Source organism: Aedes aegypti, chromosome 3 (genome assembly GCF_002204515.2).
Source record: "Aedes aegypti strain LVP_AGWG chromosome 3, AaegL5.0 Primary Assembly, whole genome shotgun sequence".
Lineage (NCBI taxonomy): Eukaryota > Metazoa > Arthropoda > Insecta > Diptera > Culicidae > Aedes > Aedes aegypti.
The window spans coordinates 272,301,428-272,445,606 of NC_035109.1; the positions used below are offsets into that span (position 1 = coordinate 272,301,428).

At 38.1% G+C, this 144,179-nt stretch overlaps 2 protein-coding genes and 2 long non-coding RNA genes across 4 annotated transcripts; 3 read left to right on the plus strand and 1 right to left on the minus strand.

Annotated features, from left to right (window-relative positions):
- Positions 1-4,791: 4,791 nt before the first annotated feature.
- On the minus strand, positions 4,792-79,548 carry LOC5564720 (protein yellow). Its single transcript, XM_021848675.1, has 3 exons — positions 79,267-79,548; positions 32,422-33,273; positions 4,792-6,054 (listed from the first exon to the last, which is right to left on the minus strand). The coding sequence occupies exons 2-3, from the start codon at positions 32,918-32,920 to the stop codon at positions 5,000-5,002; spliced, it is 1,554 nt and encodes a 517-aa protein (XP_021704367.1). The 5' UTR covers positions 32,921-33,273; positions 79,267-79,548; the 3' UTR covers positions 4,792-4,999.
- Positions 8,395-9,930, plus strand: LOC110677680. Its single transcript, XR_002501126.1, has 2 exons — positions 8,395-9,177; positions 9,242-9,930. It is a non-coding gene; the product is annotated as an uncharacterized LOC110677680 (long non-coding RNA).
- On the plus strand, positions 24,043-25,354 carry LOC110677679. The gene is made up of 2 exons (XR_002501125.1): positions 24,043-24,601; positions 24,666-25,354. It is a non-coding gene; the product is annotated as an uncharacterized LOC110677679 (long non-coding RNA).
- LOC110677678 lies at positions 67,547-69,808 on the plus strand. Its single transcript, XM_021848676.1, has 2 exons — positions 67,547-69,707; positions 69,774-69,808. Exon 1 carries the CDS (start codon positions 67,752-67,754, stop codon positions 69,051-69,053), a length of 1,302 nt encoding a protein of 433 aa, XP_021704368.1. The 5' UTR covers positions 67,547-67,751; the 3' UTR covers positions 69,054-69,707; positions 69,774-69,808.
- Positions 79,549-144,179: the final 64,631 nt, after the last annotated feature.

Consider the following 144,179-nt stretch of genomic DNA (forward strand, 5'->3'; position numbering starts at 1 on the left):
TGATTGGGAAGCAGATGAAGCGAATTATTCGGTGGAAACCGGTAAGCGACCGAATCTGTGTGTTGAGAATGAAGGGCAAGTTCTTCAACTACAGCCTGATAAGCATATATGCGCCAACGAACGATAAGCCCGATGACATGAAGGATGAGTTCTATGAGAGCCTGGATAAGGCTACGGAGAGTGCCCAAAACAAGACGTCAAGATAGTCATCGGCGACGCAAATGCGCAGATCGGGAAGGAAGATTTCTTCCGACCCGTCATTGGAACGGAAAGCCTTCATTCCGTTCCCAATGATAATGGCCTGCTTCTAGTAACCTTCGCTGCTGCTAGAGGGATGGCAATCAGCAGTTCCTACTTCGCACGATAGAATATCCGCAAACACACCTGGCGACACCCGAGTGGAGATGCCTGCTCCCAAATAGACCACGTGCTGGTTGATGGGCGACATTTCTCAGATGTCATTGATGTCAGGACCTTCCGAGGCCCTAATATCGACTCGGATCATTATCTCGTTGTAGCTAAAATTCGGGCGCGGTTATCCAGCGTCACGAGTTCCGTAACACACAAATGCTACGCTTCAATATACAACGCTTGTCGACTGATGGGATAGCTGCGCAGTACCGTCAGCAACTAGACGAGAAGTTGGAAGAGTCAACGTTGCTGGAGACGTCGACAGCCTGTGGGACCCTATCCACGAAGCTGTGACAACAACGGCGCGGGAAGTGATCGGCACTGGTCAACGACGAAGACGGAACGACTGGTTCGATGAAGAGTGCCAGAGGGTGACAGACATGAAGAATGTCGCCAGAAGCCGTATGCTTGTGGCCGGTACCCGACAGAACAGAGAGCGATACAGGGCAGCGAGAGCCGAAGAAAAGCGAATCCACCACAGAAAGAAAAGGCAGCACGAAGAAAGTGTGGTAGCTGACGCACAAGAAAGCATGAACCGGAATGATATGGGGAGATTTTATGCAACGGTCAATGGTGCGCGGCACAATACCGTACCAGTGCCCGCCATGTGCAATGACCGAGAAGGGAATTTGTTGACCGATAAAACGGCGGTGGCTGCCAGGTGGAAGGAGCACTTTCAGCAATTGTTGAACGGTGAGAATGGGAATGTAGCGAGGAACAGGATGAACATAGATGATGACGATCAAGCTGTGGACCCACCAACCATAGGAGAGGTTAAAAAGGCTATCAGCGAGCTGAAGAACTGTAAGGCTGCTGGGAAGGACGAGATCCCGGTCGAGTTTCTCAAGCACGGAAGCGAGCAGCTATACCAGTCGATCCACCGAGTACTTCTGAAGGTATGGGAGGACGAAGAATTGCCCACCGGCTGGTTGGATGGCCTCATCCGCCCTATCTACAAGAAAGGGCACAGACTGGAGTGTGCCAATTACAGAGGAATTACCCTGCTGAATTCGGCGTACAAAATTCTGTCGCGCATCCTGTTTAACAGACTGAGACCGCTCGAGGAGTCCTTCGTCGGCGAATACCAAGCTGGTTTTCGTGAGGGCCGTTCGACAACGGACCAGATGTTTAGCTTGCGAATGATCCTAGACAAATTCCGGGAGTATAACTTGCAGACTCACCATCTGTTTATTGATTTCAAGGCGGCGTACGACTCAGTGAAAAGAAATGAGCTTTGGCAGATAATGTCTGAAAATGGTTTTCCTGCGAAACTAATTAGGCTGATACGTGCTACGCTGGATGGTTCGAAATCAAGTGTGCGGATCGCAGACGAGGTGTCAACCTCGTTCGTGACGTTAGACGGATTGAAGCAGGGAGACGCACTTTCGAATTTACTGTTCAACATTGCACTTGAGGGTGCTATTAGGAGATCTGGCGTGCAAAGAAATGGCACTATTATCACAAGGTCGCACATGCTCTTTGGCTTTGCGGACGATATAGACCTGATTGGAATCGATCGCAGGTCAGTGGAAGAGGCCTTCGTGCCTCTGAAGAGGGAGACAGCGATGATAGGCCTGACCATCAATTCTACCAAGACGAAGTACATGGTTGCAGGCAGAGATAGAGTCAGGCATGGTGGTGTAAGTGCTGAGGTAGTGTTTGATGGGGATGTGTTTGAAGTTGTTGAAGAATTTGTTTACCTTGGAACACTTGTGACATGTGACAACGACGTTTCCCGCGAAGTGAAAAGACGTGTTGCGGCTGCGAATAGGGCCTTTTACGGACTACGTAACCACCCAGGTAACCACTAAGCACTGTTATAAGCGGTATATAAGACGCTTAACGGATTCTCAGTGCCAACAGGCTCCATATAACATTTTCAAGTGCTTATAGGCACTGTAACCTTGAGCACTGATATAAGCCGTATATGTGTATATAACGCTTCACCACAGTGTTTGTAAGCCCTGTGTCATTAAACAGCTCACAGCGGCTGTCAAAGCTTTCGAAAGGGAGGTATATGTGATATTTATGTCAGCCGCATCAAAATGGACTTTGCTCAAAACAAAAAAGGATCAACGAAGTAATTTGTTAGGCATGATAGAATAAGAAGTGATAAATTTTGAATTGCAGCAGGATTGTTGAAATGGGCGATTCTCAAAGGAGACAAACCTGGTGTCGTAATCTTAATAGAAATCCTCTGCATCCGGATAGTCTCAGAAATAGCGGGATTTTTTTTCATCAAAACAAACTGTCTGAAACTCACTCTCTCTATCGTTCCGGTGCCCATCTTCATTATTCGGGGAATCTTTAAAGTTGTCATTCCTCTCTCATTGCTTTTCGCTGTGTTTGGCTTCTTCCGTGTTTAGGTGCATATAATTCCAGGTTAGACCGCTGGAATTTTCAGCCTCCAATAATCTTCTGCTTTTTATACGACGCTCAGCAATACAAACCATAAGAGCGTCGATGGAGCAGACGGGAAATGCGACCGAATCATCCAATATGCGCCTGGAGAACATCAGTTCAACTCTAAAGCACCTTACAAAAAATCAACTTGGATAAGCTTAAAGAAAGAAAAAACAATAGTACAAAAGATAAACAATCTTTCTTTTTCTTTTCTTTTCGACAAACGTGTTATAAAATTTTGACATCTCTCGCCTTCGACTCAGTACGAATAGGCAGTATATCAGCCAAATAATTCGCCAAAAGTGGCTTTTAAACAACCCTTAATCACGATATAGTTCCTATAAGCCCTGCCAACCATGTCTTGTATTCGACTATAGAACCGACTTCGTGCCAATCTTTACGGCTTATTGGTTACTTGGGCAGCTTAGGTCCCGCAGCTTGCAAACCGAAACAAAATTCGCCCTGTATAAAACATTGATTCTTCCGGTGGCTCTCTACGGGCACGAAGCGTGGACGTTGAAAGAGTCAGACCGGAAAGCTCTCGGTGTTTTCGAGCGTAAAGTGCTGCGGACAATACTCGGTGGGAAACTCGAAAATGGTGTGTGGCGCAGACGCATGAATCACGAGTTGTATCAAGTGTACAAAGATGCGAATATTATCAATCGTGTAAAATACGGCAGACTTCAGAGGGCTGGTCACTTAGTGCGAATGTCGGAAGAAAGAATTGCGAAAATAATATTCAGCAGGGAACCAGGTAGAGGTCGGCGGCTTCGGGGAAGACCACGAATACGCTGGCTGTACGCAGTGGAAGAGGACCTGGCGACCCTAAACGTTCGGGGCAACTGGAGAAGTTTCGCCCAAGACCGACGAAGATGGAGCTCTACAATACGCCCGGCAATGGCGTGATGCTACGCTGTAGCCATCAGGTATCAAGGTAGGTAGTTTGACATTAAAAATATCGATGCACTGATAGATAACTTTTTTAAGCGATGCTACATGAATCGCATCACCTACCAAGATTATTAATGATCATGTAGTTTTTGAATCCTCTCGTTAACAAAACTCCTTCCTGTGAAAACCATGAAGATACAGAGGTGATCTAGAACTCTTGTAGCAATGAACGTAACACTAACATTCCTTCTCTTCCTCGATGATCGTAAGGACGTAACCGGCGCCGTTATTGGCATTACTAAGGTTGGAGTCTTCCTTAGCCGAGTGGTTAGCGTCCGCGCCTACAAAGCAAAGCCATGCTGATGGTGTCTGGGTTCGATTCCCGGTCGGTTCAGGATCTTTTCGTAACGGAAATTTCCTTGACTTCCCTGGGCATAGAGTATCATCGTACCTGCCACACGATATACGAATGCCAGAATGGCAATTTAGGCAAAGGAAACTCTCAGTTAATAACTGTGAAAGTGCTCTTAGAACACTAAGCTGAGTAGCCGGCTCTGTCCCAGTGAGGACGTTAATGCCAAGAAGAAGAAGAAGGTTGGAGTCCTCGAAATTGTACATTAAAGATTGTATGTGCTCTCAAGGTGCAACTATTGTTTCTCTGTATAATTTTGATTATTCCTGTCAATCACGGAGTAGCAACTACAATTTGTGTGGTCATCAATGCTTATGTTATGGTTATGTGTGGCATCGAATTGAGTTGATTTATACGTACAGTAAGATCCCAACGGAAATACAGTGAAACCTCCATGAGTCGATGTTCTATGGCTCGATATCGACTCATGGAACCATATTACTGGACGAAAAAATATTTTTTGCCGGTGTCCTGGATTTGAAACATCCAGATACTTCGAATCAACATAGTACTACGATGGTCCCCTCAAACAACATTTCAAAGCATTTCTGTTCCATGACTCGATATTTCCATGAATCAGATATTGATTCATGAAGGTTTTACTTCATACCAGCTTCTGCTAAAGTTGAATTAAAGTTCAATAACGGATTTCTTTTGCAAATTAGGTGCCAATCCAACAAAGTTGCATCTTTATTTCGTATTCTTGAAATGCTTTGCATGTACCTTACTCTTGCTTCAATTCTCGAACTTAAAGCTTATTTACACTTCGTAACATCGATTATTTACAAACTTAATCTTAACTTACACGTTAATTAAGAAACTCTACTTGGTAACTGAAATCAGGAATGTTTTCCACGTCTTCTCATCGTTAACTTGTCATTTTTACACCGCCAGAATCTTTGCCACTGCCACCATAATCAGCACCGTCACTAAGCTAGCTTCCTTGACTCCAGCTGCTCCTCGTCCGAAAATCGATGCCGTTTCCAATCGGCTAGACACTGGCGTCGTCGAGGACACCCCATAATGCAGCAAGCTGTTGTCCACCTCGCCGTCGTATTTGTAGCGAACGTCGTTGTTGAACACGTTGTTCGGCGTTTCAACGTAGCTCAGCGCGTTGGTCTTGGCCCGCAAAATACGGAAGTTGGTCTCATCGGGTCGCATCCTTCCGGCGACAAAGTTATGTAGACGATTGACCACCACGTACAAGTATCCTTCATGGTCGAAACCCATTCCATCGACCCACTGAATGTGGATGCGGTCTCTAGCAATGATGATCTGGTTTTTGGGCGTGAATGGCTTGTAGGAATCCCAACGGGCGATCGAGTGATCCCCGAGCAAGCCGTAGTACAGCTCACCCTGGTTGTCCATGATCATTCCGTCGGTCTGGGAACTCTTCCGTCCGTAGTCCGTGACGGCTTCCAAAATGTCTCTCGGTGTAGCTTTCGCTACGTATTCTGGATCACGCAGCAATGAAGCTGGCAGCGAGTACAGGTGATAGCTCGACAGTGGGCTGTAGTACACATTTCTCTCGTAGTTCTGATTGGCCAACAGCGGATCAACCTGAGGGTCGATGTCGTTCTGAACGTTTGGATTGTAGTACGGCCCCAAGGCGATGGCATCGATGTGAATCGAGAAAGTCAGCTCGGTTCCATTGATGGAGAACTGAACGGCATTCTGGGCAGCTCGCATCGAGTTGTTCTCGCGAACCTTCCACGATTGGTGGAGACGACGTGAGAAGACGACGATTCCCGGATCGGATCCGCTGTTGTCGGTGATGTAGGCGAACCCTCCGAAGGCATCGTCAATGACGATCTTGTTGAGGTAGTTGTTACCGATTGGGACCACCTGCTGGGGGAATTCATACCGCAAAACGATCGATCCGTTGCGCTTCAGGTCCAGCAAGAGCAGTTTGGGTGGACAGGTCACGTGGTTGTTGCCTGGAATGAGCGTGATTGTGTGTTAATTGATTGATTGAAGTACGAGACGTTGGGAATTATGGTACGGTATCAGAATGCAAATTTACTGACACAGGAAGGCGGGTATTTACATTGAAGGAAACATTAATTCTATATTGTAATTAATTATTCTTCTACATTTAACGGACAATACCGGAATACCACTTTTCATTGCAGGTGATATGATTATGAATGTCTACAAACTAAATCAAGGGAACAACACAAATCCACTTCGAATGGAGCCCTAGCGTCTGATGATACATTTGCATTATCTATTTCTTGACAAATAAATAAAACGTGATGTGCTGATTGAACTCATTAGCATGTGCACATAACAACCATTTCAGGTAACGTGATTTACTTCGATTCTGTTGGACTGGGTAGTAGAGTGTCCCAAAATTTCACTTCATCGGAAAAATTGTTGGCTCAACCTTTGAATGGTGACTAAATATGCAACAAACTAACTTTTGTATGCACCCAAAATAATTCGGATGGCGGATTTCGCTCCTAGCGTATTAGGTGCTAAATCCACCTATTGATGGTATGATTCGCCTCCTAAGCGTAGACGGGCAAACCCGTCAATTGAAATCGAGCACATTGGACTTGAAAATTCGAGCAATCTAAATGTTTACGCCCGACCCACACAATTGCACAACCAATCCGAAGCCGAATGATGGCATCGGAAACGCACACTTAGGCAAATGGTCACGCGGCAAATGGATGGTGGACATGTCAGAGGAATGGAATGAATATTGCAATATAAAACGCTTTATATATTGCTTTTGTAATTTCTCCCATCGAGCCGTCGATAGGTGCGTGAAGTTAGTACTGGTTTATGAAACGTGAGGTCCTTGGTTCGATTCCGAATAAGCGCGAGTGTTCATTTTGTTTTTATTTTTTGGTTCTTCAGGCAAATTTATGAAATTCAACCCGATTTCTTGTGGCGAATTATCATAATAGATTCCGGTCCCTGTATTTAAATAATCATTTTGCTTGAGTGACTATCGAAATAAGGTACCGTGTGACAAATGGGTAAAGGAAATCGTATAGAGAGGGTTCTTAAAAAAAATAAAATGAATAAGATCTACTATATTTTTCAGATTGTTTCCTACTAAATCTATGCTATATTTAAATTTAATGTTTGTGCCAAAGTTCAAGGTAAATATTGAAAATTTTGGAAACTAGTGGGACAAGTGAAAATATTGTCGTTTTAAATGACTGAACTGAAACTAAAAAAATAACAGTCAGATCTGTGATTTTAAATGGCCTCATTTGTTAGTGTATGAATACACAAAAAATCACACATAAATACATAATAAACATTTTGTTCATTTTAAAACAATTTTCTTGAGTTAAGTTATTTATTTAGCAACAATGTTACTTTTATTAAAAGTAATAACATCATCGAAAATCAAACACCATTCTATTTTACCGATTTTCTACTACTCATTTTATATAAAGTTAAGTTATCTCTTTTCTAATTAATGTATTTATTGCCTTTATCGAGCAGATTTAACCCGGTCAAAAGTTTCAACATTCTTGTACCTACTGAATAAGTCATTATTTGAACTTAGTATCCAAACTCATGCGTCATCCGTTGAAGCCATTCAGAACATTACGATTATATCTATGTTCTAGGTCACAGGCTGTCTTAAATAATAGGGTTCTATCAAACTTTCTACTCATCACTTCTGGTCCAATTTTATTTCCTTTATTTATAAATGACCTGTGAAAAATTGCCAGATGCATTTTTTGCGGATGACGTTTAATTATACTATATATATTGTGGAAACACATCGACAAAAATTTCGCAAGATATCAATGAAGATTTGCAAAGGATTGACGATTGGTTTCGCAAGCCAACATTGAACGCTCAGAAAACTAATGTTCTCTTCATTTCAAATTGTGCCTTTTGAGCTCGTTGAAACAATTTTTGAAACTCAATAATGAAGTTGTTGAGTTCGTTGAACATGATACTAGTTTAGGTATCCGAATTTAATCTCATTTAGAATGGTATAGTTATATCTTGTCACAAAAGTGTAAAATGTATGCCTGTTTAAGAACGTTATCGAAATGTGTATCATTCTGGTCAAGCACGACATAGTTAAATTTATTTTCAACAGTCTAATTTTTCCTTATTTTTTAGCTTGTGATATTCTACCAGATTCTGTCTCATTGCTTGCTTTCAATAAATTGAAAGAAGCATTGAATACGTGTATTCGCTATATTTTCAATTGAAATAGATATCCCAGCATTTCTTATTCACACCACTTACTCATAGGATGTCGCTTAGAAAATGTCAGCATACTTCGTTGTTGTCACAAGCTTTTAAGTACAAAAAAATTATATATTTCAGTTTTTGTAACACAGTGTGTTTAAAACAGCTAATATGCTGATAAAATAAAAAAAATATCAAAAAGAATATAACTTCAGTTAAAATAATCCGACTTTTAATAAACCTGACCAAGACGGGAATTGAAATCACCTCCTCTACCTTTGAGGCTATCAACATGTTCTTCTAAAATACCAGAATATTATAAAAATTATGAAATTTTTTTTAGAATTAAAAAATTTCATAATTTTTATAAAGTTAGAATGGGCGAAATGTAACGAAAAATATGTCCCACCCTAGTGGTTTCCTAAATTTCATTCACTATTTCACAACGTGAGCTTTCGGTAAACTTGTGCTGCCACCTAACGGACACTAGGAGAACTTCTGATAGCTTAATTTTCGCGCACTTGTTTTGAGTTCCACCCATGTGTTCACTGCGACTACTCGAGCGTACGATTGCAACCGATTTAACGTTCATTCGATTGTACTCGAGCAATATGGATTGTGTGGAGTGATCGAATGCGCTTATTTGAATTTGCATGGAAACTCTTTGACGCCTGGGAAACAGCCGAGTAGTTTTCCATTGCTTTTTCTTGTATTAGAAATTCTATACCCAAATGGGTATAATAGCCTATTCAATTGGACAAATGCGCCATTTGAGCAGAGTTCTTAGTTAAAGCCAGACGTGTTAAGTACTACTAGATAGTAACGGAAAGTTATTAAATTGTTAAATCACTTGCAAAACCTTATATTATTGTGAAGAGTGAAGCAATGTAAGTAGTGAGTTAAAGTGATTTATCCAACAACTTCTATAAAGTGTTATAATCTTATATCTAGCTCTTGAGATAATTTGACGTTGAAGCACATTTTTGTTGCCTAGTAAACCGGTTAGCTGTGACCAAGTTTAAACAGGCTTAGGTAAGCATTTGAAATCGCTTGTTAGGCGTATATTTAGCTTTTAACATCCCGTTGAACAGGACACCCTACTCAACGTGGGGTGCTGGTGCGGACTCAACGTCTAAGAACAATACCACGTGCTACCTCGCCCGAACCGTAGGACGTCGGTGTGATCGGTGGCTTCAGTAATCGTGTCTGTGGCTTCCAATTAGTTTCAAGCACCACTGCTTAAGCTGATCAGCGTGAAACCTTCGTTAGAAACCACGTGCTCGACGCCCAAATTCCGTGACTGTTAAGTGCTCGATTCCAACGTTTCGGTTGCCGCCTGTGCGTTCATTCCAAGCACAACGCTTACACCAATCCGACACTCAAGAAAATCTGCTCGAACGGAAGGCTCTGCTATTCGGCCTTATCTCAGCGTTCATCGGCCAACCGTTGAATCTTTCGAGTACGGAGTGGGTACTAGACAAGCTAACCGTCGTGGTTTTGGGAGCCACTGTCCAGACACCTTCGAACAGATCATCCAGCTGGAAATAGTTTTATGCGATCGCCAACGAGGAACATCGGCCGAACGATTGACGCGTCGTGGGAGTTCACCACCCTCAGCCAGGTTTAGCGAAGAAGCTAAGGTAGGATAGAATTAGGAAATCTGCCCCTCAATAAATGTATGCCCCTAAAATAGAAGAGAGATTAATACAAGCGGCCGTTTGGGCTAATAGTATCTAATTTCTTTGGTCAAATGGTAACATTTTCTGATTTTATTCTGAATTTTTGATCGGTTTGTTTGATGATTGATTTCCATTTGGGTTCAAAGGGTTTCCTATAGTATTGTTGCTTTATGTTTGGGTGGTTACAGTGAACGAGAGTGTTTGAACTACTTTTACCCGCCTTCAGATAAGAGTCTCAGCCGGACTTAGACGCACGTCAGCAGTCTCCCTAGTCCAGGGAGTGGCGCTTAAGCTGCTGAACGGTTGTAAGTACATTTCACTTCGTTACATTTGGCGCCCAACGTGGGGCCCTTTAAAGTGGTTACCGTTGGAACTGAATTGGATTTAGTCAATGAAATCATTTCTTACGTTTATCTTTTCTTGGGTCGGTTGTTAGTTATTAATAGTTAAGAAAGTAATTTACTGTGGATTGAATTCGAATTCGGAATAGTACCTACTTAGTAGAATAAGATTGAATTGGTTTGTAGCTTAGTTAATATTTAGTCTTTGTTTTTCATTTCATATTATCTTTTATAACCATATTTTGATTATTATTATCAGTATTATTATTTTGTATTTGCTGGATTCTTTATTATGGATTTTTATCGAATAAACACTAATGATCTAGAGGAGGAAGAACTCAATTACGAACTTAGGATTCGCGGAGTTCCTACGGACGGTCCGCTAGAATCCCGTCGCCGAACGTTGGGTAACTTGCTTCGTGAGCGACAAAATGAGTATAATCAGCAAATCGCTGATCATTTGATGGCTACTGAGTATGAAGTATTACCTCGACAGCTTCATAGAATCGGGTTGCTTTTATCGTCTGGTCTTCTCGCTGGTTGTTTATCCAGATTGGTCCACTACCACATGCGAGTCCGGCGTTATATCCCTAAGGATGCCACACAAACGGAAAATCAAAAGTTGTTGTTAGACCTGATTTCGCGAATGGGAAAACAGTATTTCGACGTGAACTTTGAAATGGTCTATGGATTGACCCATGAACGCGAGATTTTGGCAACGGAAATTGTCAATCACGAGGAAAATTCCGTCGACAACCAACCAGTTCTACCTCCTGGTGGGGTTGTTCGACGCGAGATTCAACCGACCGGGACTCTGTCCGAACCGGGTAGGTCCACGGGTACGATGGGGGACCGAAATGTTGAAATGTCTTCTGGTGTGGATCCAGATTTATGTGAAGGAGCAATAGGAGGAGAAGCCGATCCAAATGTAGGCCAGTGGGACAATCGTTCCACTAGTTTGCCATTGAATCTTCGACACTCCGTCCACGATGACACATTATTCGGATCCCAGATTGGCGTGGCCGCACCGCCAAGGCGATCTCAGCCTCCTCCGGGATTTGCGTCCCACTCTCTGAGAGGTGCTCAGCATGTTGATGAGGTTTTGAGACCTGAAGTCCTCAACCCCGTTTCGGGTTTTAAAACTCCGCCGGTGAACCAAACCGATCCTTCGGTACCTCAGGGGTTTTCCAGTATTCTTCGTCAACACAATTTCAATTTTGACAACCCGCAGTTTCAAAGTAGTGGATGTGAGCCTACTCAGAATCAGAAAATAGTACCGACCGTACAAGGAGCTAATAATAGTGCCTACGGGGTTACACCTAGGGCCAGACCTGAGTTAAGAAACCTTCCGGCACCAGCGGTTTCAGCTTTGAACCGTAATATGAATGAATATGTTCATATTTCGGAGGTCGAACAATTGGTGCGTCGCGCAGTACGGGAAGCTCTTGAACAGGAAAGACAAACCCAAGGGACAGGTGAATGTGATCTTCCCCGTCTCTCCTCCCATCTTACTAATGTAAGATTGAATGACGCAGGAGCCGAACGACTCCTTCAGGGAAGAGAAGCTCCTACTTCTCAACGGGCATTCTACGAACCCGTCCCTCCTCTTCAATTGAATCCCCAAGGTTTATATTCAGAACACGTTAATTCGCGGAGTCAAGCTAGAATGCCTCATGAACCGGTTCCACCTATGCCAATGATGCAACCGGATCGTGCAGCGCAAGGGTACGCAGCATCTAGAATGTTCCTTGGCAACGAGCACCAGTATCCTGCGCCTACCGGAACGCCTCTCGATGATGCCAGAAACTATCAGATGCCTCGGGATTACCGAGCACCCAGAAATGATTTTTCTGTGGGAGAGGCTAGTTTTGGATATTCGGGTCGTAGACAACCACACCAGCAATGCGCAATAATCGAAAAGTGGCCTAAATTCTCAGGAGATACGAATACCGTACCGGTTACAGATTTTCTTCGTCAGATTGACATCCTTTGTCGATCGTATGCGATTAGTAAGCAAGATCTGAGAATGCATGCCCACCTTCTGTTCAAGGAGGGAGCCTATGTGTGGTATACCACCTATGAAGAAAAATTTCTTTCTTGGGAGATTCTGGAGACGTATCTCAAAATGCGATACGATAACCCGAATCGGGATCGTTTGATCCGAGAAGAGATGAGAAATCGCAGACAAAGGCCTAACGAACTGTTCAGCGCTTATCTAACTGATATGGAAATGTTAGCACAAAGAATGATTCGTAAAATGAGCGAGCAGGAAAAATTCGAGCTGGTGGTCGAAAATATGAAGATTTCATATAAACGACGACTAGCCCTAGAACCAATCCAGTCCATTGAACACCTGGCTCAGCTTTGTTTCAAGTTTGATGCATTGGAAAGCAACTTGTACCATGTTTCGGGTCCACCTAAACCCGTGGTAAACCAGTTGAATCTTAACGAGTTGGATTCGGAAGATGAGCCTGAAGTAGAGGACCCTGCACTCCTTTATACTCTGCAATCAAAAAAGGCGTGGCTTTCGAAGAAAACAGGAATCAAATCTAAGGCTGCCAGTGAGCCTAAAAGGGACATCCAAACATCCAACCTAATGTGTTGGAACTGCCAGCAAGAGGGACATATGTGGAGAGACTGCGATCAACGCAAGAAGATCTTTTGCCATATATGCGGTCAGGCAGATACAACGGCATTCCGATGCCCCAATAAACATAATCTTTCTTCGGAAGAGGAGAAAGAAAAAAACGAATAAGCGAGGATGATTTGGGGAATCGTTATCCTCCGGATTATGAAAAGATTCCCATTTCCTATGAACACTTCCAAGGGGTGTATCATATAAAAACTCATGTAAACCGATGTCCTCATCTTAAAGTACGCATCCTCACCGAAGAACTGGAAGGCCTTGCGGACACAGGTGCCAGTGTATCAGTTCTAAGCTCGTTGGATGTCATAAAAAAAAACTAGGACTCAAAATTAAGCCCGTTGCTCTCAAAGTGTCCACAGCGGACGGTACGGCGTATCAATGTTTAGGATACGTCAATGTCCCTTACTCTTTCGAAAACGTAACTCATGTGGTTCCAACCTTAGTCATTCCCGAAATTAGTAAAGATTTAATACTTGGGATGGATTTTCTTAATCAATTCGGGTTCCAGTTAGCCCCGCCCAAAAATATAACTATTAATGTTCCTAGCCCAGAAAACAGAACCGTAGCTAGCTTAAACGGGTTGGAATTCTATTTTGCTGAAAGTTATTACGGGGAACCAGAACACATCTGTTTTTATCTCGCACCCGATCAGAGCCCAAATCTACAAAAGGATTCTGAAGTCGAGGACGCAAGTCTAGAAATGCCCACGATCGAAATTCCTGAGAACACCATCAAAACGCCTTCGGATATCACCACTGAACATTCGCTGAGTGACGAACAAAGACAGCGTCTTTTTGAGTCCATTCAGTATCTACCTGCTACCAAAGAAGGACATCTTGGAAGAACGAATATGATTAAACATGATATCGAACTACTACCAGGTGCAAAACCGAAAAAAGTTGCTTATTATCGTTGGTCTCCCACGATAGAATCTGTGATCGATGCCGAGATCGAACGAATGCGCAAACTTGGCGTTATCGAAGAATGCCTCGGTGCAGTGGATTTTCTTAATCCATTACTCCCGGTTAAAAAAGCGAGTGGGAAGTGGAGGATCTGCCTCGACTCTCGACGCCTAAATCAGTGTTCAAAAAAAGATGAATTTCCGTTCCCCAATATGATGGGAATACTTCAACGAATCCCAAAGTCAAAGTATTTCACGGTAATTGATTTATCCGAATCATATTATCAAGTTCCGTTGGAAGAGTCGGCAAAGGATAAAACGGCGTTCCGAACTAATAAAGGTTTATTTCGATTTGTTGTCATGCCATTTGGGCTGACCAACGCACCAGCCACCATGGCTCGGTTGATGTCGCGAGTTCTTGGTCATGACTTAGAGCCTCAAGTCTACGTATACCTGGATGACATAATAATCATCTCAAATTGTTTCGAAGCACACTTACGCCTCATTGAAACAGTAGGCCAACGGTTGCAGGCCGCGGGACTTACTATCAATCTACAGAAGAGTAAGTTCTGTCAGTCAAGAATACGCTACTTGGGATATGTTTTATCCGAAGATGGATTAACCATGGATGTTAGTAAAATCCAACCGATTCTTGATTATCCAGTACCTAAAACAGTAAAGGATATCAGGAGGCTCCTCGGGCTCGCTGGTTTCTACCAGAAATTTATTCCCAATTATTCCCAGATCACTACACCTATAACTAATCTGTTACGCAAAGATCGTCGAAAATTCGCCTGGACCGAAGAGGCCAACGTAGCATTCAACCACCTAAAAAGTGCTTTAGTCAGCGCCCCAGTTCTCGCCAACCCAGACTTCGGAAAACCTTTTGTGATCGAAACCGATAGTTCCGATCATGCCGTGGGTGCTGTCCTCACCCAAGTGTTGGAAGGAGTTCGAAGACCAATTGCTTATTTTTCCAAGAAATTATCGGCCACTCAGAAACGCTATAGCGCAACCGAACGGGAATGCCTAGCCGTGCTTCTGGGCATCGAAAATTTTAAACACTTCGTGGAGGGTCAAACGTTCATCATTCAAACCGATGCGATGAGTTTGACTTTTCTACAAAGCATGTCGATTGAAAGCAAATTCCCACGTATTGCACGATGGGCCTTGAAGTTGGCAAAATATGACATACTACTGCAATACAAAAAGGGAAGTGAGAATATTCCCGCTGATGCACTATCACGAGCAGTATGTTCAATAGATGTGTCATTACCCGATCCGTACATTGAGCAACTTCGCAGAATGATCGAGACACATCCCGAGAGGTATTCAGATTTTAAAATTGTTCATGGGAAGATTTATAAATTTCTTACGAACTCTACTCTGCCCGAAGACCCTAGCTTCCGGTGGAAATATGTTGTTCCTCAAGCGGAGCGGTTGGGTGTGATTCAATCAATACATGACGAAGCACATCTCGGCGCAATTAAAACACTCGCAAAAGTCAGGGAACGTTTCTATTGGCCGCGGATGGCCACGGAGATAAAGCGATTTTGCACTCGTTGTGAAGTCTGCAAGGAATCTAAAGTGCCTAATCTTAACGTAACTCCGCTCTCCGGAAAACCAAAATCCTGTAGCAGGCCATGGGAGATAATATCCATGGATTTCTTGGGCCCCTATCCCCGTACGAAAAATGGGAATGTGTGGATAATCGTTGTGTGCGACTATTTTTCAAAATTTGTTATGGTGCAGTGTTTACGCACGGCGACTGCCCCAGCCTTGTGTGCCTTTGTCGAAAATATGATTTTTAACTTATTCGGAGCACCTGCCGCCTGTATCACAGACAACGCGCAAGTTTTTAAGTCGGAGAAGTTCCAAAAACTCCTTCATAAATATGCCGTTACACATTGGAGCTTACCGGTTTATCATCCGAGCCCTAATCCTACAGAAAGGGTTAATCGCGTCATCGTGACTGCGATCCGATGCTCGTTAAATAAAAAGATAGACCATAAAGAGTGGGATGAATCAGTACACCACATAGCTCGGGCTATACGCACAAGTGTACACGATAGCACCGGATATTCTCCTTATTTTATCACCTTTGGAAGAAATATGGTCAGTACAGGCGAAGAATATGAGCACCTACGTCGTACACACACAGGTTTAGACCAAAAGCCCGAAATTCGCAGTCAAGAAATGGAAAAACTTTACCAAATCGTTCGGGAAAACCTCATGAAGGCTTACCTAAAATATAGCGGCAGCTATAATTTGAGAGCTAACATAAAACAGCATTTCAATAAGGGCGACACTGTTTACAAAAAAGAGGTTCATCTGTCAGATAAATCTAAAAACTTTGTGGGCAAATTTGCGAACAAGTACAGTAAAGTACGTGTTCGTGAAGTAATTGGTTCCAATGTTTATCTCCTCGAAGATTTAAATGGAAACCATTAACTGGTAGTTACCACGGCTCCTTTCTCAAGCGAGCCTAGTCGGTCGAGCTATGACGGTGCTTAGGGCGAAGCACATAAACCAGATTTCACAATAAAATACCCTCCGTGGTTTCAAAATCAGTCCAACGTTGAGAAGTTACTACGTATTACCTCCGTTGTTGACCAAACCCAGTTGTAAAGAATCCATACAGCATATACAAAAGCTTTCATTGTGATTCAGCATCACAGAGCAGCGCACCATATCCATTTTCGTTTACACTTGTTTTTCCAAATATTTTGTCAATATTTCAGCAGCCTTCCGCATACAATTTATCTCCAACGCATAAACTCACCATAAATCCTTTCTTTTAATCCATTTTTCAGTAAATAAGCATCCAAATTCCGGAAAATTCCGCTTTTGTAGATCATTTGAAACTCCATGCCTTTTCACTAAATCAGTTTTGTTTCTTTTTTTTTCAACTCTTGAGTTCAGTTTGACAGTTCTATTCAGAGTCAATGTTCGAAAAGTAGGTGCAGGCGATATTTTGAATTCGAATGAAAGCTTTCGCTCTAAAGTGGTGTAGATTAGGGTAGGCAAGAAAAATCTCGTTGAAAGTAACGAGCTATTTTTTGACGTAGAAGTACGTCTTTCTTCTCTATACTGGAGTGAAATTGGAATTTCAAAACCAAGAGCGTTACGCTGGCATGAAATATTTTAAACGTTTATAACTTCTCGCTGGCTTAACGAAATTTCTTGATTAGCACCTCAATCGAAAGATAAGACATCAAAGCTTCATGTCGTTTACTTACTGAATCCCACATACCTGTCCAAATAGTTTAATAACTGTTTTAAAATAGAACGTTGATTTCAAGCAAATCTATAAATAGGGGTGGCTAGAGAAAATTTGACGTCATTTGCTTTTCACTCTCCGATTGGCTCGCATCACAGCAGGCGACAGATCGGCTTGCTCTGACCGGGCGTGCTTCTCAGGCACAGACATCGATAGCGAAGGACGCCCCCGTTTATCTTGCTTCGCTCAAATCAAACTGTCGAGCGAGTGAGAGAAGATGCCGTCCGAAGCTAAAGCCATCACCGCTGCCGCCGCCAAGAAGAAGAAGAGGAAGCAGTCCACAGGTGAATTTGCGGTTGAACTGTGAGCACGGTCGGGCGAGTCATTCTCGCTTTGTGGTTCACCGCTTGTTTGCGTTCACCCAGCCATCGTCATCGCCGCCGCAAATTTCATCGGCCGAGGAGCTGTTGACCCGCGCTTCAAAATTTCGACTCGTGATGAAATCATCATTGGTGGTCAAGAAGCAATCCAGTTAGGAGCAAATACCAGAAGCCCCCTGAGTTTTGCTGGTCCGAGCAGTGTTATTTATCCGTAACAACATCGAAACTAACAAAGCCATCGGTTCTTTTCAGAGCCATCAAATTTGTGGAAAAGAGTTAAAAGAGAAATATTTCCGACTTTATTTATAACTTCTAATATTCCTAAATCAATTTCACGGCTTCATACAAAATTTCATTTGTCATGAATAATTTATGACTCAATAATTTTAGATTGTACTCGCGGACACTGCTGCAGTGCCGTCGGGGTGAGTGCTCAACATTTCACAACGATTTTAAAATAGAGTGGCTTTTCCAACAGCGCCTTTTATGTTCCATATTTTATGGGAACACTTTGATTAGGAAAATTATCCCATGTAACAAAATTGCGACATATTTAGAATGCTTTTGAAAAGACATTCTCATTGAACAATTTGTAATAATTTTGGCACCCATGGATCAGAAATTTACCGTCATAATAAAGAAAACTATTAATTATCAATAGCTCGTATTGAATATTTAGGGAATGCCAATCATTCCAACAATTCATGTTTGACCAATTTCTCACGTATTAGCATTCTCCACAATTTTCAAGTAATTCCAAGCCCAACACATTATTAGCACATACCAACTTCCCAGATTGGTCGATCAGAAAGCGAAGAGTACAAAAGGGAAGAGCATCATCTGCTATTCCAAGGTTATAAAACATGCTGCCTTCGTTGGATTCAGTTTCATTCCATTTCCGCTTTCGAGCTGGTAAGAGCTCTTGCTTAGCGAGAAGTACCTCGCTGCTAGAAGTCTGCTGAGCTGTTAATCCAGAAGCTGGTTTGTGAAATCGCTCAAGATTTCAAAATTGAGCTACGTTTCCAGATTTCAACTAAATCCCTGTGATTCGCTACCCTGTTGCTGTTGTGCACCCATGAAATATTTAGCTGGTTTGTCGAATAAACTGAGAACTTATTCACTTCTTCTTCTTCTTCTTCTTGGCATTAACGTCCTCACTGGGATAGATCCTGCTTCTCAGCTAAGTGTTCTTATAACACTTCCACAGTTATTAACTGAGAGCTTTCTTTGCCAAAGTTTCCATTTTTGCATTCGTATATCGTGTGGCAGGTACGATTATACTCTATGCCCAGGGAAGTCAAGAAAATGTCCATTACGAAAAGATCCTGAACCAACCGGGAATCGAACCCAGACACCTTCAGCATGGCTTTGCTTTGTAGCCGCGGACTCTAACCACTCGGCTAAGGAAGGTTCCAACTTATTCACATGCATTTGAAACTTTTTCAATTTTCCATACAAAATGACCAACTTTGGTAAGTTAGATCTCAGTTATTTATGGAAATATTTTCGAATGAAACTTTCACAGAACATCAGATGTAACTTGAGTTTTAACATATATTTTTGAATAATTTTCCCAATCACAAGTTTATAAGTAATAACGGTTTGACTGAACTGTAATTTTCGACGAAAAATTCAAAACTTTTTATCTTAAAATCTGATAGCCTTACACAAAAACTGTCTTCAGCAAACTTATTCATCTCGTCAAAATCTACAACTTTTCTGAAGATACCATGAAGCTATTCCTTCAATATGTTTAGTTATGTCAATCATAAAAAATCGTCAAAAAATTCACTTTAGTCAAACCGTTACTGTTTTTCAACGTGTGATTGGAAAAATCACTCAATAATATATGTTAAAATTTAAGTTATGTCTGATATTCTGTGAAAATTTCATACAAATCGGTCCATAAATAACTGAGATATAGTTCATCAAACTTGGTCATTTTGCATGAAAAATCAAAAGAGTTGCAGTTTTTTTTTCTCAGCGAAGAATCACACCATCAACGAAAATAGCGCGAAAGCAATAACCAATCGCGTGCGAGTAGCGAACGGAGTGACGAAACAACCAAGCGAGAACCCCACCACTCGCCATCGATGAACGGAGCTCGAGCAAATAAAACCACTGTTTGTTCTGCTCCCAGCTCATTCACAAATCGAACGGCATAACGAACGGATCAAGCAGCGGAGCAGCAAAGAAGAGCGCGTGAAAGCCACAGCAGTGTGCGAGTAGCGAACGGAACCAGAGAGCGAAAGCAACAACTGAAAATCATTCAGTGGACGGATTAGTAGTCAGCGCCAACCGGCGACCTGTTGGAAAGTAACGCCAGCAAAATATACACCATCTGCCTCTCCTTACCATTCATATTCTTGTACTTGATGAATTCAATGAAATGGTTTGGTTTGGCGATGGAGCAAAGAGTTATTTAGGATGATTTTACTTGACAAAGAGTTGTTGATAAATATTCCAATCAAAAAGAGTTGTTTTGAAAAAGTTCACTTTTAGCAGAATTTTCCTCGGGAAATTTATGCTTTACCAAAGAGTTGTTAATGAAATTCCTGCAGCAAAGGGTTGAGTTTCTCCCCACGAAAATTTCCAGCCAGGACCAGTCATGGCCCCCGCTTCCAAAATTCTCGAGTACGGAAATTGGAAAATGTATTAAAATTGCGACAGATTTTCAATACTGTTCAATAAACTGTTTCTTGGCCAATTGTAATGAGCAACTATTGATCTGAATTGATTTTTCTACATGTTGTCTATTGCGTTAATCTGAGAAATAGGCTATATGAAATTGATGTCTTGGCAAGGGATGTACAAGATGAGCATTATGCTGTTATTGCATCCCGACGGCACTGCAGCAGCGTTCTCGGACCATCCTCAAATTGTCGTATTGTCGATTATTCGTGATAAATCAGATATTGTATGATGCTACGAGATGAATTAAGAGATTATAGCAAGTATGTGGTAAGCACATTAAGAAATATTACTAGCTACTCTGTGTTTATCACGAGAAGTTCTTACTAGCTCGAAAGTGTAAATGAAATGAACCGAATCCTGTTGTTGTTACAGAGGGATTTTAATCCGAAGGTCATTCGTCCCTTAAATGAACCGAATCTGTCGAAGTATGTTTTACATAATTTGAATTGCAGTTGATGCTCCTCCCTTTCGTATTCTTCGCCTTCTTCTGATTGACCAATCTAGGATAAGATACATGAAGTTGATGTCTTGGTTAGGGATTTACGTATCTTGGAAAATTCACATGTGCGTTCGCATGGACAGTAAAAATATCAACATTATTTTAACAGCTTACAATAAATTAAAATCATGCATGTTTTGGTTTCGTGCAAATTTTAAATATTTCTGATCAATGTGTTCTGATATATACTATGACATTTGCAATAGACTAACCTGTAGAAAAATTTCAGATCAATAGTTGCTCATTACAATTGGTCAGGAAACAGTTTATTGAACAGTATTTAAAATCTGTCACAATTTTAATACATTTTTCAATTTCCATACTCGAGAATTTAGGAAGTGTTCCCCCATTATATGATAAATCAACGATGCTGTTAGAAATACCATACAATGCTGAGTAGTATGATGTTATTACGGTCCGACGGTGCTGCAGCGGTAAATTCTCAAATTCATGTAATAATGTGGGGTAAATTATGTGAACCAAATTGTAGTATATTGCGATATTTAGATCATTATAGATAAATCAGTAAATATCGTCCAATAAACCCTTTTATGAACGTATGTTGGCCCTAAAAAGGGCCGATTGAGCTTGGATGCTGTGACCACGAGTTTACCACGAGTCGAAATTTAGAAGCGCGGATCGGTCAACCTAGAAATCTTGAGCGATTTCACAAACCAGATGCTGGATTGGCAGCTTGAAAATTAATAGCTCAGCAGATTTCTAGCAGCGAGGTACTTCTCGCTGAGCAAGTTCGGAGGAGCTCTTACCAGCTCGAAAGCGGAAATGGAATGAAACTGAATCCGACGAAGGAAGCATGTTTTATAACCTCAGAATAGCAGATGATGCTCCTCCCTTTTGTGCTCTTCGCTTTCTGATCGACCAATCTGGGAAATGGGTATGTGCCAATAATGTGTTGGAATTACTTGAAAATTGCGGAGAATGCTAATGCGTGAGAAATTGGTCGAACATGAATTGCTGGAAGGGTTGAAATTAACTAAATATTCAATACGAGCTATTTATAATCAATAGTTTTCTTTATTATGAAGGTAAATTTCTGATCCATGGGTGCCAAAATTATTACAATTGTTCAATGAGAATGTCTTTTCAAAAGCATTCTAAATATGTCGCAATTTTGTTGCATGTGATAATTTTCCTAATCAAAGTGTTCCCTTAAAATATGGAACATCAAAGACGCTGTTGGAAATGCCACTTTTATTTTACACTCTATTTATGTGGAATGTTGAGCACTCACCCCGACGGCACTGCAGCAGCGTCCGCGATTACAGTCTCAAAATGTTTAGTCATAAATTATTCATGACAAATGAAATTTTGTATGAAGCTGTGAAATTGATTTAGGAATATTAGAAGTCATATATAAAGTCGGAAATATTTCTCTTTTTACTCTTTTCCACTAATTTGATGGCCCTGAAAAGGGCATATGGCTTTGTTAGCTTTGATGCTCTTACAGATAAATAACACTGCGGGATGTTATCAGTTGATTGCCATGGTCAAACGGGGAATCCTCAACTCAAATGTATAAATTTGAGCAAGTTATTTGCTTATACGACGAACCGAAAGTTTCGTGGCGTGGATGGCGCACAACAGTAACAGGTAGTGGATCACCGGGCTTAAGTCGAAATCTGATAATGGCGGCGATGACGATGGCTGGGTGAACGCAAACAAGCGGTGAACCACAAAGCGAGAATGACTTGCCCGATCGTGTTCACAGTTCGACCGCAAATTTTGCTGTGGACTGCTTCCCCTTCTCCTTCTTCTTGGCGGCGGCAGCGGTGATGACTTTGGCTTCGGACGGCATCTTCTCTCGCTCGCTCGACAGTTTGATTTGAGCGAAGCAAGACAAACGGGGGCGTCCTATCGATGTCTGTGCCTGAGAAGCACGCCCGGTCAGAGCCAGACGATCTATTGCCTGCTGAGATGCGATCCAAGCGGAGAATGGAAAGCAAATGACGTCAAATTTTCTCTAGTACCCCTATTTATAAATTTGCTTGAAATCAACGTTCTCTTTTAAAACAGTAATTAAACTATTTGGACAGGTATGTGGGATTCAGTAAGTAAACGACATGACCCTTTGATGTTTTGTCTTTCAATTGAGGCGCCATTCAAGGAATTTCGTTAAAACAGCAAACAGTTATTAGAGTTCAAAATATTTCATGCCAACGTAAGGCTCTTGGTTTTAAAATTCCAATTTCACTCCTGTATAGAGAATTTTTATTTTACTTTCAAACTGTGCGGCATAATCAAATGCAAACGCATTCAGTTCCCGATGGTTAGTGCCTGTGCTTTTACTGTTCATAAGACGCAAGGTGGAACTTTCCCCGAGGTCGTGTACGACTATGACAAAAGCCAGGATCAGCAATTGGTATATGTAGGTTTGTCGTGGGTTACTTCATTGCAAGGACTATTTTTGACAAACTCTACTTTTTTCAAGTTCCATCACGCCAAAGGCAGCAATTCAAGCAACCCAAGAGGGTTGACTTAAGGAATGAGCTGCAGCGCTTAGGCAATCATCGATTAGTGACGCTTTGAGACGAACTGCGTGAAATACTGGATCGTAGCGGCCAAGCCTGCATATTGATGAGTATCAATGTACAGAGCCTAAATGCTCATGCAATGGATATTGCTACAGACCAAAGCACTGGACCGATTCTATCGATTCTAACGATCGAAGCACCTGAGCTATCAAACATCTAATCTACTGGAGGAGTTTGGCGAACTACAGCTGGAGCCAGAAACCGATCACCCAACCAAGCAACACAAGGAAGCAACGACCAAACAAACAAATTCATTCATCTGGCATTATTCCTGGAACACCAAAGACTGGTTCTCGGAACCACAGAACGACAAATGGTTCTTTTCAGGACTACCAAAATGAGTCCAAAAAGAGTTAACTTTTGAAAACTTCATCCGATCAATAACAACACAAAACTAGTACACTTACAAATTCATACACATGACAAATCAAATTATTAATCATCGTAGTTCTACGTCAACCCCGCGGTAATGTAATAGACATTACCCACCCCAAATTTTTTTTCGATTATTATCGAAAGTAATTCGGTTTGATAAATAAAGTAATAATTTCCAAATATGTTTGGAGTTAATTGGTCGGAAAACGAGAATAAATTTTCAGATATATCTGAAGTAAGTAGGTGAATAAATAAGTTCGATACGCTGATCATTAATCAGTTCAGAAAAGTTAGAGTTAGATTTGGTCTGAACTAAGCAATTGACCCCAGATTGGATTGTGCCGTTAACTGTTTTGCTATGTTCTAAAGTCAAAATAAGAGCATTTTCAAAAAAAAAAAAATACGTCAAAATAATTATAATATTTAATATTTTATGGGCTTATACCAGAATATTATAAAAATTATGAAATTTTTTTTAGAATTAAAAAATTTCATAATTTTTATAAAGTTAGAATGGGCGAAATGTAACGAAAAATATGTCCCACCCTAGTGGTTTCCTAAATTTCATTCACTATTTCACAACGTGAGCTTTCGGTAAACTTGTGCTGCCACCTAACGGACACTAGGAGAACTTCTGATAGCTTAATTTTCGCGCACTTGTTTTGAGTTCCACCCATGTGTTCACTGCGACTACTCGAGCGTACGATTGCAACCGATTTAACGTTCATTCGATTGTACTCGAGCAATATGGATTGTGTGGAGTGATCGAATGCGCTTATTTGAATTTGCATGGAAACTCTTTGACGCCTGGGAAACAGCCGAGTAGTTTTCCATTGCTTTTTCTTGTATTAGAAATTCTATACCCAAATGGGTATAATAGCCTATTCAATTGGACAAATGCGCCATTTGAGCAGAGTTCTTAGTTAAAGCCAGACGTGTTAAGTACTACTAGATAGTAACGGAAAGTTATTAAATTGTTAAATCACTTGCAAAACCTTATATTATTGTGAAGAGTGAAGCAATGTAAGTAGTGAGTTAAAGTGATTTATCCAACAACTTCTATAAAGTGTTATAATCTTATATCTAGCTCTTGAGATAATTTGACGTTGAAGCACATTTTTGTTGCCTAGTAAACCGGTTAGCTGTGACCAAGTTTAAACAGGCTTAGGTAAGCATTTGAAATCGCTTGTTAGGCGTATATTTAGCTTTTAACATCCCGTTGAACAGGACACCCTACTCAACGTGGGGTGCTGGTGCGGACTCAACGTCTAAGAACAATACCACGTGCTACCTCGCCCGAACCGTAGGACGTCGGTGTGATCGGTGGCTTCAGTAATCGTGTCTGTGGCTTCCAATTAGTTTCAAGCACCACTGCTTAAGCTGATCAGCGTGAAACCTTCGTTAGAAACCACGTGCTCGACGCCCAAATTCCGTGACTGTTAAGTGCTCGATTCCAACGTTTCGGTTGCCGCCTGTGCGTTCATTCCAAGCACAACGCTTACACCAATCCGACACTCAAGAAAATCTGCTCGAACGGAAGGCTCTGCTATTCGGCCTTATCTCAGCGTTCATCGGCCAACCGTTGAATCTTTCGAGTACGGAGTGGGCACTAGACAAGCTAACCGTCGTGGTTTTGGGAGCCACTGTCCAGACACCTTCGAACAGATCATCCAGCTGGAAATAGTTTTATGCGATCGCCAACGAGGAACATCGGCCGAACGATTGACGCGTCGTGGGAGTTCACCACCCTCAGCCAGGTTTAGCGAAGAAGCTAAGGTAGGATAGAATTAGGAAATCTGCCCCTCAATAAATGTATGCCCCTAAAATAGAAGAGAGATTAATACAAGCGGCCGTTTGGGCTAATAGTATCTAATTTCTTTGGTCAAATGGTAACATTTTCTGATTTTATTCTGAATTTTTGATCGGTTTGTTTGATGATTGATTTCCATTTGGGTTCAAAGGGTTTCCTATAGTATTGTTGCTTTATGTTTGGGTGGTTACAGTGAACGAGAGTGTTTGAACTACTTTTACCCGCCTTCAGATAAGAGTCTCAGCCGGACTTAGACGCACGTCAGCAGTCTCCCTAGTCCAGGGAGTGGCGCTTAAGCTGCTGAACGGTTGTAAGTACATTTCACTTCGTTACATTTGTACAATCATTTATGATTCAGACATCTAAATCTTCTCCCCTCAGTATGTCTGTCACCACTTTAGAAGATCGTGTGCAGATAAGCCAAGTGCCGATTAGTTCACAAAGGGGACATGTGGGCTGATTCCCCCTGATATTTCTACTAGATTTCGGGTCCAAGTCGGGTTAAATTGTACCCGATGTCGGCCCAAAGTGAGGTGCACATCCATTCAAAGTCGGGTCAGAGTCGCGTCGGTGATCAAAATATAGTTGAGTCGATGTCAAGTCAATGTCGGGTTTAATTCATTCTATGTCAGTTTTAGCTATAAATTACAGGAGATTGAATTAGGTAAATTTGAATCATTCTGGACGTATAGATACCATATAAGGTTGTGCCCAGTAGCTCCGGTATTGAAATTCGGAATTAAAAAAAATCGCGGTATGACAGTTCCGGCCTCCTATATCTGAACATGTCAAATGGTCAAGTGACCCGAGCAGAAGAAAATAACTACTGAATACCAAACTGAGGTATTCCATACCAGATAATTTACAATACTTACAACCTGGATGAGATATGAATGAGCCCTGCATAAGAGGTAAAAAACCTCAAATAATAACTTCTGCATATTCTACAAATACCAAGTTGATAACTAGAGCAGGTATTGTAATACCTAAATAATACTTGATGGATTTTCATATAAAAGTAAAATTTTTCAATAGTAGTTCAATACCTCCAGCAGTCCTCAATAGCTATCGAATACCAAAATGAAGTATTTTTAATTGTTTTAAACATTTTTTTCAAACACCATTATAATACCAAAATGAAGTATTGATAACTGAACAATACCTAATTGGGGTATGATACCAAAATATGGTATGCATAAGTTATTGCGAGTTATTCTTTCCTCCTCGGGTATTAATGCGGTTCAAAAAGTGCGATCTCTAGACTTTATACATACTATATTCATATACGTTCCATAAATACATTCGAGATATAATAAAATTTTACCAAGAATCACTCGTGAAATAGGAGGCGTACACATTTCCGACCATATATCCGGATTGGCCACCGGTATCCACATCGTATTGGATCTATATGAAGGTGCAACTAATCCCCTTCACAATACCGTTAAAATTTTGAGAACGCCCTGTTCATAACCCATATCCATTAGTGTGGGACAAAATTTAGATTCTCGCTCCAGTCCACATTTTGGATTTCATTTTGGTCCCATAACAACTGTGCAAAATTTCAGCTCGATCGGAGAAACTATATTTTAGCGCCATTCGTTCAAAGTTTGTATGGTCACTTTTACAAAGAAAAATCGCCAGAGGTCGCCCATAGACCTCTATAAAAATTCAAAACACAGACTTTGATAGGTATTTTAACGATGAAGAATACTGCCGAAGACCGCGAAACAATCCGACAGTTGTGAAAAAAGTTTTTTAATGAAAATCTATTGGCAAAGCGACGTTGATTAACACGTAAAGGAACAACAATAATAACAAAATTGGGCAAAATTTCCGAATAATCGATACTTAATAACTTTTTCCACAAGCATCGGATTGCTTTGCGGTCTTCGGCAATGTTGTTCATCGTAGAAATACCCATCGAAATCTGTGTTCAGAATTTTTATAGAGATCAATGGGCGACCTCTGGCGATTTTTCTTTGTATAAGTAAGTTTTTCCATAGTAGTCCTCATACAACTTTGAACGGCTGGCGCTAAGATATAATTTCTCCGATCGAGCTGAAATTTTGCACAGTTGTTATGCAACCTAAATGCAATCCAAAAAGTGGACTGTAGAGAAAAAAAAATGAGAACAGCAATAGCCCCTTTTGTACTAAGGCCTTCAAAACACGAAAAAAACGTTTTTTTTTTATTGTTTTTTCGTGTAAAAGATATTTTATGTGAAATGTTATATTTTTTTTTAAAGGCAAAATCTGTAGCATTCATTTTGTCCAAGAAAATTAAAAATTGGTCAACAGGTTCAAAAGTTATAATTATAAATAAAAATTTTGCAAAATTGCGATTTTTCTGGTCACTCTATTTCGAAAATGGTCACCCTAATCAAAAAATCCAAAAACACGTGTATCCTTATTTCGGATAAGGAACAACATAGCAAATTTTCACGGAATTCGGCGACCCACTAGATCGGGTTTTCATGGAATGGCTGTATTCGTATATTCTGGTTGTCTGGGTATGGGGTGATAATATTGAGATACCTAACGCGGGATCGAATCCCATCCCCGAAATAGTCATAAAAAATTTCAGTGACGACTTCCTTCGGAAGGGAAGTAAAGCCGTTGGTCCTGAGATGAACTAGCCCAGGGCTAAAAATCTTGTTAATAAAGATATAAAAAAAAAAAAGATACCTAACGCATAATTTTCAAATTCTAAACTTTTTAATTCTTTGGCATGACACATTTGAAATATTAATTTTAACATGAAGGGAAGTGAAATTTCAACACGTGACTCGTTTCGAAGAGTTTTCAAAAAAAAATCATTTTTATTTCATTGAAATGATTTGCGAACTTTATTTCACTATCAGCATAATCATAATAATGAAGTTTTTGAAATTCATTAACACAAGAAGGTTAAATAAATTAATGAACAAATTATTCTATTTATTAATTTATTTTCTACGATACTATAGGCTTACTGCGGTAAACTTGCGTAGGAAACTAGAACAGATAGCATCGAGTAAAAGACAGGGAATGCTGTGCAAAAAGCATGCGTGCTTCTCCGAAATATTATGTGCGTTTCCCATTCATTGCAAGTAACTCAAAACAAGATGCAGGAAACAACCAGTTTTTAAGCGAGACAAAGCAAAGCACACGCACTAACTAGAGAATATGATTACGGAGAGCACTTTTACATTGTTTCTAAACAATATTTGCAATAACCATCAATAATTGAGGTAATTTGGACAGTTTTTAAGTGTAGGTGTCGTCACACCAGTAGCCAGAATAAACCATGCTAATCAATGACATCACTTCCGTACCGCTTTTCACTAACACACATCCATTATCCAACACCGATTAACGATTCAATTGAAACCTTTGGTTTAAGTTGCACTACTATTTTAACCTTTCGGCTGTCGCGCGAATTTTTGTAACGCGAGTAGTAGCGCGTTGTACTTTGTACAACACCCTTGGTTTTACGAATGTCTCAGGAATTTGACCACTTAGAAAGGTGGTTACTCAAAATCTATCATTATTCGAGCAAAGTTTTTTCATAATTTTCATTTTTTTTGGGCGCAAGTGAGCATAGAGAATTTATTTTGCAAATATCTCAGGAGCCTGATCATGAGGTGGCGTCTTCGAAAGAGTTGTTCAGTTGTTGGTGAAATAATGATAGTCCCTGAGTTTCTGAACAACTTTGCCGAAGATGCCTGTCTAGAATGTCAAGATCCTGCAGTATCCACAAAACACAAATTTCATGCTCACCAGCACCACCTGGTGGCAAAATACCCTGTTTCTTTGCTCGAATAATGATAGCCCTTGAACTACTGAGCTACTTTGCCGATGACGCTATTTTTCTAAGTGGTCAGGGCCCAGATAGCCGTAGCGGTAAACGCGCAGCAATTCAGCATGACCATGCTGAGGGTCGTGGGTTCGAATCCCGCTGGTCGAGGATCTTTTCGTGAAGGAAATTTTCTCGATTCCCAGGGCATAGAGTATCTTCGTACCTGCCACACGATATACACATATATCAATCGGCAAAGAAAGCTCTCAGTTAATAACTGTTGAAGTGCTCATAAGAACACTAATCTGAGAAGCAGGCTATGTCCCAGTTGGGACGTAACGCCAGAAAGAAGAAAAAGAAGAAGAAGAAACGTAAAAATTCATCAACGGAAGTTTTAAACCATCACCGAAAAGCACCAATAAACTGAAAACCATTAAGTAAACGGTGATCAAAGCTAAAGCAAGAAAAGTAAATCTTTCATGCCTACTAGTGTCACCTAGCGATCAAATTCCGAATTAAATGAGGTACCATCAGAAAGAAGATTCTTGGAATACATTTTGGTTTGGTGTCGATAGATATCTTTGTTGCAAAATGATAGCAAATAAATCACAACTGTTGTACAAAGTACAATAGCGTACAAAGTACAACACTATCCCGAAGGTGAATCTCTCCAAGTCAGCTGAGAGTGCACACCAGGAAAATTTTAGCTATATATGTTTTGAAATTATAAGCGGTTTCTCCACCATCGCTTATGCCTTAACCCCAGGTAAACTATATGGGTAAACGTGGTTTACGGCTCAAGTGGAGGTGAAGAAATCGGCCCTTAGACAATTGAAGTTGTCTGTTCTGCAGAAACTTTAAATTGTTGATCTTCATATATAAATACAAGTCAGAAACAAAAGGTATACGGTGATAAATTATATTCATCGTGTTTAAAAGTTTCGATAGTCACATATTAGTTGCATCAATTTAAGTAGAATTTTCAACGTGTGTACGAAACGCAAAGAGCGACAATAAACCTATAAACAAGACATTCCAAATCAGCTGATCGAAAGCTCTTTGACAGTTCTTCTATGGAATGACAGACCTGTCACATGAAAAGGCCAATGAGACAATTCGATACCACGCAAACCATCGCACAGGTGAGTCAGCACTGCCAGGGTTCTAGAATAAGGGCGTAAGTAACATTATCGATTCCACTTCATCCATATCTCTCCTCTGAATAAAGGTGGAAGATGTTGAAACACAAAATGGCATCGCTACTAAACGTTCTGAAGTGAAAAACAGCTTACAAACCTATTTTTTGTCATCTCTATTGACTGAAGATTAGACCGATGAATATAATGAATAGATCATGTTAGAGAAACTTAATAGTAGATTGGAGTACCTTGTTCCTTTTAATTCCGCCCTAAATGCTTATCATAGACAGATTTTTCGTATTTCGACTACCACTTACAGTGTTCTTCAGTGTCAGTTACTCGTATCCAGAAGTAGATACGAGTAACTGGCATGAAGAAGACTGCTAGTGGTTGTCGAAATACGCGTATCTGTCTAAGATAAGCATTAAGGGCGGAAATAAAAGGTACAACGTACTCCAATCTACTTTGAAGTTTCTCTATTGAGATTCTGCTCAGAGGACTCGAATACATTAAAAAAAAGTCAATCATGTCACTTACGCCCTTATTGAAGCAAACGTTGAATCACTCCTGCACTTTTTTTCGAATTCAAGGTTCCTTCTCCCAGAAGAAGGGGGCCCTGCGGTAATATGCACCACAGGAAGTTATGCCAAAATGAACACTAAACATCATGTATGTAATGTTTTCATACACGAATCTAATTGGGTTGGGTTTACTCCTCATGGTGTTGAGTGAATTTTCATCATAACTGCACTGGATTATAGGAAAATTTTACTTTTTCCAAACACTATTTTTGCGTGAATTATGATTGATGCGGGGCACGATGTACCGCTTTTTGGGGCAGACCGCATCACAACATTGAGGCAAGACGCATCCAAACAAAGGTGCATGATGCACTACAACAATGAGGCAAGATTCACCATCGTGTTTTAAACGTAATTTTATTTATCGTAAAAACACAAGTTTTGAATAATTTTCGTCTACAAGAAGATACAATTGTACATAAATACGTTAGTGAAGACTTCAAATGACCTATCCTTTATGATTGTAGTTTATTTAGAAATGGATCATTCTGCCCCGACCAACGGAGTGCATGTTGCCCTAACCGGGCGCTAACAGAAAATATCATGGAAAATATAAATCTTTGTGTTATTTCGCCAAATCGTCTCGTCAACAACTAATCTAGTCTCTAATCATCTGTTTTATGGTTCAAGGTAGTAACAAATCTCAATTCATCACTTTCAAAACAACAAGTGAAATGATCGGGAACGTTACATCAGAATCGTGCTTTTCGAATAAAATGTTCTATCTCCCTGTTCAGTTTTTTAAAATATACCAAATTCTCAGGGTGTCAACAATTTTCAACTTTTCATCAATCAGCATTGTGTTTTTCACTCAAAACTTGTTTATTTCAGAGAAATTGGCAAGGCGCGTTTTGCCCCGGCAGTGCATATTACCCCAGGAACCCCTACATGTAGCACCGAAAGAGATACGAGTCGCACCCTGTCCCTGATTTCAGCTTTACAGAACTGAAATCGGCCAGCACAAACGTAGTACTAATTTGTGACTTTTTTTAGGGGCTAGATCTAGGACTCGGAAAGGTTTATATACTAAATTGATCTCCGAAAGAAAACAAAAATTACACCATATTTCCAATTTGACCAAACGATCGATGGATACGAATGAGATCATGCTTGTTTATCTGTGGTGTTTCCTATAATTTTGAAGCTAGAGCAGAAGAAATTAAGCAGTATAATCATTATATTCCCAAACGGTATTAAATTTGTTTTCCTTACTCTGTGCCAATAGTGTGCTACAACATCAGTGATTCAGTGGGAAGTTTACTAATAGTTGAAATACATGATAAACTGCACTAATGGAATCAACTTTCGATCGAAAGGCTTTCCAAAATTTAGATGGGCTGCAACCTAAGCTCTGATTTCTGCACGTTGGCTTTTAGAAATTGAAAAGGGCCGAGCATCTATTTCCAATGCAAACACAATCGATAGCTTAAAACTTCCATCCGGTACCAGGAATGCATCCATTCTATTAGCAAAATACCCCGGATGGCGGAAATGAGCACACCTTCAACCGTTTAACCTATTCGTAATGCTCACCTCTCTGCAGTGTTTCCGTCCGGCCAGAGTCCACCACCCACATGATGCCGTACTTGTCGATGGCGATGCCCTGCACGAACTGCAACGCCGAGCAATTTCCCCTCTCGTTCATGGCCCACGATGGGAAAGGCACTATTTCCGGATCCGTGCGTCCATTGTTCTCCGGACGAACAAAATATCCGAGCGTTGCCGGAACACCGGGCAGCATACGAGGCACCGTCACGTACAATCGATTGGCGTACGGCTTAACGTCCGAAATCAGAACGTTTTTCGGGATGTACTCTCCACTGTAGAGTGCACGTGCCCGATCCTCTTCGGTGGGGTAAGCAAAGTCCATCATATTCCACTCGTACACCACTCGAAACTGTCGATCGGCTTGGGTCGTTGGAGTTCCGGGGGTCGGAGGGTACAGGACGGGATCCGCATTCTGAGCCACCGCCGCCAAAATAAGCAACCCGAAGAACTGCGCAATCAACGTTCTCTTCACGATGCTCTCCATGATTTTTGCGCACTCAAGTGCACCACCACGAGTTTCAACCACACAATGACCCGATTCTTAATCGTCCAAACAAACACCTCTCTTCTCAGCACCGTCAACAATTAACATAACGTGACTAATAAATGAAGTATAGTCAGATGCCTTCTCCTCCCTCAGCCTCCTGCTTCAGCCCTCTTCGGGGAGTTTTGTCGCTTCGTCTGGTGGAGCACAAACAATCAGGTCGGTTTTGGATTCACTGTTGTGCCGTTCAAAAGCCCCCCACAGTCGTCGAGTTGATTTCAATTATCAGACGATGCCCCGAAAGAAGCGGCTTAGCGAGCGGGACAATTCGTCGTGGCGGGGATTCTGGTGCTCTGTAAGAAGAAACAAGCAAAAAGAAAACGTGTTAATTTAATTATTGCGAACTCATTTCGGTGCGGGTCATGAGCGTGGATGGAGAGGGGCGGGAGTTGAGCCGTTGCAACAACACCACGACCCCCTCCCTCCACCCCCTTTGGAATGGTACATTTAATCACACTACATTAATTAGTGACGAATGGTAAATATTTTGTTTGAATTTTCAGCTTGTTTTATTAAAAACTAGTGGTCCCGGCAAACTTCGTCTTACCATCAAGTAGGCTGTTGAAAAACGCTTTTGATCGTCCCATATAAAATGACAGTTTCGTTCGCGCTCGTTCAACTTTCCCGGTGAATATCCTGGGATTTTTATACACACGAACACGTCGGAACCCCTGACGAACAAAACTGAGAAAGAATCATTCAAATCCGTTGACCCGTTCGTAAGCCATTTCGTGACATTCAAACACCATTCCATTTTTATTTATGTATAAGATAACACAAATTTGTTCAAGTTTGAATAAAACTATACAAAATGACATTGAAAGATGTTGTTAGCAATCTACAACGGGTTTTGCAAAGAATTTGCCGGAAATGATTGTTACTAAATTTACTGGCAGAAACAACAAGTTTTTTCGAAATCAATCTGTTCAAGAAGGATAAACGATAGATTCGCTAAAAAAAACTCTCAAAAGTTTTTAAAGTATTTGTCTAACTCCAGCAATTTCTTTCGATATATTTTTATGTTCAGATTATTATTCGAACTTTTTGACAGAGCCTTCTTGACAGAATTCCCTTAGATATTGTTGAAGGACTTTTCAAAAAATGCGTCCAGTACATAGTGCGTGATGTTCTGTATTATTCGTTCAAAAATTAAAAAAGAAATTATTCAAAGGAAATTACTTGATGCATTTCTTTAGTATTTTTTATAGTTTCCTTAAAAGCACATTAAGTATTTCTTATCAAAAGAGTTCCTCTGAGTAGGTATTCGTTAAACAATTTCAGTAACGAAAATTCCAGGCAAATTTTACATTATTCATTAGAAAACTACATATTCTCTAGCACTCGTTCAAAAATTGTGATGTAATGCAACCTGTAACTGATAAAAAAATCCACCGGAAAATACGGCTCTTTATAATGATATGATCACCCAGATTTTTTCATACTGAGGAAAATGTAACTGAAGAAGGAACAAACATAGCCTAGTTATACTTAAAGACTATGAATGTCAATAATTATCAATCAGTAAAGAATTATTCCAACAAAACCAGAATATTACATTTTAACAGAAGCAGGGGCAGTCCATAATCCACGTAATGATTTTTTAGAGACTTTAGACCTCCCCCCCTCCCAAAACAAAAAACTAAAATCTGTATGAACCGTGGTTATTGACCTGAGTCGATATCGAGATATGGAACATCGATTAATATAGGTTTCACTGTACAGTCGGCTCCTCACATCTCGATGTTCTGCATCTCGATATCTCTCCCTATGTCGATGATTTTTCCAGTCCCTTCATTCTGCATACATTTTCACTCTTTTTATCACGATATTCTCTTTATTTCAATATCTCCCTTTCTCGATGTGACTTTCATTCCCAATCTTCTCTCTGTATGTCGATATACCAATTATCAATGGATGCTAGACTAAATTTAGTGGATCAAAACAAATGTTTTAAGACGCAATGACGTCGATTTATTTTCAGTTTCCTGGTAACGGAGTGATTTTCAATCTAGTATTCATTGAAAATGTGTTTTTTTATTGTTCTCTCCCTATCTCGATGCACGCTATGTCTGAACCAGACGAATATAAAAATCGAATGTACATCGGATTTTTTCTCGCTAGAAATCAGTATTTGGGTTATTTTTTCATAATCAGAAAGCTTTAAAATATTCCATCGGTGAAATTTTGTTTTTTCCACTTTTTAGCCATTTTTCATACTAAATCCTTTGAGAATAACGTTTTCGGAGCATATCCACCCATACAAAATGTATGGAAAAAATTGCACCGATAGAATATTTTAAAACCATCCGATTATGAAAATATAACCCAAATACTGAACTGTAGCGAGAAAAAATCCGATGTACATTCGATTTTTATAATCATCTGGTTCAGACATAGCGTGCGATGGTCCTTTTGATATCGAGATGTGAAAAATCGACTGTAGTTATTTTATTATACAACTCTTTGTGAAAACATTGCCTTCTGAGTCAAAGTCTGAGTCTGAGTCAATTTCCGATGTTTTCTCATGTCAAAATGCAACTGAACTGTAATTTTATCATTATAATTTTAGGTTATTATCAAGACATGAAATAAATGTGTTACATGATTAAATCAACGTTAAATGGAAATCTGTGTTAGGTAAGGTAGTTATACAAGTAACAAAACTTAATTATATGGATATTACACTGGGGTATAGCTTAAGGCTGCAAAAATGATTGATTGTTTATATATATTTTTTTCATTTTTTAATCTTTCAATATTTTTCGTAATTTGATAAAACATATAGAGTCGTAGTTTATTAGCCTCTCTACCGTCAGCATCAATTTTTTATCACAAAAAACAATCTGAACAGTGATATTTTTGCATAAATTTTCTCACAAGTGTAGTTCGAAGTTCCTGTTGGCACAAGAAGGCGGGGAGCACAGTGAGCGAGGTGGCTTGATCAAGTGCAACAATATCTGAAGAACGTGGGCCAAAATCGGAGTTGGAGAGACACAGCCATGGACCGAGTAAATTGGCGTAACATCGTTAACGAGGTTTTATCAAATTAATTCATGTAACACCAAGTAAATAAAATAAAAGTTCGAAATTCCTTGGAGGACTGGCGCATAGCCCACGTAAATATCTTAGACTACAGATTTTTTTCACATATTTGATAAATCGCTTTCCAGAATAACCTTTTAACGAGAGTTTGTTATGAAAAAGATGGGGCAAATTGGTGCAATCGTTTTCTAGTGATGAGCAATTATATTTTTGGGTATCACTCTTGCAGTATTAGGATCTTGAAAATGTTTTAAAAATTTAATGGGGATTTTTTGAAGACAACTTAACAGATTTGTATGAACTTGATAACTTGACTAAAACAAAATGGAGATCATAAATATATGGGGAGTGTCGGTCCTCGAAAGAATATCTTAATATCTTCTAAGCTGGGAGACCACTAATCCACACACATAATACAAATAAAAGGGTTTTTTGGGGCTTGGTCCAAAAATATAAAAAAGACAAACTATCTCATTATCAATTCAATGAAGCAAAATAAGCGAGTCAATTTGATTTTATCGTTTTACTTTGATTTACAGCGAATTTCATGTAAACAATTTTTCATTTCTGGCCTACACTGAAAAAAAAAATCCAAAACTTGAATTCGATTCTACAGAAAATGGCCATTTTTTATTTTGATTTATTTTTTCTTTTACTTCGTTTTTTTGTTGTAATTTAATTAACTTATTACGCGTGGTAATGGTGGATAAATTATTTGAAAAACTATGACGAAAAAATCCACGTGCTCAGGTGGGATTCGATCCCACGACTCTTGTGCTTCACCAACTAAGCTATCGATCCATTTGGTTACCCAATAACTTAGATGATTACGAGTTTCGAATTCAAATCGGAACAGATCACGCAGACCCATGACATGACCTGAAATTATATCTTTTCAGAAATGAAAATAACATATTTCAATTTTACCTAAGCCAAATCTCTACTCTTTTAAATAGGCCACATGAGTTTTTGATATTTATTTTAACGTATGTATTACGATTCGTTTTTTATTATTTTTACCAAATCAACCACTGCTGGAATTGAATTTCCAATCTCTATTTACATTTAAACACTTTAGTTTGAAGTTCGTATTTAAATAAGTGATGGGATGATTAAGTATCATATCAGCACGGACAAATATACTTTTCCAGAATTTAGTTCTACGCATTTTCGGAACCACAAGTTTTTTTAAACAAAATCGCTCAGAAATAATTCGATTTGTGCTAAACTGATATAAGATGCTTCTAAGAAATGCTACAATCTAAAAATAAAGAAATTGGCTGAAGAGAAAAATTCAATCCAACGGATAGCAGAAGAGATATTCATGAGCTTGTTTACTATTATTTAACTAAATATGGAATTATAACCCTGCAAACATGTACAAACATCCTTCATTAAGATTTGAGGAATGAATTTTTAATAAGGGATGATAAGCGTATTTGGAACATTTCTCAAAATTACTCCATAGTAATTTCCATATAAGGTGTCCTCGGGCCACCTATGAAAGACCGCCTAGAAAGCTGGAAATTTCACAGAACACTATTTTTATGGTAAGGATAGTAAGGAGCATATGGGAGATTGAATTTTCAAACATTTTAAAAATTTGAATCGCCCTAATGCTACATCATCTACATATTGATAGTAAAATATTTCATTTGAAATGAGCAATCGACCCTAGTTGGGTAAAATAATCAAATGTGTGAAAATCAGTTTTCTATCTGCACTAATCTTGAAATGGGAGTTAAGCTTGGAAAACACTCGCTCTATTATTCCGTTTCTGTCACTCACTGGCACTCACTGGATTTAGGATGAGTGCCGATGGTAGTCAATACAAATACCGAATAATTGTTTATATTCTAATAGCGCCCGAATGGCATTTGGTTTTGAGTGCTGATGAACGTTCACTTATTGACAATACATTCCAGCGAATGATTCAGTGAGAGGGAATCTGCTCATTCAGCCGAATGCATTCGTTTACTGAATGCCGAACGCGTTCGTTCGTGCCTTGTAAGAAGAGTTCCTATCACTTCTATTCGTGTTTGTCCCGATTTTCGCTTTTCCGCATTCGGTTATGAATCTTGAGAAAAGCGTTCATCCTAGTTTGATTCGACTGTCACTCAGCATTCGGTGGCAGCAAATATTGTGCAATTTTATCGGCAACGTTCTGGTGAGTGAGTGAATTTTCCCATGTATGATGAAGTTTTTCTGGGATACCCTTAATACTTTGCAACTGGATTAAGTGGACAAACTAAAGTGAAGTTTGTGAAAAAGTTACACGTTTTTTGTTCATTATCGGACTTACGACTCCCTATGAATTAGACTAGGTGCGTTACCGCTGCGCCACGAGAGAATCCAGTGAGTTGAAATCGAATACAGATAAACTTCTCTGTTCATGTATCCTTTAGTGGCGTAGCGGTAACGCTAATTGATTGGGAGTCAAGAGCTCGATTCTCACCAAATTGACATGAATCTTTTTCGCCAGTTGAACTTGAATTTGTCCATGGAATCCAATTGCAAAGTAGAGTAGTAGTACCAATTATGGCTTTAGTATAAAGTATGGCAAAAGTGGGTACAAACACGAGATTTTTCCTATTGTTTCACTAGAATAAACAGCTAATATTCACAGAAATGATAAACTTATATGTTTTTGATGATAATTAATCCTCGAGAAGAACATTCGTGCAATAAGCTACGAAAAAAGAACATTTGAAAATCTTGCCCCACACATATGTCACCTTCAAGGTAGTTTGCTAAAGGGCACCCGTTACGAAATTTATTTTTTCTGGGGGATGGACCTTAGACTGGCCTAGCTCAGTATGGGAGAAAAATAAAGTTTTATAATTGCACGGGGCACCCCCTGGATTATTTCTTAGAGTTAGAGGAATACTTCCTGAACATGTCAGTTCATTTGGTTGTTCCATGAGCTGGCGCAATTGAATTGAAGTTAATATGGGATTTTCGGCTCAAACATATGGGAAATAGAATATCCTCTCCTGATTGGGTCACGATAATTGTTGATTGCGTTCAATTGAACTCAGAATGTCAAAAACATTACTTGATACAATAGCGAACAATATTGTAGAAGGTTGTATGATGATTAAAATTGAGAAAGTTGGTGTTTTAGCTATTTGAAATAGATTTGCAATACTGCTTAGTATTTCTGCAGCATAGCTGGGTGGTAGCCACTAAGCACATCATAGCCACCTATGACGCTGGGCGAGCTGCGGTACAAGGTGCATGAATAAAATACATACACGTCAGTCCCCTTCCATGGGAGAAGGAAGTCCATACCTTACCTTACCAGTCAGGCTAAGGCCTGGGTGGCCTCTGCTGTACGTAGGAGACGTCTCCATTCGACTCGGTCCATGGCTGCCCGTTGCCAGCCACGCATTCTGCGAAGGGTCCGCAGATCGTCCTCAACGTGGTCGACCCATCTTGCTCGCTGCGCACCACGTCGTCTTTTGCCGGTCGGATTGTTTTCGAGAACCATTTTCACCGGGTTGGTATCCGACATTCTGGTGACATGCCCGGCCCACCGCAGCCTCCCAATTTTTGCGAGGTGGACAATGGTTGGTTCTCCCAGCAGCTGGTGCAATTCATGGTTCATCCGCCTTCTCCACGTTCCGTCTTCCATCTGCACTCCGCCGTAGATGGTCCGCAACACCTTCCGTTCGAAAACACCAAGGGCGCGTTGATCCTCTGCACGTAGGGTCCATGTTTCGTGCCCATAGAGGAGTACCGGTCTAATCAGCGTCTTGTAGATGGTCAACTTCGTGCGATGGCGAACTTTGCTCGATCGGAGCGTTCTGCGGAGTCCAAAGTAGGCACGATTTCCAGCAACGATGCGTCTCTGGATTTCTCTGCTGGTGTCGTTGTCGGCGGTCACCAGTGAGCCCAAGTACACGAATTCTTCGACAACCTCGATTTCATCACCGTCAATATGAACTCGAGCTGGGGGGCGTGCCGTGTCTTCTCTTGAGCCCCTCGCTATCATGTACTTCGTCTTTGACACATTGATGTTCAGTCCGATTAGCCTAGCTTCAGCCCTTAGTCGGATGTACGTATCCGCCATCGTCTCAAAGTTCCGTGCTACGATATCAATGTCGTCGGCGAAACCAAGTAACTGAACGGACTTTCTGAAAATCGTGCCACTCGTGTCTATCCCCGCTCTTCTTATCACACCCTCTAAAGCAATGTTGAACAGTAAACACGAAAGGCCATCACCTTGCCGTAACCCTCTGCGAGATTCGAAGGGACTCGAGAGTGTCCCTGATACTCGGACTACGCACATCACTCGCTCCATCGTCGCCTTGATCAATCTTATCAGTTTGTCCGGGAAACCGTATTCGTGCATAATCGTAATCCTTATTTCGTCGCGTGGGTCTTTGCCGATTGTTCCGGGTCGTATTATCTCCTATGTTATTCGCAATAAGGTTTTTTACGGGTGGCTTATTGGGCCTACGCCAACACTCCTGTCTCGCCGGAGCGCCATCGTGCCAGCTCTGTTTAACGTCCCAACTAACACTAGGACGATCGCGCTGATGGGGCTACCACCTTGGATTTAGCTGTGCGCGATTCAGCATTTCTTGCTCAGCCGCTGGATACCAGAACAGACGCTGTTTGAGCCGCACCTCCTGGTGAACAGACGCTCGAAACGTACCTCCTCAATCTAGCTGATGTCAGAAGGACAACAGTGCCCAGGCTGCACTACCAGCTAAGTACGCAATCCTTAGCTGGCGGTCTTTGTCATCGTTTGACCCGTGGAAGCGTGAGGTAGGAACTTGTGAGGACCAGCGCTGTGTTGAACGCTCCTTCCTTGTTGTCGACTCACCGTTTTGCAGCCCAAAAACAGCCAAATTGTCTTAAGAAATTAATGAGCCGCCCCTAATTATTTCACTGTAATTTCAATTCCTTGGTAGAAACCGTATTCTAAATTTTTAGAAACGCAAATATTATTCTTTAATTTAATAAAAAAAAAAAAAATGATGCTAGAATGAAACCAAATGATTTAAGGATTATGGACATTCTCAGACTTATCCTTAACGGATTAACTTCATCTCTTCTGCTCGCTTTGAGTTTCTGTAGTTCAAAAGATTTTACTTGATTTATTATAAAAATAAGAATTGAAAGAATAAGAAGCCTTTCTTTTAACATAGATGTTTGGAATTTATGCTTTTCAATCAGCAATGAGAAAAATATGTATACAAGGGCAAGATATAGATTCAGAATCGCATTAGGATTTCTTCAAATGTTAATCGAAATTTGTAAGTGTCTTTATTTTTTACAAAATAGTTGTTAGAAAAAATGTCAAACGTTGCAAATTACTCACACAAGCGATTTTTTTTGTAGAAATACCCAAATAAAGTTTGATGTATCTTCTGGTAAGAAAAGGTATAAAAAAGTCTTTCTAAGAAAATTTCTGTCAGTATTTTGGGAGGAATTTCAAAAGAAATCCTAAAAGACACTTCTGAATGAATCTTGATTGATTTTGTAGTTGCCGATGTACACGCTGAAAGAAGCCAAAAAAGAATTTTTATAATAACTCTTAAAGGATCCTTGGATGCATTACATTGAGAATCTCTTGGGAAATTTATTGGGAAAGAGATCCAATACGGAATTAATGGAGTGGTGCATGACAAAATTTCAAAATTATCATCAGCAGTTATTTATAAACAAATACAGCCGACAATGCAAGTGTCCGTCGTGATACGACAAAATCGCTATAGAGAATACTTATAACATTGAAATATGTTTCATAGGATCAACAAATGTCGAAAGAGCTATTGCTAATAAAAAAAATGGTCGTGAGGATATGTCAAGACAATTGTTGGGTAAATTCTGTAAGATACTTGAAAAACAAAATTAAATTGATACTTGGGGAATACAAATAACAAGTGTCCTTGAAATAGTTTTAGAAGAAATTCCGGTTGAAATTCTCGATGCAATTTTGCGAATGACCTGAAATGTTTGTTGCGAAGATCATGAAGGAATAATTAATTGAATTGTTAAACATAAGATTTTTTTGTGATTTGAAAAGCAGAACCTTTGCTACCATTGAAAAGCAAAACCTTTACTAGCATATAGTACTTCATGATTTTACGAACAGTGGGTTTGCGGCCTGTGGATCTATAGCATGCACATATAAGTTTTAGATGATTTAGAGTTGATGAGTTCAATCATTTTCATCGATCAACTACATGGAATAAGTAATCAAGGAAATTATGCATGGTCATTTCACACTTTGATTGATTTTCAATAGTTTAACACGAATCATTGTTGCATAGCAATTGCGGGCGACTAATCCTTGATTTGACCTGCTCGCTCTGCTCTGATTAGACACGAATTTTTGTTGCTTATAAAACTGTTTCTAAATTTTTCCTTTATTTTTTTTTGTTTTAGAAAAAAAAAGTTTCAAAAGCTCCAATTTGTTTAGAGTCAAATGGTCCTATCCAATGACTTCTAAAGAAATTCTCATGAATCTATCCACAGCCAACCATAATGTACGTATAACGAAATCACCATGTGCGTTATGCGATGCTTATATGGGCAATGTTACCGTATAAGATGTCGTCAAAGGGCTTATGCATGCAAAGAAAGAAGCAATATATGTACCTATTTTAATGAATGAAATTTGGCTTACAATGCGAGTTTAAAGGTTTTATTGCGAACTAATGTGTAATCTAATGCGGCTTAATTTATGATGACAAAGTAGATTGAACATCCGATACGGATTGATTTACACTCTTAAAAATAATGAAAAATAACAGTTGATGTAATTCATGTTTCGACTGAATGACACATGATATGTGAACTTACTCTATATTAAAGATGTATTGACCAAAAAATGTAATTGTATGTGTTATAGGACACGAAAACGATGGCATTGTGTTCGAAATTTTCCAAATCAAACACTAACGTATTCAAAAATTTACACAAGTTTACGTCCATCGGTTCACCTCTTTTGTGTGCATTCAAAAGACGTGAAATCACATGATTTTTTAGGAGTGTGCAGTTTACTTCGTACGTGTATACGGGGCATTACAAAATACTAATGTACTCAGAAAATTGCGTTTCATGTGAACGAACACGTCAATAAAACTTTTTTTTTTGCACCGTGTTGTGTTAGTGTAGGGTACTAGGACTCGGATTAATGGGGTAGACGGGTGACGTAAAATCTTGAAACACGTCATCCAGTATAACACTTACCACGATCAATTTGAAAGTATTTTTAAAACAATATAAAATACCTAGCATTACGAATTATTCGAAAGCTATTGAGGACTGAGAAAGTACAATTCTATATAAAAATTCATCTTGTATTGTTAAGGTATTGCAACAGCTGATCCGAAAATTTCGACCTTTTGTCCTTTCTTTTTTGTTCTCCGATCTTTTGTCTTTCGACGTTTTGTCATAGATTCATGGAGCCAAGAAGAAGAAGAAGAAGAAGAAGAAGAAGAAGAAGAAAAAGAAGAGTATCGAATCGAACCCACTGGATCCCGGTAGTAGTGCCAGGAGTCTACCAGGAATCTACAGATTCCACAAGTATTACGCTCAAATTCCTTTTATTCGTATTATCCCTAAAACTATCCATTGTTTGTATACTCCAGATTTAGCACAACTGGTTGTGACTAATCACTAACCTGCCATGATAAGTGTCAAAACTGTCATTTAGTGAGAAATCGGTGTTTGAGTTCTTTCGAAATCCCCCTTGTAGAAATCTTGGCTACGTTCATGGGCCGCCGAATGATGATGAGACGCTTTCTGCGAAGGTTGACACGGGAGCTTGATCTCGGTACCGAAAACGAAATATTGCCCGGCTGCTCAAAATTCGTAATAAATATCTAATAACGTTGGCTTGACGTGGGTCCCGACGAGAGTAATGGAATTAAAGCAACCTTTTTTCTCTTCCGTTCGTCGCTTTTCCATTTGTCATCCCAACAGTTTGCCACCCATCTCTGCAGAAACCCATTAATTAATCAGCGTACTAATGAAGTGATTTTCCTCTTTTCTTTTCCTCCGCAGGTAAATGGCCCCGTTGAGTTTGGTTCAAATTAACTACCGCCATGGTCCTTCGTACTCTGGTGATGATGCAAATGGGTAAGGAGAATGAAAAAAATGGACCATCAATCCCATTTCGGGAAGAAGGTTTTGTGAAGAGAAAATATCTATTAGGCAATAATCGACCGAAACCGAAAGGGGATTCTTGCTTACTGTTTGTTTGCAAACTTTCCCTTACTTTTACTTTCCGAAGAAAGGTGTTAATTGATCTCCTGGGAAAGGAGCTACTTTGCATTGTTTGATACCTGTGTGTGTGTGTATACAATCCACCTCCCACTGACCGGCAGTGCTTTTATGGAAGAAAATTGTATGCATGTATTTATTGATACCCTTCGATATCTTCATATCTGCAGACAATTTTAGCCCAGGAGAACTTTGCATTGTTTGATACCTGGGTGCTAAATTGTGATTCACGAGGAGATTTGCGAGTGGATGTGCATGGCAAAAATATTCAACGATAGCAAATCATATCAATACCGCACAAATTTAGAATTAAGAAAATTTAAGCCAATTGTTCGAATATCAAATCTAAGCAGCCTCAAGCCCAGGCTCTTTGATTCAAGGGAGGAAACAAAGTGCACCGCCATTCGTGATCAGTTGTTCCGAATTTGAGGGATTTAGGCAGGAGATCTTGAACTCCATTTGGGGAATCAAGGATTCCTTCCAAATCGCAGAGAAAGGAAACTGTCGCGTTTTGCCGGAAACTCTTAAAGATCGCGAGCTTCTTCTCAAACATCTTGAAGAGAAGAAGCACATTTTTTTACTTATGACGTCTAAACTTAACGTTTGTTCATAGTTGTCTTGAAAGGTCTCTCAAGTAACTATAAGTCACCTGAAGAAATCAAAAATGGAATTAGTGATTTACTTGGATTTCTCCCAGTCCAAGTAATCATTCTCTTCTTTCTGGCGTTATGTCCCCACAGGGACAGAGCCTGATTCTCAGCTTAGTGTTCTTATGAGCACTTCCACAGTTATTAACTGAGAGCTTACTATGCCAATGACCATTTTTGCATGTGTATATCGTGTGGCAGGTACGAAGATACTCTATGCCCAGGGAAGTCGAGAAAATTTCCAACCCGAAAAGATCCTCGACCGGTGGGATTCGAACCCACGACCCTCAGCTTGGTCATGCTGAATAGCTGCGCGTTTACCGCTACGGCTATCTGGGCTCCTAGTAAATCATTATGAGAACCCAATCTGCCATTTTCCAGAAAGGGCTTTCCCAAGAATATTATTGAGTTCACTTTGACAAAAGTGATCTATATAATATTAAAGCTTTAGAAAAAGCAAGACTTATGGTCGATGTCTGTGTGACATGGGAACAATTCCAGAAACATGGAGGATATTTTCAGAACCCCACTCAGTGCCGTCGGTGCCAAAAGTGGGGTCATGGTACCAAACATTGCCGCATAGTCGTTAAATGCATGATTTGCGGAGGTTCTTCTCACGCTAAGGACGTCTGTCCAGTGAAGGAAGATACCACCAAGTTTATGTGCTCGAATTGCGGAGGCAATCATAAGTCAAATTTTTGGGCCAGCCCTTTGCGTAGGCGAGTCGTTGAGGCTCGTGCCAGGCAGATGGAAGATAATATCCATTACGATAACGGTCGTTCCCGGAATTTCCCTGGTAGAGTTTCATACAATGTTCATTTTTCAGTTAATGATCGCTTGATTAAGAATTATACCCATCAGAAAGATTATAATCATGTCCATTCCCAATTTTTTTCCGTCGGGTTACTGTTCGAATCTTTAAATTTCGAATGTATCTGCCCAAGGAAATCCTTTTGCCGATATCGTGAAAAGCAGGTAATTTTAACTCCTCCCCTTTTCATACTACGAGTAACCGTACTAATTGTTTAAAATCAAATGGAAAAACCCTGACGCCACAGCAAACTTCTACTCCGCCTCTTCGTCTACTGAAAATTCTAACGGAAAATCATCAGATAACGTACCCACTTCAACTGATATGTCTGACACTGATTTTAATCAAATGATTGATGCAATATTCAAAACCACCACTATGACTGAAGCAGTCCAAGTTGGTGTAAAATTTACTTTTCAAATTGTTATTGGATTACGTTTTTCTAATGGATCTAAATAATAATTTAAATATTTTAAATTAGAATGCTCGTTCCTTGAATGGTAAAGTGGACGAACTGTTTAATTTTCTTACAGCTAATAGCGTGCATATAGCAGTTATTACTGAAACCTATTTGAAACCTGGGTCCAAACTCAAAAGAGATCCTAACTTTTTTGTTTATCGTAATGATCGACTGGATGGGGCATATGGAGGAGTTGAAATCATCATTCATAGGCGTACAGCTTAGCTTAGCTTAGCTTAGACTGACTACACATATCAATGGTTGATATTCCGTGATTGACCGAAGTCAGTGAATATGCACAAAGAATCAACTAGAAGCTCTGCTGGGATTGGGCCTAATCATCTTCAGTGTGCATAATTCAGTGCCTCTATTTATACATAGTCAATTACGGCGCCGGCCACGTCCTTTCAGTCAGGTGGGATTGAGGGGAGGAATGTTAGTGTGTAACCTTTGCTATTTGGAGACCGTGTTTTCCTCTGAATCTCCACAAAGGTTACTGGGAGGGATGGTTGTTAATAGGGAGGATCGTTGGGTCACAGGATTCACTTTGATAAGCGATTAGGCCATGATCAACGATTATTTGTGAGATATAAACATACTTATTAATATAATATTTTCAACTGATATGAAAAAATTTCAAATATGAGAAAACAATGTCGCCACTTGAAGTGACAAACCATTCAAAGTTTGTTGAACAAATAGCCAAAAGCAACATTCCTACAGCTGTTAGGATATTTTACTCAAATAGAACACAAAAATCGATTGGCTGGACCATCACATAACATTCCCATGCGGACACTTACAGTGGCGAACCATTCAAAGTCTTTTGAATAAAATGAACGTTATGAAAGTCTACACTTCTAGCACAGACAAACAGACCGAACCATTCAAAGTCTTTTTTTATTTACAAAATTAATGGTAAGGGATTTTATGTAAAAAATATAAAACAAAAAAGTTACGACTAAGAGTTTATGCCGACACTCACAGTGACCAACCATTCATAGTTTGTTGAAAAATCATATTTATGTAACGATTTCTGATGAAACACAGCTTGGTAAATATACTTTCATTGCTGCCTGTTTGCCTTGTCAATGCTCTGAGCAGCAAGTTATATTTGCTTCAAAATGGCTTGCGGAAATTGACTCGCAATAAGTCAAAAAAATTTGTCATTGGTGGCTTTAACGCCAAACATCGGTCATGGAATAATTCTCAAAGTAATTCCAACGGCAGAATTTTATTTTATGAGTGCTCTTCAGGATATTTCTCAATTCAATACCCTGATAGCCCTACTTGTTTTTATTTTTCTAGAAACCCTTCTACGATTGATTTGGTCTTAACCGACTCTAGCTCTAGCATTGAAGCTAACTGGTTACTCATGCTGATTTTGATTCTGATCATTTCCCTGTTACATTTCAAATATTCCATGAAGCGATTCTCAATCCTATCAGCTCCACTTTCAATTATTTACGAGCCGACTGGAATACATTATACAGATAGTAATCTTGATGTTAACATTTCTTTGCAAACAAAACTTTATATTGACAATGCTCTCGAAACTTCAACTAACTCCATTGTTGAAGCAAAAGGCATTGCAATACCAAAATTTGAATCCGTGATTATAGACGATGATCTTAAACTCATGATTCGTCTTAAAAACGTGAGGAGAAGGCAATTTCAACGCACTCGCGATCCTGCTATGACAATTATATGGCAGATTCTGCAGGAAAAATGAAAAAAACGATTTTCACAATTAAGAAAAAAAGTTTTGAATATAAAATTTTTCAATCGGACCCTGGCTCTAAGCCCTTTTGGAAATTATCTAAAATTTCAAAAAAAAACCTCAGATGCCAATTCCGGCATTGAAAGAGGAAAACAAATTATTACTAACTAATTGCGAAAAACCTATGAAACTCGCCATGCAGTTTGAAAGCGCGCATAATTTTAATTTAGGACTTACTAGCCCGATTGAAAATCAAGTTACTCAGAACTTCGAAAATATTCTCAATCAAGAGAACGTTTTCGAAAATGCCTGGGAGACTGATTGAGAAGAAGTGAGAACTATTATTAAAAAAAAAATCAAAAATATGAAAGCTTCTGGCAATGATGGAATTTTCTACATTCTCATCAAGAAGCTTACAGAAAGTAGCTTATCATTCTTAGTTTATATATTTAACATATGTTTTCAATTAGCAAATTTTCCTGACAAATGGAAAAATGCTAAGGTTGTACCAATTTCTAAACCTAGACAAAAATCCTGCAGAAGCTTCTAGCTATCGTCTAATGAGTTTGCTTTCCTCCATCAGTAAACTTTTTAAAAAGGAAAAAATAAAAAGTTTGGATATTTTTTCTTCATACTTGCAAAAATGTGAGATTTCTTATAATACTTCCAAAACTCAACACATAATACTCCCACACGAACCAAACATTTTTTAATTAGAAATCTTCATGTAGACATGTTTTTACGATGAGAGGGGTTAGATGAAGTTAAATATCTAGGGCTCATGCTAGATACAAAATAAACTTTCAAAAATCAAGTTGAGGGCATTCAAGCAAAATGTAACCAATATGTTGAATGTCTCTATCCCCTTATTAATAGAAAATCTAAACTTAAGAACAAGCTTTTAATCTGCAATCAAATTTAATTTAATTTGCCAGCCATGTTGTATGCTGTACCAATATGGACTACCTGTTGTAATACCAGGAAGAAAGCTCGGCAGAGAATTCAGAATTAAATTTTGAAAATGATTCTGAAGCTTCTTCCCTGGTATAGTACCAATGAGTTACAAAGGATATCCAATGTTGAAACATTGGAACAAATATCAACAATTAATGCGTTATATATTTAAGTAGGACTTAAAAATCGAATTTTGAAAATTATTCCAATTTAAAAAAAAAAACATTTTTTAGTTAACAATTCTGAACTGCTGAAGTGAATTAAAAAATGATTCGTCATAAACATAATCTTGAAAATTCTAGGATGTGTTGCTTACTTCCGACATGCGTAATCACTATGCACATGTTGACCAATCCGGTTCAGCAAGAGTCTTTTTTGATAACAAAGCAATGTAACAAAATATTGAGTAAACAGATTAATCAGCATGTTCACATGATGCTCTAATAGTGTTATAATAATTCCATCACGATTGTAATGCCATCACGTGTAACAACACTCATTAGCACCACCATTGTCGCACTTGGTAATCATCATTCGGTAACGTTCCGCTGTAGAATTGTGGGAGTTGACAAATCGTGAGAATGTGATTCTCGAAAGAGCGTTTAAGCGATCGATTGATATATATCAAAGTGTTCCGCAGGGTGGTCAAACAACTCAATACGGGACTCTGGTAGTGGTGATTGCGTAATTGCCCGGCGATGATTGTTGGTTTCATTTCATGGGGCAAGTTTTGCTGCGGGGAATTTGTACCCGTCCGAGTACACAAATAAACCCCTCTAAGTGATAATTAATATATCGTGATTAAACAGATCAAGCGTGGAATTCTACATAATTAAAATGCTATCCCTGGCCCAAAACGCATTACGCGAAACATTTGTTGTGCACATTATGGTTGTTTGTTGATACGGTAAAAACCCCATCGAATAACTTTTCACGTGTCATTGGCAGGATTTGGATAAAAAAAAACATGAATAAAGAGCATATCTCCGCAGCAATTCAAAACAAACCCTCGACTCGAGTGAGTTAATAAATACACTTTTTTCTGCAGTCATCATCACCATTAACATCATTATCATTATTAACATTATGCTAATTTCATTGGCAAATTTTGTGCACCATTTAGCAATGATTATTTAAAACCGACGCGTTGTGGGTCATAAAAATCCTTCCAAATGCCCCGTTCCGGACGTATTGATCTGCTTCCCCAAATTTTTGGTCGTATCGGAAAAGGTCGTTGTTCCGTCGGGGGTATCCGCATCAGGGGGTGATAAATTTACCGACATTTATGGATTGGTTCATTCACAAACATCGGGCCTTTTTACGACCGTAATGAAATGTTTGCTCTTGAAGCGTCATTACCGGGTAACGGGCAACTTCGAATGAGCAATGGCAGCGGCAAATAAAGCATAAAGAGCATAAAAGTACAAATACATGCGGAGTCGATTGCTGCTCGGGTTGATAGTAGCCAAGGGTCAAATGGGCATAGGCGGCATCCATTTATTACGTAACGCTAAAATTTGAAATTTTCGACCCCCTCCCCCCCTCCGCAACGCTTTTTGTATGGATTTTTTTAAAATTTTGTATAAGTCGTAACGCTCGAGCCTACCCCCTCCCCCCCCTTCGAGCGTTACGTAATTTGTGGATGCCGCCATAGTGTCGGTTATGAAGACTTCTTCCTTATGGGCTTCCAACACCGTATGTGCCTAGTGGTCCTATTGAATATTATTCAAATCAGATTACTTCGCAATACTCAAATAAAGTTCGGTACAGTCACCCCACAGTTATGGATCAACTAAGGGTCATTTTTCAGAACAAAATGTGATTAAAAAACATGGTGACGCAGTACAAAACAAAATTACCTCCCTGGCACTGAAGAATATAGTTGTTTTTAAGAATACAACTCAAAATATCCGATTATTTACGAAAAAGTGTCGATTTCGATAGAAATTTCAAACGATGTCCACACCACAGATGTGGATCAGTGGAAGAGGAGGATCCCTATTATGGATCAAATCGACTCATATTATGGATCAAAACACTATAACAACAATTTATCTGCGAGGTAAACGAATGGTGTGCTAGTGAAAGCATACGTTTTGGCGTTTATTTCGGAAGCGTCTTATCTTTGATTCATAACTGTGGTATGGGTTTCAATGCCCCACAGTTATGAATCAACGCTTTTGGGAATACGGTTGACATTTTATTTCCTACGAACGGCAAAAATAAGCTTAAGCATATTATAATTGATTGCGATGCTGTACAGATTTATGGTTCACATATAGAAAATGTGTTCTGCGTAATTGCAACTCTATTTGATGAGATATTCCCATTTTAATCCAACTCTGATCCATATCTGTGTGCTATCCATAACTGTGGGGTGACTGTAGTTGTTAAACTTCCACTTGGCTTGTTGTATGTATGTATGTATGTAAGGGTAACCACTCATTGTTGCATGGCACAGCCGTTAGACAGTAGACTGTCCATTTTATATGATGTTATCCAGTTGATTGTTTCAGCTCTTTGCTATTATTTAAGGTTTACCTAAGGCATTCCAAAAATTATAACCTAGATACTGGTCATCGATCTACCGCTCATTTCATCATACAAAAGGATGTCTCAATGAATGGGGTTTAAGGACCATCCCTCTATCAACAGTATGTTAGCGATAAGGAGTTGGCAATTCCACTCTCCTCATCCATATTGCTTCAATTGGGTGTCCTGTTTGATATATAATATATGAAAAATACGATTGGTGCTATTGATTAAGTTTTGTAATTATTCCACTTACCATTAAATTAAACCTTCCCAGAATAACGTATACTTGTTTGAATTCCGTATTACATATTTAAAACATTGATTTGTACTTACAATACCTTTATTCTGGCAATGCACAATATGGTGATCTTCTCTCCGCTCTTCTTCAACTCCAGTCGTTCTGAATCGCATCATTTCTCATTCCTCCTTTTCCATTTCCAATGTTTGTATCTCGAGTTTTGGTCCTCATCTGAAGACTCCCCATCCGAAATTTCGCTCTCCTCATTTTTATAAATTTCATCTAGTTTTTTTTTAATCCTTTCCCTGTCTTTTGATAGTTCCTCCCAACTACTTCTATTCATATTCTGATACCTTTCAAAGTCCTGATCTAATGATTTCAGCCATGTTAAGGATGGTCTGCCTTCTTTCTTTTTATCAAATTTCAATTTGTATGCTAACTTCAGTGGATGGTTTTTTTCTCTTCGTTTTACATGACCAAAATAACTTATTCTTCCTACTCTAATTCTTCTGTTGATGGTTTTTCCGTCTAATAATTTTCTAGCATTAAATTTCAAGTCTTTTGGTTTTTTACAATATTGATAAATATTCCTGAGTATAAGTTTCTCATAATTACCTATTTTTAACCTGCTTTTCTTAGTCATAACAGACACTTTAGTTCCGTATAACAAGGACGGTGCTATCACGGTCTTATACATTAACTTTCCTAATTCCCAGCTTGGCTTGAAAGTTTTGCAAAATTCTACTATTATTCTCGATGATTTCACTGCACTCAAACACCTTTGCTTACATGTAAGTTTACGATTTAACGTTGCAGTCAAACATATTCCTAGGTAAGCTAAACTGTCGCTCACTTTGAATATCTTATTATTTAAAAGAATCTCCTTTGGGTGTTGAGCTTTATCATTTGGATATCTAATTAAAACTTGACTTTTTCTTAAACTTCCACTTGGCTTGTTAGCCGTAAACCACGATTCATAATTAAAAACAAGTATTTATCGAGCAACGGACTCATGTTCCGTAGCCGGTCGTTTGAGAACGTCGCGACCCATTGGAAGCCCACACAATAGAAACCTCAGCCAGCGCAGTTGCTGGCTAGTGTAGTGTGCTATTTCAATACCTAAAAAACAATGCGCTCTCGGGCTAATCATTGGATATAGGGTGCCGGTTCCAATGGTTGTAATGTACCAGTAGATTGGACTATGGAATAAAACGTACATTTTTCGATAAAAACGATATGTGCTATTTTTGGTGGATAGATCGCCGCTAGTTTAGTCGGTTTGCCAAATTTCAGCTTTTTATTGTATCAAAAAGTCATATAAATAATTAAGTTTACGCAAAAAAATGCACCCTTGCACCAATAGTTGCCGTCGTGTTCCAGTAGTGGATCAACGGATGGAAGCAGTTTTTAAAATGAATGTATAAAAATGAAGAAAAGCCCTAAAGATGATCTTTATGCTTCATTCGAAACATATTAATTGCTGTTCCAAGGGAAAAATGTTAAACCTGTATCAAAATTTACCATTTTGTTTAAAAATCCTTGTATCATTCCCGAACGTCTACTACTGGAGCACTAGCGCAACTACTGGAACACGTTCACCAATAGTGGCTCAAGCGATTTTATGTTGAAAAATTAGTTTTATCACTCTTTTTATATTTTTTTCATATAGTAGAGGTTAAAATCTTCCTGTTGACGCCAAAAGATCCCTGTTACGGCTTTTCGTTATTTTGTTTTGATTTTTTATAGCTAAGTCCACTAATGGCACCGGCACCCTATATAGAAAGCGTTGTGTTTGGATGGACATCTAATTCTTCCGAAAGAGGTGCATTTTGCGAAAAAGGACCACGTGATTATTGAGCTGAAATCGAATTCAGGTTAACTTCTGCGTGCATGAGTCCTCTCATGGCGTAAGGGTAACGCGCCCTAACTAGAGATCAGGGAGTCGTGAGTTCGATTCTCACTGAGAAGACGTGTATTTTTTTCGCAAAACTTCACATCAATTTGTCCATTTAATCCAATTGCAAAGTATATGTAATGTTTAGCTTTTCGGTAGTTGTTAAACTTCCACTCGGCTGGTTAGCCGTGAACCACGATTCATAATTAAAAACAAGTGAAGTTCAGAAGCTTTGGACCAAATCGTTATAAAAAACCGAGTGTTCAGAAAATGAGATGTACATCTTAGAAACAGTTCAATATACCGTTTTGTCTCAAATTCCGAACAGACTCATTTTCTGAACACTCGGTTTTTTTTATGGCGATTTGGTTGAAATGTTTCGCTGGAATATGTCATCAAATCACTAGGAAATGGTAGTAAATTGCAATTCAATTTTTCCGTCTTCAAGGTCAACAAGTAGTCAGTACAGTATTCGGAATATAAGACATAATGAACACAGTGTTCGGCATTTGAATCAAAACTTTACTTAGAGGTCATATTGACCATAGAGATACAGACCAAGGGTTAGGAACTGCATCAGTAAAATTCTCTCATCACCAAAGAAACATCCTTACAAACGACTTTTATCTGCATTCCATACCACTTATTCCAACCTTCCTGCCATGGAAATGCACACTCGCCATCGCACAACTTTACCATCATCACACACCGTATCATCGAAGCATAAAGGAAGTTGATTGAATCGTTCCGTGTATGGGGGCCACGAAGGTGATCATTTGAATCCGCCCGGACCCGACCAACCGACCAGGCGACAGAACAACGACGACAACGACATGGCCTAACCTTCACACAGGAACTCGCCCGGCACTTTATTGGTTATTGGTTGTGTGTGAATAGACTTGGAAATTAGTTTCTTCCGAATGGGTCGACGGCGGCGTCATCGTCGTAGTCGTCTTGTTGATACTAAGGTATATCCTACATACCCATAGGAATGCGTGCATGGGTGTACGAGAACGATGCGTTGTTGTGTCGTCTCCCAGCCCAGCGCGCTGAACAGTTGCTTGACCGTGGAATGGCACTGGGCATGGACGACACAGGCACAGGTGAAGCTCTTAGTTTAGTCGGTGTGAAGGCGCACAAATTGATTTTGCACGGCAATAATAGTCATTAGATTGGGTTTGTGCGGAGCGTATTTGAGCTTTTGATGATGGGAGATGGGATGGGATACTCATCATTTGAGAACTTAACTTCCCATGTTGGCATATTCGACGTAAGCGCCATTGTACATTCTAGCATTGTTATTTGAACGACGGATAACGATCAGTGTTTGTCAAATAGTTCTTGAAGGGTTTTCCAAAAATCGCTGACAGAACTTGAAATCCTGATCAAAGTTCTTAACTTCATAGTAGAACTGTACGCCGAAATATGCATTTTAGACAGAAATTATTGGAGAAATCCCCACAGATAACCTTTAATAAATCTTTGAAATTAAAAACTAAAAATGATCCTTAATCCAATGATATTCAGAATGCTTGCCGGAACTCTTGGAAAAGAGTAACTAATTGAGGGCAGACCTATTTGAATTCTGATCGTTGGTGGACCTATTTCACAAATCACAAATCGCACCATAAACCACGTGATCATCTATAGGGAGAAGGATAGGGAAAGCATCAGGGTCGTTTTCAATGTTACTTTTTATTTTGACTAATCTTCAAAGCGCTTCCGTTTTCCATCAAACTCTCAGCAAACATCATATTTGAAATCCTTTATTGACAGATTTTTTGCAAAAATAATCATTTGTTCTTTTAATCGTAAAACCATGAAAGACATCCATTCTTCTGTTTCATTCACATTTAGCAAAGTGGTATCCAATCTCCGTCTTGGCTCAATTTGTTCTCCTGGTAATATGTCCATTAACGATTCGAAAAAAAAAAACATTTTGGAACCAGTTATATTCCACCGAAACTTCTTCCAGAAAATAAAACTCCAAAGTTTGTGCGGATATTCCATAAAAATTGTTATAAAATATTCCTCTAAAAAATTCGTTTGAAATTTCTCAACCAAATGTCCCTGTTGACATTTTTTGGGTATTAATTCTAAACAGATTTCTTCTATTATTTCCTAGTGAATTCCTTCTTGAATTACAATCAAATTTCCTGTAGTGATTGTTTCAAGAATACTGTCAATGTATATCTCATGAATCAATAATTCAAAATTATTTCAAAAATGTCTTTCGCATTCCATTTATTTTTGTTTCATTTTTTGAAATATTGTCAAACGTTACTCCTTATATTTTTCCTGGCACTCTGCCATATATGTTCCAAAATTCTATCGTGGATTTTTCCATTGATTTTTTCGGAGAGATTTCCATAGGGATTTTAATTGATATACATCTAAGAATTTCTCCAAAAGTTCTTTAACAATCCTTAAAAAATTGTAAACATTATTTTAATATATTTTCCGGAAATCTTTCTGGCACATTTTTTAGCGTTTTTTTAGAATTTATATTAACAACTACTTCACCAATCAAGAATCATTCTTAGATAACCAGAATTGCAACAGAAGTTCAAATAGAAGCTGCTCTGCTGTTTTTTTTTTAGAATTTCCCAAGAAATGCTGAAACCCCATCCAGGAGATTTTCCAAGAATTGTTTCAAAAATGTCCTCTACCATTTCTCCAGATTTTTTTTTCTCAGAATATTCCTTGCAAAAATGTATAACATCCAAGAGAAAATCACTCACAACATTCATCCCTAAAGAAACCAATGCACAATGGTCCGATTCGACATTTTAGCAGGAAAAAGGTGTTTTCTCGGTTTTTGTCGATTTTAGACGTTCGATGTCTTTAGAGAAGTTATTCGTAATTGAATTTTGCATCTTTTAAGGAAAAAGTTTAAGTATAAATTTTGACTCAAAGTTTTATGTTTGACGAAATTTGTGGCTGAGCTCTTCTGCAAGCTTTTAGATAATGTTACTTTGAACAACTTTATCGAAGACACTTTTGATCGAGCTTTCCATTTGAGCTTGGTCAATTGATTCTGGAAGTTTTAACTTAGGGTGGACCCAAAACATCAGTTATTTTGGTCTAACTTTTTTGTTTTTTTGGATGTGGTCGGTCTCCAGAAGGGTGGTAGAGGCAGTAATGATACACATTTTTTGCTGAACATTGCAAGTTTGTTATTCTTGTAATTTTTGAGTTACAGGTATGTTCCGTTTTTATCACCACGATCGGCAATTTTCAGTTGACAAAAACGGGATGATTTTCTTAGACAAAATATTTTACAAATTTGGAAAGAAAATTGCAGTTTTGTCAGGATAAGACACAATTTAATCATATAAAAGCACATTATTGATGTTTAGGAGCAGTGAGGAGCATTTGAATTGTTCATTGTTATAGATTCGTAATGAATGTTGATTGCAGACTCCTAGCAATCAATATGATTTTGTAATAAATCATTAATAGTTTAAGTTTTCTTGATAAGAATTTCAATCAATGTAATATAGAATAACAAACGATAATCACATAAATGTCCTTTGCATTATAAGGTGCGTCGCTTTTGTAAAAATAACTACAAGGAAATGGGTTTAGCTGATTCTTACAAACACTTACGCAGTTAACAACTGAGATTTTTTTTGCCAAAGTACATTTTTTTGAATTTTTGGCCCTACCTGATTAAATGTGGAGTTATGTTGCGAAAGTTTTGAATTGCCAAAATCTTATAAGTTGATGATTGTAATGATCTTTCTTCTAAAATTATTACAGTTAAGCCTCCATGAGTCGATGTTTCAAGACTTTTACATCGACTCATAGTATGATAGTATGATGTAATCAAAAGTATGATGAAATCAAAATTTCATAATGAAATACTTTGATGACCCCCTCAAACAGCTTTCCAAGTCATTTCTGTTCCATTACTCGATAGAGTAAGGTGGGGCAAAAGTTCGAGTGGGGTAAGAGTTTCTTTTTAAGATTTCTAGCTCAATTCAAAACAAATCTTATAAATGCCATAGTGGTTCGAATGCTATTCAAGTAAGAGACTTTCAATCCAAATATCATAAAAATTGATTGAGATTTGGAAATGTTATGGCTATTTGTTGTTTTTCGACGTGAATATTGTAATTTTTGGTCAAACTTTCGTTGCATGGAACCAATTAAAGATAATATCTTTTTAAATATTTTATGTAAGGGCGTTTCTAGGCCTATTATAAGGTTGCTTTGAGGTGTATTTTTATTTTTAAAGACACTGATACATTAATGCTTTCAGTGGGCATTTATGCCCTTTGAAGAAAGCACCACACTAGACAACGGACTAGCATGCAACGCCCAGTGGCACAGTCGGAAAACAGTCCTCACGAAAAGTTTACCGGCCTGAGGCGGGAATCGAACCCACACTCCCTAGCACGATGCGGCTAAATGCCTGGTGACACTAACCGCACGGGTACGAAGCCCACTAGTTTTTGCATAAATGCTTGAAAACAATTTTTGGCCCATAGTGGGGCAAAAGTTCGACCCATATATAAAATTCACGGAAAAATTGGCAAATTGCCTAAAATCCAAATATTCTCTTCAAATTTAATTAAATTTGTCTGATCGTGTGAAATCTGTATCCAAAAATTTACATTTCTGCTTAGTTTTGCGAAAAATTGCTATTTTTGAGTATATTACAGTTACCCGGTTTTGGGCAATTTTTTGATGAAAATTAAGCGTGTATTTTTCGTCAAACTTAAGTATACGGCTGGTGTAAAGTATGCATGTCAGGATCGATATTTTGTGTTTTAGTCAGCGAACTTTTGCCCCACACTAGATTCGAACTCTTGCCCCATCGGTGGGGCAAAAGTTCGAATAAGACAATCAATGTTGAAACTGTTATAACTAAAAATGGATAAATATTTTGACACAAGTTTGTTCAGCAAACTTATAGCCATTATGTTGAAGGTTCACTGTATGGTATTTGTTTTGTTTTCCTGGAAACTTTGATTATATCACTAAGGTTGAACTTTTGCCCCACCTTACTCTATACACCCGATTCTGTTTATTGCACGAGGGATGCGTACCGTGAAAAAAAAGTTTTCAGTTCAAAATTTCAAAAACCGTGTAAAAAAAGTAACACCATTTATCGACGTTAGGTTTTGGCGGAAAAAAAATGCATGGAAACTTTTTTTCCACGTTTTTTCGTTTAGCTTTATGTTAGATCACGAATAGACTTAAATTAACCTAAAGTTCTAGTTGTTTGTTAAGTAAAAACCATATTACAGTAATACCTCGATATAACGCAACCTCGATATAACGTAACCTCTTTATAACGTAACTCGATATAACGTAACTTTTACCTCGATATAACGTAACTTTCATTTGGCTCCCTTTCTTTTTTCCATCTTTAATTAAAACATGAATTATTAAGTACAATAAACATTCTTCAATATTCAAACACCAACCAATACTAAATCAGAGCAATGTAAGTACTGAATACAGTCATACATCGATATCGAGTAAGATATAAGCTCAATGGGAAAACCAACATTTTGTCATTGCTGTACATTTCATACAAATTTTTCTCCAGGAATTTATCTAGAATATGTCCAAGGAATTGTGTGGATTCTAGGAATTTTAAATTCAAGCATTTCTCCAATAGTTTTTTTTTAGTATATCTATATAATCTACTGTGTCTTTGATCAAGAATTTCACCATATAATATCTCAAATATATAAAGTGGATTCAACTATGAATTTTTTAAAACATTTCGCCTACGATACTTGTTTTCTCCTGAGTCTAGAGATCCATAAATTATTCCAGCAATTTTTCATCATTTTTCATCCAGCGGCCCTTTTAAAGGACAATCCAATAATATTCTTGGAATGCTTTATAAGTTATTCCAAGAAATCGTATAGGTTTTTGTCTAAAAACCTGAAAAACAATCTTCTCGAAATATCTCAAGCAATTTCATAATGAGTTTCTGCAGATTTTTTACAAAAATTTATGCAAAAACCATTCTATGTACCCCTTTAGTTTCTTCTTCTGTGTGGAACGAAATCCTTCATTGATTCTACCAGGAATGTCCTAAAAAAGATCTCTGTTTTTAGTGGGTTCTCTAAGTAATTCTTGAAGTATCTGTCTAGGAAATTTTCTATGGATTGTTTATTTCAAAAATATATTCTGGAATTCGTTTAAAAACTGATAAAGTTCCCCAGATCCCCAACAAAGTTCTCCTAGGATTCTGCCGATAATCTTAACACATATTGGTTCAGAAACTTTCCATTGAAAATCCCTCAAGCATAGTTCTTGTTTTTAATGGAGTTTCTAATGATTTCTTCATGAAATTTGTTATACCACAGACAACCAGACGTAACACTCTAATTATTTTCATCGTACAGCAGAATAGCGCCCAATTCTAATATTTGGTAGTTGGCCGACGGGACACTCGTGGCGCTCGCATCACTTTTGTTAGAGTTTGACGTTTGCTCACTACTGCCACCTAGTTCACGGTTGGTCAAATGAGGTATTTTTAGCATTGGGCGTAAATATTCACGTGACTATGTTTTAAATTGATAATTGTTCTAGCTGTTACGTCTGTTTGTCTGTGGTTATACGTTTATAGTAGAATAATTGGGGAAATTATTATTAAATTCTGTCAAGAAATTTTGAAAGGATTTGTGTTGAACAGTTTACCACGAGTTCCACATAACAGCACAAAACTTTTTTAGAGATCTCAAATAGATTTTAAATAAAAAAAATGAAAATACAAAAAAATAAACACGGAAAAATATTGAAAAAAATGTAAGAGAGACTGAAAATACCCGATAAGTCAAAAACACCCTTTTCAAGTCCATTCTCTCATCAAACAATACATGTTGAACGAAATTTAGAAAAGAAAATATTTTGCTTCAATATAACGTAACCTCGATATAACGTAACGAAAATAAAAATCGAGTTCCGTTATATCGAGGTATTACTGTATATACTAGTGGTCCCGTCAAACATCGTTTTGTCATCAAGTAGGCTGCTGGAAAATCGCATGCAATCTCCCATGCAAAACGATAGACCATTCCATTTGTTATACAAAAGTTCATCAAAAACTCAAAAGTGTACGCACTAGATCAAGCATCATCAAATTAATACTTTTTTGTAAGAAACTCTTTTGTAAAGTTTTAGAGTAGTGTTTGATCCTTCGACCTTGACGCTTGCTCCTGCGGGGGCGGGTGATGAGGGCAAGATCAAACTTGTCGAGCGTCATTCGCTCAGAGAAATGAAAAAGCGCCACGGATAGTTAGTAGTGTTTGATCTATTGATCGCGTCGCTTGCTCTTGCGTGGGCGAGTGACGAACACTTGTTCGGCGTACAATGTAATTATCGAATTATTTCGCGAATCCGATTAGGCGTGATTATATCATGGATCGCATGACCAAACATTGGTGACTCCCAGATCTCTACCTTATCCCACTAACCCAATATCCTTTCCATGACAACCGTGGAGATGCAGAGGTGATCTCGGTCTCTAATAACAACGGTAGTCACACTAACAGTCCTTCCTTTCCCTGATGACCGTAAGGAGGTGGTCGGCGCCGTTATTGACTTTAAAATTTGAGCTCTCGATTTGTGCACATTGAAGAATGGTAAGCTAATCCCAAGCCCCATTCATTAATTACCTGTGCAACTTCGATTGTTCTGGTCATTCACGGAGTAGCAACTACGAATTATACGGTCATCTATACTTATGCTTATGCTATGCTTAGAAACTTTTTTGCGTATGGCTGTTGGCATAAGACTCCTAATTAACCTTTTAGTGTTCATGTGAGGAAAAATCAAAAATCAAAAGATCAAGATCCCAGCAAAACCGCCAAAATTATTTTACGTAATTAATGGACAGCCCTATGTCTATTTACATAGAAAATTCTTTAATGCCATGTTATATAGGAATACCGAGAGTTCTAAGCAATTCTCTCAAGTACGTAATCAACTAATCATAAATTCCAGTTGTTGGCCAGAGCAACCCTCGATTATTGAAGTCATTCTTGTCCAACAGACCATGCTATTGAGGGTCAATCTTGTCCAACAGACCATGCTTAGTTTGAAAACTCCAATTAGTGGATAGGAAGGATTCAAACCTTATTGAATCGTGATTGACTGGACACCTACCATGTATCACAGGTGCTCAACATTAACGTAAGGTCGAAAGTATGTATTAAGTTTATATGAATTTATATATTATTTGAAAATAGAACAAAAAAAGTTTTTGTGTGTTGATAAAAATGGAATAATTTGTTGATGAAATCGGATCGTGACAAAATCGGAGCATGACAGAACCGGAACGTGATTAAAACGGAATATGCTTGTACCTCCCTAACTCGATGGTCCGGGAGAGTTGACTGTATCTTAAATTTACTTAAGGTACATTACTGGAAAACCCCTTTTTCATTGATTTCTATTTTTATTAAATTCATGCGAAACCCCTGTCAATGACAATGCTTAGACATGTTCTCAGTGAAGTTTCTGGTTTGGTGTTTATGTCGTAAATTAATTGCTGGAAGAATTTCCTAAACAAACATTGGAGGAGTTCTCACAGGTAGCTCAAAACATACTCTATGATTAATCACATATCTCTATAGAAAAATTTAAGAAAATGGGTTTTTCAATAACTATATGGAGTCATTGATGCAAGAACGAGAAAGTTATCAGGATCAATCTCTTAAAGAATATCTTGAGGTACTGATGATACCTGGGGACGGACCTGGTGTAGTGGTTTGAACACACGCCTCTCACGCCAAGGACCTGGGATCGAATCCCATCCCCGAGATAGTCTCTAAACAATTTTTCAGTGACGACTTTCTTCGGAAGGGAAGTAAAGCCGTTGGTCCCGAGATGAACTAGCCGAGGGCTAAAAATCTCGTTAATGAAGATAGAAAAAAAAACTGATGATACCTAAGGACAATAAACTGGACCATTTTTATGAGAAACATAACAAAAATCTTGAAGTGATTCTAAGAAAATACAATTTCTAGAGCGTAATTATGAGTGTATTTCTGGATCAAGCATTAGCGAGAGTGCATGAAGAAATTGTTTCGATGTTAAAAAGATGTGTAGAGATTTGATGGAAATTCTCTTCTGAAATCAAGGATAGCTTTTTGGAAAATTAGAAGTAGAATTCTTGGGTCTCATTGAATAATTTCTGTTATTCCCGAAAACTATTTCTGGAATAGTTTATTTGCGGAGTTATTTTAAAAATGTTCATATCAATCTAAACCAAAATACTTCATGAAAAATTAAGAAAAATTTGTGGCGAATATGTGAAGTTTTGTATTATCGGATTCCTTGACAAAGTATTCGAAGAATTCCTGGACAAATTCACTCATGGAATTTCATTTCTTATCAGATTAGCAGATTCCTCGCGAGAAACACTGTGGACTGTTGAAAAATTCAAACATCCTGTAAATTATTTGGCAGAAGCGTAATTTTTAGTCGGAGTCTACACATTATTCAAAAAGTTTATCATCAATTTTCCATAAACATAAATTCTGAAGACCATCCATTAAAAATTCACCTTTGTAGCAAGCCTGTTATTACTAAATAGATATTTTCCATAACCACCCTTTCTTCTACCCCTCTGGATACGATCATGGTAATTATTTTTGTATTGCGTAATACCAAATTTAATGTCATAAAGACGGATTCACTAAAATAAGTATTGCAACACTTAGTTTAATATTGAATCACCCCTTAAAAAGTTTTAAGGGACGAATGACCTTCGGGTTAAAGTCCCTCTCAAACAACAACCCAAAAAGTTTAGCATTACCTCAAAACAGATAAATTCACATCGATATGTCTCGAGACCCTGATGAATTACAAAAAAGCGATCTTCAACAAATTGTTCAGAAAGTCAATGACATCCGGAAGGCAAACAGTTTGGTTCGAAATTTTGCCACTAGGAGGTACTAGTGAGCATACCAAATTGAGAATTTTAAGCAAACTCTATATTGTGATCCACATAGATAGAAAGTTCGAGTCTTCGGCAGAGTTGTTCAGAGAGTCAAAAACATCTGGACGGTGGACAAATTGATAATAAATTTTGCTGCTTGGTGGCGTTAGTGAGAATATACTAATGAGCATTTAAAGCTTTTCTATCATCTGATCAAGATAAGATAGAAAATGCGTCACTTCGACAAATTTGTTCAGAAAGTCAAGAATACCCGGAAAGAAATCAGTTTGGTTCGAAAATTTGCTATAAGGTGGGGCTAGTAAGCATATTAAATTGAGCATTTTAAGCAATTTCCATCTTATGATCCAGATAAGATTGAAAGTTAGGGTCTATAAAAATGAGCATTTCAAGCTATTCCTACCTTCTGATCCAGGTAAGATTGAAAGTTCGAGTCTTTGGCAGGGTTGTTCAGAAAGTCAAGGACATCCGGAAAGTAAACTTGGAATCTTGAGTTGAGTTTTGCCACTAGAAGACGTTAGTGAGCATATGTTAAATTTAGCATTTAGCATTTAGTATATCGAGTCTTCGGCATAGTTGTTCAGTAAGCCAAAGAAATCCAAAATTTGGATCTAAATTTTGCCACTAAGTGGCGCCAAGCATAGGGAAATTCACTCACTCACCCGAAGGCCACCGATAAAAAATAGCAAAATATCGGCTGCTGCCGAATGTTCAATAAAAGCTGAACCGTACTGGAAAGAGAGTAGCATGAAAGCGTCGAAACCGATTGTGTAAAAGCGAGAATCAGAAGGAAAGCAAAGAGAAGTGAATACCAAAACACTTGTATCTGCGAGACACGAATGTACGCATTTAGCATCCATTCGCCGAATGCATTGAACTGACTGAGCGAATCATTCCGTGGAGTGGATTGCTATTCAGTGAACGCTCATCAGCACTCAAACCCGAATGTCACTCGAACGGAATCAGAATGTATGCAATGTATTCGGTATTGCATTCGGCTGCTTTCGGTTTCCAGAATCGGTAACGACTCAATCAGTTACCGTTTTTTGTTTCGCTTAGTGCTCGCCGAAGAAGTAGAATGGGCACTTGAAAGTTAAATGTTCGGCTTGGTTAAAGAAACGACAGTCTCGCTCCCGACTTTGCGTAGAAGTGAGTAAGGAAACGCAATAACTGAGTGAGTGTTCCCCATGCTTGGTGCTAGTGAATGATTTTGAAAAGAACAGAGATTCGTTCACTCATTTCCGAGAGTCGACTCTTTTGGATGATTCGTGAGTGAGTCGCCCATCTCAAATTTCTATGAAACATGACGATTTGATAGTTTTGTGATGCTCTAAACAACTTTCCACGAGGTGCAGAAAAATCAAACAATGGTTACAGAGTGAGTGTTTTGTACCTTGTAAATATTTGATTGGTATTTTTTGATACATCTTCTTTTTTACTCTGTTATTGTTGATGTTATTCCAAAAAAACATCAATAAAATAAAAGTGCTGAAGACACAAAAGAGCCCAGATTAATATTTATGCTTCAAAAAAACCCACACTCACGTCCAAAATACCCCTGGAATCAAAAGTAGCAACGGTATTATCATTACACATTCCACGAGCATCAGTTAACTAGAGTGACGTCAAACTATTGGCGTGTTCTATTGTTAAACCTTGCAAACTCTCTACTAGGTCCATTAGATTCACTTACATTACAAGCATTAACACCTCGGCGTGAATCACGTAAAAGTCACAAGAATGTGACCGTGTAAATTCATGTGTCAACAAACCCTGACTTAGAGACTGGATTACCATTTTCAACATGTACGCAAACAAATAAACGATTTCATTGAAGCGTTTCTTATTTTCTAGCATCACAATATTCTTTCGCTTACCTTAGCAATCTCGTCTTTCTTCAAATAATTGAACACTTAAGTGTAAATAGTTTTCTTATTAATTTGTTTTCTTATAAAACCCCATTCGAACCAATTCGCCACGAGTGATGCAATTAATTTGAATTGCTCATAGGCAGCCATATCAGACTCCGTGCAAAAATTGCTCCCAAGTTAAATTGACTTGTCGCCGAGGTGTATCAATTAACTCAATCCATCCCGAACGAATGAAGCTTTTTCCCACCGCTGGCTGCTGAAGCTAAATGCCGGACTTGCACCGAACGGGACGGGGAGGATCACCTGCCGCCGTCACGAACGGAGCGAACAAGATAATAGGGGAGTAATCACACTTTGATTGATATCATCGGCAATCTGCCTAATGGAACCATGCTATGATGATGATATCCTACGGGCTGTCCCGACTAGATGAAACTATCGGAATTGTAACTTGATGATGTACTTTTGGAATAGTGATAAACGAAGCCAACATTCTGTTCCAGTTATAACAAGATTTGTTGTAACTTTTTGGTAACACTATGTGTGTGTGTGTGTGTGTATTCCAGCTAACACCCACTGTCCGGCAGTGATATTATGGAAAAAATCTATCTGCAATGCTCCTTTGCTTTTGAAGATAGCTTTAGTCCAGGAGTTAGAAGGTGATAGCTCTATTGCAGATCCAGTGACCCATTTCAGAATGGCTGGAGAGACACGTCCATTCAGAAGTCACCTTCACTTACGATAAGCCCCGCATGTATGCATTACCGTTATCAAATGGATAATGATAATACAAACACACTTCCAAATTCTAAAAATATACTTTTTAGAATTGGCTCGTATTTAGTTTATCAAAGCAACAATCATAACCAGAACAATCTCACCAAATTCATCCAAGTCGGTCGCGGCGCCGTCATCACCATGGAAACCCGCCAAGCGCCGAACTGATCTTTTTTTTCATCATGCCGTAGATATTCGCAAATATTCAGCGAACGTAAAACACACGGTTCATTTTCTCAACATTATGATGAAAAGCATACGCAAATATTATTTCACAAACAGTTGTTTCTTCAACATATGACAATTATAATATTCACCGGCCAAAAGCCGCTAAGTCGCAAAAACCGTGACAACACACACTACAACACAGCCAAACCCACGCGATTTCAGGAACTTTGTATTTCACCCATGGGCTATAATTCAAATTGTGTATCACCAGCCAAACTTCAAAAAATATCACTTCACATCACTTCTTTCTTCGAATTATCTTCCGGGTGGCATAGCACCAGAAACCGTTTAAGCACTTCACCAGCCGAATTCAATATTTTACGGTTCCGATATCTGTTGTAACTTTTTGGTAACACTATGTGTTATGAAATTTATTGTAAGTGTTGCTGCCAGCACTGCTGTATTATATCACAGCAACAGAATGACAATGTCAAACAAGCCAAAATGTCATGCAATAGAATTGATGATGAGAGAGATCTGTCAAAAGGAGCCTGTAGAGTGATATGGAAAGTCATGCAATGTAATAGTGTGGATTTATAGTTGAATTACTTAAATAATTGATCAATACTTATATTTCTATTTGTAGCTAACAGTTAAAATGCTCTTAATCAAGTGAAAGTTATATTATGCTATTGATCACAGAAGAATCACAGTAAGTTACTTAAACAACTAGTAGATCATAATCCTAACCTTAATTACTATTATCACAGATTTCTTAAGATATTTGTTACGGCTAATCAATGGAATCGGAACTAAAAATATCCTCAGACCGATTTATGTGAGTACGATACAATTATAAGATAATTGAATGAATTTATAAAGACAATAAATTTCAGCTTTTAGCTGTCTCGCACCCATCAATTGGAGTTTGCGATCTGCTTAGAGGAATTCGGCTTTGACCCTCACAGAACCCCATTTCTGCCGTAACAAACTAAAAGATAAATCGCTGACATGAATTGCTTTCAAGCATCGAAAAATACTATCCATTCGGGAGACTGCGGTAATGTTTCGCGCCCCGATTCGAACAAGGCTCAGTCGTGGACTAGTATCTATTGCTTACCAACAAGTGTAACCAAAACCAATGGCTCTATCCAAATTGCCCTCCGATTAAATCGGATTGATGAAGAGCGCGCCATCCAGCAGCGCGAATGGGAATTTGAGAAGAGAGCGTTGGAGCAGGAGAGGAAGGCTTTACAGTTAAAATATAGACTGCTGAACGAGCAGATATCTGAGAGAAGGAAAACGCTCAAGCGCAGTAAGATCGCCGTTAAGAGCGACCAAATCACTATTTGCAGTGGCATCGTCCAAGACAAACAGTCATCTAACAGTAATGATACTGTTGCCGAAGGACCGACTCCTATCGGACAGGAAAGAACGGTGGGAGAACATACACATGTGTCGAGCGGCCTGAATACATCCAACGGCATGTTACAATCCAATGAGATTCAGCAGCAGATTTACGGCGCGTTTCTCAAAACAATCCCGAACGAACAACAGTCAACCGTCAGTGATGTTATCGAATTGGACGGAGACATCTCCAATCTTTTGGTTTCAGCTGTAAACACAGATGAAACTGTTTCAACTGATCGATGCGAGAGCCCACATGAAGATGGTTTGACAATAGTAGGATCAGTCAGTGCCAACCATGCATCAGTTGTTCGTTTATTTGAGTGTTTAGTATTACCTTCAACGAATAAGCTGGCCGCAAGCGAGTCAACTCTAATTGTAATCATAGACAACAGTATGATTAGAAAGCAATTGAGTGCTCCCCCAAGCTTAGTGCCAACGACTGCACCTGACCCAGCCCCTCCTCCATCGAGAAAATGGCAAGGGATGTTACACGGTATATCCTTCTTTGTCTTTGTAAGTTCATCGACTGCTGTACTCACTAACGACCAACCTTTCGTACTACTACTTGTGGCTCTCAAAAGGGGAAGATTGCAACTTCAACGCCGATGGCCGATATTACTCAGCATAAGAATATCTGACGTGCAATCATTATTAGCATTCAACACTGAGAGGTATGTAGATCTCATTATAGTTGAGAACGTAATACCAAATTCGTCAAACCTTTGTCTGCTGAAACCGGCGGAAAAGCTTCAGAATAGTGCGAGAGCACATTGGGGACATGACCTCAAGTGCTGTTCGAAAGTGAGTTTTTTGAATGTATACGATAGAGGTAGCCCCAGTGTTAACAGCCACTATGTACAGGGTAGTAAACACAGAACATACAGACTGTTTTATTCTACTCAAATCCAACAAAATTTGCGCGATATTGCTGATGACCATTTTGAACCGTGCGCTGAGGAACGATTAGGATGCCAGAACCGACTGCAATGTCAAAGACGCGAGGGTGAATGGCGAGGGTCGGCACAGTATTTGGACAACACAGCATATTGCGTTACCCAAAAGAATGTAGAAGGTAATAAGGAGTTTTGCCAGAAAGAACTGTTGTATACATTGGATCAGCGTGGAGCGATGGGCAAGAAAACACAACTGGTCCGTCGGTTTAGCTTACAGCAATGGTACACCGAACAAACACCTGAACATTTTGAAGAAGAGGGAAATTCTGGACGAAGTGGTAAAACTTTCGTAATACGAAGAAAAAAGAATGATGCTCCGGTAAGTTCAACAAATTTGCAACTATTTGGACTATCTGAATCAACTGCATTTGACAGTTGTATTAGTGGACGGATTTGGGGATATATGTCAGATGGAGTTCGTTGATATCCCAACACGAAGGCGTTTAAATGTTTCTCTGATTGCTTGCCATTCACAAATCATCATGACACCCGAGGTTTATTCAGCGTACATTAATTTAACGGATGGAATACAAAATCTGTCATCGCTCTGGGTGAATGCGTTGCAAAAAAAACCCTTCAGAAGGCATGGTTGGTTATTGGAAATGGAAGGACGTTATAATCGTGATAGCGGTTGGCGTGAAGGTCGGATAAGAGATACAAACTTTATTGCTAGAATGTTGGAAAGCTGTATTCCGATACATGTCATTTCCTTCGATCGTGGAAACAATGGCGAATTAAGTTACCAGATTACGATTACTGTGGATAACCTATCTAGAGAAATAATATAAGTGAGGAAGAATTTTTGAGTTAGTCAGGTTGTTGGCGACACTGTAGTGTAAAGCATGTCTTATTGAATATAGATGTAGCTGTTAGGTAAAGATTTGGATTTCATTTAAGTTTTGGTAAAACTGCCTCTGGCCAGTGTTACGGGGGGGAGTATGTTGCTGCCAGCACTGCTGTATTATATCACAGCAACAGAATGACAATGTCAAACAAGCCAAAATGTCATGCAATAGAATTGATGATGAAAGAGATCTGTCAAAAGGAGCCTGTAGAGTGATATGGAAAGTCATGCAATGTAATAGTGTGGATTTATAGTTGAATTACTTAAATAATTGATCAATACTTATATTTCTATTTGTAGCTAACAGTTAAAATGCTCTTAATCAAGTGAAAGTTATATTATGCTATTGATCACAGAAGAATCACAGTAAGTTACTTAAACAACTAGTAGATCATAATCCTAACCTTAATTACTATTATCACAGATTTCTTAAGATATTTGTTACGGCTAATCAATGGAATCGGAACTAAAAATATCCTCAGACCGATTTATGTGAGTACGATACAATTATAAGATAATTGAATGAATTTATAAAGACAATAAATTTCAGCTTTTAGCTGTCTCGCACCCATCAATTGGAGTTTGCGATCTGCTTAGAGGAATTCGGCTTTGACCCTCACAGAACCCCATTTCTGCCGTAACAGTAAGTATTCTGATATAATCTTGGTACGAATCATTGAAAAAAAAAGTTAAATCTAAATTTTATGAACGTGAGATAACAGCAATTTATGATAAAATGTTGATATAATTTGCTAGTCGAGTACAAAATGTGGGCTGTGCTGTGTAGTGTTGAACGAATCATTCTCGCGTTAAAGTTGAAGCCTGCTGCCACAGCGAACCGCCTCAACCAATCTCTGCGGCGGCGGCTGTATAGATACTTACTATGATGCCTACAAGTTCTAACATCACCGAATGGGAAGTTTCTTCCGCTGCTGTTGATGCCTGGGAGTGCATGTGGTGGGAATGAGCTGTTGTAAACAAGTTAAGATCCAAGGGGATGTGATGTGATGTGTGTGTGTGCTAGTTCTCTAGACAGCTGAGTCAGATGCTAAGATGTGACTTCGACACCTGTTTATCCCGCATACTCACATATATGAGGGAACGGAATCAATCCTCAGAAGGGCCAAACTTTGTTGGAAGCTTGGTGTATGGGCCATAGATGAGTAATTCTCGCTAAAACCAGACCACCATCGGTACATACCGTTAGAATTCTTTTTTTTTTGTCGAATTCACTTGAATACGAAGAAGGTTTCTTCTCTCGTTCTGACGTTTTGGAAAATTTTAATTACCGAATCCCTCGTAAGCCAGCAAGCAAAATAGTTCGAGAGAAAACAGTGCACCTCGTGTCTTTGCGTTGTGCGTAAAAAAAATCTTTCTGTTCTCAGAAATTCTTTAAACTACTTAAAACAATAAAACAGTACTTCTCAGTGCTACAAAGATAGTTATTTAAATTATGATTTTTTTTATCGAACAAGGCGCGCCGAGTTGGATAAATACGACGAGTGCTGAAAAAATCGAGTTGCATACAAAAGTTTTTGCTGTTACAAAAACATTTAATCGAATTCTATCTAGGGTAGGTGCACCAGTAATGGATATAATGGTTCCTTATTTCGCCATACGTGATAATTTAATTATCTTTAAATTATTGATCATTCTGTATGTTTAAGTAGTATGGTATCAATTATATCTTTATGTTGAAACATTAAAAAATATTCAAAATGTAAAAGTTTTTGAGAAAACACATATGGCCAATTAGGGAACCACTATAACCATAACTGGTACACTTTCCCTAAGTAATATGAATATGAAGTAAACAGAACCCAGTTGGACATCCTTGCGACGTACAAGCTCAATATTTTTCAATCAGGTAGGCTGTGATACATACCGACTACATAACTGTCACAAATTTCCACCTCTACCGGCAGCTTCAATTTTTACCGCTGTTTCTAGATATTGTTGCACCATTTTTTCACAAGATCTCAAACAACTCTTCTAGTTTAAGAAACCGATGTGTCGATATTAATCATTAGAGATCTAGTTTTGAAGATATTCCGATATTCCTTAGGGGACCGACATTCTCCATATATACTGTCTTTGGCGGCCATTTTGTTTTTAGTCAATCTATCAAAAAATAAAATGTGTACTAAACAATGCCAAGCAATAGGGAGCTACTCTGAAAAAATCATATAAATCGGTTCAGTATTCTTGGAGAAATTTGAAAATTACGAAATGAGTTTTTTTTTAGAGTTTTCAAGATCTTTATTTGTCCAGCGTGGTACCAGAAACATAAATGCTCATTACTCAAAGACGGGTGGACGAAATTGCGTCATTTTTTCACAACATACTCGCATTTATGTATCATTCCGTGAAGTGAATATCCGAGTACGATAAAAATTCTGTAGCCTGAGATATTTACGTGGGTTATGGCTACGCGTCGGTCCCCCAAGGAATTTTGGAATATCTCCAGATCCAGATGACCAATTGTCAATACCGACACATATTCTTAAACTAGAAGAGTTTTTTGAGGGCTTACGAAAAAATGGAGCAAAAATATTAAGAAACAAAAAAGTTATCGCGATTTGAATATTTTTTAGCGGTGAAAAATGAAGCTGCCGGTAGAGGGGTTAATGGACCAATGCACGAGTTCACTAATTGACGTTTTAGCGTTGCCGTGTTATTTACGTGACCATGGCAACGAGTGAATTCGGCACCGCTTAAACGTCAAATTAGTGAACTCGTGCATCAGTCCATAGATGCTTGGATGTGATCAAGATTCTACAGGTATTAGAGGACATGCCAGGTAAGATGCTTCATTCAGTTTTATACCAAATTGTACAAATGGCACATTAATCGCCAAATTGTCGGCAAGCACCGGAAATCCTGGGATTAATGTCTAGTCTACGTCTTGCTAGACGACCCGATGCCGAATCAGCATCGCGTACACGAATCGAATTCGGATAGTCCAATGGATGTAGAGCAGTAGCTAGAAAATTACAAAACATTTCGAAGAAAGGCTGTAAAAACCATTCAGATATTCAGTTGGCGATTCTCAATACAGTGCTGAAAAGGAGCGCTTTCAGCCCTTTTTTTAAGTCAGGAAGAGTAGGCCGTTATGTTGCTTATTTTATTGATAGAAAGTAGGCTAATAAACCACGGAATAGAAGATTGCACGCCGTGGTAAGGTAAAACTTTCTAAGTGTTTGACGTTTCGTAGCCTTGTTGTTTACGATTCGGACTTTCTGTTCGCGCTTGTGGACTAGCTTACTATGCATCGACTTTTTATGCAACCATGGATCAGAACTGTCGGAAGACCGTTCACTAGATTTGCCTATCTCCCGCTTGTTGCATGCAAGATGGTTATTCCGGAACTGACTTTGCGGCCTGATATCTCAAGACTTCGATCAGTTGGAATGGTACTGTCTTCGGGAGAGTTCTACAGGACAGTGCTCCGAATATGTCATGATGAATAATTCCACCCCTACGCGTATTTCGACCTCAACTGTAAGGCCGTCTTCAGTGTACTACTAGTCTAGTCGTATAGTCGTTTCTAGTACACGACACTGAAGATGGCCTTACAGTTGAGGTCGAAATACGCCTATCTGTCAAAGGATACAAATTCTATTGGAGTTAAATGATATAGAATTAAATTCGGTTTTTTCATCTACTTCCATTGGTTCCTCAATGAATAACTTTGAAAATTGCTTCACAAACTCTTTCAGAATTGATCAAGGAATTTTTCCAGGCATTCGTTGAAGAATTTTTCCAAGGATTACATCAAGGACAACCACAGAGCTTCCTTTTGAAATTGCCCCAAAGATACCTCAAGAAATCCGTCCAGGGATTTCAGGAAACCCTCCGAAGATTTATTCAGGAATTGCACTTGGGATGCTTTCACAGTTTACTTTAAGGATTCTTTAAGAAATTCCTCCTGAAAATCTTGAGCGGTTCCACGCCGTTTCGCAAACCCGATTATTTTTGTATTTTTTGAATCGCCTGAAAATTTGCATACAGATTCTTTATGGCCAAAAATTCCATTATGCACTTTCAGACCGCCATTTTGAACCTCGCCTTATTTTTGAGAAGGGCGTATCGGAAAATGCATGGCAAATCTTTAAAAAACTGTAACTCGAATACGGTTTGTCCGATCGATTTGAGATCTTCTACAAAGTTGTAGGTATTGCTTAGGACTATATGGAGAAAAATAGTCACGGTAAAAAAGTTACAGGTTTTTTTATTTTTGGATATGGTTAAGGGGACAAATTATGCGATTTATTGCACAATGTTTCAAAATGGAAGAATTAAGGACAAAAAAGTTATGATTTTTTAAAAAATTACAGATTTTGAAAAAAAATCGAAACATAGGAAAACAATATATTTTTATGTGATTATTTGAAAGTACAAAAAAAATGCAATCGAAGAGTACTTGAGTAAATTATTTCTAGGTTGCATCAATTTGTCCCCTAAAACATGTCCAAAAATAATAAAAATCACAGATGCATTTTCATAGAAAATCGATTTTAATTTTTTTTATTAAAAATGTGATTTATCATAAGTTGTCTCCTAAAACATATCCAAAAATTAAAAAAATACGCAGTTTAGATTTTTTTAGATTCTAGAGAAAATCGATTTTAAAATTTTGTTTTTGAAATAAAAAATAATCGGTAACTTTTTTTACCGTGCATATTTTTCTCCATATAGTCCTAAGTAATACCTTCAACTTTGTAGAAGATCTCAAATCGACCGGACAAACCGTTTTCGAGTTACAGTTTTTTAAAGATTTGCTATGCATTTTCCGATAGGGGTGGTCCATTAATTACGTAAGGGGTTATGGGGGGAGGGGGGGTTTGAAATTTCTTACACACTATACAAATTATTTTTAATTTTCATACAAAAATCTTACCATGGGGGAAGGGGGGGTCAAAGAACCGGCAAAATTGTCTTACGTAATTAATGGACCGCCCCATACGCCCTTCTCAAAAATAAGGCGAGATTCAAAATGGCAGTCTCAAGGTGCAAAATGGCATTTTTGGTCATAAAGAATCTGTATGCAAATTTTCAGGCGATTCAAAAAATACAAAAATTAAATTAAAAAAAAATTCGTCATGTTCGGTGGAATTGCTCTCTTCATGAAGTTCTAAATATTCCGAATAGAAAAAATCAATGAATTCAGGGGTTACTTGACGAATTTTCCCTAGGGATAACCATTGGCGTTGCTAGGATTTGTTTTTCTGGAGGTGGCCTGGGGGGGGGGGGGAGTTCTAGTAAATTCTTATTTGTTTATAGAAGTAATGTCGTTCGCAATAATCACAATTTTCACAATTCACGTAGTATGCACAGATTTTATTTGTTAGTCATTTTGTCTGACATCACTGCACATCAGTGGTATTTGCAAATTTCTATTTTCACTACGGAAAATATTTCTCGTTTATGTAATCCAGTAAAAAAAAAATACTTCAAGAGTTTTTCCAAAGAACACACGATGAATATTCCTTGTGATTCTTTACTAAACTTTCAAGGTATTTTTAAGAGATTCCTCTGAATATTGAATAATAATTTCCGAGATTGGTAGTTATTATTCAACACATTTTTCGGCTTTCTGAGCATACCAAAAAAATTCTCTGTCCGCCGAGAATGCTTCAGAAGTTGTTTTGAAATTTCTCCAGGAAGGTTCTTTACGATAAATAGTAATTGTTAGGAATGTGATGAGATTATCTGCATTTTTTTCGCGGAAAATCATGTTGACAATGAAATGACATTTTAAAAAATCTATACAGTTCTAGTGATTCTCTTGAAGATTTTTTAAAGAAATTTTTAGATGGGTTCTGGAAATTACCCTGTATTTTCTCCAAATATCTATCCCGCGATTTTTCCATGAATCACATCTAGAAATATATCCACTTTCCATTTCTGGTCAAAGAACCGCTCCAGAAAATACTCAATATTTTTTAGAGAAGCTTTTACAAATAACGAATCACTCCATATTCATATTTTATTTATATCAGATATCAAAAATAACAGACACAAACAAAATTTTTGGAAGAACTTCTAAAAAAATAATCGTGGATGATTTCAGCTTAAATAAAATTTGGAAAAATATACTAAATTCTTGTCGGAAAATTCAAGAATTGAACTTAGAGTTTTGAAAATTCTTGATGAAATTGCTATCGATATACCTCACAGAAAAACTAGCATTTTTATGAATTTACAAAACAAACTCTTGTTTATTTATTTGTTATTATCTTGTAATTATGTTTTTTTTCGGAAGGTACTTGTATCAAATATTTAGAACATATTTTGCATGAACTCCGAAGTAATACTTGCAGAAATTCCAAACACATTTTTTGTGGGACTATTTTTAATTATTATAGTAGGACTGTAGAAGTTTAACGCAAACATATTGGCGGTATATTTAAGAATACTACCAAAAATATTTAATGTTCAAATTCGTAATGTAAGAATTTACTGAATGTAAATCTTTGAGCGAAATTTGAATTACTTTGAAAATTTGTTGAGAAATTCATGGCCTTAACCAGCATCTGATGAACTTTCACGAACTATAAGTAGAAAAAATGTGCAATTTTTCATAATTTCTAGAATTTACCTTTTAACTCTAGATACATAGAAGTGGTGATTTTTGGAACATGAAAAGATATTTGCATGGAGAAACAACAAAATGTTAAAGCAGGGAGCAACAACAAATGGACAACGGAACAACGAAAAATAAGTGATTGTTTATAATCTTTTCTCTAGAGGTGAATGAATACAAGATAAATAAAAGCTTTCTAACAAATTAAAAAAAACGAAGTTCCAACAGAATCTTTTTTGGAAATTGTCTTTGAAGTCTAGCAGTATCGCTTCCGTGACCTCTATATTCAAGAATTCAAACTTAGAATATGGATGCTGTTAATCTATTTAAACAAAAATGGATTGGTGTTTGTAAGTCACGAAATGGCTTGGGAACGAGCCACCATATTTTAAAAATTCGTTCACTAAGCAGTTCGTTAGGTGCTCCGACGTGATTGTGTGCATAAAAAACTTGAGATACTCACTGGAAAAGTTGAAAAAACGAGAGTGAACTGAACTGTCATTTTGTATTGGACGCTTCATGGCTTTTTTCAACAGTCTACTTGATAGTAAGACGAAGTTTGCCGGAATCACTAGTAAAGTATAAAATTATTCTAAAGAAATGTTTTAAGGAAGCTCCTTACAAATTTCTTTATGTATATCTTAATGAATCCTTTGCCCTTCTCTGTTTTTTAACTAAATGTTTTTCCCACAGTTTCCTCTTCTTCTTTCTGGCATTACGTCCCCACTGGGACAGAGCCTGCTTCTCAGCTTAGTGTTCTTATGAGCACTTCCACAGTTATTAACTGAGAGCTTTCTATGCCAATGACCATTTTTGCATGTGTACATCGTGTGGCAGGTACGAAGATACTCTATGCCCTAGGAAGTCGAGAAAATTTCCAACCCGAAAAGATCCTCGACCGGTGGGATTCGAACCCACGACCCTCAGCTTGGTCTTGCTGAATAGCTGCGAGTTTACCGCTACGGCTATCTGGGTTTCCCACAGTTTCTGCTTTGCTTATTTGGGAAGCAAACGTATTACTGCCTTTTTTAAACAAAATTCCTCTGAAGATTCTAAGACAAGTGACATGTTGAAAACTATTTTCGTAGATAATTCTTGTACAATCTGGGGATTTGAAGCAGGATTTCTGATGCAATTTGCGATGTATTTTGGAAATATTTCTAAAGTACTTTTGATGTACTACGCGAAAGCGAATATAATAATTTAAAGAAATTAACAGATACATCTTTAGTAGAACTTTCAACGAAATATGTCAGTATAAAAATTTACAGAATTTATGAATTTTTGAAAGAAATTCGAGAGAAAACTGAACTTTTGAAAGGTTAAGTAGAACATAAAAGGAACGGTTGTCCTCCTAGAGAAACTCACATTGAAAATATAAACAAATCTCACAATTATCTTTGACTAATTCCCAAGAGTATTGAAGCAACATGTATGAATCCACCTTTCGGTATTCCTTATGGAATTCAACTATACTAAAAATCTTCCACGAATATCGAAGGGTGGCTCTAGACATTTTGCTACATATCTGTAGGAAACTAGTTGAAATATTTTTGAAGTTTCTCAATATAAAGTATATAGAAAGCATTTTTGGAAAAAAAAAATTATCCCATTTATCTGAAGATAACTTCGCCAAGTTGAAATTCCTTGAAAAAGAATCCCCTCCCCTGTACCTATGCCAATAAGGATTACTTGATAAATTCTATATGAGATTCGAATTTCCTATGTTTTTTTTAGTAATACTGCTAATGATACCTTCTTGAATTTTCAAAAGCATTTGCAGAATTTGTTTCTACATTAGTTCCATAATTTGGAAGTCTTTCGGGTATTTCTTCAAAAATTCTTTCATGGATTTCTTCGAAAATACTTCCCGGATTTTTTAGGACTTCTTCCAGGGATTGCTTAAGAATTTCCTTCAGAAAAAAAATACTAAGTCCATGAATTTGGAACGCAAATTTGGATAAGCTCTGCTTACTCTCGAAGACAGAAATTTTCTATTTCATTAAGATTCCTAGATATTCTTTATTTTCATCATACCAGAAGTATTTACGTATACTAGCGCCACTTAGGGCCAATTTCTTCACCTCTACCCATATGGTTCAACTAGGTTGAAAGCCTAAGCGGTTGTGAAGAAACCGCTTATTAGTGGATAATTATTTAACTTTGCAGCGTTCTCCGGTGAAGCTCTGCTAATTCAGACCAACTTTCTCAAAGATATGAAGTTTAGATTGTGATATATGCTTAGATAAACTTGCAATACGTTGTGGATAAAGTTCTGTGAATTATTCATCATTGTTTTTTCAAATACTTCCAACTTAAAAATCTAGATGTTTCACCAGGAACACTCCAGGATTCTCAATTTCTCTCATTCATGGATCCATGGATGAAATCTTTCTAAGCTTTCTACGTTTTCGCAGATGAAACCTGTTAAATTTCTGCATCCACAAGTGGAATTTATCACCCTTAGCCTTGAACTAGCAATCATGGCTTTAAAATTTTAGTAGGTCCTGAATCTTTTCATAAAATAAATTTTATTGACCTACCACTTTATGCAATAAATCAAAATCGTCAACATTGGCAAAGGAAACTTTTTGTTGACAACTGTAAAAATGAATTTGGAACACTAAAAAGAAGTTAAATAGCTGAACGATAATAGCTGCACTACTTATCACTAACAACTCCAAAAGTTAATAACACTATAATTGATGCAAGACTTAATAAACAACCACAATGTTTTCCCACAATCAGTCGAAGGTAGATTACATTTGCAACCTGTTCCGGAAGGTGGTGGCAACTCATACGCGTGCTTAACTGACGATTGAATTGTTCCCGACTTGGTCGTCGTCGGCACTAGACACCGTGGGAACTTTCAGCCTGTTACAGAGCAGCACACGCGAGGAAGCTGTTGAATATGCAGATCGATTCGATCTCGTGTTAAGGTAGTTGATCATTTTGATGAAAGAAAAAACGATCAATGAGGATGAGTCAGGACCGGGAACGATGATGATACTACCGGAACCACACCCAGATGACGGAATCTGTTTATTTGAAATGGTCTTAAGAATTTTCAATGACATCTTCAATTGGCTTCAGAAGCTCTCACGAGAATCGTCAAATGTGACTCACATTTTTCTTGATCATTCTTTTCACAGAAGCACCCCATTACTCTTCTAAATCTTCTAACAGGAAGGAAGTTGATCCACTTACTTATCTGATTGTCGCCGTCCAAAGAAATATCCAATTCTCGAGCTAGTTAAATCTGTCACAACAACAGTCCATCAAATTTCTTCAATTACTGTCACTCACTTTCTTCACTTTTCACCGTCCACTGTTTGATTCTTCCGATCTATTCATTCATCACTTGATAGCACTTTTTGGCAGTCAATGTCCACACACAGCACACACCGTGTCATGCAAAATGTTACGAACGCGTTAAGTATCAGGCTGTTATTCCAAGATCGTCCGGTTGCGAACTGAGCGCCATCGGACGCCGCGAAGGTGTAGATATACTTTAGATAGCACACTATGTGTTCCCGCGCGCGTCGCGTACTTTGCGGGAGCGCACTTGATCATAGCTACATATGGAGCATTTCCAGCACAAAATGCGAATCGCGTAGATGTTACTTTTTTTTTGAATTGTATGAAATTTCCAACATGACATTTCCCATCGAAATTTCGAATATGTTTTTAAAAACTATTAAATAAAAGGATTTTACTATTCGATAATGCATAATCCAAACACATTGCATTTGATTAAAATATGTCTTCAGAAAAGTGTTTGTAAAGCACAAGGGCTGTTAATGAAGAGTACACTGATAGAAAAAATCATCCATGCCATATTGAAAACAAATATTTTCTCAAAACAATATACTTAGATTGTCATATATTTGTTCTTGATAAAATATTTCGGATATTTTTTAAATTATGGATGATTTGCAAAAACGTTGACATAGCAAATTGTTGTTATTTGATTTCAGGATCTTTCCTTAGCCGAGTGGTTAGAGTTCACGGCTACAAAGCAAAGCCATGCTGAAGGTGTCTGGGTTCGATTCTCGGTCGGTCCAGGAGCTGAGATCAGGCTTTGTCCCAGTGAGGACGTAATGTCAAGAAGAAGAAGATGTACACGACTAACACGTGTCAAATGTTCAAATTAAAATTGAAACTGCGAAAAGAAAGCACGTGCTCTGGTGGGGATCGTACCCACGCTAGATGGGTGCCTCGAGAGACCCCGACGCTCGGAGGCGAACTGAAATCGATAACCCCAATCCACATGGTATCATCATTTCGCATTCTAAACCTCACTTGGATGTATAAGATGTAGGTTTGACACATACCTAATTCTAGTTTAGAAAACTATTCAATATATTGATGGGGAATTTCATTCCGGATAGCTACTTATCCATGTACCAATGTTCATTTACATGGACAATAGTCAGTCTGAAAGTGTCATTTCTATTTGCGTTTAAAGCTGGAAATGCTCCATACTACGCGACGGGTATCAATAAGGGTAGTGAAGATCGTGCGCGTGAGCTTCCCTCACATACATACGCTTCCCGCCGCGCGCCGGCTGCTAAACAGCGTGTGCGCAACAATCAGTCTCACTGCGTGGCGAGGCGGCGATCGGTCGGCTGGTGATTCAATAAAGGCAATGCTGTGAGTTGCTGTTTTTTCGTTGTTGTTCCGTTCTGTTCTATACTTACGGACTCCGAACCGAAAAGGAAGATCGATGAGTTGCGACTCGATCAAGTCAGTGTGGTTCGCTTTCAGCGACTTCGCAGTTTCTCTTCGCAGATAACGTTCGCTGCCTCGGGTGACTTCGTTGGAAGTGCTAATTGTAAAGATAAATTGGGAATGCGCGGCGCTGTTTGTGCATTGTATCAACGTACTTTCATAAATGCGCGTGATGTAAGTTTGAAAATGGCTGACATGTTGTGGATTTTGCAGACAGGGAATAGGCGATAATGTGCTGCTTCACAGATATGAAAGCAAATTTGTATACATTCTAACTCAGTATGCCCCGAAGATCCTCCTGGGATTTTTCCATAAATTGAAACATGTGTCGGTCGTTTCACTGTGACTTTTTACAATATGGCCATTTGGAAAACTCTCAGGTAGTTCTCTAAAAATCGCTCCGTCTCCTGAAATTGTTCAAGAAACATTTCCAAAAATTTACCCATTTTATTTAGTTGAGATTTCCACAAATAATTTTCCTATTTACTAGAGATGGTCGGGTTCGGGTTTGAAAATTTTTATATTTTCGGGTTCGGGTTTGGGTCGGCTTTGAAGGCTAAACAATTATCGGGTACGGGTCGGGTTCAGTTTGGGTTGGGTTTGGTGAAAATTGTTCACAAAGTAACAACCAGAAAGCTTCCCTACACACTTAGAATAATATGCCGAATCTCGGCTTTTGGAAACCGAGATCCGCACAGCCGAGCGCTCGGCAGTCATCTCGGCTTCACAGTTTTAACTGATTAACTCGGTTTCTGTGAAAGATTTTAGCTACCGTGTTTAACCGAAAATCTCGGCATCTTACAAACTGAAATCTCAGCAAAAATAAAAAAAGATTACCGTGTACCTTTTAATTCCGCTCCTAAATGCTTATCTTCGACAGATACGCGTATTTCGACTACCACTTGCAGTCTTCTTCAGTGTCAGTTACTCGTATCCACTGAAGAAATCGTCGCATCTCTCTACCTTAAATACTAACACCAGATAAGTACCTACATCAATCTGGTGTTAGTATTTAAGGTAGAGAGATGCGACGATTTCTTCAGTGGATACGAGTAACTGACACTGAAGAAGACTGCAAGTGGTAGTCGAAATACGCGTATCTGTCGAAGATAAGCATTTAGGAGCGGAATTAAAAGGTACACGGTACTCCATCTACTTTAAAGTTTCTCTATTTGAGATTCTGCTCAGAGGATTCGAACATTCATTAAAGAGAAAAAAAGATTGTTTTTTTGAGGGACATTTAGCCGCAGTTTATATTAGTGTTTTTAAGCAATGCCAACTTTGGAGCTGCCCATAATTCATAAATAAAAATGGTTAATGATGTGTCTTTAAAATTCGACTAATTATTTCATATTTACTTCCCGGCAGAAAAAACACATAATATATGATATTGAGCACCAAATTACATAAAAACAAGAACTTTGATTGTACTTACTGAAGAGTTTGTACAATCTAACTCCCTCTCGCTTCATTATTTCCAGTAATTGGTTAATTGTAGAAACTTTTCCACGATCTTGCACTACTTTTCCACGTATACACAAAACCCGATGTGAATGTAAACAAAATGGCAGATGGTAAAACAAAATGCTGAGAATCTCGGTAAACTTAGGTGGGAACCGATATATCAGCATTCGAGACAACTAAGCTCGGTGAAAACATTGTTAACGTTGGTGCTCGGCTTACATGGTTGCCGAGATATGGATAAAAAGTAGAATTAACCGAGATTTCAGTTTCAGAAGCTGTCGAATCTCGGTTAAAATTATTTTTAGCTGAGTTTTCAGCAAATTGTGCAGAAGCCGAGTTGACTCAGCATTTTCATATCCCGAGCTCGCGAACAAAATTTAAGTGTGTATGCATCAGGAACGATGAATTTATCATCTTTTCGTACTCGGGTTCCATCCGGGTTTTTATTAAAAAACTTTTTCGGGTTTCGGGTCGGGTTCGGGTTTGAACAGCAAACATTTTTCGGGTTCGGGTCGGGTCCGGGTTTGCTTCTCAATTTTTGTCTCGGGTTCGGGTCGGGTCCGGGTTTGAAAAATGTGAAACCCGACCATTTATACTGTTTGCATGTGTTCTCCCAGATAGTCCAGCGGGCTCAGATAGCCGTAGCGGTAAACGCGCAGCTATTCAGCATGACCATGCTGAGGGTCGTGGGTTCGAATCCCGCTGGTCGAGGAAATTTTCTCGATTCCCAGGGCATAGAGTATCTTCGTACCTGCCACACGATATACACATGCAAAAATGGTCAATCGGCAAAGAAACTCTTAGTTAATATCTGTGGAAGTGCTCATAAGAACACTAATCTGAGAAGCAGGCTTTGTCCCAGTAATGCCAGAAAGAAGAAGATAAACTCATAAACTATGCATTGCTTATTATTTCCAAGAATTTTCAGGCAGGATTTTGTTCAGGCAGAGTGTTCTTTAGCTCATCCAGAATAGGCCAAGTGAAGTTTTGATTATTTTTCTCCATTATTATCGTTTCATATTATTTTGTTTGAAAGTAACACAAAAATGTAAACAAATATTGTGCCAAAATTTTTACTATTTCAGAATGGCCAACAATTCTAATAAATTTCTTCCAGTACTTTTCGCAGACGTTGTTCTAGAAACTTATCTACAGTTTCCTCTGAAAAAAAAATGGTCCAAAACCGTTACTAAAAGCTTATTCTTGTCTCCGGATAACAAATACACAATTGAGAGATATATATGCAATCGACTTTGATGTTTTTAAGTACCGTAAAATCGGGTGTAATTGATCAGAAGGGTGAAATTGATCATCGTATCACACGATTTTATTTATTCGTAATAGAGCACAAATATCAATGTAAGCTGCAGTAAATGAACGTTGTTTGTTGTAACTATTGTCGAATTGTGTGTTGTGAAGTTTTTTTTGCGTCAAAGAATGTTTATTACTATGAAAAAAATGTAAAATTCCAAAATCATGCACGGTGTAGTATTGACAAACATTCATGAAATTCTATTTGTAAGTAAGGATTTGAACATGGTATAAACCTGAAAGTTTGTGAGGATGCTTGAGATATATCTCCACACCAGATTTCATCACCAAAACTCGTACCATATGGTTGAAATAATTGAATTTCTGTTAGATATCATTGAATTCCTTAGGAAATTGCATACATTTAGGCGTTTTCCGCGTATTTCTTGAAATTTAACTATGCGTTATTTATATAAATATTGCATTGTTAAGAATTTGAGAGGCATATTCGGATTGAGGGAGCTCAAATTTATCATGTAGAGTTGTTTTGAAAACTAACAACAATAGCATTGACAAGTGATCAATTTCACCCCGAAATGAGATACTCTGATTTTTTATTTTAGAGATATTTGTTAACACTAAAATGACATTTGTTAGAAAATTTATATACATTAGTCGATGAGGCACACCTTCGTACTTGTTTTCCTGCATTTAGTTGTTTGGCATTGTTTACATTATAGAAAACAGACTAGAAAAACCGTAAAAAATGATCAATTTCACCCGAAATTACGGTACTTATTTTCAAACAAATGTTGAAACCTCTCTAAAAAATAATAGTTTTAATTCCCTACAAATTCTATGGGAACCAAAACACACGCCAATCTTCTACGAATTATATTGTTTCTCTTGAATCGAAAAATCACCTAAAATATCTTTGAAAAGCTTGGAAACTGTAAATCTTTTCAGTGTTCTTGATTCAAAACCGAGGAAGTTTGGAGAGCGTCGAGAAAGCCCGACCAAGCGTCAGTTGTTTCTTCTTGTCCGGCAAACAGACAATGCGGCAAAAAACTCGAGCAAACGTCAGTTTTTCCTCTTGGTTTCGTGCATCGTTGGTGTAGTTTTGTTTTCAGTTTGCGCGCGTTTCTCTGGGCAGCGCTTCGTGGGAGCCCAAGCATTCGTGTTTTTGTTTTGTGTCATATTTCGTTCAGTGCAGCTGAAAGAGGATTGTGGTTGCTCAGTCAAGGAAGAAGGATCAATTGTTGAGCTCGTTTCATGATATTATTTTACATCTGTAACACATCTTTGACTGCAAATTTAATCGTTTGGACATAAATATAATTATTCAACAATCTATGAATAGTTCGTCACTGCGAGTGTCGGGATAAACTTCTTATTAATAAATTATTTATGTTTTACATTTTTTTTTTCATAACACCCATTTCCTTTTACCTTTGTTTTTGAAATAAAAACAAAAATAAATGTTTCGACACTATAATAAAACCACACTGGTGGCGAACGATCGATTTAATGAAATCTGATGATGGCTGAAAACCAGTAAGCAGAAACGTTATAATCGTGTTTCAGTGTGTAGTAATCACCGAAAAATATCAACAATCTCCAAATATAACAATCGACGGTGACTATAGTATAAGTGTAGACTTGCATGATTTCATCTTGACAGCTGTAGCAATGTTTCGTTAAGCTATTTGTTCAACAAGCTTTGAATGGTTAGTCACTTCGAGTTTCGACATTATATTTTTATATCAATTAAAATATAATACTTATAAGAATCTCTTAAATAATTGTTTATCGTGGTCTAATCACTTATCATAGTGAATCCTGTGACCCAACGATCCTCCCAATTAACAAACATCCCTCTCAGTAACCTTTGTGGAGATGCAGAGATAAACAAGGTCTCTAAATAGCAAAGGTTGCTCACTAACATTCCTTTCCTCAATCCCACCTGACTGCAAGGACGTGGCTGGCGCCGTTATTGACCTGTTTAAATAGAGGCACTGAATGATGCACACTGAAGAAGATCCGACCTTCTAGTTGATTCTTTGTTCACCTTCACTGAATTCGGTCAATCACGGAATAGCAACCATTGATATGCGTAGTAAGTCTAGTATTCTTGATTCTAAACCGACCAAAATATCCCTTCATCCCTTTTTTTGGACCTCTCAAAAGATACAATACTTTATTACACTGGATACTTTATACACTGTATACTTTTCAAAGCACTTTTGTTATTTCAGTATGAAGAAATTATTTCGTGAGAATATCAGCTACGGATTTATTTTTTTTAAGTTTATGTAGGAATCACTCCAAAACTTCCACTTTGATATTAGCTCGATATGTTTAGCAACATTTTTTCTGGAAATTTCTTGAACGTTTTTTTTTTCACGGTAGCCTTAAAGATAACCTCCAGGTTTTTCTCAAGAGTAACTTGTTCAAAATGATAAACAAATATGACAAATATGCTTCTTCAGCAATCCTGTGAATTCCTGAGGAATTCTTGAAGATATTTTTATAGAATTTATTGACATCTTCCAGCAATTCTTTCAGCAACTAATGAAGTATTTGTGGAGTATTTGTAGAACATCAATTGAAAAAAAAAGCTTGTAACACAATGTTTTGGACCATTCATTAGATTAATCAACAAGAGTTTTCATAGCTTTTGGATTTATTCCTGCAGATATTTGAAGAGAATCTGCTAAATACGTGTTTACAAATATTTCCAGGAAGAATACGAAAAGCAACATCTGCTGAATCTTTAAGGAATCTCTATACGAATTCATTAAGGTATTCTCCTTCAATAGTTTTTGTATTGAATGGTGCTGGAGTTCTGAAAAAATCTTTGAGTAATTCTTGTATAATCACAGGAAGTGGTAAAAATAAGAAGAATGGTAAGAATATTTGAGGATTTCGTCTGAAATCCTTAAAAGTTTCCTCGGAAAAATTTCTGGTTAGTGACCATTTTCTTAAAAATTCTTCCTGAGATTGGACTAAACAGAGATTTTTGGTGGAGGCTTCACTTCATTCTAAAACGATGGAGATCACAGGAAGAAAGTAATGATGACTTCCGATTTTATTTAAGGGACATCAATATAGTTTTCATCAACAGATCAACAATTCCTCTACAGAACCCTATAGAAGAAATCTTGGTAAAATGGTTGAAGTTCTCAAGATTCTCTGAATATTTTGTTTGAATTTTCAAAAAATCTTTTAAATAATGTTTATATAAAATCGCACCATGATATTTTTTTAAATAATTTATGGAGCTCTAATCAAATCAAACTATTGTCATAAATATTATCAAAAATCACTTTAAGGTATTAGCACACAAAATACTAAAATTGCATCTTGAATAGTTCTATGAATTCTTACAAAGAACGTTCTGGGAAGTTCATAATGATTTTTCCAAGTATTAGTTTCGGCTCAGAATTTTACATATTATTCAGGAAATTTATTCATGCATTCCCTCTCGAGCTTGACCGGAAAGTATATTCATAATTACGCCCATAGAATAGCTTGTTTTTAACAATCGCTTCGAGAATATTTTTCAATTGTTCCTTGTAAAATTTATTCAGATTTCATTTCTTCAGATTTCTAGGGTGTTCCCTCAAAATATTTCCTAAGAAGTTAATCCTGATAAACCTCCAGGGAATTTTCTTCCAATGATTCCATTAAGTCTTTTAAATATCCCTTCAAAAGTCAACATTCTCAAAACATAACTAAAATTCCGTGATTAAATGCAAACTGCTACCAATCAAAGAAACCACTTAAAATTCTGTCAAAAAACTTTTTTAGACATTTTTGAAGATTTTTTTTTAGGATTTGGATTTCCTTGACTTCACATTCCTTTTAAGATCCCTTCAAAAATACATTTTCTTAAAGTTTTTTTTTCTTTAAATCCTTAATAAAATGCCACCTGCTACTAATCAAAAAGTTTATTCAAAGAAGGCCGCCAAGAACTCGTTGATATTTTTTCCAGTAACTTATTTTCTTTTCTGGAACTAGTACTCTAAACCAGAAATTTCACTGAGAACATCTCCAAGATTTGCCTAAGACAGGGTCTCCATGAAATTTAAAAACTATTTTAGGGATGCCTCTAGACTGTGCTGGATTTGGGCATCGAGGAGGGGCCAGGTCAGATCTGGTTCCGGGTCATTTGACCAAACGCCATTTGGCCGAAAGGGTAATTTAGTCGAATTCCATTTGGCCGAAATTGAGAACAATATTGGACTACAGTTAGCATGCATTTGAAATGAATGTCGAGCTGAATTTCAAGGAACAGTTAATTCCTCAAAAAGGATAAATCATCATTGACATACAGGATTAATTCAACAGTCAATGATGAACCAAGAACATCCAAAATGTAAGCATTTATTAACTTCTCTGCTAGCGGTAAAATATGTTCCGCATTGCGTTAGCATACTGCTTTTAACAGTTACGAATACGGTTCGTTCACAACGCCGTTTTTCTGAAGCATTGTTTTTTTTTTCAATGCTTCGAATTGTACTAAGTAAATTTATTCAGAGTTCTAGCAACCACATGTTTTAACTTCTTTTCTCACAACGGAGAAACAGTGAGCATATTTTACGGAAGCGTTCAACGAGTCGTTTGATTCACTGATATACGCAAGCAACGGTGCAGAGCTAATCTTGGAGAAGAATGACATCTCGCCTAAGTAAACTCTTGTGATATAAATATGTTTTTCATAAGACTCTTAATGAGCGTATTATAAGCCATAACTCTAATGAACTATGAAAGAAAGCAAAAATATCATCTTGCAAGTGTAATGCATATTTATATCAGTAATACTACAAAGAACTGCCGATGGTTTAAAAAGAAAAAAAAAATCCAATTAAAATATACTATTGACAATAGTTACGGAACTAGTACAAATCGAAAGAATAGCCTTTATTTAAGAGAAGGAAAAATTTCTTATGAACATCACTGTAAACCCTAGCACACCGTTGGTAACCCAGAAACCAACCAACCATCAGCTTAAAGTCTTGACGCGAGTTCACAACTTCGTCCTGAATTAACGGATCGTTTTAATTATTCTCTTGGAGCACTAATAAAGCGATAAACATTATGTACGGCTACATCATAAAAATCAACAAATTAATTAGCTGATCATTTATTGGGTCACACTTATGAATCCTACTGACAAGTATAAGCAATTTGATTTTTTTATGTTCGTAATTCGGCCAAACGATCCGTTCGGCCAAATGGTGTTCGGGCAAACAGCATTCAGAGAAATGGCCGGACACCAGCACATCTCTAGACCGAGGCCCTTAGTTCAAAATGAGCGGACACGTTAAGCATAGGAAAGTTTAGTATTGTAAAAATGAAATATCCCGAAAACTTATTTTTTTTTACTTGACTAATTAATATATTACTTGAATCACTTAAGAGGCGGCATCCATTTATTGCGTAACGCTGAAATTGACCACTTTCGATTCCCTTCCTCCGTCCGTAACGCTTTTTGTATGAAAAATTACGGCTAAGGGGAGTATCCCCTTCCAGATATTGACAACATTTTGGAAGAACTATGCAACTTATACAACTTGCAGATGATGCGTTAGTTTCTGTAGATAGCTCTCAAGCGGAAATCTTGCAAAGATCATACCAAAATAACCTTGATTATTTAACCTCTTGCGCCAGTAATGGAGGTATCGGGAATAATAGAGTTGTATTTAAATTCTGTAGATTTGGGTCAACATTATGGTAAATTCTAAGCTCCTAGTAACAACAGCAATATTTAAAAAAAAATATAAGTACATTATAACAAATTTAAAAATAAGTCTTGAATAAATGGTAAAGAGTACAGTAAAATATGGAAGTATCGAATTTCCGGAAGAATTTCAGATGTGTTTTTTTTTTTAAGAATAGTAGTTTCAGTACCCTGGTAGTAAAATAAAAAAAAATCTATAAATTACCAAGTATCTTCGTCGTTTCATGATCATTCCAGGACTTGAAGAGCACTTGAATTTTGACAAAATCTTTCCATAAAACTGTGACAGTTTGTGTTATATGTGCTAATCCGAGAAGAGTTTCAAAGTTCTTGATATAATCTTGGTTTTCACTACCAAATAGAATAAAGTTCAAATACAAATCCGGGGCTGCCTCTACAAATTCAAAAGTCATTTGAAAAATGTTGGTGCAATCCTAGAAAATTCAATATGAATGAACTATATAAAATTGTTTTTTTTTGTATCAATGACTGGCTAGACTGAAATTTCTGGGCATTAAATTCTCTACCAATCCGGAATTTTTGAATTTTTCCAACCCAGAAGTTTCCAAACTAATTACATATTAAACCATGACAGGTTTTGGCTGGCTCTAAGACAAATTGTATCCTCCTACAGTTGGGTGGACATCAACTGGAGAAGTCTTTGGGTATGCCACTTCCATATCAATTCAAATCAATTTAATTGATTATAGATTACCCGTTTGAAATCTATTTCCAACCGTTTAAATATCCGTACATTCACGAATGGGACCCATCGGCGTGATGCGGCAACAACACCTTACCCGACTCGGAGGTGACGTGATCTTGATGTGTGGAATTATTAGCGCGGCGCGGTGCCTGCAGAGACACTTGTTTTGAGCGATGACTATCGAGAAGCATTCTTCCAGCTACAACAATGGGCCACTAAGGTAATGAAATGGCTCGTGCTCGCAGTATTCGTAACGCATCATTTGTTCTGAAGTGGCACTTTTCGCGGGAAACCGCCGCCCTCCTCCTGCTTCCACTCTTTGGGGTGGACGAAAAGGATGGTCGAGCTAATCCCTGGGCAGCGATTATCCGTATGCACACATCATTCCTGGTCACGCACAAACCAGCCCATTTACAGGAAACCAATTCCAATGGCGACGACGCAACTACTAAGGATGTGCGATATGTATTTTTTTTTCATGTCCACACGCAATTGGTCATGATTCAAAAAAATGTTTGCGAAAACATTCCACAGTATTTGGCATGGAGGCTTGATTGTAAAGGAATAATCCAAAGTTATCTGTCAAATCGTACATTTCAGGTTGATTATCAGAACTTCAAGTCTGAAAGACTGCCTGTAAGAGCTGGTGTTCCTCAAGGCAGCATTTTGGGACCAATGTTATAAAATATTTTCACTCACCTGAGGTACCTCAGGGCTGTAAATATCGCATACCCTTAGCATCCACAGAACAAGCAGAGGCGCTTCGAAATATGTAGTGGAAATAGGCAGGATAAGTACCAGTGAAGATGAAAAGTGAGAAGATAATAAGTACTTGATTAAACTATCGAAAACCTGTACTTCAATTAATGGGGGCGAAGATTAGAGCATGGGTGGGGCGAAGATTGAATTTGGGGGGACGAAAATTAAAGCACACCATCAATCCAAAAATTATACTTTTTTCAATAGTAAAACTTTGTTTTGGATAACTTTGCAGCTTGATCATCCTAAAATAATAGATGAATAGTTGAATAAACCCAATAACATTATTTGATATTGATTAATAGAGTCAGAAATTTATTATTCCTGCGATTACATGGTTTAGGGGGGCGAAATCTAGTGCTTCTACCCTACCAGTCCAATGTGACTTACTGACCTCGACTTGAGTGGTGTGATGCTGCTACCGGCTGCTGCTGTCTGCTTGTCTGTACTGTAGGTAGGTCTAGGTATGTGACCATCCTTCAGTTGCTTGTCGCGGGGCCCAAGATGGCAGTGGGATGAGACGAGACGCAATTATTATTGTCATCGCTGCTGACCAACATTGGGGCCCGGATGGCAATTCGTGTGGTTTGGCGCTATTAGGTAATGTCTCACATGACAATGCGTAGCTCTCTGTTAGGGCCGGGTGCTTTTTTGTTTCAGATATCTGAAACATATTTCATACATCTTGTTGGGGTCCTAGGTGACGATGGCGTTTTGGGGCCAAACAAAAAAGTTCACCGAATAAGGAGCAAGAAGGCTTGCTGTAACTAGGACCGATTTGATCTAGGAAAAAACTTTATCTTTGCGGATGTGCAATTTGGATTGACGGATTAGCTAATGGGCCTTAACGGTGAGAGGATTTATTACACAACAAGATTCGATGAGTGTGGGAACCTTATGGGTGCTGATTGAAGCAATAAGCGATTAGAATACGTCACTAACCGGGTATCGTTCCGCAAGTAGGGGAATATGGTTCAAAATAGCAGCTTAAGCTCAATTGCATTTTCAAATATATAACAAATGTTCCACAAAAAAAAAATTTTACGTATCACAGTAATAATAAATATTTCCTTTTGGCGAATCAAATATATGTCGCCTCACTAATCAACTCAACGTGGACCTCATGGAGGAATGCACAAAGGTGTCATAGTGGATGAGGGATTCCACGGAGGCATGCAAGTCGATTCTGATCGACCATTTCAAAAATATCTGAAACTTTGCACAGTTTTTCAGTTCCATCTAAATCGTCATTTTCCGATATCAAATCTTCAAGTTGAGTCACGACTAACTTTTCAAAAGGGTGTATGTGAAAATGGTTCAAAAATATTCAAAAAGCTGCACAGCAAAAACGGTTCGTTCGATTGTTAGACAACTAAAGAAACAAAGTTAGACAACTAAATAAAGATTCCAAAAAAAATACACACAGTAAAAAATTTTTTTTTTTGCATTAAAAAACATCATTTTTGTCACAAAAACTCAAATATCTCAAAACCCTATCGGAATACCAACGTAATTTTTTAAGGAAAAACGGCCCATTATATTAGCTATCTACCATAAAAATTTGGTGATGGTAAGCCAATAAACAAAAAAGTTATGACATTTCAAATATTTCACAAATTTGAGACTTAGTGAATTTTTTTTTTTTTTTTTCATTGTTAATTTATTTTAGGACCGCAGTTTGTTGCTGAATTTTTTGTTAAGGGTACCACATGAGGTTGACAAGTTGTTTTCATGATATTTTATTTAATTATTCATAACTATTATATCATCTATTAGAAAGTTAGACGCGATCCAGTGTTGTGATCTAAAGTCTTGATAGTGTCATATTTTTTATTGTACGTAACTGAAGAAAAATTCTCTCAATAGTGTTGAAACCTTTTGATAAAAGAAACCTATAAGAAATCTAATATTGAAGACAAAAGCTACAAAAAAAGTTTTCTATACAGGTATACGGCTAGTTTACCTGCAAAAAGTTTACCTCTTAGAGAACAAGGCGGGTCTATACCCAGGTGATCTAGTATACGTAAAGCAGGTCGGTTTTCTCGGCGCTGGTTTACTCCACAAAGTTAAAATCTGATTACACCTGGGTATAGACCCGCCTTGGTAGAGAATAGACTTTGTTAATCATATTTGGGAGAAAGCGAGTAACTTCAACAACATCAAAAACATGATAGATACATACCATGAACATACTCACGAAAAAGCTAAAAATATGCTACCACTATGATTATAAAAGATTTAATTGTAAAAATTTTCTTCAGTCAAGCAAACGACACCAAACTAGTCAGTAAAAACTTAAAAGTGATTTTGTTTATTAAAATCTAACGAGCAACATGAGTAGTCGCTTTCTCAACTGTTGCAGGCCGTTTGCAGAAAATAAATGTGTTCGAAAGAGCCATAGATAAACTGAAAGCGGCTGGTTATGCTCCAATGTCTACATTGAATACAAATTTACGCATTTGTACGTCTTGCCGTTTAAACGTTGACAAACGGGCAATCTGTACATCATCGGTGGATCAGGTTGCAGGAAGTTCGAAAACAACAACAACTGAGGAATTACTAGATGCACCGACAACAACTGAGGAGTTACCAGAAGTACCAAGTGCAGATAGTCTTGCCACGGTACCATCAGCGACATCTGTTTCAACAAATCAATCAGAAGATGAGTGCATCCAGAAGGTCAACATCGAACGCTTCAACGAAGGGATAGCTGGAATAAAAGTGACTCCGATTAAATGGACGAAGATGGGTTACGTCAATTATCCCGAGAAAAAATACCGTGAAATCAACGAAGCTGTACGAAGAAACCTCTTCAAATTAGGACCTGAGGATGTGGAAAATACAGACTACGATGAGGTAATTATGAATATGAAGGAAAGGTTCTCGCATCTAGCCACGACAAGGAAAGAAAAATTATTGATTTTGTCGATGCTGCCAAGCTCGTGGTCTATTCAAGACGCCATTGATGAGTTCAAAACCAATAGAAATACAGCAAAAGAGGCAAAACAATTCAAAAATAACTGTCTTGCAACCAAAAATGCTAGGTCGAGTACTTCATTAACAGATGAGACAAAAGAAAAAATCATTCAATATTTTGAAGACGATGAAGTAAGTAGAGCTATGCTTGGCCAAAAAGATTATGTATCTGTAAATAAAGATGGAAAGCGTCAAGCAATCCAAAAACGATTAATGATGACTACTTTGAAAGAAGCGTATACACGCTTCAAGGAAATTAACGAAAATATTAAGGTAGGTTTTTCCTCATTTGCAAGCCTTCGTCCAAGGCAATGCAAGCTTCTATCCAATTCAGGAACACATAATGTTTGTGTGTGCACAACACACGAAAATATTAACCTAATCTTACATAGTTTGAAAAGAATCAATTTATCAAAGGATATTAAAATGTTAACTGGTAGTCTTTTGTGTGAAAATACAACATCAAATTGCTATCTACGATCTTGTTCGGATTGTCCAGATTCTTCATCATTGGAAAATACTTTATTCGCTGAGTTTGAAGAAAATTATATTGATCAGTTATCATTTGAGCAATGGGTGACCACGGATAGGTGTGACCTAGAAACTATTGTAAAACCTGTAGATGAGTTTGTGTCATTTTTTTGCTTGAAATTAGAAAGTTTAATTCCTCACGACTTTATTAAAACAGAGCAATCCCGCTTTTTAAAAAATACGAAAAATACATTACAAGATGGTGAATTTTTAGTCATTTGTGATTTTTCTGAAAACTATAGCTTTGTATTGCAAGATGAAGTGCTGTCCCATCACTGGAACGTACAACAAGCTACAATTCATCCATTCGTTATTTATTTCAATGGAAGTACGCAAATTGAACATTTTAGTTTTATTGTAATTTCCGAAGATTTAAGACACGACTCAGTATCTGTAAATTTGTTCATTGCCAAAATGATTAACTTTTTACGCGTTGATAAGGATAAAGAAATCAGAAAGATATATTTCATGTCTGATGGAGCAGCATCGCAGTACAAAAACCGTAAGAATTTTTCGAGCCTATGTCAATTTAAATCAAAGTACGGAATTGATACAGAATGGCATTTCTTTGCTACGTCACATGGCAAAGGTCCTTGTGATGCTATTGGAGGAACCATAAAGCGCATGGCCACAAGAGCAAGTTTAGCCAAAGAACGTGAGCATCCAATTAAAACTGCAAAAGAACTATTTGATTGGGAAAATCGCAGAAAAGAAGAAGATTTAACAAAATTATCATTTTGTTTTACTACTACTGAAGAGTACGAATTAACGGCATCAGAGCTCAGCGAGCAATATAATAACGCGAAAACGATCCAAGGAACCCAAAAATTTCACTGTTTCATTCCATTGTCAGAAAATAAAATTAAAGCAAAACTATACTCGAACTGTACTGATAATGATGCAAAAGTGTTCGATATTGTAAAAAAATTGAATAACAATAAATAAATAAATAAGTATTAATAAAATGTTTTCATGATCTCATAACGCATACCGAAATCCAAAACTTTTAAAGTTTATATATAACATTTAGAAACTCATCGATCATACTCTAAAAAAAAATATCCTGGTAAAAAAAAATTTTATTTTCGTGTAATCTGTTAATTCATTTTAATTTATACATATATACATATACATATAATATTTATACATATCTTTATAAATAAAAATGGAATGATGTTTGTATGTCACGAAATAACTTGAGAACGAGTCAACGGATTTACATGATTCTTTCACTGTTGCATTCGTCTAGGGTTCCGACGTGTTCGTACGTAGACAAAGTTAAGGAAAGTTTTCGGAATAGTCTTAAACACTAGAGAAAACTAATGTGTCATTTTGTATGGGAGATTGCATGCCAATTTTTCAACAGCCTACTTGATGGCAAGACGAAGTTTGCCGGGCTCACTAGTACATAATATTTATACATATAATATACATAATACTAATGAATACATGAAAACGACTTGTTTAATTCACGCAAGGCCCTTAACAATAAAATCAGCAACAAACTGCGGTTCCCGTAATAATTTATACCGAAAAAAAAAAAATTTTTTTCTACTTAATGTGAAAATTGTGACATGTTTGAAATGTCATAACTTTTTTGTTTATTGGTTTACCATCACTAAATTTTTATGGTAGATAGCTAATATAATGGACCGTTTTCCCTCAAAAAATTACGTTGGTATTCCGATAGGGTTTTGAGATATTTGAGTTTTTGTGTCAAAAATTATGTTTTTTAATGCAAAAAAAAATTTTTTTACTGTGTGTATTTTTTTTGGAATCTTTATTTAGTTGTCTAACTTTGTTTCTTTAGTTGTCTAACAATCGAAAGAACCGTTTTTGCTGTGCAGCTTTTTGAATATTTTTGAACCATTTTCACAAACACCCTTTTGAAAAGTTAGTCGTGATTCAACTTGAAGATTTGATATCGGAAAATGACGATTTAGATGGAACTGGAAAACTGTGCAAAGTTTCAGCTCAATAGAAAAAAAAAATTAAAAAATTTACCAAATTTTGGTGCTGTTGCTTGGAATCACTCGGATGGGATGGAGTCATAATAAACATAAAAAAGGATCTCAGCTTTGATCGAATTCACAGTGTGCTCAAGATGTCTGACCGAACGCTAATCATTAATTTAATTTATTGATTTAATTAAATAGCCGACCGAAACTGTTAATTTTAATTTATCATGTATTAGAGAAAAATAATGCTGTTCTTTTTATAAAATTTTCAAACTTCTAGCAAAGCTAGAAACTTTCACCTAACCCGGCTATCTAGGGAGCATATGGGGCTTAGGCTCTATTACTTACGGTCTATTACTCAACGGTCTACTGCGGATGCATGTCTCGAGTGCGATATCAGAGAAAAAGAGGGGAAAACAACTCTGTACCACGCCACTTTTCTTTGGCTTTGGCTACAAGTCCGATGTCCTCCTGGACCTACCTCATGGTATTACTTCAGGAGGCAAAGGGCTTGTTGATGCCTCTACGCCTTTCCGTCACCTCTTGCTCTATTCGACCTGGCTGCAATTTGTCTCTTAACGTCACTCACATTTTGGGGTCGACCACACGCCTTGGCCATGTGAGACTTTTTTCGATAGAGGCTACTGTGTTTTTTTGGTTCACTTGACTCCATTTCTCTGCTCGACATGCTCTACACGCGGACCGGTTGGATATCGAGGTCGGTCTTGCGATTCCGGTTGAAAGGTGACGTCCGGTTCACGAGCGCTCCGATGACCCAAAGTCGGCGATTCGTCGTGATCGATACTACTCGGAGTAGCTCCCGACAGTGAAGCTAACCTACTCTGATGGCGACTATCTCGACGGAGGAATATCTTCCGAAGCCGGTAACGTAACACGTTGTTCATACTCCGTTGTTGGACGGTAGATTGCCGAAGTCTGCCCAGAGATTCCGGTTGAAGGATGGCTTTCGGTTCACACGACTTCGCTCCGACGACTCAAGCCGATGATACACTCGTACTACTCAGAATAGCCCCCGACTGTGGATCTATCCTACTCTGACGAGGATTTCCCCCACGGGGGAACCGAATGTTATCCGGGCAGATGCCGAGTTCGGTCCTGCGATTCCGGTGGGAAAAAAATTTGGTTCACAGGTGCCCCGACGATCATTTGCCGGTGCTGTTTCACGATCTACTCAGCTAGTTCCTGACGGAGGATCTAGCCAATTCCGACTCTATGGTGGTCAGCCAAGTGTCAGGGTCGGTTCTGCAATTCCGGTTGGAGGGTGACTTCCGGTTCACAGGTGCCTCAATGTCTTATTACCAAAACTACGTTACGCTCGTTCGTCTCGGTCTAGTCCCTCACGGAGGATCTAGCCTACTCCGATCCCGCCCAATGGTCTCCTCCCGTCAACAGACTGACTTGTCGAGGGCAAAGGTCGGTCAGACAATTCCGGTGGGAGGTTAGATTCTGGTTTATCAGCGTCCCGACGACCCAACGTTAAGCTGCCAGTTGCGCTGTAAGCCAGACATTATTTGCACCACCATGTTGGCAATCATATTCCAAAGATCGGGAATGCTTATCATTCCGTGGACCACACCTTCTACGCTAAACTACTCACCAAAAGCAGCCGCCACCGTGTTTCGTTCTATGTTGAACCTCGGGCAGTCGAAGACAACACGTTCTGGCGTTTCTTCAATCTCCATACACTCAGGACAGAATGGTGTAGACGCATAGCCGAATCGATGCAGATACTGCTTAGAGCAGCCGTGACCTGACAAGAACCGTGTCAGGTGCAAGCTAACTTCTCCATACTCTCTGTTCACCCAGGCCGATTGATTCGGGATGAGCCTGTGGGTCAACCTTCGTTTCTCGGAGGCATCTTACTACCACTTAGCCAGTAAACGACTTCTTTTCAACTTTTTCGCCTGCCTGGTTTCTCTTCGCTGATAGCAGTCGATGTCTTCGGATAGGATGATGCAGATCGAGATCTTGCCGCCTCCGACGATATATTCCTGTACGCGCTCACCAATTGCATGATGATGAGTCGGAACGTGCTGTTTAATTTATCCCGAAACCACTTGGTCTGTAGCGTAGCGCCCCAGGCTGGCGAACCTTATCTTAGTAGCGATGTTGATACGACAGCCAGAAGACGCCTCTTACTGCTTCTAGGACCACCTATGTTGGGCATAAGTCTTGTGAGCACATTGCTCGCCTTCGCCGCCTTCTCGCATGCATAATCGACGTGACTGTTGAAGTTCAGCCGATCGTCTAGCATTACGCCCAGGTGTTTCAGTCGGCGTCGGTTTCATACCTCAGTACAGGGTTTTGGAAGTAGCTCTTCAAAATCTGGCACAAGTTGTCGGGAACATATGGTCGGGGTTCTGCTAAACCGCACCAAGTGCCATTTTTTCCCAAATTGAGTTTTTTATACCAAAGGACTTAAATAATCATAACCTCTCTACCATAAAAATATCGAATGATTTGAACAATCCCTTGTAATCTTAGATCATAAATTTTGTTTGGCAGGGCACGTAAAAATGTAATTTTGTTCAGCCAGAGTGAACCATAAACCAACGCACGTCATCAGAGGGAATTCATTTTTCAGATATAAAGCTATGTTTTTCCAATTTCCTTCTATAGTCTTACAATTTATCCATTCCAAGCAACTCATAGAAACAGAGGCCAGTTAAATTGGGCAGCAATTCATAAATTTAAATCAAATATTGTTTCGGTGGCGTTGAACTATTTTCTTTGAAATTTTATTCAGCCACACCGCACTAAGTACTGTTTACCTGAAAATCACATTTAGACATGAAGTAAAGGCATTTACATACCAAAAATAATTGAATTTGCTTGTTACATAACATATTAATCAATGCACACAGAAACCGTAATGAAAAAAACGAATCAATTTAATCTGTTACTGTGTGAACAACTCTTGGTGGACTTGGTGCGCTTTAGTTGTTCAGAAAATGGCATTTTCGCCGTAATACCCCGTCAGACAAAGTGTACATTACTTGATTGAAGTTTATCACCATTCTTTCAAGAAGTGAAAATGACCTAGTGGTAGCACACTAGATTCCTACTCAGAAGCCACGAGTTCGAATACCGATGAAACTTTTTTTCTGATGTTCTATCCGATGGTGATGGAAATCTAACAACTTTTAGATTCTGTGATTATTTTTATATTGCAGTAAAACATCAGCAGGTCAATGTGCATCTGAAATGATGGTCATTCCTGGTGAACACTTCACGCATTGAACTGTGAACTTGATCAGCAAAAGTGCACCAAATGGGAGCAACTTGGTGTGCTTTGGCAGAGCGAATTCATGGTTTTCTTCGATCATTAGGATTTATGTATGAACACTACACTTGTGACATGGATTCAAACAGGGTTGGGAAAAATCTTGAAATTCACTCTACAGTAGCCAAGCAAAGCCAATCACAGTCAGCGAAGCCAGTGAAACTCACGCCCATCGCTGCTGTAGGCAAAAAGCCTTGAAAATAGCAAAACACCCGTTGCTAAGGGCAACCCAGAATTACTGTAGAAAAATGTTCTATTTCCCGTTGCATTTCCCGCATTTAGAGCCTTCAATGACACTCATTCGTGCACCCAACATATGCTACTTGATGAGATTCACGTTTTTTAACTACTGTACTGGAGAGACACGTGATTTTCGCGAAAATTCAAGCCTACTACTATTACCATTCCCAGCACTGGATTCAAACATGCACGGTGATGATAAGCATCATTTGTCTCTAATTTTACTTGTGTTGTTGAAAACTGTGAAACACATCCAATTATACCGAACCAAGAACCATATTTTTCAATTTTTGTTCAGCCAGAGTGAGCTGAGTGCTTCATATTGTTTAATGAAATCCAATTACATCGTTAATTTTGGATGATTTACTAGTATATTTAATCTCGGTGTACTTATTGAACACTGTTAATCGCATATGAGCGATAAAAAAAATTAAAATTATCGTCCGCGATAAACTAGTACAGGAAATGACTTTAAAGTAAAATATATCGGAATAAAGATTTTGGCACTTGGTGCGGTTTAGCAGAACCCCGACCATATGCATTCTAGGCAGCGCTGTGGCAATTGCCTCACAGCTGGCGCTATTAAATGCGTTCTGCACATCTAAGGTGACCACGGCCCAGTAACGATCTCCTCTACGATTTTGTTTCGATGCTTTCTCAGCCCTCTCCAGCACTGTTCGAATTGCCTTTCTGATAGCCCGTTTTTGCTCTCTGTACATTTCATCATCCTGCTGAGGATAACCCGTTCCAAGAGTTTATCGAGTGTATCCAGTAGACATACAGGCCTATATGATCCTGGATTCCCGGGCGGTTTTCCTGGCTTCGGCAACAGTACCAGTTTCTGAATTTTTCATATTTCTGGAAATTGACCTTCATCCAGGCATTTCTGCATAACCTTTCTTACCATATCTGGATACGCAAGGACCGCTTCTTTGAGTGCCACGTTGGGGATTCCAGGGCCCTGTTCAGCTTCAGTGCTTTCGCAGCTGCTATAAGCTCCTCGTTGGAGATCTGACGAACTTCGGCATTTCCTACCTCTTCATTGCCATATGGTGTGGCCGGCCACATTGTAGGATCATACTTCGGAAATAGACCCTTGACGCACATGTTTTGACCAGAGTCGACGGGCCCTTGATTTTCGCGATTATTACTCGGAAGGCATCCCCCCAAGAATTAGCATCAGCTGCTCGGCACAGTTTTTAAAGCAGTTAGACTTGCTTAGCTTTATTTCACGTTGCTGGAACACAATTCAATTCACGGCTTTCTGGAACATAGTTCTCCGCTCTTCTCGGACTTCCTAGTGTCTTGCTCTCTGATATCGTCTCCTGGCTTTAAGACAAGCGGTGCGAAGAGTGCAGAGTGCCTCGTTCCACCAGTATACGGGACGCCGGTTGTTTGATGGATTCCGTTTTCTTATCGTTTTGTTTGTCAGCTCCACCGCATCGAGATCCGGGATATCGCTGTCTACACGAAGTGCTTCAACGAAAAGGTGCTTGTCGAAGGCCTTCGTCTTCCACTACTGGACGATAGTCGTGATTCTCGGCCTTGCCGCGCAGTCCCGTCGGCAAGTGGTATAGCGGGTTGCCTGGTGATTGCTATAGGTACACTCTTTACTTACCCTCCAGTTCATGTTGCCAGCCAGCGATGGGCTACACCATGTATGCTCGATGATCGATGCTGGTCCGTTTTTCCTAAATATGCTAATGCACTACCTCCATTGCACAGTTGGGGATCTAGCTTTGTCAGGGCTTCCAGAAGGCTGTAGCCTCTGGCATTGGTTACCCTCCTACCCCACTCCACGGCACATGTATTGAAGTCTCCTCCAATTAGTACTGGCTTCCGACCGATGAGCTTGTTAATTCCTTTAACATCCGCCTGAATTCGTCGAGCGTCACCTTGGAGGAGCGTAGCAGCTGTCTACGTAGACACCATTGACTTACGCAATCACGAATCCTTCTTTGGTGCTAGAAAGCACTTCTTGGATGGGGAATCTACCCATCACCTGTATCGTCGCTATTCCCGTGCTGTTCGCCACCCAGTTGGCATTATCAAGCGGTACCCGTTACGGCTCAGCTCGCAACGTCGCTCTTGGCTTCCGTTGTTGACTGCCATAGCAGTTGCTGCGCAGTGTCGCAATGATTCAAATTGATCTGCGTTACTTCCACTACTTTCGTGATGCGATCACCTTCTTATACGCAGGACACATAAAACCACCCGTTACATGGGCGTTTCTTTTCTTCCGTTAACAGAGTAAACACTTTGGTCGCTTCGTGCAAACTTTCCCAAAGTGTCCTTTCTCCCCACATTTCCTGCACAACTTGGATCTGTCGGGATTGTTACAGATTGTCGCCTGCTGTTCGAAGTCCATGCATTTGAAGCATCCATCGGTAGCCTCTTGGCTCGGGAGACGAGTCTCAGTGGATAAACCGATCATCCAATTTTCACCTTTTCCTTCGACACTAGTTTGTTGGCTGCGGCCACTGGTCGCTGAATCGTCGCAAACTGTGTGCCATCGTACGTCTTTGAAAGTCAGATTGTCATGGCCACATAACCAACATCGCACTGTGATCGCAACTCCTGTTGCAAATCATCATTGGATGTGATCTCGTCCAGGTATCTGCACTCAACCAATGTCTCCTGAGTTGAGATTTTTACGCTTGCCTCGTTGGCCAACGACTTAGCAATCAACTCCTGGTAGACCGAGCTTTTGATCACCGAATCGTTCTTCAGCTCGAAGAGCTTTTCTTCTCATTGAGTACGCCTCGTTCTGACCACGCTCTCTCCGAGGTCTTTTAGCTTCGGGTCATCCCTGACCTTACGAACAATTGCTGTGTACGTGGTTTGGTCGTTTGCCTTAACTAGTATGGCGTCCCCCTTCGATCACTCACGCCACGGTCGGCTGGTCACTTTCTTTGTTACCCTCCTTTTTCGAGCCCGCTTCTTCTCCTGGCGAGTCTCTATCACGCTTCTTCGATGGCTTGTTGGCATTTGCCTTAGGGGTTTTGGGCGCGTCAGCCACTGTTTATTCCTTTGCATTTTATTGTGCCTTTTCGGCTGCCTCGGCTCTCATTTTTAGCGTTTCCGTTCGTTTTCAGCTGCGTTTATGCCGGATTTAATTCTCGTTAGGGTGCCGGTGCCATTAGTAGACTACCTAAGCTATAAAAAATCATAAACAATTAACGAAAAGCCTTAACAGAGATCTTTTGGCGTCAACAGAGAGATTTCAACCTCTACTGTATGGGAAAAATATAAAGAGAGTAATAAAACTATTTTTTTAACATAAAATCGCTTGAGCCACTATTGGTACACGTGTTCCAGTAGTTGCGATAGTGCTCCAGTAGTAGACGTTCGGGAATGATACAAGGAATTTTAAACATTATGGTAAATTTTTACATAGGTTTAACATTTTTCCCTCGGAACAGCAATTAATATCTTTCGAATGAAGCAAAAAGGCCATCTCTAGGGCTTTTCTTCATTTTTATATGTACATCCATTTTAAAAACTGCTTCCATCCGTTGATCCACTACTGGAACAAAACGGCAACTACTGGTGCAAGGGAGCAACTTTTTTGCATAAACCTAATTATTTATATGACTCTTTGATAAAATAAAAAGCTGAAATTTGGCAAATCAACTAAACTAGAGATGATCTATCCACCAAAAATAGCACATGTCGTTTTTATCGAAAAATTTTCGTTTTATTCCATAGTCCATTCTACTGGTACATTACAACCATTGGTACCGGCACCCTACTAGATTCCTAATCTTGTGATGCACATTAGTCCTGTCCTTCAAGTACTCGTTGAGTTCATTGACCTTCTTTTTGGTCTCCATTAACTTCGAATTCCCCGTTAGGCATTCCTGGCGAATGCTTTTGCTCGATTTCGGTGTGAACGATGGGCTGATAATTCTGTGTAAGAAAACATTTGTACAGTATAACAAATACTTCGTGCTCCCAAAAGTTACCAATTTCTGTACTAATTTTCAGTTGAAGTGGAATGGAAGAAGACTACAGCTCCAGGGGGCCCAGATAGCCGTAGCGGTAAACGCGCAGTTATTCAGCACGATCAAGCTGAGGGTCGTGGGTTCGAATCCCACCGGTCGAGGATCTTTTCGTAAAGGAAATTTTATCGACTTCCCACGGCATAAAGTATCATCGTACCTGCCACACGATATACGCATGAAAAAATGGTCATTGGTATAGTAAGCTCTCAGTTAATAACTGTTGAAGTGCTCATAAAGAACACTAAGCTGAGCAGCAGGCTCTGTCCCAGTGGGGACGTAACGCCAGAAAGAAGAAGTATAGCTCCAGGAATGATATGATTTCTTCTTTTTTATTCAATAAAATGTAAACAGGACTATGAGTTCATTTTGAACCACTCCGCCCTACATCAACAAATCGCAAACATTGACACGACCTCACCCGGGCAGAATATCAGCAAACGGCGATCGCTCACATATTTACTTCAAGATCGACCAGTAGTGATCGTAACACAGGTCGCAATTTCTAACTAACAGCTTGGACGCGGGCTTCGGCGCACTGGGAATTTAAGCACCCAACGGTGGCTCACCGGTTAGATTTGTTTTTGTATTGCTTGCTGGGTGTTTTCTTGTTGCACAGCGCATACCAAACAACAGCAATTGAAAATGGAAGTTGTCCCTCGGGCAGGTGAGGACGGAACGAGTTGACCAAGCCTGCAATAATAGCTAAATGGGTGTTCTGTTATGAGCAAAGAAGATGATATGCATGAGGAATTTTGAATGCTTGCTATTAGCTCAGGAGTAGGTTTTAGCTCATATGTTTGGATGATACGCTTTAAATAAACAATTATTGTAATATTAAGTAACGAAAAGCAATGATTGTGTAACAACTTCCGAAAAGCTAAACATTACATATAATTTGCAATTGGATTAGATGGACAAATTGATGTAAAGATTTGCGAAAAAGTTACACGTCTTCTCAGTGAGAATTGAACTCACGACTCCCCGATATCTAGTTGGGGCGCGTTACCACTACGCCATGAGAGGACTCATGAACGCAGAAGTTAACCTGAATTCGATTTCAGCTCAATAATCACGTGGTCCTTCACATCAATTTGTCCATCTAATCCAATTGCAAATTATATGTAATGTTTAGCTTTTCGGTAGTTGTTAAACTTCCACTCGGCTGGTTAGCCGTAAACCACGATTCATAATTAAAAACGAGTAATGATTGTATGTTTTTTTTTTGCAGATTTTGGATCATTAATTTGTTTTTCAAAAAAAAAGTTGCAACTTTTTGAGTAAAGAATTACAATAAGAGAAAGGGTAATTCTAGAGGAATTGTTGAATGATTTGCATAAAAATGTGGAGGAATAATTTAATTAGGAGGTATTAAGAAATCTCTGAAATTTATTTTGCATCTATTTTTACACTTAACAAACAGGCTAATGAAGAACAAATTTTCTCGTCCTGGCATCAGTCATTTCCATGATCGTTGATCTTATTGCAAAACCTCTTCTTTACTTTTCAAAAACTTGATTCAGATTAGAAATTGGTTTAAAGATCACTGCTGTACTGAACGTTAAAAATATATAGTGCTCATCGATTTCATATTGACATGAGATCATTCACATATCTAAATGAAGCACAATAAATTATATTGTTGACAACCAATATTCATATCATGTCTGAACTGTGCAGTACGCCACATCAACTAGTTGAAGCCGAGTATTCTAAACAGTTTCATTGTTGAGTGGAAATAGAAAGCCATAAGATGCATTCCACGCCGCCTCTATACTTCAAAGTGTTACGGTACGGATCATCGTAAAACGCCTCCCCTGTAAGGCACACCATGATTGTTTATCGTCTCTGAAAGTGATTGAAGGTTCCTGAAAAGTAGCGCTAATTGCGGGTAAGTTTCCTCCAACAACGAACGGCTCGACCAGATTCGTTCTTTGGTAATAAAAGTCAACACTGTATCGAGAGTTCGAGAACGGTTTACGAGCCCGAGAACGTTGCATAGTGGCACTAATAAGGACTGCAGCGACTGACCGCTATATCCGCATGATGACGCTTGGCTGTGCCTCAACGGTTGTCATCTCCTCTTCCCATAGTCGGAAACCCGTCTTATGTGTGTGGAATGCGTGCTTCCGTACGATGCGAGCCAGTGCTTATTCGATTAACCTGTGCGCCTGTTTAGTTAAGACGCAGTCTGTCAAACCAATAACGACGAATGCTTCAAACGGTAGGTCGACTGTTGACCTCGCATTGGGACGATTTACATCTATGAACGATGTTTAGCGGTTTCCAGTTGATTTACCTTTATAGTTGGGTTGAGCAGTTACTCGCCCCGCAGTAGAGTCGTCGTAGGGGAATATGAGATCACGACTGCGTTTGTCAGTCGTCACCGGCAGGCACTTGCTGATATGCTATTAAATGCGATGACACAATTGTCTTGCGAGTGCGATTTCGGATTCTGTAATTCCGTGCATCGCCTCAAAAGTGACTCATCAGATAGTCAATTGATTGATTTATTATATTTATTGCACGCCACAGAACAAAGGTTTTTCAAGGGTAAGACCCAAAAACTGCTACAGAGGGTCACAAAATTGAGGGCTTCTTAAAACGTGGTACCTAATTTGATGATAAACGATTACCTACAGAATTACATTTAAGCCTCCATTTACGCAAAGTCCATAAACAATACCCAATTACCCAATATTACTTAAATAGGATTTATATGGATTTGAGGCTACGCAGCTTTCATACAGCATAAACTTCTGAATGTTTTTTTGAACTCGGGAACATTGAAGCTTGTTATAAAGCGATGGGACATCACGAACTCCTTGGTATAATAGCCTAAGAATTACCCAAACAGGCTCAATCAAATTTATCCTACTCATATTTGACTCCATCTGTATAAAGTTGTCCAAGAAATTTTTCCAGAACAGGACTTTAGACTTCAAATCTTCAACCGTAATATGCGATCACCTGGAAGTTTTTAAACATTGTTCATACTCAATGGGGCTTGTTATTGAAACTCTTTTGAGAACATTTCTTATTGTCTACAAGCATAACCAATCATCTTTTGCAGATATGAAAGAGAATCATACTCAAGCAAATTAAAAAATCGTGTTATATTATCTTTGGAGTCAAACGATTTCCTAATTTTATCAAAGAATTCATCTGACTATAGGCTATCAGATGTACAACGTAACCAGCGGTTTGTTGGATGTCAATGAAAAAAGTTTACAACTCAAAATGCTGCCCATAAATCGAATCAACAGGCGTAACACAAGACCTCTCGAAAGTTCAGGACTGAGTTTCATACTCAAGCAGACATGGACAAGCATTAACTGTAAAGTCTGTAGCTCAATGGCCCTTCAAAGTTATCCATGAACTCCGTTGAGTACAGGACTTCAGATCTACAAGCATAACCAATTATCTTTTATTTTGCACAGTTAATTAATGATCATGTAGGCAATTCCCGCCTGAGGAAACTAGCTGTTATAAGGTTTTAACGTTTTGAAGTTGACATGTACACGACGAAAGACGTGTCAAATGAAATTGAAATATCTTTTATATATATAAATCAGAAGGGATTACACTTATGAAGGTTCATAAAAAATATGTGTAAGAAAAAAACTAAAACTCTCACCGCTCAGCGATTACTAACGAATGTCAATTATTTTTTGTCAGTAAACTCGTACACATAGTAAGTTTTCAAAAGTGGCCGAAGCATATCGGGAATGTTCCTGTGGCCGAAGTTATTACAGTTTCGCTTGCTTTCAGGCCAATTCGGGTTAATACACTGATTGTTATCTATGAAAACCAACGAATGTTCACCATCAGATTGATAAGCGTGTTCAGAAATTTCTCGGATTTTGACGGGATAGAACCAAGATACGGAACCAACTGGTTATGCATTCACAGCTGTGAACTGTTCATATTGGAATTCTACGATATCTTTTATAGGTAATTTGACTTGAAAACTGACTAAGTATACCTATATGGATTCTACCCCATTACCCCGAAAACCGTTAGCCCGAATGCCATTAACCCAATTGTTACTATCCCGAGTTTCATAACCCCAATTGACATTATTCCGAATTCCAATATCATGGGGTAATGTGATTAATGTCATTATCGCTAAATAATTGTAAATTCGGAGAAATAGCATTCGGGGTAATGGAATTCGGGGTAATGGAGTTCGAAGTGTTGGCATTCGGGAGAATGGAATTCGGGGTAATGGGGTCGAATCGATCTTTCGATCTTTACTTCATTAACATCTTGAACAATCATGACTACTTCCCTTGGAAGTGAAATAAAGCTGTTGGTTCCAAAATGCACTAGCCCGAGGATAAAAATCTTGTTAAAAAATAAAAAAAAGGAATTATTGAATGATCTATAATAGCTGTTGAACTCAAAACCTGGGAGAACTAGACATTTTGAACTTTTATGGGTATTATCCTTGCTCTTAAGGCTCTAAAATGTCACTCGTTATGCTTGTAGATCTAACGACCTGATGACGGACTGTAGCTATTGAATTAACTAAATTATGCGATGTGTTCAAATTTCGATACAATGACCGTGTAGGTATCAACTTTATTGGTAATTCTTAGAAATACCATTGCACTATGGTTCAGAAAGTAGTTTTAAGGTGAAACAGCTTGGAATCAAAATTCAATGATGTACCAAAACTTTGATGGCACAAATCTCGCGAAAGAAGCATCAAACTCCAGTGAAATTTCTATTTTAGCGTTGAGCACTATCAGAAAGCTTAAAATAAAAAAATGACTTTGTACGATAATTATTTCAACAGATTAGTGCCTTTGAAATCGTTAGTAGGGGCACAAGCCGGCCATTGTGCCTGCCATGTTTGCATTCCGTGATGTGTCACCTTAAGCGGAAACATTCATTTTAAGCTTTAAAATGAAACATTAGACAAAAGCGGTCTTCTACAAAATTATTCGTACTTGTTAAGCCCCTCTTTTCGTGTTACTGAAAATTAAGGTGGTCAACAAATTCATAGAAATAGTATACTGCCGTTATACGCATAATTGTTCCATGTTACTTTTTGTGCATTTTGAATTTTTTTCATCAAACAGTTTTTTTTTACATATAGTTTTATAAAACACTTACCAAAAATTAACTTTGTTCGGAAACTCAATGAAAAGCAAACCAAGTCAATTTGTCCCATTGCTGAATTTCCACGCATAACTGTCCCACTACTGTATTTCTACGCATGACTGTCACACTAGCCTGGGATACGGTTATATGAAAAATTTAGATTCTCGCTCCAGTCCACTTTTTGGATTGCATTTAGGTCCCATAACAACTGTGCAAAATTTCAGCTCGATCGGCGAAACTATATTTACGCGCCAGCCGTTCAAAGTTTGTATGGGATTTACTATGGGAAAACTCATTTTTGCAAAGAAAAATCGCCAGAGGTCACCCATAGTGCTCTATAAAAATTCTGTACACAGATCTAGGTATGTATTTCTACGATGAACAACATTGTCGAAAACCGCAAAGCAATCCGATGCTTGTGAAAAAAGTTATTAAGCATATACTATTCGCAAATTTTGCCCAATTTTGTTATTATTGTTACTCCTTTACGTGTTAATCAACGCTGCCTTGCAAATAGGTTTTCATTGAATAACTTTTTTCACAAGTATTGGATTGTTTCGCGGTCTTCGGCAATATTCTTCATCGTAGAAATACCTATCGAAGTCTGTGTTCAGCATTTTTATAGAGGCCAATGGGCGACCTCTGGCGATTTTTCTTTGGAAAAGTAAGTTTTCCCATAGTAAATCCCATACAAACTTTGAACGGCTGGCGCGTAAATATAGTTCCACCGATCGAGCTGAAATTTTGCACAGTTGTTATGGGTCCGAAATGCAATCCAAAAAGTGGACTGGAGCGGGAATCTAAATTTTGTCCCACACTACTGTCACACTATACAATTCGCTGCGCTGATCTCGAACAAAATATTCAGTAGGCAGTTTTAATTTAGCTGGAGTTTGGGAAAATTGTTTTGAATATCTTCTTACGTTGGCTTTACACCCCATGTGGAACACAACCTGTTTTATGTGTTTGTATTATCGGGATGCATTCATCATTCATGCGAGCCTAACGTCAATTTTGATTGAAATTTTCAATATCAAAATATTATTTCCCATCCGTTTTTCAATTAATTTTAGTTGGATTTTTAGGGTCAATCACAAAATTCTTCTAGTTTTTGGAACCGCAGTTTTCGATTAGAAATTTACCGTTATTTTGAATTCATCGCGGGGAGCACTGAAGTAATCCCACTTGAAGGATCAGTACCACTTTAATTTCGAGTCCATGGCTTTCGACAAATCAACTTCATGATTAAGCAAACCAAGTCTAAATAAAAATGGTTCGACCATCATTTGGATGACTTTGCCACATGCTGGGTTGTTCCGAATTCCGGTTCACTGGTGGAAGTGGCCATCATATTGGCGAATCTGAAACCTGGCTTGCGACATATCAATTTTCACTAAAGGTGGTTCAGATGTATTTGAATGGCTTGACCACATGTCAGAATGTTCCGAATTCCTGGTTTCCTGGGGGAAATGACCACTAAGGGATGATTCAAATATTACGTAACAAAAAAATTGCCAATTTTAGACCCCCACCCTCCTCCACGTTACATCTTTTGTATGGAATATTTATTTTTTTTTGTATGGACCGTAACACAACAGAAGACACCCTCCCTCCCCCTGTTGCGTTACGTAATATTTGAAAGATCCCTAAATTGTCGGTTCTGAAACTTAGTTCCCAAACTTCATGAATTTGCAAATCAAGTCAAAAGAAGAATTGTTCAAGAGGTTTTGGATGACCTGGTTATTCTGGATAACTGTTTCTTCGGTGCAAGTGGTAAATATGTTGGCGGTTCTTAAACTTAATTTGCGATGAACCAAGTCCAAAGAAATGTAAAATCGGGTGAATATTTGTGTGTTGAATTTTGAGATGAATATTTACTCCGTTAAATAACCTTGAATTCGCCGATGAGTTTCTGTCAAGCCTGCAGCTGGAAGTGTCGATGTAGGAATTTATTACATCATATAAACTCTATAACTTACTCATCCACTCTTTCTTTCACTAACTTATACATTTTCTCATTATCACACAAACAGAAAACTTTGCTTTCCATCCCAAACTATAAAATCGTATTTCTTTACTTCCCCACACGTGGCTCCGTTTGGCACATGTCACTTGAGCCGTCATTAGGTGCCTTAAAATAGTCTTGAGGATATACGTCCTGTACATTCGGTACAATATATACATAGGAACGGTCATCTACAGCAGTATGCTTAGCACATAATTGATCACTACTATCTGTGGGACTGTTATGCGTAGAAATTCACCAAAAACCCCGTATTTCTAGGGATAACAGTCCCACTATGAACTTCGTAGCTAAATTTACATTTTTCCCATAACACAAACTGTTGACTCTAATGAACACGCTATTCTTTATACTACTGTAAAGATTTTAATTTAATTTACCACACACCTGGTCCATACGAGGCCTAAATGTGTTAAAATCTTTAAACGCGTTTTTCTCGATTGCATGTTTTGGAACATGGGACAATTGTGCGTATAACGGCAGTATAACTAACTTTCCTATTAGTAGAAATATAGTATATTTGCTTCAAAAAAGTTATAAACCATTCGATTTCAAGCAATTTTGCAAAAACAAGTTTTTTGTAGCTCCTAAATTTACTGATTTAGAGCTTTTTCCCTATGGTCCGAACAAAACTGGTTTTCTTGCTCAAGCGTTTTCTATTCTAATATATCATCAAAGAAGTCTACGAACACTTTTCGAGCTTTGAAAATTCGTAATGGACCGATGCACGTGTTCATTATTTGACGTTTGAGCGTGCCAAATTCACGGGTTGCCATCGTCACATAAATAACATGGCACAGCTAAAACGTCAAATAATGAACTCATGCATTGATCCATTCTATGAGTGAATGAACTCGTTATGTCTTTCAGTTTGACAGTTATTGTAGTTTTTCTTGTAAAAACACGCCTACTATGATTGTGAACAACTTTGATTGGGGCAAACATACAAAATCTCTTTTGACGTTATTTGAATTGAAATTTGTTTGTACACCCAACCTCTTTTTACCGCCGTAAAAAAATCAGGGTTATAAATATGGTTTGTAAAAATGCAACGTCTAGACGATCCGGCAAAATTGAAGCATGGGTTGAGAACTTTCCAAAATGGCAATTAAAGTTTTTCATATTTAAGTAATAGATGGCAACACTGCTCGATTATTATCAAAAGAGCCAATTATATGGGGATGTGATATGCAGATACCAATAAATTTTAAGCATAACGTTACCGAATGTTCACCAAAGTTGAAGGAAGTGTTGCGTGTCATACAGTCGACTGAAGCACAAATGTTCATTCGTCTGGCAACACTGTTTAAGGAGATAAAATTATATCAATATCATACAACTTGAGTGGAATAGAAAAATAGAATGATTAGCAACATAGCAATACTCTTCAACCTCTTCAACTGTAATCCAGTTTTTCATGAAGGGTTCTAAATTTAGCTGGCAACCCTACCCAAGTAAACTTCCGTCATCAGGTGGTGCTAGTGAACATGAAACTTTTGTTTGACGATTATCTCAGGCTCTTGACCACTTAGAAAAATGGCGTCTTCGGCAACGTTTTTCAGTAGCTCGAAGACTATCATTATTCTAACTATAAGTTTTGAGATTTTGCCACCAGGTGGCGCTAGTGAGCACGATTTTTATGTTTTGCATATACCTTAGGATCCTGACCACTTAGAAAGATGGCCTCTTGAGCAAAGTTGTTCAGTAGCTCATGGGCTATCATTATAATAGTCAAGAGATTCGAAATTTTTCCACCAGGCGGCGCTAATAAGCATGATTTTTTTGTTTTGCGGTATCTTACGATCCTGACCAATTAAAAATATGGCGTGTTGGGCAAAATTATTGAGTAGCTCAAGAACTATCATTGTTTCAGCCATGAATTTCGAAATTTTTCCACCAGGTGGCACTAGTGACCATAGAACTTTTATTTTGCGGTTATCTTATGATCCTGACCACTTAGAAAGATGGCGTCTTCGGCAAAGTTGTTCAGTAGCTCAAGCGCTATCATTGTAATAGTCAAAAGATTCGAGATTTGACCACCAGGCGGCGCTAGTGAGCATGAAGTTTTTGTTTTGTCAGGATACCTGATCCTGAACACTTAGAAATATGAAAAATACGAAGACGCCATCTTTCTAAATAGTCTGGATCTACAATATAAAAGTATCAATCTCACTAGTATTACTTAGTATCAAAACCTCGAATATGTCTGGTAGATTAATCATAGAGCTTGGGGTACTGAAAAGCTTTGCCGAAAACGTCACCTTTCTTAGTGCTTAGGATCCTGATATATCCGCAAAACAAAAATTTCATGCTCACTACACGGAAAAAAATCCGTTCCCGCATCCGTGAACAGCTGTCATGAATACAAGAACAAACAAAAATACACCGTGAACCAGATCATGTTTAGATGAATGTGTTGCCTGATTCCAAGTTCGTTCATGTTTACGCGACGGTAGTTCATGGTGTATTTTTGACAGTTTACGTTTTCCGGAATTCTTTTTTGAGCGTGTACTTGTATTCATACTAACGCTTTGTTTGTAGTATTTTCGAAAGGTGTAATGAAGTAAAATGACACAAGCATGTTCCAATCGTGTTCCACATGTAGCATTTACTATCGAGAATGTAGTAAACTCAACTTTACTACATTTCATTCATATCGCCACTACTGCATAATTTCAATCGGGAACATGATAAACACAAAGAAAACCTAGATAATAATTAGCTCCTTGTTATGTAACTATTGATCCACTAGATGTAAGCGATTCATAAAGTTTAGTCAAGAAGTAAATTTTTCTTCAATGCTCTGATTTATTTCAGTGATTAGTATTCAGATGTGCAAAACTTGAGTGAATATGTCCTAAGGAAAATATTAGTCAAAAATTGAAAGAGGGATGATCGTTCTTAAGCGCTAATAGGGCGCCATCTAAAAGTGCAGACAAAAAACCTTTCGAACATTTAGTTTCTATCACTGGCCGCCGAGCGGCGACACTGATGTTTGTATTCTACTCACTGATCGCGCTACGCTTGTTTCTCAAATTTCTCAAATTTTCAACACAAGCGCAAGGAAGAATGGAAGTCGAGAACTGTCAAAACGTATGGAACATAATGAAACACCTACTTGCAATTAGGAAACTTGGTAGAAAAAGAAGTGATTAAAAATCGAATGTTATGTGAATATATAGCTTCTTGTGTTTAATTTATCTTCTGTGGGATTCCTTCTGGATTTAGCTTTTACTATCACTGAAAAGGAGCCATCAATTGCCTTTTCAGTTTTAAATACCGCCCTATTCTCTAAAACGCCTATTTTTTCTTAATCAGCACAATATGGCAGCGAAACAATAAGAAGACAAAAATTAAAGCTTTTTGATCATAGAAAACGAAAAATCATCAGGACAGCAAGTAGGGTTTAGTTCTACTTCGTCGTAAGAGCTACTATTCGTCGTATCAAACTTAAAATGTTCCACTACGGCGGATATTCCAACTTACCTGCAACATAGATTCATTATCCAAGTGTAATTTTGTGAAAGCTTTTATGATTCGTCCACCTGAACACCAAAAATGCAATGAAACTACTGCATTTCGATAAATAACTTCAGTTCAATTATCCACTTTTCACTTTTTCACTGAAATCGCATGGACGAACACGATTTGAGAGAAATGCTTAGCGATCGACATCAGTCACACCACTTTCCAACACAAGTTTCTTCCCGCTCCCGTGGGTGTCTTACTTCACCGGGCACTTATATTCACTATGGAAAACCTTCGTATTTCTTCACTGAAGGATTTCATTCCAATCACACGCCGTAAAACTTCAATAAATCATCAAACTTTACGAAATTTCCTCAACCGCCGCGTATAATTGAGAATGTAAACAAAGTTCAATCCGTCGTACTGAGAAAAAAAAGCTTGTGCGCATCAATGTGTGTGCGACGCTCGACGTAAAAATACGGTTTCTTTGATTGTGTTGTTTTCGCTGTACTGTGAGCAAATGCCATTATTGTACGGTCAAAGGAATTGCGTTCATATGTTTGGGCTGAATTTTGATGACAAACAATTAATTTTAAAGGAAATTAGTATATTCCATCATGCTGAAGGAATGGAGGGAGATGCCCGTAGATCTATATATTCTAGTAAAACATTTTATTATAGCGTTGATATATCGTGTTTTAACCACTCAATACATCACAGTGAGCCGTAAGTTGTGGGACGAATCTGGAAACTGATTGCGACGGAGTTGAAAACGATACGACGGATTGAGAATACGATAAGATGCATTTTCTTTGCATTATTTCCAAAAACAGATCAAGATTTATCGAAATGTTATTGTACAATGCTAAAGCCGTTTTGAGAAAGAATTGTTTGGCATCGGTTTGTATCAGCATCATTCACTGCAATACTGGGAAAATTGCAGTTCTCACTGATCAATGCTTAATACGATGGATACTAGTACATCACCCTAACTCCCTAGCTTGGATAAGATTAATAAAAAAATATGTTGTGTTGTTTCTCGTTCAACAAAATTTCGAACTCTGGTAAACTGTCCGTACATTCGAAGAGAAAAGGTTGAAAAAGCTATTGAATTCCCGAGAATAAGTGCAGATTCGCTTGTTTTTTAATATGCGTCAAAATTGGATCATTATGAAAACAGTTGAATGGTCAGAGTATCTCTAATATCAATAACCTCTTGTTTGGTTCTATGTGTATGAAACAGGAGAATTTCTGTTTGAAGATTTCATCGATATCGATTGGAATAATTAAATAATTTTTTTTCGGATCTATAGTTATGAAACAGAGTGTATTATGTTTTGAGTCAAACGTACTAATTCGTTTTATCGAAGAACGCATATGGCCATAGACCTTCAGATCTACACGCATGATCAGTAGCTTGCTGGATGTGAATGAATAAGATTTACGCTCCAAAAAGCTGTCCATAAAACTTCTGAATAGTAAACTTTGATTCAACAAGCGTAACCCAATATATCTTAAAAGTATAAGAATGAATTTCATACTCAGACAGATATGGGTTAACATAAGCTGTAAATATAACCAATACCCATGTATAAATCAACAAAAATTATACTTATGCAGGTATGCACACTAACGAATGTTTGCCATCAGATTTCTAAGCGTTTTCAGGGATTTCCTGGAGTCTGACTGTGTAGAACCCACAGAGAGCCCACTGATTATATAGTTGGAACTGTGAACTGCTCATATTGGTATTCTACGATAACTTTTATGAGTGGTTTGACGTGAAAAATTACAAAACATAGCTATATGACCCATTTTATCATATGGTTATACATCTTGCTAAAAACCTTTAAGAGATCACTGATTATGCCTGTAGAATATCATTAATAAATATTAATATTTTAATACTGGATCTAGTGTCCTGCCCCATGCTGTAGATCTTTCGACCTCTACTTTACTTATATCTTGGATAATCTTGACTTCTTCCTTCGGAAGTGAATAAAAGTCGTTGCTTGCACAAGTCTGGGGCTAAAAGTATTGTAAATAAAAATAAATACAAAGATATCGACCGTGATAATTTTATTGTGAATTTGTTTATCGGCATATCGGTCCATTTTGCTCGAAGTAAGAGGGAGCATGGAGAAGAAAGCAATGAATACTAGATGGATAGGTACCGTAAGGGAACGGCGAGAGAAATCTAGTATTCATTGCTTTCTTCTCCATGCTCCCTCTTACTTCGAGCAAAATGGACCGATATGCCGATAAACAAATTCACAATAAAAATAAAAATAAGTTATTGGATGATCTTAATAGTCGTATAACTCAAAACCTGCTGGAACTAGACCTTATGAGCTTTTATGGGTATTATTCTTGTTCGCAAGGCTCTGAAATGTCTCTCGTAATGCTTGTAGATCTGTCGACCAGACGAATAACTGTAATTTTTGATTTAACTTGTAATCAAATTTTAATAGAATATATTTATAGCAGACCGTTTAAGTATCAACTTTGTTGATAATTCTTAGAAAGACCATTGCATTATAATCCAGAAAGCAGTTTTACGTGGAGAGGTGCATTTTGAGCCACAGAATGAAACAATAGACGAAAATGATCCACTACAAAGTTGTTTTTTTTTATTTGTGTTAGTTTAAATTAGGATGGTCCACATATAGATTAAAGTTTATATACTTCAGCAAAGTTGTAGACCATTCGTTTTCAAGCAACTTTGCTAAAACAAGTTTTTTGTACCTCTTAAAACCTGCAACCCCCTTTTCTAGGGACAAAATCACCCCTTATGAAGTTATGTAAAAAATACAAAATCAATTTAACTGCTATAGCTGCAGTAAAACAGCACGGATTGTTTTGAAATTTGGCATGTTTACTCTTTCAAATGAACATGTTATTTGTATTTAAAAATGTGTCAAATCTAAAAAACCACTTGATTTCTTATAGAACATAGGGCGCAGAGCTACTTGGGCACTTCCATGATTCACTTTGGGTTTTCTCGGCCGAATAGTCTGAAACTTTTTTTTTTTTGAAACGGGCAACCAATTTACAAATTTTTTGGTTTTTTCAACAGCACCGTTTCTAGATTACATTTCTTATGAAAGCCCACAACTTGCGCTAGAAACCAAAAAAGGTTTTTTTTTTCGTTACGCTGTGTAATCGTTGAACTCAAACCATGGTACGACCTAACTATGATTACGTAATGTAATGTTAAAGCTTATAGATCTAATAATATGTACTTCGAGTTGTTTTTGAATAATCTTGAACAGACTTTGTGCTCAAATCTTGATGAATAATAACAAATGAGTCCGTTAAGCTATACATTTTGACCATAATTTTCCGATCATTGGTTAACCTTGCAGACTTTTAGTCTAATGAGTTCTTGTAGAACACTGAACGATAATTTACCTCAAAGCTTGACAGAATATATTTTCATGAGCCTATATGGGTATACACTAAGGTTTTTTTTTACACGGTCCCCCGTGCCGTGCAAAAAAATTCCGTGCAAAAAAAAACCGTGCTAATTCTGGAATTTGTGTTAAAATAAACCGTGGTAATTCTAGAATCCGTGGAAAAAGTACCGTGTTAATTCTGAAATCCGTGTGAATAGGAAAAAAAGCCGTGTTAATTCCGAAATCCGTGTAAATAAGTAAAAAAACCGTGTTATTTCCGAATTTTGTGCAAAATAAGTACCGTGTTAATTCCGAAAGGCGTGTAAAAAAAGCCGTGTAAAAATAAAGCGTGCAAAAAAAAAAAACGTGTAAAAAAAGACTTTAGTGTAACTATTTTTAATAAATCTTCAAGAGATCACTGGTTACGCTTGTCAACCTTAATGTCTGTTCGTGACTGACCTAAAGCATCAAAGTAAAATAGTATATAGTTGGTACAGTCTTACACAAGTTTGGTTAAAAAAGTATTGTTCTAGTCTTATTCCACTAACTTGAAATTATGTTTTCGTACCCCGACCCATAACGTAAATGGAGGTTTCAGTGTACATGCCATCACAAAGAAGTGACACACCTTGAGCCAGGACGCTTACAATACCCTAACAGAATCATAATAACCGAGCACATATTGTACCACTCAATTAAGCTTCCCATGAATCACGAGCGGTGTTCCTGCTTAGACGACGCACATTTATAAATTAGCTCATGACCCTCTGAGAGCATCCGTTCATTAATTGTTAACCACCCGTGTTTCGTTCGAGTTGTTTCCCTGAAAACACACTTAGCTCTAACATCACCGTCTCCTGGATTCGAGTCAATCGTTCCCGCGAGGAGCTTCCGGAGGCATTAACATGAGTGATGACCCTCGCCGCCATCCATAATTTACATCTGGGCTAGCTCCGTTAACGCTTGGAGATCCGACCTTGACCAAAGACGGCAAATCCCTCCGCTTCCTCTCCTTTATCTCATCTCCTCTGTGGGCTGCGGTCGGTGACAAAACAACAAAGCTTCATCCCTCAAACGGGGCACCGCCAGCGAAGCAAAATCCGATTGTCCTCCACCCCCAACGCCACGTTCCAGATATGTATGAAAAGATTCGCGGTCGTGCAACATCTCGCGGGGAATAAATAACAAAAATATCGCTACATACACAAACCTGCCCATTGTAAATCATATTAATAATGAGGAGTAAATATTCTCGCCGGTAAATCTCCGCGGCCAAGTATAGGTACTTACACTGCCGTGTAAAAGTTTGGGGTCATCAGCTAGAAAACATACAAAAGTGTATGGATAAAACACTTTTGTATGTTTTCTAGCTGATGACCCCAAACTGTGATTGATCGTTCAATTGAAATACTCTATGGCTCATTTGAAAGAAAGTAAGTTATTCTTACTTAGACGGTAATCCCAAACTTTTGCACGGAAGTGTCCGTATGTGAGTATCTTTTGATGAGGTCCTGGGAGATGGCAGCGAAGAGTCCTCTCTGTTGTTGATGCATATGCCCCGATGTGGTAACGACAACAATAATTGGGCCATTTGCCTGCCGGGCACGTCGCTGCAGTCAAACGCTTAATCATTTTCAGCATTGTGCGAGACGACGTATGTACGTACATGTAGGTATGTAAATACGACGCAAAAAGAGATTAATAATCAAATTGCCACGATTCGGTTATCCTATGGGATCTCTGACTTCTTGGAATTTAATTGAGTGTTCATTTGAAGTGTATTAGCTCATCTGGTTCTCATTTCTGGTGCACAAAGCAATAAAAGTGATTATAACCATACTTCATTGCTACGTATGACAGTAGCTTGATTTTTGCGAGGAATACTTGTCTTTCATAGAGTACGACAATAATACAAAATATCAAATTTGGTGACACACTAACACTAGTTTCTCTTTCTATTTTCAGGTATGTCGTGCATCATATCAATATATTTAATTAGAACCAATGATGTTTTGTGAGTAGAGTACGGTGACCTCTATTGAGTAATTCGCTAATATTGATTCTTTGCTGATACATAGAGGTAATGTATAAATTATGTCACGCTTTAAGGGGAGAAGGGGTCTGTCATAGCGTGATAAGCCTTACTCAACTTTTTGAATATTTCATCCAAAAAGTTCAAATTTAGCGAGACATCATCAGTGTACTATCCCTGAGCTGAAATCAATTTTATGAGCATCGCACCGAACAAAATTGCTTATGATTTAAAATATAAGTTTCATTTAAAAAAAAAAATTTTTTTGACGCGCCCCTCCCATGGCAGTAAAGAAAAGAAAAAAAATAACTGCTTAGCTAAGAAACACATCTTCTTCTTCTTTCTTTCGTTACGGTCGAACTGAAACAGAGCTTGCTTCTCAGCTTATGAGCATTTTCACAGGTATTGACTGAGGGCTTTCCTTGCCAATTGACGGTATTTATCGTATAGTAAGTACGAAGATACTCTATACTCAGGGCAGTCGATAAAATTCCCTTTAGGAAAAGATCCTCGACCGGTGTCTGTAGAATCCACGATCCTCAGTTTGCGTTTGGGCCCCTGTAGATGATCTATCTAATATTAAAATTTACACAAAATATACTGCCCATAAACGCATAATTGTCCCATGTGAATAGGAAATCCAGCAAACCATCGACCATCGAGATAGGGAGAGATCGAGACCTAGAACAGATTTTTAATGAATACTAGATTGAAAATCACTTCGTTACTAGGAAAATCAGAAACAAGCAGATGTCATTTCTTCTTTGCAAATTGTTTTGAATCCCTGAAATCTAGTCTAGTAACCTTTGATAATGGGCATATCGATATACGGAAAGAAAATCGGGAACGATAATCACATCGAGATAGGGAGATATCGAGATAAGGAGGATATCGAGATATGGAGAGTGAAAATGTATGCAGAATAAAAGGACCGGAAAAATCATCGACATAGGGAGAGATATCGAAATATAGAACATCGAGATGTAGAGAGTCAACTGTATTGTAATACTTTGAGTATAACAAATGAGTCATGAAAAAACTCGATAATTCTTAAGTCTACAACAGCGTCAGGCCTTAGACAAATATCTCGCTACGAATTTGTCTGGAATAATCTATGGATCTTGCAAAAAATCTGTCGATGCCATTGCCTTGTGTATCGTAGAGCTCCATCTTCGTTGGTCTTGGGCGATGCTTCTCAAGTTTCCCCAAACTTTTAGGGTCACCAGGTACTCTTCCAGTGCGCATAGCCAGCGTATTCGTTGTCTTTCATGAAGTTACCTACATCTACCTGGTTCCATGCTGAATATTTGTTCCGCAATTACTTCTTCCGACATTCGCACTATTTGACTAGCCCACTGAAGTCTTCTGTATTATACACTCTTAATAATAGGGGTGGTAAAATGAACACCTTAAGGAAATCATCTTGTTTTGTATAGTTCTATCGAACAGCATCAAAAATAGGGATGTAATCTATAGCAGCGACATGGATTCAGACTGAAATATCTAAATTTTCACATCTTTTCATCGCTATCAAAAAGCGATGCAAATGTTCATTTTACCTGCACTATGTGGGTAAAATGAACAGCGGTTGGTGGAAAAATGAACACCACGCAAAAAATGTGAGCAAAACAAATATTTCTGAAAATTTTCATTGCTCCAGTACATCCATTAATGATTGTAACTCATTTAAAAAGAATTCTAAAGGTATCAGATTTGACATCATATCATAACGATATTCACCTCACTGAAAAACCTCAAGCCTTCCAAGCTAAAAGTTAAGTTAGTTCTAATTTTCAAACGTGGTTTTCTGAAATCTTAGTTTTCGTTGACATTTTCACTCTAATTGACCTCGGTATCAACTCTAACACTCTGATTTATGCTCTGTTTTTTCTCAATTAAAGGCAAGGTGTTCATTTTACCACCCCTGTTCATTTTACCACCACTTCCCCTATTGGAGGCCTTCCTTAGCCGAGTGGTCTACAAAGCAAAGCCATGCTGAACGTGTCTGAGTTCAAATCCCGGTCGGTCCAGGATCTTTTCGTAATGGAAATTTCCTTGACTTCCCTGGGCATAGAATATCATCGTACCTGCCACGCATGTCAATATACAAATGCGAAAATTGCCACTTTGGCAAAGAAAGCTCTCAGTTGATAACTGTTGAAGTGCTCATAAGAACACTACGCTTAGAAGCTAGGTTCTGTCCCAGTGAGGACGTAAATGCCAAGAAGAAGAAGAAGAAGAATATTCGAATCTTTTAACACTTGATATAACTCATGATTCATGCGTCTGCGCCAGACACCATATTCTAGTTTCCCGCCCAGTATTGTCCCTTGCACTTGACGCTTGAACACACCGAAGGTTATCCGGTTTGCCCCTGTCAACATCCTCGGTTCGTGCCCGTAGGGAGCCAACAGAAGGATCAATGTTTTATATAGGGCGAATTTTGTTTCCATTCGTTATTTGTGAACCCTATGCTGGTTGCGTAGTCCGTGAAAGGCTATATTCGCAGCTGAAATACGTTTTTTCACTTTGCGGGAAACGACGTTGTCACAAGTGTTCCACAACAAATTCTCCTACCACTTCAAACACATTCCCATCAAACACTATCGCAACAACTACTGCGCCAAGCCTTCCTCTATTTCAACCGGCAACCATGTAATTCGTTTTGGTGGAATTAATGCTCAGTTCTAACCTAGCTGTCTCCCTCTTCAAAGGCACGTAGGCCTCCTCCACTAACCTACGATCGATTCCAATAAGGTCGATATCGTCCGCAAAGCCAAGGAGTATGTACGACCGTGTGAGGATAGTGCATTTTCGCTGCATGCCAGATCTCCCAAAAGCACTCTCGAGTGTAATGTTGAACAGCAGAATCGAATGTGCGTCCACCTGCTTCAATGCGTCTCACGTCACAAACGAGATTGACACCAATCTGAACACTTGATTTCGAACTATGCAGCGTTGCACGTATCAGCCTAATTAGTTTCGCCGGAAAACCATATTCAGACATTATCTGCCACAGCTCATATCTTTCCACTGAGTCGTACGCCGCCTTGAAATCAATAAATAGATAGTGTCTATAAGTTATACTCTCGGAATTAGTTCGCAAGGTTTGGTCCGTTTTCGAGCGGCTCTCACGAAAACCAGCTTGGTATTCGCCGACGGTGGACTCCTCGGGCGGTCTCAGTCTGTTAAACAGGATGCCCGACAGTATTTTGTACGCCGAATTCAGCAGGGTAATTCATCTGTAATTGACACACTCCAACCAGACTGTGCCCTTTTTTTGTAGACTTGTTGGATGAGGCCATCCAACTAGTTGGTAGGCATTCTTCGTCCTTTCATACCTTCACAACTGCTCGGTGGTTCGACTGATATAGCTGCTCACTTCCGTGCTTGAGAAGCTTGACAGGGATTTCGTCGTTCCCAGCAGTCTTCCAGCTCATCAGCTCGTTGATAGCGTGCCGCACACCATTGACCGTTGCATAAAATCTCCGCACATCGTTCTAATTCATGCTATATCTCTTTCCTCGTTCTGTCTTTTTTCTGCGGTGGATTCGCTTTTCTTTGGCTCTCGCTGCCCTGTACTGCTCACTGTTCTATCGGGTAATGGACACAAGCATACGGTTTCTGGCGATATTCTTCATGTCTGTCACTCTCTGGCACTCTTCATCGAACCAGTCGTTCCGTCTTCATCGTTGACCAGTGCCAATCACTTCCAGCGTTGTTGTTGTCACAGCTTCTTGGATGGAGTCCCACAGGCTGTTGAAATTTAAAGAAACATTGATTCTGCCCAACTGCTCGTCTAGCTGTTGGCGGTACTGTGTAGCTACCCCATCAGTCGACAAGCGTTGGATATTGAAGCGCAGTTCTTAGCTCTGCTGTTCACAGCTACAAGTTCTGGATCTCGTGACACTGGATAACCGCGCTCGAATTTTAGCTTCAACGCGATAATGATCCGAGTCAATATCAGGGCCTCAAAGTATCCTGTGGCCCATCAACTAGCATGTAGTCTATTTAGGAGCCGACATCGCCACTCAAGTGTCGACAGGTGTTTTTGCTGCTATTCTTGCGTGCGAAGTAGATACTGCGGATTACCACCCCTCTAGCAGCAGTGATGTTTACAAGCCACAGGCCATTATCATTGGTATAATGGAATAGAGGCTTTCCGTTCCAATGAAGGGTCGGAAGAAATCTTCTTATCCGATCTGCACTTTTGCGGCGCCGATGACTATCTTGACATCTTGTAGGCCTTATCCAGGCTCTCATATAACACGTCATATATGTCATCGGGCTTATCGTTCGTTGGCGCATATATGCTGATCAGGCATTGAAAAAACTTGTCCTTCATTCCTTACACTCCGATTTGGTCTCCGGTTTTGAGCCAGCATATTTCCTCATCTGGCTCATTCTTACGTTCCAAGATCCGACTTGTGTGAATTGTGTACTCATCTTAAAAATACTCACAGGAGATAAGTAGGTATTTTTTAAGTAGATACTTCCACTAGAGTTTGTATCCTTTGACAGATACGTGTATTTCGACCTCAACTGTAAGGCACGTCTTCAGTGTCGTGTACTAGACTCGACTTGAAAAAAATCATCGTATGCACACATTATATATGAACACTAGGTATAAACGTATTTCCCTACCCATTTTTTAAACTTAAAATTTATGGGCTTTAGGTACATTCCATCCCTCTTTTGTTGAAACTTCAAATGCTGAAAGGTACATCACGGGAACGATTAGTAGGTACCAAGTTGAATAGCCATGTATTGCCGTTGCCGTTGTCTCTGTTGAGTAGCGTCGTAGGTACCTGTTTGCAAATTTCCAGACTCTCCGCCACATCCAGTTTCCAAGGAGAAGAAACATTTCTCAAAATTTAGATATCGGCCGTCGTAATTGTATGTCCTTCTGAAAAGATATGTTCTGCCACCTTAGATTTGAAAACGTATGTCATCCCCTTGTCTATCGTCTTCTGAGCTTTTCCTATTTCCGCTAATTGTTCCTTGAATCTAACCTCGAGAGACCGCTTTGTTTGACCAACGTAGACCTTGCTGCAGTGGGAACAGCTGATTTTGTAAACACCAGCCTTGTTTAGTGTGTTTACCTAACGAAGTTCTAAGTTGGTTGTCTCTGCTGGAAAATACCAAATCGATTCCGAAATTCCTTAGCTTTGGGCGGAGCTGTTTGCTGATGTGTACGTCGTATGGGATGGAGACTCTCTTCATGGGTTCGGTTATAGGGGTTAGTGTCGTCAAAGCATTCCGAATTCGCTGTCTTTCCTTTTTGTCGATGATGGCTTTTATCGTCCTTTCCTTGTATCCGTTGATCCTTGCCGTCTCGTTGATATATTCCAGTTCCTTGGTCTTTCCGTCTTCGCTGAGGGGTAGAGTCTGCATCCTGTGGATCATGTGGTGAAACGCTGCCATCTTATGCTGGAACGAATGATTCGATGTGTAAGGGATAGCTCGCTGGGTGTTTGTAGGCTTCCTGTAGATTTCGAAGTTGTAAGTTGAACTTTCTTCCCTGGTGACAAGTAGATCCAAAAATGGTAGTTTTCCATCCTTCTCCTCCTCGTGGGTGAACTTGATATCCTTGTGTACGCTGTTGATTGTATCCAAAATTTTAGCCAAATCGTTCCGCTTGATAACGCTGAAAATGTCGTCGACATATCTCCACCATTTATCCGGTAATACTCCTTGTTTCTTTAAATTTTCCTCAAAATTCGCCATGAATAGTTCGCACAAAAATGGGGAGAGAGGGTTTCCCATGGGGGCTCCTTTCGTCTGCTTGTAGAAATTTTCTCGAAATTGAAAGTAGTTTTCGTCCATGCACAATCTTGCCAACCTCATGTATGTCCTGACCTTTCCTTTCCATGCTGCATCCGTCCTTTGGGGTAATAACCAGTCCTCGAGAAGATTTAGGGAATCCTTTACTGGAACGCTGGGGAAAAGAGCCGCTACGTCGAACGAAACCATCATCTCGTCATCCTCGATGTGTCCTGACTCTAATAGTTTCTGGGAGAACTCCTGGGTGTTTTTAACTGACCTAGTGGGGAATAGATTTGGAAAACTCTGGAATTCCTTGACTAACCATTTCGCCAGTTTATGAGTGGGGGATTCACTCAAATGGACACCCTCCTTATTTCTTTTGGTGTCAAGATAGCCGTAGAAATAGACGCGCAGCTATTCAGCTGAGAGTCATGGGTTCGAATCCCACCGGTCGAGGATCTTTCCGTTAGAGACATTTTCTCGACTTCCCAGGGCACACACTGGGGCAGATCGCTGTTTTAGACGGCCAAAATCTTAATTCGGTGTCTTCGACAAATTATTTTGGAATAATTTGTACTATATTTTGGCTCATTCTAACTTGATCTAGATAACTGAAAACTAATCTAGATCAGTTTTATCTTTTGATAGGAGCCCTTTAGCTCAAAACTTTCTTCTGCAGAGTTGTTTATTGACGTATTTTCTCCATTTATCCCGAAGACACTAAAACTCGACGTATACTGACGTGGATGGCGCTATATGACATTTAAATAAAAGCAGTCAAAAACTCGATTTTGACCATTTTTTCGTACAAAAAATTGTTAAAAAATATGTTGTCATCAAGTTTTTGAAGCTTATCAATAAAAAAACAAAATTTCATGAAGCGGCAGATGGTGGCAGCTAATATTTTTTGTTTACGAATAGTCAAGATTATTAGTTTCATTGTCACGAAGAAAAAAAGTTGGACCACGCTTTTTTGTTGTGGCAGTTTTAATTTTTGATGAAAATATGTTTAATAAATGCTTATGTTTCAAAAGTTGTTCATGCATTTATATTTGTTAAATGTACTTAAAAACATATTGAATGTTGCCAAAGTGTTTTCAAGAAGTCATCACTGAACTAAAGCAATAATTAACATTTAAGTGAATTTAAGAAATATGTCCTATATAGTCAGTGACAAAAGTTTGAAAATTTGGATCTCAACTACCAATAAGTTTTGTGTACACTGAGCTCACTAAGTTTCATTCATTTTCCGAGAAGTTTCAGAGGGTATGTCAAAGAGCAAAGTAAGTAACCGAAAGATTTTTCGATTTAATTTAAAAACGGTTCGATCAACTGGTTATAGATAATCTTCCAACGAAATGTTCCAAAGTCATTCGACCAAAGGTCTCTGCAACCAAATGTCTTTCGACCAAATGTCCTAAAGGAAAGTGGTCGATTGGCAAAGAAAGTTCTCAGTCAATAACTGTCGAAGAACACTAAGCTGAAAAGCAGGCTCTATTCCAGTGGGGACCTAACGCCAGAAATGAGAAGAAGACGCCCAACTTTCGTTAATACAAGAGTTTAATTTGAATTAGAAACATGAACAAATGTTACTTTGTGTAGTTATGGATTTATCTACGAGATCCTTAAACACTCTAGGCATCGTTAAACGGAATATCATAATTCAGCTTTGTAATGTTGATCGGAATGTATTTAACGCAAAACGTGTAAATAAAAACAAGAAGTTGAAAAAAAAAATATATATATGAATACTTCTCTGTATTCTATCGTTGCGCTTGAAATAATTAGGTTTTGAACTGTGTTTTGTTTATAAGAGAATCATGCAAATTTTAATAACGAGAATTTCCATAATTATTGAATATCTTCGTGCCCCATATGAGTTTTAATAATGATAACGATATAAGCATAAGAATATTATAAGTACGCAAGGAAATTTATGTTCTAACAAAGAGCAAAATCGCTATGAAATTTTCCATTTACCCGTGTCAAATACAGCAATGGTTTTTCCTATCTCATCAAATAAGCTATCCCACAAACTTTAGTTCAAAAATCGATCTCTGTTAATGGATTGGTGAATGTTCACTGAATCTTGGTTAAATTTGCCGAGAGTTCGGTAAAACAATAGATAACCAAGTTGGTAATATCAACATCTTGGTAAAAAAGTATCGTAAAACAAGTTAGCTTTGACACATTTTTAGAAGAAAATTTGATTATTTCTGCATTCAGTTTCCTTGATTTTTGTTTTATATTTTAAATTCTAGTACTGGCATCTTGGTCATCGATTGCAGTTGAAAAATTGCAAAGCGTCTATTTTGCACTGATAATGTTTCATATAAGGTACCCCGGCGCAAGTGAGAATCCGGGGTAAGTGGGGCGTTTCGTCATAGCTCAACTAGGAAAAGTTTTTCATGGGGGTATTCTTCTAGAAAGTTGAAGATACAATGACAAGGAATGTATTTAGTACTAAACATATTGTTATTTTTATTACCATGTGGTTCATGTACCATACCCACACAGTTACGGATCACTTTGGCGTTCATCATCGGATAACTCGCTCAAAACATAAACGTTGACGTAAAACATATTTTTCCCATGTTATACTATTTGTCTTCTACCATTTGTAATGTTAAGCACATCATTTGACCGCTAAATAACGGTATATTTGACAAATGTTTAGTTGGTACCACACAGCTATCATTATATGGTCGTGTTCTGTAAGAAGTGCCGTCAGCATTCATAAGCTCCCACAGGTGGTAAAATTCAAATGTTATAACATATTTTATGCTCGTTTGCTTCGATTTAGTATGAATTCATCTTTGGAAAACATTTTTCTTGATTGTTGATTCTAAATATCGAATATTAGCACTTCTAACTAGTGATCCATAGTATGGACCAGGAAATGATCGTTTACCACGGTTATGGATCACTTCCAAAGAATGTAGATTTCTGCTATTTTGTGCATTGGATTCGACATTTTCAGACAATAGCACTAAGGATAAAACTAATAAAACATCAAGGTTTGTAAATTTCAATTTTTAGCAGACAAAAATGGGTGGTAAACTTGGTGTATAGCGAAAACAGTTCATGTCCCAGTTACAACAATGCAGTATCACAAAAAAAGGCCATTTTACCCTTGTTTCCAGCTCTAACACTGCTATTTTTTGCAGTAATATATGACACATTGTTAACTTTCGCTATACCATGCAATACAGATGCATTGAGTTGAAAACTTCTTGATTTTGCGCACTGATCCGTAATATGTCACATTTTGATCCATAATATGAAAATTGATTCATAATATGGTTTTCAGGAACCGATACAATTTTTAATTTTTATGCAACCCTGTGTAAATATTACACTCAAAACAGTTTACTAACCGAAGTTCCAATTTGAAACGATTCGATTTGTGCTTTTATATTACAATTTTACTTTTTCCATGTCGTTTTATTGAATTTTATAGGTTGGACTCCACACTATTTGATCCATAACTGTGGGGTCATGGTAACAGTTGTCAGTTCAGCGCCATTTTCAACTTGCATGATAAATTGTGACACGTTTCACGTCTTGCATTGACTCGCAAAAAATAAATGTGTTTTGAATCGTTTTTCCATAAGTAAGTTATATTTTTAAGTATTATTACAAGCTGCTAACGATAAACCAGTACCGTAATCCGGGGTAACATTGATCATTTTTTTTAGTTTTTCTTAAATTTTTCATTTCACAATACAAATGTTACAAGTTTCATATTTTTAAAACAAGTACTGGCACCCACCGCTCCTAACTATGTACTTTATTTTGTTTTTCGAAAGATTTAAACATGTTTAAATAAATGTTTTAAGTGATTTTTTTGATTCAGCTGATATGGGGTAACATTGATCACCCAAGTAAACAACGTTCGCTAATATTGGAAATGTCGTTACTAACTAAAATCAGGGCCCTTAAGCCGAATATGAAGACCAAACTCTTACAAGTCATTTACTTTTTGAGTTATTTCAAAATTAAAAACACCTTGAACCGCGTAATACGCCTAAAAGTAGGCAATTTCCTCAGGAAATTCTACATTCGTAATATTATTTAGTTAATGTTGCCTAAATGAATAAACTTATGAAAGATTTGACAACGGAATCGTTATCGGCGATGCCATTTTTAGTAACACCCGCATTTTCCTTGATCACATCGTCTGCAGAACTCATTCTTCGTCTTTCTGGCATTAACGTCCCCACTGGGACAGAGCCTGCTTCTCAGCTTAGTGTTCTTATGAGCACTTCCACAGTTATTAACTGAGAGCTTACTGTGCCAATGACCATTGTTGCATGTGTATATCGTGTGGCAGGTACGAAGATACTCTTATGCCCTGGGAAGTCGAGAAAATTTCCAATCCGAAAAGATCCTCGACCGGTGGGATTCGAACCCACGACCCTCAGCTTGGTCTTGCTGAATAGCTGCGCGTTTACCGCTACGGCTATCTGGGCCCCAAGAACTCATGTGAGACATGAATTTTCGGTAGTGTCAGTGAAAATGATAGAAATCATTGTTTCAAAAAGTTGACAAATTTGCACATGAACTAAACGCAATTTTGGCAAAAACCTTAATTATCATTAGCTTATGAATATACGAAAGAGAGGCACCATTCACGGTCCGAAAATGCCTCATCAATAAATCTTTATTTGAACGTTTAACAAGATGAGTCATCCCGACCAATGTTACCCCGCTGATCAATGTTACCCCGGATTACGGTATTTTATTTTTATTGCATATGATATTTTCGATGGTCTATCTTACCCCAAAATATATTTGTACCTGGGGTAAGTGGGACCTACCAAAACGAAAACCAGAATCAAAACTTTTCGTACACGTTTCATACATTTCCCTAGAGAGTAGCACTAAATTATTCAAACAAATGATTTTTACCAAAAAAGATCAACCTCAAATTACGTAAGATGGAGAAGAAAAGTGTTATTATTCTTTATTTTTATTTTTGAAATACGACTTCAAAATTGAACCAACACACAGCTGAAATTTGAAATGCATCATGATAACGATTAATTCTATATTTTATTCGAATTTTATTTGTCATTTCTACCAAGTTAAGTAGTGATGGAAAACAATTCCATTATGGGACATAAGGTGGTTTTCTGCCATGCATATAAATAATAACAAAACATATTTATAATTTCGTCAATTATTGATTGTTTATGTGCTACATTTTAATTAACAACTTATAAATGATATATTTTGAACATGTTTAATTCCTCTTTACGCTTTTATTGAGGAATTTTCTGTTAATATTAAATGTGACGTAACATACTATTAAATAAAGGGTTTCTTCCTAAAACGTAACGTATTTTATGGTTGATCCCTTATGTACATCAAATGTGTACTTAAAATTAAAAATCCATGACTTATTAATCCTATTATTGTAATGCTTGACTTACTGATGTGGATTGACGCATGAAACTGGATGTGTCCCACTTGCCCCGTTCAGCGAGGCATCTGCGTCCAATGGCTCATGCTAAAACTTTCTTCCAAGGTTTTCACAATTTCGAAATTATTCGATTAGTTTCATGCACACACCAGCAAATATGTTGCCAAAACGTGATTGTGTTGTTGGATTTGAAAAATATTGACATTTGAAAATGTTATTGAACAATTTGTTTGAACTATCGTTTTTTTCGTTCCCACTTGCCCCGCGGTACCTTAATCGTATTCGTTTTTGCGGTAGTTTTGATAATGTGTACCACTGAAACTGGAATTGAGATTGTTATTAAAGAATGTGGGCTAGATTTTATTCATTGGAGTACAAAAGTCATAGAGAAATAATCCTCATAAAGGTTAAACATTACACTGCGGAGCACGTTTTTGCCTCAAGCACCAAATTACCGCTATTTACTCAATTAAGTATTGCTGAGTCCATTGTCGTTTTCAAAAATATCATAGCACGTCTATTTTTTGAGATATTGGCTGTTGAAAAGTGAGAACGGCATCAGATTCAACGATCCAAAATCCACTAGAGACACATAATTTGATCCTTGAGATACGCAAAAATGTCATTTTTGTTACGCTGTGTTATCATAAGTTTATAAACATTTGTGTAGCATAATATTTCCGAATAGGTAGATATCGATTGATTCACATGTTTAGATATTGAACTCAGCTTAAATTAATCGTTTGGCGAGTATAAATAAGTATATTTCGAACAAAATCGAATTGATAGCACAAAATTTATCAATTATTCATTAAGTAAAACATTGATTGAATTATTTTCGAGTACTTCCCGATAAACTTGGAACGACGCGAATCCTCTTGACATTCCTCGCAGCCTAAGCAAACTTGTTGCGCCATTTAATTTTTAAATGTCCTTTCGTGAGATCCAGAAAAGACAAGAAAACCGTTTGTGTTCTTAGGCGCGTTCCTTTTCCGCCATCCATCCAAAATCGTCCATTACTGTCATCCATCTGTCCAGTCCAGGATGAGGTGAACCGTCCGATACAAATCTCAAAAGGCGGACCAAGAATGGTTCTTCTCCACGCGATTCGTGACGATGACGATGAGGAATGACCGTTTCGGGGGACGATGATGATGATGTGTTTACAAAGTCCCAATTCGACCACTCATCCCGGCCGAAAACAGGTTTCCCGGAATGTCTGTTTGTTTTGTTTTGGGATTTGCTTGCCTACCCAAGTAACACAGAAAACATCTTCTTGGTCAACTATCTGAAAATGATGTTATATTTAGGCGTTAAAGATAAAATCCAATACATCTTCTGTTTTAAAAACGTTCAGGCGATGTTTTAGAAAAACATATCAATCCGGCAAACGCAGTAACTGCATTTGTGTCATATTCCTGATCGATAAATGTATATATTACTAAATAAAAGCACTCTTCATAACTAAACTTCAGTCGATGTAAATTAAGTTATAAAGTTGCTTCTGAAAACATATTTCGTACATATCTGTATGATTGTTTTGATGAGGATGTTATAATAATGCTTTTTCCTGTCAAATGGAATACATATTTAGCACTTGTTTTTGTTTTTTTTTGTTTACTCTCAGTTTCTATTCGAAGTTGGATGTAGATATGTGTAGCAGAACATAATCTGTAGCGAATAATTAAGCTAAATGGTGATTAATGCAAGCGGGGGAGAAAAATGATTGACATATTCACGAAAATAATGCGCAAATAAAAATTTGTTAATGTGATATTTTCAATGACAATGAGCATTTCATCTAAAAACAGCATGCTTTGAATTTGAATATTCATTGTTTTCAACACGTGCTTAATACGTATATAAACTTCATTCAAACACAAAACCTGTACCTTCTGTCCCTGCCATGCTACATCACCGATCAAAAATATTTATAAATGTAGAACTTCTATTGCAAGCAATTAACACATTGCTAAATAACGATTATCAGCACGGCAGGTCTGGAATGTATTCCAACCAGGCAAAAAGTTTGATTTATTTAATATTATTAACAAATTGCGCACTCTTAAATAAAAAAAAATGCAAACCAGTTGAATTATCGTAGGAACTTAAACCGACAACCATTACAAAGAGTTTTTACCTACCCTGTGCGCATCTGGTAGAATCCTCCATTTTTCTCGCTGGTTCATTCAGTCAAAAATTATACACGATCGGTAAATTTCACGGAGCACAAATTTAAATTACGCATCTTATGAAAGGCGCATGAAAAAACAAGAAGCACAGCCTTCAGTTTCACCAAAAATCTAACACGGCACATAAAAAAAACATATACCATACATGCACAAAGGTTTCTTAATATATCGCAACTCGTTACTTGATAAAAAAAAATCCCGGCGCAATTCCATGCAGCAAGATATTAGTTTTTCATTACGCTATCTACTTGTACTACTTGCAATCAATGATTAATCTTATTTGTTTTTACTTTTTTGAGCACATACATACAAATTGTGGGCTTGTATTCTAGACAACACATTACGTCTCGATAACATGATTATAACTTATTGGTCATAATGATGTATGGTATAACTTAGATATAACAAATCATACTGCTATGAGAAGTACGGAATAGGTATTGAAAAACATCCAATTGAACTATGAGAGATGTTATAAAACCTTCTGTTTCTGCGCTTTTTCGGTTCTAAAGGTGTATGAAATTTAGTATTGTACATTCGACCCAGAACAGCGGCGATGTATGAAAGATGTATTTTGACCTTATTTATGACAAATTGTGTTACTTGGGTAGCGCGTGTTCCCTGAAAAGTTATCCGTCTGTTCGGTGGAGTGCTAGCCGTGTCTCTCGAGGAATGACGCTTTGCAGCAGAGGTTCTCGAACTTCTGCTTCATAGAAGTTGCTAACCGATAGAACCAAGAGCATAAATTCTGTGAATCGAGAAACCCTAGTCTATCGAAAACTCAAGAATTCTCCATCTGCGGCGGCAGGATGGAAGCGAGCAAAGTACTAATTCACTTATCACGATGTTAGGCGATCCTTTCAATCACACCGAGTGCCGGTGTTTGGCCTGGCTTTTCCAGAACACATTTAGGTTCCTTGTCGTTGGTCAATCGCTTGCCATCAGCGCACAAAAAGCTCACCCAATCCGGTGAACAAACAAACATCTTGACTTGGACTTGACAGGCATGTATTTGCTCTCTTCCTGTGGACGAAATCCACATGCTATGGTCAATAGGCATTTGAGGTGGACATTGGCTGGTGAAGAAGATCCATTCGTGCAGAAATTACTAGAACTGAAGAATCTACCGAATCCAGTCAGTATGTGACAGCCAACAGTGACACTATCGTTAACCACCAGTGACCGAGTGATCTCGTGCACGATTTGAATGCTGATTAATGTGACAAATGGCTGATTCGAGCGAGGAGGTGGAGGCGTCCAACATAAGAGCAAGGGCGTAGCCAAGGATTTCCATAGGAAGAGAGGGGAGTGAGCAACCATATAGTTAATTAACATTTTTTTCGCGAAAACAACCGTTTTTGCTATCCCCCACTCTCCTTGGGATTTTTTGCACAGACCCTAATACAAAAAAATACGTAAATGAAAACCGAAATATAAGTTTAACCTGTATCCCTTGAGATGCATGTATTTCAACCTAAATTGCAAGACCGGCTTCAGTGCCAGAGGTACTGGACTCAACGAGAAGTGTTTTAAGCAGATATTGCTCAAGATGATTTATTTATTTATTCCTAGATTTATTTATTCCTAGAACAATATGAACTACTATGTAGCGATTTTTTTTTCAGGAATGACTCCGTAAACTCAACAGGAATTGACCCTAGAAGTTCTTCTAAGAATTCTTTTAGGTATTCGTTTAGTGACGTGTAATCAAAATATTTTAAAGTATTTAATCAAAACTATTGTTTTAAAAACGCAAAGAATTACTTTAAAAGTTTAACCAAGATTTTTCCAAATATTCCAATCGAATAAGTGGACTGCACTTATGATACCCTCAAGGGTTTTTCCAACAGGATTCCTTCAATTAAGGCTAAGTACCCCGTCACTCGTTTTGGCAGCCATGTTGATTTTGCAGCTCGCAATTCCAGAATGATACAACTCAGTCATAAGTAATATTAATTCGAAAAAGTATCACTGCTTGCGCTTACATGGAGAAAGCGTGCTGATACTTTTTTAGTTATGTCAGTGCAAAACCAAGCGACTTTCTTCAATTTGCAATCGTGAGATGAATTAGCCACAATCATCGATGCCCAGTACACATTTCAATGACGGTCTACTCGCCTTAAATATGTTTGTATTTATTCGGGTATTACATCCAGAATTCTTAATTCGATTGTTTCAGTAGTATCCAAGTTTTGTTAAGGAACCTATTCAAGGTTTTTTCAAGTATTTATTCCAATACTTTTAAAACTTTTGTCGTGACACTGGGACATAGCCAGATTTTCAGTATAGTATTCCTACGAACACTTTCACAGTTATTAGGTGGGAATTTTCTTTGCAAATTATTCATTTCCCCATTTGTATGTTGTGTGGCAAGTACGACGTTACGAAAAAAAAACCTGAAGCAACCGGGTATTGAACGCAGGCAGCTTCAGCACACAATTGGCTATAATTTGTAGTCGCGGACTTTACCACCATGCTTAAGAACTACAATATCACTAAAATAATAGAAATATAGTCTAGTCTGCTTATTCTTAAAATTTTATGCATAGATTGTACTTAAAAATGGTAGAATGAATGACAAATATGTGTATTCTACCATTTTGGCATTAATTTTTCTCAGCAGTGAAACGTGAAGTAATCAACAAATGAATTCTCTTAAAACTCTCATGAATAATTCAATATCTGATTAAATTTTTTGGAGTTATCCTGAAAAAAATATTGTAGGACTTCCTAGGAAAACCACTGTAATAAACCCTAAAGAAATAATGCATTTTTTTAAAACCTTGTTCTAATTTAAGCAGGAAACAAAAAATAATACTTCAGAATAAAACTTCTCTTTAAAACTGAACTTAATCATAGCAAATGCTTTAATTTTCACGAAAATTTTCTAAGGATTTTAGTGAAGGTTTTAAAAAGCAATTTTAAGAAATAAAATTAAATAATAGTCTTAAAAAAATACCTGGTTGATTTGCTGTCCTATCGTATAAAACGTAATTTGAACAACTCATCAACAGTTTCACAGTTATTATATTTAGAAATCCTATCCAAATCTTGATAAATCGGGAATTCAGGTAAAACGAGCTGGATACATACTCGAGAGGACAGTTTTAATTCATGCGCTCCCTTTTCTAGACTTCCTGCATATAATATCCACCAATCTCATGAAAAACCTGATACACTAAAAAAAATAAAATTAAAAAAAAATAACTAGTGCTTTGAAGTGTAAAATGTAGTTGACACCAAGTGTTACGGCGAGCAGCAAGTCCTTCGACTGCATCGATTGCTGTAGTTACAATAGGGCTGGACAGTAGATTGCGCAAATAATATAACAACCAGGCCAAGAGATTTTTTTTTCTATCTTTTTTTAACAAAATTATTAGACTTGGGCTAGTGCATCTCGCGGACCAACGGCTTTGTTTCACTTGGAATGAAGTTGTGACTATAACCACAGACAACAATCCTCACCAAAGAGTTTTTCATCTATCACAAATTTAACGATCATTTCAAATTCGATAACGTCAGCCTGTCGACTAAGGAATACACTTCCTTAAAAGGAGATGTCAATTCCGTGCTCGGCCTCTAATAGATAATTTTTATCCGATACTTTTCTTTTTAACAGTGAACCAAATAGCACTTTAATTCACACTGTGTGCTAATCTAGCGCTATTATACAGCTGACTGGCCCTAAATTGGCCGTATAACAGCCCTAAAAGGCCAAAAATGTGAAAAAGCTGAGCTATGAAGAGTTGAATGTATGAATGTTAGTTTTGAACAAATATGGAGTTTATTTTAATAATTTTCGCGGGATTTATGCCATCGGCCAGGAGATCCCCCTCTGGCCAACCCTCTGGCTACACCCATACATAAAAGCAAGAACAACAAAGGCATCAATTGTTGGTACTTAGTGTTGCGAGTAGGAAACTGTCCATGGGAGTATGTTCATAATCTAACCCTATGGACTACATTCGTAACGTAGTGAGGTTAAAAATGTTCTCGATCTAACCTCGCCCTACGGTGTGCCCGCTGAAAGCGAATAAGTGCCGCGAGGGTCCACCACACTGCCCCAACTTCAGAGAACAGCGCGCCGCAAACATCGTTTGTTATTTCGCTAGAAGCTGAGGCTAGAAGCAGTTACAACAGCCGGTCGCCTCCATGAAGACGACGTCAAATCAACAGCAGCAGCAGCAGCAGCAGTCAATGTGGCGGGTGGCAAACCGTATTGGACCGTAATTAATATTCCTCGCGTACAACCTGAAGCTCAGTGGTGCGCTATCTTGCGGATCTCGGTCTCGGGTCGTACGTGGCTGCGGAATGGTGAATGGAAGGAACGCATTGCACTATGGGTCAAAAATCATTCTGCTAGAAGTCACCAATGATTTGCAATGAAAAAAAAAAACAATGACTACGTGGTTTATGGACGACCCCAATGAATTTTAAGTTTGTATTACTTGTAGGTTGATTTTTGTTCATTATGATTCTGCTTGGAATTTCGTCGCGAAATTTTGATTCCTATCCCATAGTGCATCGGCCGGACTTGAGAGTTCACGCAAGGCTTTGCCACTCGGTACGCGTCAATGCAAGGCGTCGTCATCGTCATCGTCGTTGTTGTTGTTGATGTCGTCGGTCGGACTTGGAGCGATGAATGGTGTTTACTGTTCTGTGGTTGTCCCAATGATGATTAATCTCCATCTCTGGCGTGTTCGTGGTTGGGGTGTTATGAAACGCTGTGCTGCTAGGTGGATCGATGACACAGAAAGCGCGAACTCCAGCTGTGGCAATGGTCAATGGGGATGAGGGTGTTGTTGCTGTCGTTGTCAATTAGGTTTTTATGCGGAAAGGGCCGCCATGCTCGGTTTCATCTTTTGGGGTAATTTGTAGAAAGTGTCAAACAAGCTTGTTACCATAAATACAATGTTCGTAACAGAAAAAAAAACTGCGTGGGAAAAAGAGTGGTTGCTGCATGCGTGCCTGAGTTATTCCAAGGCGGCGAAAGCAATGAAAAAGCATTTGGCTTCTGGAAGATTTTTGTTATTTGATAATTGATGCCCTGTGGCATTTCTTAGAAAGGGAATGCAGTTCTTATTGTGAAGTAATTGCAATGCTCCTATATTTTGCTAAATAGTAATTTGCTTTGTCTCTTAGCAAGAACCCTGCACCTTTAATTTGTTAGAACTAAATTGAGATTTTTAACATTTCGTCAACAACATATTACATCTCAGTTGTTGTAGCAGTTTAGATTTTTTTTTTTCAGATGAGTTGATTTCACCTGTTTATAAATAAACAAACGCTTTCAAATGACAACCTAACATAACCTAAATATATTTCCTTTTTAGTAGCAATAGAAGATTTTTTTATTATTTATTAATAATTTATTCTTCATTTTTTCTAATGTTTCAACATTGCATATTGCATGCAACTTATTATTACTATACCATGTACAAAGCTTCAGAATCATGTTCGAAATTTTATTTTGAATTCTCTGCAGAACTTTTTTTCTGGTATTACAACAGCAAATCCATAATGGTACAGCATACAATATACAGTGACCCCACGCAGTTGAATCACCCACAATTTATGAATCAGCTGATTTCAAAAGACAAAATTATTATTAAACTTGTCACAAAACATCACAGAATTATTTTTACACATTGTTTTTTATCAGTAAGAACAATTCTGTGATGTTTTGTGACAAGTTTGATAATAATTTTGCCCTTTGAAGTCAGCTGATTCATAAATTGTGGGTGATTCAACTGTACCTGACCTGAAAATTTTTTTTGAAGATCATATGCCTGTTCTTAATACAAAGTTTTGTTTTTCTATTGATAAATGGCTAGAAACATTTCATATATTTGTTACATTTAGCAAAGTGTCATTTAAAAGTCTAATTTGTGTCTAGCATGAGTCGTAGAAACTTAATTTTATCAGACTTGTTTATTGGTACCCCATTATGAATTGGAACATCATCATAACAACATAACTACTTGAAAGTTTCAAATAAAGAGCTTTTGGTTTATGTGAGAATATTATTAGTTGAGTTTTGGAAGCATTAGGAGAATTCTTCCAGTTTTGCAAGTATGAAGAAAAAATATCCAAACTTTTTTGCAATCGACTACAGATGACTCACAGGATTCGTTCTTTGGCGGAGAGGCCTGTGTCACACGCAAACAAGGATTTTCAAGGTAATTCAGGTATGTCAGATGTGAAAGAATTGTATAATATTGTCTCAAAATGCTGCCTTGAAGAACACCAGCTTTTACAGGGAGTCTTTCAGGCTTGGTGATCTGATAATTAACCTGAAGTGTACGATTTGACAGACAATTTCGGATTATTATAGCAATGTATGTTGGAAAATTGAAGTTTTTTTAATTTACAGTCAACCTTTCATGCCAAACACTGTCAAAGGCATTTTCTTTGTCTAGATGAGAAAGACTAGTAGAATAGCCTTCGGAGTTGTTGGAACGACCATCATTCTGTTCAAAATCACCTTATCCCCTTAAGTTCACTGATGGAGGAAACTAAGCTAATTTTGACGCTAACTCGAAGCTCCTGCATGATTCATTGTCCGGTTTTAAAGTAAAGGCGCATTCATTGATTCTACATACCACTCGTTGGCATTCTCTCAGGACTTCCACACAGCAAAAAATAAGCAACGTTGGCCGACGTAAATTTCAGCTATGCTACCATTCACTGTGCATGTAAGAAACATTTTCACTACACAAAATTGTACAATTTTTTCAAGTAAAATCTACAATTAGTGTTACATTATTTTTCTTTTTTTCGTATAGTAGGTTTGACTGTGTTGTCCAAACCATTGCATATTCATTTAAAAACCAAATATGAAGCAGTTAAATTACGCTTTAACAATGAATCCAATATCACCCAATAGTTTCATGCCTTTATGCACGGTAATAGGAATTCACAACGAAAACATGTTGAAATTATGAAAAAAATGATACTCTTGTGTTGAAATGAAAAAGAGTGTTAAAAAATCTCAATATTAAACAGAATTCACACTCTTATAATATCATCAACTTATTATTAACCTGCCGGTCGTTGCGCCGGTTAACACCGCACTGCTGTTGTGATCGCAGAGCGAGGTTTTTTCACTACTGTTGTTCAAAATACAACAGTGCGACGACTGAAGTGTTAATATATTTTGTTCTTAACTTTCGGGCTGTCATGCTCTTGTACTCTGCACAACAGCTGTGAATTATAAGCTCTCGTTTTATAACAAAGATATCTATCGACACCAAACCAAAATATATTCCTCAAAAATCTTCTTAAGAGCAATACTCAACAGTTTTTGCTTACAGTGGGGAGTGAAATTATCGGTCACGACGATAATGATTAGCCTATCGCTCAAGCGAATTTGTTGGAGGAAAGAGTCGCGCGATAATATCAAGCCCGTCCAGCACTACGAGGGAGTGCTCTCATGAGATCTGCAGCAGAGAATTTATATTATCACCAGCAACGAGAATTTGGCTTCTTTCTTTTTTGCTTTTTTTTTGTCGATTTGAGTGTTCTTCGCTTCCGCATGTTGCTTTTATATACCAAATTTCTCTCCCCCTTCGTTAAGCTGGTGTGGTCGTGTGGATATGGTGCGCGCGCGATCTTAAAACGTTTTTGTTCATGGTCATGGGTTCGAATCCCGTCGCTGGCAATAATGTTTATTATATACAGGGGGTTGTCAAAATAACTGGGACAGGTATTCCAACGGGAATGTCTTCTTACGTAAGGATGAAAGTTCTAAGGCAATCCATGTGAGTGATGTTAGTGTTCTATCATCGATTGTGTAATATTTCCTGAATTAAGTTAAATTACTTTGATTTAAATAAATTATAAAGCAGAGCTAATAAACGAGTTGAATATTAATTTCTGTTTAGAAGAGATAAAACTTGATAAAGAAAATCTTAATATCCTGTACCTTAATACAAGAAGTTGTCGTAATAAAGAAGAATTGTATCAGTTAATAAATGAGTTTGATGGCAGTGTACATGTGGTGGTTTTTGCAGAAACTTGGTTATACAAAAACGAAATTTTTAATCTATTGGGATACGATGCGTATCATGGCTGTAGAGATGGAAGAGGAGGTGGCGTATCAATTTTGTGTTATCAGATTATCGAAGCCAATTAATGTTGGTAATAAATTCGGAGGATAATAATTTCCTGATGGTTGAATTGATAGATCAAAATGTAAAAGTAATGGGAGTGTACAATCCTGGTAGGTCATTTAATTAATTTTTTGAACAATTAGAACAAATTCTACATAACTACAAAAGAATTATCGTATGTTTTGATTTCAACATAAATCTACTAGATTCATCGGGAGATTTAATTCGCCAGTACACGTATAAAATTCAATCCTTGGGATATGAAATACTTAACAAATTAGACGCACGCTACGCTACACGTATATCTAATACAATTGCCACTGTTATAGCTCATATTATTACTGATGTATTTGAATATGACCTACAATTTGGAATAAAAGACACAGAACGCTTAATATCAGATCACAGAACTCTAACTTTGACAATGAGAATAGAAAACCATAAAAAGAATAAACCTGATCATAAAAAGATTTGTGTGAACTACGAAAATATTATAAGATCAACTTCACAAAACACTTTTGAAATCTGTCAGCAATTTAGTGATATTGTTGTAGTACTAAATGAAATAATGACTCAAAACAGAACAGAAATATTATGAAGAAAAAAAGCAATGGTCATTAGAAAACCTTATATAAATAACGCATTGATTGCTGAAATCCAAAACAAAAATGAGTTATAAAGGCAATATAGAACAGCCCCAGGAGGTGTTTTAAAAGATGAGCTCTATATTTTGTATGCAAGGAAGCGAAATATGTTGAAAAATAAGATCAAAGAGCAAGTACTATGGGCGCAAAATGCATAAAAACATAAATAACTATAAGAAAACTTGGAGCACACTTAGGGAAATCATTTTCCAAAACGGCTCCGAAAATATAACACCACAGGCGTTGACATTAAAAGAAAATGGTAAGATTATTGATTCAGCTGCGCAAATAGCAAAGTGCTTAAATGAATATTTTATTAACACTGGTTGGAATATTCAACAGAACGGAACAGGAAATGATTATTTTTTAATCTATTTAAATAATATGCCGGAAACTCGTTTTTCTTTTCCTGTTGTTGAGACAGAAAAGGCGAAAAATGTGATAAATTCTTTGAAATCAGGAGTAGCAGTTGGACTAAATAAAATATCTACGAAATGTATTCAAAAATGTGTTACTCTTATTGCCCCAAAGCTAACTGAAATAGTAAATAATGTGATTCTTTCTTCGCAATTTGAAGACTGTTTAAAAATAGCAAAAATAGTTCCTCTATATAAATCGGGTGATAAATTTTTCAAAATCAAATTACAGACCTGTTTCGATTATACCAGCCCTGTCGAAAATCCCTAAATGCATTATGAATTAACAAATAAAGCATCATTTGCTGCAAAATGAACTTCTGAACAAAAACCAGTTTGGTTTCCTGCCAAAGAAGAGTACTGAAACTGCTTCGTTAGAACTTTTGAACTTTATAGTAAAAGGGTTAGATGACGGAGAATATGTTGGGTGTATTTTTATAGATTTACGTGAAGCTTTCGACTGTATTTCCCATGAACTTCTAATAGCTAAATTGAGTTTCTATGGTTTTACGCCTTCAGCAGTGAGTTTACTAAAATCATACCTAGCGAATAGAAAGCAGCAATGTCAAGTCAATGGAGTACTTAGTGAACCCTTGTTGATAAAGTCTGGTGTACCTCAAGGGTCAATCATAGGACCCATACTATTTAACATTTTCATTAACGATTTATTCAATATACCATTAAAAGGAAAATTACAGTGTTATGCGGACGACGCTGTTCTTAAGTATAGAGCAAAAGATTTAGAAACGTTACAAAGTATGATGCAACACGATCTTCAGTTACTTCCCAGCTGGTTCTCGGCAAATAAAATGCAAATTAACAATAAAAAAAAATTTCATCATTTTTTCTCTAAAAACTACAAATGTATCTTTGGACTTGTTCATTAATAATGAGCGTCTGTCTCAGGTCACTGAGGTAGACTTTTTAGGTTTGGCAATTGACAAGAATTTGAACTGGAAAAGTCACATAACATTAGTGAAGAATAATATAACTCCTTTTATATTTGCTCTAAGAAGGGTTAGAGGTTGTCTAAGCACAAAGAGTTGCTGGTAATTGTATAATGCATTTATATTACCTCACTTGTCTTATATGAATACAGTTTGGGGATCAGCTGCAGCGAGTCACTTAAACGTTTTGAAAGTTCTACAAAACAGGGTTATTAAAACAATTCGAAAGCTTCCATTTCTCTTTCCAAGTGCAAGTTTATACTCACCAGAAGTTTTGCCTATAAATTTGCTGCACAAATACAATTGTTTAATTCTGGTGTATAAAATCAAATATAAATTGGTAGAATCGAATATTCGTCTTACTGAATTTCATGATTTGCATTCTCATAGCACAAGAGCAAGACAAAACTTTTATGTTTCAAGGCCACGTACAGAACTTTCTCTTAAACATTTTATCTACTCTGGAATAACTCAGTTTAATGCGCTTCCTAATCATTTGAAATTAGAAATACATTTATCATCTTATAAAAAGAAATTGAAAAAGTATCTATTTGAGAATAATTGAGATGTCCATATTGAATTACTGAAATGTAATGAGTTAATGTTAGTATTAAGTAGAAAATAAGAAACATTGTTAGATTATATGCTTGCTCCCTCGAAATATTTTACTTTTCGAGTGGCTGGACACAGTTAATTATGTAACTTTTAAAGCTGCGTTGTTAAATAAAGCAAAAAAAATAAAATAAAAAAAAGATCGGTCCAGAAACAACCAAGATTTGGCCATTTACCCGGAATCGGTGCCGGTAGTGGATCTAAATTGGGATCAAACAATTTATTCACTCAAAATATGTCGTGCAATATTGTTTTCTCCCTAGCTTATCATAAAATACACTATTATAAATTGAAAATAAGTCTTGTACAGATTTGG

Coding starts and splice junctions, on each gene's coding strand:
- LOC5564720 (XM_021848675.1), bottom strand. CDS start 32,920: ATGGAGAGCATCGTGAAGAGAACGTTGATTGCGCAGTTCTTCGGGTTG. Junction 6,055..32,421: donor GACGGAAACACTGCAGAGAG/GTGAGCATTACG, acceptor CGCTCATTCCAG/GCAACAACCACGTGACCTGT.
- LOC110677678 (XM_021848676.1), top strand. CDS start 67,752: ATGTTACAATCCAATGAGATTCAGCAGCAGATTTACGGCGCGTTTCTC.